Consider the following 144179-nt stretch of genomic DNA (forward strand, 5'->3'; position numbering starts at 1 on the left):
TTACTTTTGATTTTCCACCCAAAATAAGACTGGATCAGTAATATTTTCCATGAGTAGTACTCCTGCGTGCCCGGTAGGTGGCGTGGATTGGCTCTGTGTCTGCTATCTGCCCCATCCATGCTGAAAGTGACATCACGGTACCTATATAGGCGCCACCCAGCTGCGCTGACTTCAGTTTCTTTTCACGACTTTCCACGTCAGAAGTACAAAGCCATGAACACTGGTTTGTTAAAACTAGGGTCCTGAAAGGGGTCAGCTCTGTCCCTAGAAATCTGTTTGCAGAGTGGGGAGGATAGGTGGGTCGGTAAGGAATCTGTGGCTAGATATAGTCTCTACCAGATAAGGCGTTACCAAAGGTAAGTAACTTGTTCATCTAATAGAGACTTCTAGCCAAAGATTCCTTACCTTTGAATAGATACACAAGCAATACCATCCCCGGAGGAGAGTCTGTGAACTAATTTCAAACTAAAAAGTCCTGCAGGACCGAACGGGCAAAACGTCCATCCCTGTGGACCTAACTGTCTAGCCAGTAATATTCAGTGAACATGTGTAGAGAAACCCATGCTCCTGTCTGACAGATATCCAGGACTGGAACTCTGCGGGGTGAGGCAGTGGTCGCAGCTTTAGTGGAATGAGCCCGCAAACCCGCAGGAGGTTGCTTGTTGGCCAGTGCATAGCATATTTTGATGCAGAGCACAACCCATCTGGAGGTGGTCCACTTCTGCACCATCCGTCCTTATCTTCTCACCAATATACCCCAGGAAGAGCTGGTTGTCCACATGAAACTCTTGTGTGCAATGAAAGGTGGAACAACAATGCTCTTTTAGGGTGCAGGCAGTGGAGTCGCTCCTCTTCTTTAGAGGGTTGTGGATGAGCATAAAAGGTAGGCAAGGTTATAGATTGGCCTATATGAAATTGAGTGGCTACTTTTGGTGGAAAAGAGGCCCTTGTGAGAAGCACTAGTTTGTCAGGAAGGTCAGAGTAAGAGGTAAGGCGGCTTAGATGATAAAGCCTGCAGCTCACTCACTCTAGGGGCAGATGTAATTGCCACAAGGAAGGCTGTTTTGAGTGTGAGAAGCCTGAGGGGACAATTGTGGAGAGGCTCAAAAGGAGCGCAAATCAAAACAAAACAAAATTAAGGTTACAATGAATGGTGAACGAGGGAAGAGATGAGTAAGACCATTGAGAAACCTATGTACAATAGGGGACTTGAACGAAGAAGGTTTGTCAGGCCGCGGGGGCTGCGCTTTCCGCCCCTTGCCTGTCGGGGCTGCGGTCGGCGCTTGGGCTGGTGGCCCCACCCCATAGCGGCTTGCTGTGCGTGGGGATAGGGCCCACGGGACGCGGCCTCCTGGGGTGGGGCGCTGGTCTAGCGTGGTGGCGGTTGTGGTGGGGGTGGGAGCGTGCCCGGTCTGTGCTCGTCTCCCCGGTGGGGCGTGCTGCACCCGGTGGGCCTTCCTGAGGTCTGCGGGGGCCCTGCGCACCTGTCCGGTGCATTTGTTCCTGCAGCTCTGGGGCACCCAGTAGAAAGCAGCTCGGTGTGCAGCGGTGGGACATGGTGCCGCTTCCGGCCAGTGCCAGGCCTTCACACCTAGGCCCACATGTCGCCAACAGGAGCAGTAGGGCACTTATCCTACGGAGTGGGCATATTGCTGTTGCACGGGCCCCATTGATCACGCCCTCTGCCGCTAGCATCGCACCGGAGCCTGCCTGCTACCCAGTGGTGACGCACTTGTTCAGGCTGGTCAGGTCCACTGTACAGCACATAATAGGCCCACGTGGGGACTGAGTGGACGACCTGCGTTGCTTGGACCCCCGCGGTATGGAACGAAAGGACCCACGCAATGAACCCTCCCCTTTGAAAAGGCGGTTGGCGGTGCAGCCTCTCACACTGCCGACATGGCGGACACCGCTCCGGGTGCGGGCCCTCCCGACCCCTCCGGGTCCTCTGTTGCTGCTCTAATTCTTGAAATGAAAGCTGGATTTAAGGCGCTGGACTCTCGTTTTGATACCCTCGACCAGACCATAGCAAATTTGGGCACCAAAGTACAGGCACAGGAGCGGCGAATGGACGTGGCGGAGGCCCGGGTCTCAGATCTGGAGGACGGGACTGCTCAGTCACTGAAGCGGCTAGAACGGGCGGAGCGCCTGCTCAAGGAGGTAGCCATTAAAAACGAGGACTTGGAACATTCGCATTATGGGGGTCCCGGAAACAACATCCACTGGCCGCATGTACTTGTTTGTGGAAAAGCTTCTCACAGACCTGTTTGGCAGCGAGGCCTTCACTGCTGGCTTTGTGGTAGAAAGAGCCCACAGATCACTTGGCCCCAGACCATATCCGGGCCTTCCCCCTCGACTGATTGTAGCACGGCTATTAAACTTCAGAGACCGGAACACTGCGCTTCGCTTGACCCGAGAACGCTGTACAGTGGAGTGGCAAGGATCTAAACTGTTGTTCTACCCAGACTTCACGCCTATGGTTCAGGAGGTGCGTCGCTAGTTTCAGGGAGTCAAGGCTACGTTGCGCAATTTGGGGCTCAAATATGGCATGTTGTATCCCACTAGGCTCAGGGTGGATGTGGGCGGCAGATCACGCATATTTGACTCGCCAACGGAGGCTTAAGAGTTCTGCCGATCGTACAAGCCTCGAACCACACAAAACTCGGTGGGGAGTGTGGCATCCTCCCCGCCCCACAGTGGCTCTGATGCAAGTGCGGACCTATTTTCAAATACTGGTACGGGTTGATGTTGCATTTATTATGCCTGATTGCACACCGGGATGGTTCATATTGGGGAAATTGCAATGTTTCCACAAAACCCATTTCTTTATTGGTTTTGTTACGTAAGATATATCTATTGGACGGCTAGATTCCAGGTTGTCACCCCCCATTGGTGTATCCACTGAGTTTGTGCATTCCACTTTGAGGCCCAGGTAGTGGACCTTAAGTGTACGTCTGGTGATCAATATGATGACTGGGCGGATTAGCTTTCAGGGGGAGGGCCACCTTAGGGTTTGCAGTTGGCTGGGTGGGGGGAGGTGGGCTGGGGTAATGTATACATTTTGTGCATATTGTTATTCAAGTTTGGGGTTGGCATTGTTTTAGAAGTTACAACTGCAACGCAGTCCTGACAGGACACTTCACACGCTGGGTTTAGATGTCACGGCTAGGTAATACTCTGGGTCCTTCGGCCATCACCCTAATGTCTTGGAATGTGAGGGGCCTCAATAACACACGCAAGAGATGGCAGGTGATACACTACCTTCTCCAGCACACGGTTGACATAGTATTCCTGCAGGAAACACGCCTCCCTCCCACAGATTCGGCTCGCTTTGGCTCCAGCTGGGGCGCACATAGATACTTTGCCAACTATAGCAACTACGCCAGAGGCACAGCAATATTGATACATAGGAGGGTTTCCTTCACTCTCATTGACGTGGCCCGGGATCCGATGGGGAGGAATTTGATGGTCACGGGGACGCTACATGGTTATACGGTCACTTTGATTAATGTGTATGCCCCCAATATAGACGCCCCAGAGTTTTTTCATGATTTGAATGCCCGGATTGCTAAGCACGACCCTCAGGCACTACTGTTGGGGGGGATCTTAATCTAACACTGTGTCCCACGCTGGACAGGACCTCTAGAGCCACAGATGCTAAGCCACGGGCGAGGCGGGCCCTGAGAGATCTTTGCAGCCAATACGCTCTGTTAGACATTTGGCGACATCGTAACCCCACCCTCACCAAATATACTCACTACTCGAGTCCCCACGGTACCTGGACCAGGTTAGACTATTGGTTGATCTCTCCCGGAATCGTGGATTGGTTCGTTTCCCTCACCACGTTCCCCAGCACATACTCTGACCACTCTCCTATAGCATTACGGCTGCTGATTCCGCATCTGGAGGGGTATGAGAGGCAGTGGCGGTTCCCGAGCAGAGCCCTGCAGGATGAAGTGTTCAAGACGGAGGTTCGTGCGGCGATAGAGGATTATTTTGACACTAACACAGATTCGGTCGATTCCGTGGCGGTTCTGTGGGAGGGCTTCAAGGCCACTATACGGGGGGGTGCATATCCAAGCGGGCGGGAGTGCTCAGAGACCTCCGACAAACTCTTTCCCGCATTGAACGCGACATTTCCCATTTAGACTCCCAACTTGCACTTGGCCCCACCCCAGAGCTTCAGGCGGCGAGACTGGCCCTCTTGACTGAATTCAAAGACACTGCCGAAAGGGAAATATTATACCTGGGTAAATATCACACAGCACGCAGATACGGCGAAGGTGATCGCCCGGGCAGGGTTCTGGCACAAATGCTGCGACCGCCGTACAACAAAACTTTTATTACGGAACTGCACTCAGCGTCAGGTTCCACCCTGACTTCGACGTCTGCGATTCGGGATGCATTTCTGGACTACTACACTAAGCTGTACTCCTCCAGGGCTGAGCCGGACGGCACGGCCCAGACGGCATATCTCGATGAGGTCGCACTGGTATATTTGGAGAAAGACCTGCTAGAATTCATGGCTAATCCCATAGCTGTCAGCGAAGTCGAGCTTGCTATAGACACCCTACGAGGCTCTTCCGCCCCGGGACTTGATGGTTTCACGGGGGACTTTTATAAAGAATTTAAGGACGTACTGGCACCTCAGCTGATTGAGGTTTACGTTGAGGCCTTAGAGAAGCAATGCCTCCCCCCACATTGCGTGAGGCCGTTATAATATTGCTCCCCAAGCCCGGTAAAGACCACACACAATGCGGCTTCTACCGGCCGCTGTCTTTATTAAATTTAGACCAAGGTTCTAGCCAATAGACTGTCACAACTGATGGAGTACATTATCTCTCCGATGCAGTCTGGCTTTGTCCCCCATCATTCGACATCACTGAATCTCCGCACGCTCTTTGCGGTCATACACAGAATTCAGCCCGACATTCCAGCAACTGCCGTTTTACTGGACGCAGAAAAAACGTTTGACTCTTTGGAATGGCCATTCCTTGTGGAAGTGATGAGACGTATGGGGATGCCTTTCGGTTTCATTGCCACGGTTTCCTTGCTATATAGCAAGCCATCGGCTAGACTCCGCTTAAATGGCACCTTGTCCAGCCCTTTTCGATTGTACAGGGGGACCAGACAGGCTTGCCCCTTATCCCCACTTCTATTTATTTTGGCCATGGACCCGCTGGTCAGACATTTCCAGGAACGCCATCTACAGAGAGGGATACAGTTTAACACGGGCCCGCTCCTCGCCTCCCTCTATGCAGGTGATACTATTCTCTATGTACGGGAACCACACATCAACATGCCGCCCCTTATCCGCGAAATCATCCGCTTCGGTAGCTTTTCGGGTTTAGGTATCAACTGGAACAAATCGATCATATTCCCGCTTATGGCGGGCACGGTCATGTGGGACTGTGAATTTCCTCTTGAATGGTGCAGCGATTCGGTGAAATACCTTGGCGTACATATCCATTTGGACACCGCCCAAATCATTCGAATGAATTACGGGCTGGCCATTACTAACCTGGAGGAGCAGGTGAACAGGTGGCTGCGTTTGCCCCTTTCCCTGACGGGCCGGGTGGCCATTCTGAAAATGGTGGTCCTGCCAAAGTTTTTGTACTTTTTTAACAACATTCCGATCCCCCTTGCGGACTATTTTTTCCGTAGGATACGGACACTCGCGACACGCTTGGTTTGGGGTGGCAGGAGACCACGCATCCGTTGGTCCACGCTGACTCTGCCATACGATAGAGGCGGGTTCATTGTTCCGGACTTCCAGCTATACTACTTGGTGGCACAGTACCGAGATGCGTCGGCATGGTTTCACCCAGACGCCCGGATCCCGTATTTACGCCCGGAGGCGGATCTGGTGCTCCCCGATCGTCTGTGCGAGGTCCTCCAGTGTGGCTTCCCGCGGGACAGACACGACATACAGACGGTGTCTACAACCTCTTGGGCGTGGCATAGATTGAGGAAACGCACGGGTGCAGCGCACTTGTATTCTTCTGCGCTACCATTGCCCAATGCTAGGTAGCTCCCAATTAACGGGGAAAAAACTGATGCAACGCACTTTGGCCACGCTGGATATTGCAAAGGTAGGGGATTTCTTTCCGGGGGTCACATATTTTCGTTAGACGAAGACATTAGGTTCACTGATTGCGATTTCATGACACGGTTCCTACTGAGCCGATTGAAGTCGGCACTGCATGCTGTGCTTCCCACATATCCGGTCGAGCCCGAATCCTTTCCCCCCGCTTGATTTGGTGTTGGAGTCCCCAAACGGTGCACACCTTATTTCCAAAATGTATAAGGCTAGCGCTAAGATACTGCAAGTTGACGATTCCAAAGTGAGAAGGGCTTGGGAAGTGGACACTGGTCACATTATAACAGACGAGCAATGGAAAAAATGTTGTGAGGTTACTAAGGACATTTCACTTAACAGTCGCCATAAGTTGCTGCATTTCAAGTTTTTCAACGGGCGTAGTTTACATCAGCCATGGCACATAGGATAGACATCAGCAGACCGCATAGTTGTTTGAGGTGCGCGACTCCACACGCAGATTTTTTCCATTTGGCGTGGTCCTGTTCCCACCTGCAGCCCTACTGGGCCGCGATACATGCTACATTGGGAAAGATAATAGGCCTTTCACTGGCTCCACTCCCTGAAATCGCACTGTTGGGATACACAGTCCCCGAAGGTCAGGAAATTTGCTGCATTGGGACTCCTCCTAGCGAAAAGGGAAGTCGCCATCCATTGGGGCAGGAAAACAGTTCCTAAATTACAAGACTGGCTGAAGAGTTTAGTGTACTGCAATACAAATTCGAAGGTATATTCCAGTTTGATGCCACTGACGTCACGGCCCAAAGACATATGGGGTCCCTTGAGGGCCTATCTGGAGAAGACTAAGCAGGCCCCCAACACACAGCCAGATAATGGAATAGTACCTGAGGGAGTGGGTTGGGGGAACACTTTCAGAACCTCTTGTGGTTAACCCTCTATTATAGGCACTTACAGATGGGGGGAGCCACGCAGAGGATCGGTGCGGTTTGGGGGGCACTGCCGGCATGGTCGCCTAATGGCGGGGTTTGAAGGGGTGGGCGGGTGAGGGCAGTTCGGGGGGTTGGCTGTCGCGCTAGATGTGATCAATGTACTGGCTGTTTAGATCACTATTTTTTTTATTGTATTACCACTGTCACGAAAAACTTGAATGCTTATTAGTACTTCATTGCAATGCTATGTAACTCTCATGCGCTATTTGGAAAATAAAGTGTTTAAAAAAAAGGGAAGCCTAGCTCCAAGATGATGTTACCGACTTCGTGAGGAAGGTTGTAAGCGTCAACCTTCGTCACTCAATCTCCACGTGAGAAGCGAAGAATGGACAGGATTGGGTGGAAAACCTTCCCCTGCTGCTGCTCAGAAGATGTTCCCGAAGGGGCAGCCTGATCAGAGGATCAATGGCCATGCTCAGTAGCTTGGGATACCAGACTCTCCGTGCCAGTCTGGAACCACAAGGATGAGTTGTGCCCAGTTGTTCTTCATCTTCTTGAGAACTCTGGGCAGGAGTGGTATGGGCATAAAGGCGTAAAGGTGTAAAGGAGACCTGAACTCCACTGGAGACAAAAAGTATCTCAGAGCGAGAGCCACCTTGGAAATTCCAACATGCAAAACTGCTGATATAGCGTATTCTCGGTGGAAGTGAACAGATCTAACCAAGGCCCTCCTCACTGTTGAAAGAGACCTTGCTCCACCTCTGGGTGGAGACACCATTCGTGATCCACTAGGCATCTGTGGCTGAATTAATCTATTCTGTCATTCAGAAAGCTGCCAGCTGTTGAACCGCCCTGCTGATCCAGCCATGTCCAGAGGCGCAAGGCCTCTTGACAAAGGGTCCACAGCCAAACACCCCCATTTGTTGCAGTACCACATGGTAGTGGTGTTGTCCATGAACACCTACACTAGCCTTCCCTTGATGGAGGGTAGAAAGGCTTTCAATGCCAGTCGGAACACACAGAGCTCCACCATATTGATGTGGAGTCCCGATTCCACCGGAGGCCAGAGTCCTCTGATCTACATCTCTCCCAGATGACCGACCCATCCCAGGATTGACGTAACTGTCACCACTGTCAGATCTGGTTGGGGAAGGGAATGGGGTCTGCCTCTGACCCAATTGCAGTTCGTTAACCACCACTGCAGATCTTGTGCAGTTCCCTGTGAGATCTGGACCATATCAGAGCGATTCCCTTGATGTTGCGCCCTCTGGAACTTCAGGTCCCACTGTACAGCCCGCTTATGTCATCTGGCATGTATCACAAGCAGGATGCAGGAGGCCATGAGGCCCAGCAGCCTCAGAGTCAGTCTCACCGAAACCCAGGAACGAGGCTGAAACATCTGTATCATAGCCTGAATATCCTGGATTCGCCGCTCAGGAGAATAAGCCCAAAACTGTACTGTGTCCAGAACAGCTCAGATGAAAGAAAGCATTTGAGAGCGAGTGCAGAAGGTTTGCTGTAGTTTGAAGGATGGAGACAACAGCCTGGGGCGAGCTCGCCTTCAGCAGGCGGTCATCGAAATAGGGGAAGACTGCCATCAACTGAGGGCCCATGGTGGTAAAGGGGCATAGTAGGAGGATTTGGAGGTTGTTGCAGTGGGGTGGGGGGCGGCGTACTGACCAGACCGCTGGCTACTTGACCCAAGAGGTCTCTGGTTACTGCACACTCATCCAGGTCAGGAATTGGCATGACTTGAAGCCCCCTACATAGCCACGAAAGGAGCGAAAGGTGGATTGGGATGGACAGGGGGCCACTATGAGGACTGAGGACCTGGCTGTAGCCCAAGAGTCCTTGAGCGCCAAATCCACCTTGTCAAAAAAGAGACGAGTGCCATCGTTGGGCATGTCCATAAGGAAATCTTGGACATCCCCCAAAAAGCCAGTCGCCCTCAGCAAAGTGTGGCACCTAAGGGTCACTGTTATGGAAACCGCTCTGCCTAGCGAGTCAGTCATGTCAAGTCTGCATGGAATTATGAACTTTGCTGCATCTCTCTCGTCTATAATAGCTTGGGAGAGAATCACCCGGGCCTCTTCCGGGACCTGTGTCAGAACTTGCGCAACTGTATCCTACAGAGTGTGGGAATAATGACCCAAAAGGCATGTGGTGTTCAATGACAGCAATGCCAGGCTGACAGAAGAAAACATCTTCTGCCCAAATGAGTCTAGCCTCTAGCATTCCCTATCCGGGGGAGCGGTAGGGAAAGATCCTTGGGAGGTGGATTTTTGGACCACCAAGCTCTCAGGGATAGGGTATTGCATGAGGAAGTTTGGGTCCCGAGGTGTGGGATGATGGCGACGGGCAATTGACCTATTCACAGGAGCCCCTTTGCTGGGTTTGGACCAAGTTTCCAAAAGGACATCAGTAAGGGCGTCATTGAACAGGAGTAGGGGTTGAGACACTGAGACTCCAAGTTGCAGCACCTCCTTCAAGACTGCCACCGAGGGTAGCTGAAGGTCAAAGACCTCAGCCACCCTCCGCACTACCATTGTGTATTAAGCTCCCTCCTCTATAACCAGGGTAGGGGAGAAAGCAGACCAGCATCTAGAAACATATCCAGGCCGCTGTTCTCACCTTGTTCCTCACACTAGTCCATATTATGTTCTTACTCATAGGGCTGGAGCTCTAAAAGGTCCAGTGACCCTTCCCAGTCTTCCTAGATGCCTAGCCCAATAGACTAGGACTCAGGTTCCGATATAGGAGGCAGGGCTCCTGCCAGCATCGCAGTCAGGGGTTGACAATGGGGATGGTATGGTGCCACTGGTGGGCACCAGGAGCGTCAGGACCGGTACCGGGGAAGGTTGAGATGGTCTGACCGGCATCGGTGTGGATCCAGAAATAGATCCTTGGGGGCCCACTGGAACTGGAGCCACTTGCACGGAACCAGATGAGGCCCACTCACACCCCACTTAGCCCAAAGGCACCTTGGAGGGGTCGGGCCACCCAAATATGAGGAGTGTGGCCTCATAGAACTCCTTCAGCTGGGCGGAGGTCTCCCCGGCTCTCGGAAAGTCAGGGAGGCATGGAGTCGGCCCAGTCACAGGTTCCGGGGAATGAGGACTAGAATGCTGATACTCCCTCGTTCTGTTGACCGACAGACGAGGAGAAGTCGAAGAATGCTTCAACTTCTTCTTTTTCTTGTGCCTTGTGTTACCCGCATGTCCCAAGGACTTTGAAATGAAACATGCAAACTTCGGGCTCTGCGAATGGTCCTGGGACCTTCCCCTCAACTGGGTCCTCGACTTGTGTTGAGTCGCATGCCCAGCCGCCATGAACTTTAGGGACCGCTACCTTAAAGCCTTTGGGCGCATGGCCGGACAGTTGGAGCACAACTTCGGGTTGTGGCAGATGAGGTATGGGCCCATCACCGGCATCAGGCGGTGACAAGCTCAACAGGGCTTAAATCCCATCTTATGTGATAGCATCCTCAACCCCCCAGGAGGAAAAACCTAAAAACGTCAAAAACGTTCCATCAAAAACTGACTGAGGGGTATCTCTTCTCTCGGATCAGCAATGGCTGGCGCGGAAAAAAAAGAACGGATGTCAGTACACCTGGGTGGCTACTATACTCCAACATCATTTCTGGTGTGGCTGATGCTGACGACAGACATAGAGCCAATCGACGCCACCTACCAGTGCGCAGGGGCACTGGTCACAAAAACTATTCCAGATCCAGTTTGGGGGAAATTCAAAGGTAAGGAATCTGCATCTAGAAGTTTCTATCAGATGAATGTTTTCAACAGCTCGCATCTTGACGGCTTTAGTCATGGTAGATGCAAGCTAGGTGGATTAAGTCCTCTTTTGGAGCACCACACAACCTACAGGCTGTTCCCAGGTTTGCCATCCAAAGTGGTTGCCCCACAGGAACGACCTTAGCCTGAAGGCAAGGAATTTATGTTTCATAAAGGCAGAATAGCGGGCTACAAAATGGAATGCAGGTTTCAAGGTTTTATAGGAATTGATCAGCATCCAGGCGTATGATCGTTTAGGCAGAGCTGACGTGTCCTCAAAAGAGAGTTTGTCTTCATTGATTTATTTAATATATTTTCAAAAGCCATATAAGGTAAAGACAAATCCCACAAAAACTGACTTTCCATGCTGCTAATGGATCTCTCCAGATAGGATTTAAAGGTGGTCTTCGGGGAATTTGCAATTATAGATCACAGTTTTTTTTATAGCATCTCTTCAGAGTGCTGTAGCTTTTAACACTACCTGATGAAGGCACACTGCATGCCAATGGCTTGTTTTATAAGACCAAATTCTAAGCTAATCTGAGCCGGTGATGGCGTCTTTGGGATCTTAAAACGTTGCCTGTATGCTTTAATTATCAGACCTTCAAGCAGGGCTATGTCCCGACAACACAGCACTTCGCTTCTGTAGGTGATGGTTGGGACAGGTTTTGAGGCCATAGCAATCAGCATTGGTGATAGGATAGGGCCATTTAAGTTGTTAAATAAACTGCAGAATGTGGTTGTAATGGCCTTACCCTTCCTGATAAGATTGTGCTTTTGCAGAAGAAATGATCCTTTGTTATCGACCAAGACCCCCAGGTATATATATCCTTCTACGTGCTCTAGTGGCAACCCTTGTAGAAACCAACTTTTAATATGATCATTTTTGGCCGAGATAGTCATAACTTTGGTTTTGTACCTGTTGATTTCCAGCGTATTCTTTTGGATTTACTTCAAGAGCGTGTCTATTGGATGCTGAAGGCCGACCTTTGTTTGACTACAGAGGAAAACATCATCTGCGTACAGTAGGTGACCTAATTGCAGTGGACCCAGACTTGCGGGGTGACCGTTAATCTGATCAAGTGACTTTGTTAGATCTGCAAAAAATTAATTGAAAAGGAACGGTGCAAAACACAATCCTGTTGCCTATTTTCATTTGGATCCAGGTGTTAGAATAAAGTAATAGTATCCCTTTCAGGAGAGGTTGGGGAATACCCCCAGTTTATGAGTTTCCGCCACAGATTACCACGGTCAACACCATCAAAAGCTCACTTAAAGTCTACAAAGCATAAATGTGGTTGTTTTTTCTGTTTCAGCGTGTCTATGATAAGGTTCAGTGCCAGGATGTTCCTTACAGTCCAGACCCTTTTATGAAATCCATTAGGTTTTATGGGGATGATGTTTTTTGAGCGGGCCCAAGTTGTTAATTCAATCAAAAGAGCTGATGTGAAGTACTTGGCTTCAGCATACAATAACGAAAGCTGACAGTAGTTTTCCAGTTTGAATCTGTTACCTCTTTTAAATATGGGGTTTAAGATGGTGCCACAACAGGCGTCCACGACCATGCCTTAAATGAAGGCATGATTAAATATGGTGGTAAACTTGTCCCCCCAAAATGGTGGGTTTTCATAAAAAATTGCCTGGAGTATACCATTTGGGCCAGGTGCTCCATCGCGCCTACCTGATCTTGCGGTTCTTTGAGATCCCCTTTTTGGAATGCAAACTTGATCGACTCCCCTATGCCTTCTTAAGTGGATAAGGTATTCGGTCCTGCTGTAGATATCGTTGAGATGGTTTCCTGACATGGGAGGATCAACAGGCAAAGCCAACTTTGAAAGGTATCCTGATAGTTAATTGCCTTTTAGTGAATACATCAGTCAGATAAGAGGCTCACGTGTGTTCTAGGACGTTAGAGTTATTTATGGTATGGATTGGTATTGCAGTCTCATTTATTGTTTTCCAGAGTTTTTTTAATTGTTATGTTTACTATCGTTCAGTAACTCGGCCCACTAAGAGCTTAATGTATCTTCCTCACCTTCTGTCTCTGATTTTGGTTTTCTGATTTTGTAGCCCTAAACTGATCCAAGTGAGAGGGGCAGTTTCTTGACGGCTCGTTGTGCTTGGTTCAGCCTGTCTGCAGGCCAAGGCTTGATGCGTTCTGCTTTGGAAGTAACCATCAAGGTAATTAATTATATGGCCATCTTCCTCTTTATTATTGTTTTGAACGAAATTTTGGCAGAGTTTTTCCCAATATTGAACTGGGTCTGAGTGGATGGTTTCAGATTCTTAAAAGGTTTCCTCTGTTCTTGGTACTATCTGAGTTATCATTATGTCTGAGCATTTTACCTTTGCGCTGTGTTTGAGAAATCTATTGTTTTCAATATAAACTTAAAAGGGACTTACATCCTGCCTCCTCTTTTTCCTGGCATCTCATTAGTTCTTGTGCGTGCCACTTACCTTTCCTCCATTTCTATTGACTGTAGCTTATTTTCTTGCATTTACCAATGCTTGTTCCTCGTCTGCTTCTCTTAGTTTCCCGCAGCCGGAAAAAAACATCCTCTTTGGTAGAACTATATTTTCATAAAGTTTTGCCTTTTACTCTTGCAACATATTTATATAACAATTTATCACCCGGACAGATCAAATGATTTGCATAGAATCATAGGATGTTGGGTGGCGCTGCCTAATCCCCAGCTCTCGAGTCAGCAGCTCTGGCCACTGCGCCTCATCCTCTCCACTCCTGTGTTATTTGTCAGGGAGCTCTTTCTTTCTCCCAGACAATGATTGATGAAAACAGCTCCTTTATTCATTACATAGGCGAAACCGATGAATTACCAATGCTTGTTATAATTGACTGTGTACCAATATTTGCTAACCTTGTGGGTGTTTTGAAGCCTCTAGGCAAAGTTCCGTCAGCTGAGGGACGTAAGTGATCGCACTCTGTTTCTGGTCCTATTTTGTACGTCTTCAGCATCGGAAACAGATTGAGTGAAATAAATATATAATCAAGAGCAGATTGTGAATGTAGGCCTATGTGCCCGAAGCAGGGTGAGGTAGCATCCGCCCTTCTGCCGTTCAGGGCCCTCATACCTAGATGTTCCAGCTCATTGACTAGATGTTCGCCTTCCCTGTCCCGGCGCTTTTTCTTGTGTGTTTGGCATTGATTTTGTACTTCCCTTTATGCATTTTGGGCATTTAGGATTTAATTCTCGTCCGGAATGTGAATTAAATTCATGTTGAGCTCACCAGTCAAAAAGATTCCAGGTGGGGGTTACGTTTCAGGTAATCTTGCACTAACATTATTTTTTTCTGTTGTTTGGAGGATAGATTCGGTTGCATATATATATATATATTGATGAATGGGTTATTGAGTAGAAAAGAACGTGCATGGAGGAGCGTTACTTACAATAATGGGAAGCATTCGGATCTGATATAAATCTGCGCTATCACTATGACTGCCAAATTTCAAATGTTTAGGTAGTTTATTTTTGGAGTGTATAGAAAAAACGGGAACATTTTCTCTGTACTATAAACTTTAACCTTTGTTTTTGCAATTGAATTTCATTGGGTTTTTATGAGTAAAATATCAATCAATAAGGTGTACTTAAAAACAGTGTACATCAATTAGAATTGTAACCTACACTATATTCATAATTATTTATGTATTTTCTTAGAAAAAGCACATCAAATTATAGTATTTTTCTCCAGCCACCAGAATGGGTTTGTTTTTGTGCTGCAATCTAGTAGTTTTGTGCTCTGCGCAATTTAGTAGTTTTGTGATTTGTGCCCATTGATGTAAACCTTCTAACAGAATCCGGTCTCTGTGGTTGCTGGCTATATTAGTTTATTTTGTGCTATGGTAATAGCCCAATTGAAAATGAAAATATGATTTTACTTTAAAACATGACATATGTTTTTAAAAAGTGCAAAAATATGTATATTTTTAGGTCTAGTTTTAATATAAAATATGTCTGTCATATTGTGAAGCAAAAAATAGTTATTTTAAGTTTACCGGGCCCGCGGTTATTCCTAGGTCCTATCGCGGAAGTGCAGCAGCACTTAGCAAATGTAAAATCGATTTCCATTGGCTAGAAGCCATGCTCATCATAGGAAAGAGTAAGTCTGCTTTTCCACTGAGTACCTTTAAATGGAATATGATGTTGTGTGGTGCCATATTTGAAGGACCTGCAGTAGTTCTTACTGATAATGGCTGAGCAATATCATCCTGCACAGCTTGAAGAGATGGAGAAGCACAAACAGGAGGAGCAAGAGGACGAAAGGAGAAGGACGCTGAAGCAATCCGTGGTGTGGGAATTTTTCTACCTGCCAAAGTAAATGCTCCACTGGTGACCTGCAAGCTGTGCCAAAAAGTAATCTCCTGAGGCACTTGGCAGCAATATTCATTTGAAACCTTTGGCATGAAAAAGCATCTCATGTCGATCCACTCCTGCAGATTGGCTCGAGCAGAAAGGAGGCAGGAGAAGGAGCTCGAGGAGGCGGCAGCAGCCACATCATCAGCGGCCACAGCTTCACGCCTTGCAACATCTTACACATCCAGAGTAGGGCTAGTCCTAGGACTTTTGGACCCTGGGTGTTGGACATGGCCTTTCTTAGGGGATTGCCCTAAAACGTTTTCATTTTTTACATCCTGGTTTTAGCTGATTCTCTTTTCGTGGTCTTAGAACTCTGGGCACTTTCCCAGTGCAGTGTGAAAGCGCGCGCGCACTTACTACACATGCTAGGAAGTGGTGCTTACCTGATTGGTTTAGGTGCTTTAGGGCAGGTACTGCACTGGCTACTAGTGGGCATCAGTACTGATTGTGCAACCCACACGAATAGCCTTTGAAACATGCCGCAAGCCTGCCATTGCAGGTCTGTGTGTGTGTGTGTGCGCCGCTCTACTTACGCTCATGATAGCATTTCTAAACCATTAGCCAATGCTAAGTGGGCCACTCACTACCACTAGGACACCCCTAGGGTAGGACCTGAGGAGTCGGGCAAATGGTAGGGGAAAGGCAGGACAGGTACACATGTGTGTTCTCCGCCCAACTAGTGAATAATCCCCATGTGAGTTTCCTTACCCACGAAGTCTGACCTTACCGTGGGTCAACATGGGAGAATTGCGAAATGACTTTTAAACTATGTTTTAACTTACAGCAGGGAGTAGCCTCATGGTGTTTTTAAACATGTCTCAAGCCTGCCATTGCAGGCCTGTGTGTGTGCACATGTGCACTTATGCTCAGGTTTGCATATCTGAACCGTTAACCAATGCTAAGTGGGCCATTCACTACCACTAGAAAACTCCAAGGGTAAGCCCTGAGGGGTGGGGCAAGTGGTAGGGGAAACACAGGGCAGGCACACGTGTGTTCCCTGCTATGGGAGTCAATAATTCCCATGTGGGTTTTGGCTACCTAGAAAGCCCGCTCTTCCCATGGGACAACATGGTGGAATTGCTGAATGACTTTTAAACTACAGTTTTAGCTTACAATAGGGAGTAGCCTCAGGGTGTTTTCAAACATGTCTTAAGCCTGCCATTGCAGGCCTGTGTTTGCGCATTTGCACTTATGCTCAGGTTGGCCTTTCTAAATCATTGGCCAATGCTGAGGGTACCTTTCACTAATACTAAAGCACCCCTACGGTGAGCTCTAGTGGGTGGAGCAAGTAATAGGTGAAAGGCAGGAAAGGTACGCATGTGTGTTCCCTGCTCAGGTAGTGAAGGATCCCCGTGTGCGTTTTCACTACCTATAAGGTTTGCTCTCCCCATAGGGTAACATGGGGGGATGGCTGTGATTACTTTAAGCTGCAGTGGTGGCTTACTATCATTGGATTCACAATGACAAATCTTCCCTTGTGGTAAATGTGGATTTGTCATTACAAGCTAAGAAATGCCACTTCTAGAAAGTGGGCATTTCTCTGCACAAAACTCTTTTGTGTGCCTTTTAGTTTGACTCCAGTCCACACTGGAGGCTGAGGGTGCACATCTGTGGATTCCCCAGAGACAGCCATAAACATTTTGCATGCAACTAGATTGATAGATCTCTGCCATTTGAGGACCTGGCTGGATCGATTGGAAGAAGAGGTTTATACACTTGTGGCCAGATGTTACGACCATTTGCTTTTGCGACTCACAAGTTGCGAAAAATTGTGAGTCGCAATTTGTAAGTTGCAAAAGCAAATGTACAACAGTGAAGAGACACTGTTAGCGGTTCCCAATGGGGCCGCAAAATGCGAGACTTATGAATATTAATGAGCCTCTCACAATTTTTGACCCCATTGGGAATGGCTAGCTCTCCCATGGATGGTAGCCTGCTAGGCTGAGCAGACCTCCAGGTCTAGGACTGCTTTTCAATGAAGCATTCTTTTTTAAATGCAGCCTGTTTTCCTTAAAGGAAAACGGGTTGCATTTAAAAAAAAAATGAAACCTGTTAGTTTCATTTTTTTAAGGGCAGGTAGTGGTCCCTGTGGCATGGCTCTGTAACATTTTGCATGTGCAAACGGGTCGCAAACCCGTTTGCACATGCAATTTATGGTCGTACATTTATGGCCCTTGGGAAGCCAAATCATGGCCCCACTAAAGATTAAGATCTGCATTCCAAGGCCTCATGGCAGACAGGACTGAAATTTTGGGGAGACATCTGTGGTTCAAAGGGGAACCCTCTAAACCACTTCCAACTTCAAAGGCACACTACAGTATAGCTACTTGTGCCATTCTTCAGCAGGGCAGAGATACACTTGTGGGCACATGGGACCAGACATCCCGAACTACGTGGTGCACACTGCCAGAGGAATCTATTGTGCACAAGGAGGATTCTGCCACTGGAAGGGACCGCGCACCCTGCCTGAATTGTGTCTGGCCTGGGCTGACTACCTGTTGCTATTGGCCACCCTGAAGTGTGTTCTCCAAGGGCTTGTTGGCTTGCCCCCTGTTCTTTGTGGAGGTCTCAGTTACATAAAAGACCTCCTGTGAGGGACCTACACTGTCTGCGTGTTTCACCGGGAGAGCGGTGCCCTCTAATGTGCCTACTCCATCTGCTGGATCCTGACTGCAGTGCAGTGGGAGCATGGAACTAAGTATTTTGGCTGGAGTTGACTGCCTTGTGCTGAACCCCCAAACCATGCCCACATCTAAGGAGTATGGCCCTTTCATTGTGGGGCCTCAGCACGCACAAGCATCTTGTTGGTAGTGAGCGGATTCACCGGTTGTGGGACTCAGCGTGGCCAACTTCCTTGCTGCATCTCTATCGCGTGACACGCCGACTGCATGCTCATTGCGTGTGGTGTCCGATTCACAGGTTGCAAACCTCGAAGGGAGGATGCATCTGTAGTAGTGCCTTATTCTACCTCGTGCGGTACTACTGAACTTGCAGCTGTGTGTGTGGGACCGGATTGCCTGGTGAGACTCATATCATCATGTACCATACGCTGTGCCTCATTCCAGGGAGGTACAGTGAACCTGATTGTGGGTTTATGGTAACCGGATTGTCTGGTATGACTCGCATCATCGTGCACCAGACATTGTGCCTCATTCTACAGAGGTACGACGAACCCTACCGTGGGTTGATTGGGACAGGACTGTCTGGGGTCACTCGGATAATCGTGCTCCAGACCTTTTGTCTCATTTCCCGAGATTTTGACAATGACAGATCCGTCAATGGTTTCTTTTTCATTGAGGTAGACTCCCTCAATGAAGGCTCAGACCTGATTTTGGATGTTCCTTTGAACAAAAGAAAAAATGATTCCATCTTTTTTACAGGTTTCTCAACCTCTAACGTTTTTTTAGTATGTTTAGTCTTGATCATCTTCTTTGAAGGTTCTTCAGAGGAGACTATTTTCTCATGCCCTAGCCTTTTCTTTAGGGAAGATGAGGTCTCTTCTCCCTCATCCCCAGATATAAAGTTTTCCAAATCCACCTTTTTCTGTAACCAGTTTTGCTGAAAAAGTACAGCAGTGCTTGTAATCCTTAGGCTTCTGGTGGGAATGAAGGCAATACAAGCATTGGTTGTGAGGATCATCCTAAAATATTTTATGTTTCCAAAAAGACTTGCATGGCCTACAGAGGATTTCTTAGATCTTCTGCCATAGTTTTTTCTGTCTAAAATAAGCAGCTAATATGTTACCTTAAGCTTGCATGTAGCTGCAAAAATGGTAAAAAGTTGAAGTAAACCAACTGGAACACAGATGAACGAAGTAGAGCTCAGGGAGACTTCCACTCACACGACATGCAGTAAGAAATCTGAGGTATGGTGACCATCGAGGGAAAGAGTGCTACAGGAACTGCTCTCCGATTGGTTGAGCTCTGTTGGTTTCTAAAATTATGTGAATTGGTTAAAATGTCAATGAAGATTTGCTGACAATGCTTTACTATACACTTATTATAATTACCGTGGGTCTCTCACTTCAACGATGGCGAAGGTCCAAGCATGTGAATGTCTGCCTGTTTAAATATTGGAGAATTATAGCGTGCGGGCGGCTTATCATCGCTATATTAGACGCAATTAAAATGACCACTCTACCTGGAGAACTATTCCTGATACAGGATCTTCTTCTTCAAAACTCTCAGGGAGCTTTACAAAAAAATCCAAAAGGTGGTTAATATCTTCTTTTGGGTATGGAAAAAAGCAAAGATTGGCTAAGTGAATTGCCTTCAGACACTGAAAAAGTGGGATGACTGGATGACCCTTATCTGACAAACTGCCATCTGCAGCTCCTTTTAGGTACATATGGCAATGGAACAGTGTGGAGTCCATGTAGTATTGGAGTTACATGGACCAAACATTAGCTGGTATAAATATCTGGAATGTCCCTTGGAAATACAGAGCTTGGCTTCTTTACTCTTCACCAGTCACCAGGTTAACACTGGTGACCTGGACCAGAGTGTGCGTTTCAAGGAGGTTGGCTAGCACGAGTCCTGATGAAGTAGATAATCTCCATCTATGGTCCCTTGTTGTGTACGGATTCTGCACGAGATATATGTCAACACATTTCAGTGGATTGGAAAATAATTCAACCACCTTCTTCAAGACAATACAAATAAGTTCAAGTCTCTCCAGCAAGACAGATAATTCATTCAATATCACGCTCGCCAGTTCAAACGGTCTTCAAGTTTGACTTTATTATTCATTAAAACTGCACAGTCTTCATTAAAACCAGGAGGTATAACCTTTTGCTGGTGGTGATAACTTCCACTTCTCTGAGTCACATGAATTATCCAGAGTTGCAGGAAGCATACGTCTTTCACACTAAGAGATCCTCGTGTAGTTTAGGAAATGATGGATGACTTGTATGTGGCTCCTTTGAGAAAATATCTGCTGTACCTATTGAGTAGGCAATTGTACACACACCAACAGATCTCATATAAACAGGACACTGAGCACCCCTGAACAATGCAAGGATTTCTCAGAGTGAGAGATCCATGCTGGAGGGACCATAGATGAAGACTATCTACTACATCAGGATTTGTGTTGGACAATATATGACAGATCAGAAAAAATAACAGATATATTAATACTGTTTATGTGGTTCTCCTATTTGTTTGTAATATTTTTATACATTTGTGGGTTTTATGCTGTGCCGAAATGGGGAGGGGGGGGGGGGTTAGACAGTATAGTGTTTTTTTGAAAATTATTGGATGTGTTACCTTTTTAACTTAGTGATAAATGTAATTTACTATATGTTCTATGTTGATATGATGCACATGTTGATGTTGAACACACTATATTAAAACTTTGTTAAATATTTACCCTGGTGATACTTGTTGTGGATAATAGGGTTCAGATTGAACACTGGAGTGACTTGGTTTAGTGTTGTGATTGCTTGAAATATTATTGTTGTGTTTTACAGATTCTCCAAGGGAAGTTTTTATTTTACAGTTTTTACTGTGCTTTGTCCTCTTGGTTTTAGGGGCCCACTCATTTTTTATTGATTGGATTTTATCTTGTCCTAAGAAAAAAACCTGTGCATCGGGCCGTTTTTGACCCCATAAAGGTCCTATGTGATTTGGACATCCCTTCTGACCTGTTCAGTGTGCTGGTAAAACTACATCATTTAAATGATGCCATGGTTCACTGGAAGAGATACAAATCCATTTTCTGTCAGTAAAGGCATGTGCCAAGGTTGCACACTTGCCTCATTGCTTTTTTCCTTATTCATCAAGTTGTGTAGTTTGTGAGCAGTGGTATTAGAGATGCCCCCACTGTTCTATGGTTTTAAAATCTCAAACCTTTTATTAGCTGATGATTCCCTAATGTTCCTGAGGAATTTAAGAGACCTACAGAATTATTAAGATAGATGTTAGTAATTCTACAGACTAAAAGTATTGGTCATTAACTAAACAAAGCTGATGACTTTTCAACTACACAAAGGCTCATTACTTTATTTATAAGTTATGAGGTTTCTTAAATTAGGCATTGCAATCTTCTAATTGCGATTTGGAAAGAATCGCAATTCGGAAATCACAGTTCAAAATATTTGTACATCTGTCCTTAAGTTTCTCTGCTGATGATTTCAATTCACCAAACATACATTTCACAAAAATCCTTAATTTTATGTTTGCAACAGAAGAGGCTAAACACAACACTCCTCGCATTGCCAAGTAGGTGTTAAGTTTAGAAGGACATTGCTTCAAATTAGAGTATGTCCCTAGCAATCAGAATATTGCCACTGACCTTTTGGCCGGAGCACCTTTAGTTAATGCAGAGAATACAGAAACAACTGACCTGTACTAAAGATACCCATTTCAGCTGTATCAAAAGATGAATACAAAACGTTTACAGAGGAGGTGGATGCTCCTGATTATGCCAAATTGCACCCCTATCTTCCTCCTCGCAATTAGCGCCCAGGATCTATTATTTACCCACTAAACACTGGTGGAGGGGAAAAACATTTCATAACACGATGACAATATCATACCTGAAAGTACCACAGACTCCGACTTTAGGTTTGTCAATTTATTATAAGGCCAAGAATAATAAGATGTACACACATCATAAGACCATCATATATAGGTACAGAAAAATCAACACAGAGCCGATCCTACGAATATAAGTGATTCGGCACAAAATAAATAAAATGGTGAACTCCAAGAGCAGGATACAGCTTAAAATAGAAACAGAGTTCAACTCTCTCTTCATGAGACAATAAATCAAATCTGTCCCTATACTATGCTAAAAAGATTCCCATCTGATGCCCTTCTATCAGATCCCAAAGGTGTCCGCACGTGTTGACTTCCTAAGAAGTATTCACGTCAAATGGGTTAGGATGCTTAAGGCTAGGAGCGAGGTTTAAGTTGCTCCGTTTTCTCCGAAAGCTAGTAGAAGTCTGGGGTTTCTGTCCCTGCGCATCATATAATGAAGAATTCGATTCCTTGCTTCATCCTGGCAAAATTTTCCATTGCAACTTTTTCTAAGTGGGGAGGTTCACACTTTCTAATTATGTCTTCTTTGTTTGGCGTAGTGACCTTGGTTCTCAGAGCAGCCAGACACGAAAGATACCTTCCCTTCTCGCTTCCAACTGTCTTCAAAGCATTCCTTGTATCTTCTGCAATCTGAAAATAACGAGTTGGCATTCCAAAACCTGCAGTAGGATGAGAACACTGCTATTTCTTGAAAACAACATGCATTTCATTATTTATTTCTCGAGAAGCCGAGGAGGTGCAAAAACAAATACAGCCTTGGGCCTAGAAAGTCGGGCAATTTAACAAAACGATTACATTATATGGTTATAAATTGTCCTGCTTTCTGTATACGCAGGCATGATGGTACATACATGATCATATTATAATATGGCACTACAGTGAATATGTGCATAAATCTACTGAGTACATTTTCAGTGATTATAAAACACTGCACACTATATATTTGTACCTAGGTGCATGACATCTATGACTATAATGCACCCATACAAAACAGAGTGCTGAAAGCACTCTATCACTCCTGATCAAATTAAAATGCACATTGTTAATGGTTGGTCCTCGAAATATTGTGAATTGAACGATGAATTAAAAGATTTCCAGAAAGTGAGAAATGATTTAAAATTTGAAGATGGCTTGAATCTCAGAAACAATCAATCAAGCCAGACCTGTAAAGCACTGCTAATCACCTGAAAAGGTATCCAGGCACTATATTCTTGCTGGGATCAATGGAAAAGCCAGGTCTTGAGTCCCTTTTTGAATTCTGGGAGAGTCGTTCCAGGACTTGGCGAAGTAGGAGAAGGATTGTCATCAATTGTAGCTACGGTGGGGGAGGGAGTGTGCAAGGGAGGAGGAGTTCAGGTGTCTGGCGGGTTAGTGGAAGTCCAGGATGTATGCTGGTCCTTGGTCATGGAGGGCCTTGTAAGTGTGCGTTAGCATCTTGATGTGGCATCTTTTCTGGATAGGAGCCAGTGGAGGTTCCTGAGGTAGGGGATGAGGTGGGTTCATTTGGGAAGCTTGATGATTAGTCTGGCAGCTGAGTTCTGATTCTATTCTGAAATAATTGTACCTGCTCTAGAACTGTGGGACACATTAGATGACCTTGCCCATGAGGGACATTTGAGTAGAAGTAAATATTGGCTATCAAGAATGTATTTGTTCATTAAACAAAACGTTACCTATGGCACTAGGTGTGCCAAAAGTGTCAATAGAAAACATAACCGCAAAATGTCATTGGCTCCCATAAGTCTTCCTGAATAGCCATGGGACAAACTTGCACTATATATAATTGGCCCTATAAACTGTCCTGGATTTCACAAAAGATTCTTGTTAGGTTTAACAGGTACATTCACACTGGATTGAAATTAAATTTGTGAATCAGATCAATGCAGGTGTTTTGATTACATTTTGAGAGCTACTTTTTTGTAGAGGGCATTCAATCAACCCTGATTACTGATAAAAAAGATCCAATTAATCTCTAATGAGATTAAATAGTTTTGACCTGTCTATCTATTAGATATTTGAAAACAGAATTGTATTGTCCATAGACTAACAGTTTGGTAGAAAGAGCTAATTGGATGTTTAATTAATGCATTAAATTGTCTAGCATTACGGGCCCCCCAGTAGAGAAATATATAGAGGAAATGGTATGGTCATATAGCTGCACCTAACCTAGTCATGGGGTGTCTCTTGTCACTTCTCTTAGAGGCAGGAAAGCTGGTACTAAACTGAATGCCAATTGGCTTAGTGGTGGTGAACCAGTATGGGTATACAGGGAAGTACCTAAACACAAAATGGAAGTCCACCAAAGCAAGTACAAAAGATGGTATGATATAATGTAAGGAGTAAACGGTTACCAAATGACAGGGGGATTCAGTGATGGATAAAGGAATCAAACAATCATGGTGAAAATATGCGTAAATGTTCTAAACCTATGCGTATCACAAATGTGAAAAATACTGTAGTGAGAATGGACAATGGTCGAACTTGGGAGCATAGACAAGCTTGTCAAATATTCCTCCTGGTTAAAAAATGTTAATGGAAGTATACTTTAAAACCTCACAAACAAGGCGAAAGAGGAAAATGAAATACCTAATAAGATTTACCGATTCACACCTAAGTGGTATTAAGACTCTTACATGCATTAGCTGATTTAACTTTGTTTCTTTACCCGTTAACTCCTGTTCTCCTTCAATACTTATGGACTATGTGTCTCATCCTATTCTTGTTGGGATGACGTGTTACAATTTATCAGCTGTATATACTATTTTATCTTTGTAATCATCTCTTATAGTTAATGGGATAGTTATTTGTTTCTAGCACCATTTACCTTTATGGAGCATCCCAATGCTTTTCTTTCCCCTCCCTAGCCTCACCTTGGTTCATTGTATTGTTCTGACAGTTTAGATTATAGGGGTCATTTTGATGTGGGATGCCTTTTTTTGTCAGAATGAGAGCTGGGAGATGATGGAATAAATTACTTCCTTTGTAATTCCAGTGTCAGGTCGTCACTTCAGATATAATAGAGAGAGCTAGCACAATGTGCTGGGTGGGCATAGTGTATGGCAGGTCATTGGACGTTTTTAGGTATGTTCACAAGCTTGCGGGGTAGTCAAGCATCCCTTAGCTATGGTCAAAGCGTCCATCTCTATTGGCATAATAGGCGAAGTAAAAGTCAGGTAAGAGCTATAGCCACAGGCAAAAATGTCCACAAGTGCCTCTGAAAGTTCTCTAACACATACATTTTTAATTTGGAAGACCACACCTAAATTTGAAGCCTGCTTAGATAAAGTGGAAATTGTATTATTAAAGGTCGTGTTTATTCAACTTAGGTATGGCACTTTCTGCCAGATGTAGAAATCCTTTTTAGGTCTCGGCTAGCGATGGCTGCGCTTGCGCAGTCTCGCTCGCGAGAGATAATGACTTGGGAGAAGAGGGGCTTGAACCCGCCCCTCTTCTGCCCTGTTCTCCATTGGCTGGCCTCGTAAATGCTGGCCAGCCATTGGAGAAGAGGTCCCGTCACTCCAATCATGCCCCGTCCTTTTCGGATCGGGGGGCGTGTTTTTTGCGAAAAGTCTCAGGGAGGAGACAACAGCAAAACACGCCCCCGAATCCGAAAAGGACGCTCCCTTTCTCCGAGGCATTTCTGCTCTGCCTTGGAGAAAGGCAGTGGTATGATCGTCCGCTCCCCCTGCGTCCGGCTGCTGCCCTGGTCTCCTCACCCTGTCCTCTCCGGAGCTTATTGTTTACTTTAGCCTTGTTCCACAATACTTCGGACCCTGAATGTTCCGACCCTGAATGTTCCCGGCTGCGACCTCGATGCAAATAGCGAACACCGACTCCTTCTACCGAGTGTGAGTACACCCGTGTCACAAGGAAAGCATTCAGGGTTCGTGCCCTTTGTTTACTTTTATCTCGACCCGAAGTTACTGCGCCGACGCCGAGATTCGAAACTTTTTTCCCAGTCTCAAAATCACCAATGCAGGCCCTGCCCCTAACGCCTTAAAGATCGTCGAATTATGTAAAAATATAAGCTAGCAGAAAGACAATGCGTACAGTGCTTGATTTGCAAACGAATAAGTGCCGTGGGCCGAAGGTTTCTCACAGGAGTCCCGCGACGGGGCTATCGGATGTCAGTGGTGCAATTGTCACCAAGGCTACGTAGTCGTTATTCCCGCTCATTGACTCGTTAGTCCACGATCAGCCACTCCCTGCCCCTTTCTAGCTCAAGCAGGTTCACTCATCCCTGCGTTGTTTCTCTGAACTGTTTTTAATCTTTCCATTCTGTCTTCTTTCCTCCGCTTGTGCTCTCTCTTACTGTGGGTAGAAGTGTGAGGAGGTAAAAATACGTGCCGGTCGTCCCATCTGCAATCATCGGCTTACAGTAAGCCCTGCGCTTGGCCAGGGCCCCTGATCACCGTGCCTGTAGCTAGAAGGGCATGGCACACATAGCTGCATGTTTCCCTGGCCCATGCAGGAATAGGTGCTCCAGCCTACGTTTTTTCCCCTTTGCATTCTGGGACATGTAGTCCCCGTTTTATAATAAACACAAAGCAATATCGTGGACTGGAACAGCTAGTCATGGATGGACATGGAAAATATCGCAGGGCAGAATACACCGCCTAGTCTTCCAGAAACAATTGAAAACGGAATTGTTCGGACCATCATACGACAAAGAAGTGACTCGCAGATACAGTCACGAGTAGGATGACGAGGTGGCGCCATGTCCCTGGGGCACACGGCTCTTCCATCACTGGACCTTTCTGTTACATATCATTGACAGGCGTGTTGGTCCAATTGTCTTAATTAAAATGAACAAAGACTATAACTCCCTTAATACACGGAGATATTAAATCAAAATCCAGCACTGGAAAAGTTGTGTCTGGTGACATGGCGTCATGTAGTCACCAACAGTCATAAACGAAGTAGAACGGCTGTGACTCCGCTGTGACCGACCAACGCAGAGGCGCGGATACCACAGCCTTCTCCATACGGTCACCCTCAATAATGGTTTTGTCCCCGTTTAACTCTTGCCAGCTTTTTATTGCAGCCAGTCATATCGATTAAGTACGATATCCATATAATTCCACAAAAAATAGTGTTTAACGTTCCTAATTGTATCCACAGCCAATCCGATCAAGAAATATGCCATGACACTTCAGCGCGGCCAAAAGGCTTATTTTTAGCATAAAATCAAACTAGTAGACAGAAACTGCCACAAATGTAACGACGAACGTTTGGTCCTGCAACGAGCGCCAGGAAGTAGTGACACGGATATACAAGCGCTCCCACATGGTAACAAGCAGTTACAATGCAATGGTCTCGGCATTGGTAAAGTTAGAGCTATTGGCATTGCTCATGACAATGCCGTTTCTTTAAATGTTTTAAAAACAAAAACATAAACAAAAATAATGTTATGAGCAATGCCAATAGCTCTAACTTTACCAATGCCGAGACCATTGCATTGTAAATGCTTGTTGAGGATGCAAACGGCCCCATTCACTGAATCAGGCTTTTTGTGACCACAAAAAAGCTTATCTTTATGCAATTTGGTAACACGTTAACGAATCCCAATTTGTGTTTGCTATTAAATACTGATTTCAGTTTTCGAAAGGGGTGTGTGTCCTTTTCAAATACCGAATCGAAATGGTATGTAATATTGTTTTATGACCGAATTCATTAATCTATTACCAACTAGGGAATGGAAAGGAAGGGGTCCACTTGGGACCTCATCCCCTTTGTGAATGTAAAAAGATGTTTGTTTGAGAGATGGCAGCCATCCACTGGACCACTACATCTTCTTGAACAAACAAAATAAAAAGAAGACAGAAACTTTTCTTTTTAAATGCAGTCCCGTTTTTTCTTTTAATTGAATCAGGCTGAATTAAAAAAAAAGTTTACTTGATTAAAAAGCAATCACAGTCATGGTGGTCTGCTGACCCAAGCAGGCCACCATCCAGGGCCGGACTGGCCGTAGCGGGTACCAGGCAATCCCCCGGTGCGCCGCACGGGTGGGGGCCGGTTTTGGGCCCCTGGGGGCCGTTTTTGTTACAGGGCCGTTTTTGCAGCATAGCTGCAAAATCGGCCCCGTAACAACATCGGCTGAAAACCGGCCCTGGCAAAGAGCTCGGCGGTACCCCCAAGCACCGGGGGGGGGGGGGGCGGCCGAGCACTTTGCCAGGGCCGGTTTTGGTTCCCAGTCCGGCCCTGCCACCATCCCTGTGATGGCAGGAATTGGGACTGGTTCGCCAATTGCAATCTACCTCATTATTATTTATGGAGTAGGTCAATTTGCGACCGACTAGGAATCGCTATTCAAAAATAAAAAGTTTAATATGTTAGGATTAGGAATAGCGTTTTCCTAACTGTGATTCTGATATAAACACAATCAGGAAATCGCTCTTCCTAAAGTTATTACATCTGGCCTCAAGTAATAAAATCAACACTGAGCATTCCACGTTGTCCTGGAGCCATTTCAAATGAAGATACGGCCTCAAAAGTGTATTTTCTTGCCCACAGGCCTACAAAGTAGTACAGCTGTATCTCTGAGAGATTTGAGGCTCCTGACGCTGTTCTTCGGAACATGGATTCTTCCATCACTTGGCCGGTATTTACCGTCTGTACCATAGCGGTCTGTAAAAGCAGTAGGTTGCATTAGCTTTGGCAAACACAAAAATAAACATTTTCTAAACGCTGGGCTCCTTTGCCTAAATACACCCTCCCACTTACTCTAGATGCCTCCGCGATGAAATTATTCAAATCAAAGCTTTCAGCGGAATGAGTCTCTTTTGTGTGTTTTGTTTTAATTTTATTAAATGCCATTGATTCCTTGCGCAGATATATTCTGGATGCCCTCTTTCTTGGCACACGTCAGGGGAAGAGTACGAGTTTCATTAAAAAGAAAGCCTCCCACTCCTGCCTCTTAGAACACACCACTGTGTCTCGGCCAAGAAGATGCTTGGAATGGAATGGAATGGAATGGAATGGAATGGAATGGATGGAATGGATGTGGATTTATAGAGCGCGAATTGCTGCCCGAAGGCGTCCAAGCGCTAGAATAACCAGGGACCTGCAGAGGGGCCTAACTGGGATTAGTGGGGCAGATTAAAAAGAAAAGTTTTTAGCTGTTTCCGGAATGTGGGCAGATTGCAATTGGCTCTCAGGTGCAGGGGGAGGTTGTTCCATGCCATGGAAGCGTTGTAGGCGAACGTCCTGCCGCCAGATCTGGATCTTTTTATTCTTGGTATCGTGGCCAAGAAAGTCTGGCTGGAGCGGAGGTTTCTGCTGGGGAGGTAGTGGGTAATTAGGTCCCAGGTAATCCTGGGACCCGTATCCCAGAAGGCCTGATGTGCAATGCACATGGCCTTAAACAGAATCCTCTGGCGCACTGGTAGCCAATGAAGGTTAGCCAACCCGGCCCTCACCGATTGTCTGCGCGGGATGTTCAGCAGCAGACGTGCTGCGCAGTTCTGCACTATCTGGAGTCTGCGTATGGTATATTCTGGGGCACCGAGATAAAGCACGTTGTTGAAGTCCAGGCGTGATTGTATTAGACCCTGTACAGCCACCTGTTTTGCCTCCATGGGAAGGAGAGGGAAGATTTTTTTTAACATTCTCATGAGTCCAAAACAGGCGGCTGAGAGTTTTGTGGCCTGGGTGCTAAATGATAAGGATCTATCCAACCAAACCCCAAGGCTCTTGATGTTGTTTTTTGGGGTTGGAGGAAAGCCTAGACAAGGGGGCCACAGGGTGTTGGGGAAGTAGGGATCCGGGGAACCTAGGAGCATCAGCTCCGTTTTGTCCCCATTCAATTTGAGGAATGAAGAGGACATCCAGCCCTTGACCTTCTCTAGGCATTCTTTGAGACCGCCTGACGCAGGCAAATTGGCCTCCTGCGCCAGTGAGACCACCAGCTGCGTGTCGTCCGCTTGGCACGCGCGTGCGTCAGATGGAACGCTGCTGCTGCCAAGGCTGAGCGCTCGAGCGCCCCGCGCGCCTCCCAGCTCCTCCACCAGGAGCCAGCCCTTTCATTACCGGATTTGCTTCATGTTCATTGACTGCTTCAGCACAACCATGCCGCCACCTTCACATCCAACGCTCGTTACCCACATTTACAGAATTCACAGTTCTGAACAGCTCTGCTGTTGGCAAAGAATTGCTAATAGAGGGGGAAAGAGATGATGAAAAAGGACAGATCAAGAAAAGGACAGTGAAACAGAGTTTTAAAATCCTAGCAGGCACCAGCCCTGGCAGTAAAATTTAACAAGCAGTGGCAAAGACAATAGGTCTCGCCCATACAGGAGCTATTAGCTTTACCAATGTGTTTTAGCCATGGTGTACATACGCGTGGCTGCTGTTCATCATGCCTAAAAGTTAGTGATGTAGAGGAGAGTGTGTTGGAGTGGAATACAGTGGAGACGCGTACAGTAGAGTGGCATAGAATAGAGTGGACTGGTGCGGAGTGCATTAGCATAGAGTGTTGCAGAGTATAGTGGCATAAAGTGCAGTGGTACAGCGTACAATGCAGCATCGTAGAATGCAGTGGTGAAGATTAGAGTGTTGCATAGAAGAGAGCAGTGGTGCAGAGTGCAGTGGCATACAGTACAGTGGTGCAGAGTAGAGTACAGTGGCGTAGAGTGCAGTGTCACAGAGTAGATTGTTTCAGAGTAGAATGAAGTGGCATACAGTGGTGTGGTGCAGGGTAGAGTGAAATGACATAGAGTGGTGTGGTGCAGGGTAGAGTGCAAAAGCACAGAGTAGAGTGGCATAGAGTAATGTTGTAAAGTGGTGTAGAGTGTATTTGCATATAGTTCAGTGGTGCAGAGTAGATTAGAGTGGCATACTATGGATTGGCATACAGTGCAGGGGCGTAGAGTAGAGTAGTGCAGAGCAGAGTGCATTATCGTAGAGTGTATTGGCATAAAGTACAGTGGAATAGAGTGTAGTGTTAAAGAGTGGTGTAGAGTGGAGTGGCCTAGACTGGAGTGGACAACAGTGGAGCTGTGCACAGTAGAGTGGAGTGTTATAGAGTAGAGTGGCATGGAGTACACTGGCATTGACTAGAGTGGTGCAGAGTAGAGAGGAGTAGAATGAAGTGACATAGAGTGGAATAGAGTGCAGTTGCACAGAGTGCAGTGGTGTGATGTAAAGTGAAGTAGAGTGGTGCAGAGTACAGTGCAGTGGCATAGAGCGGGGTGTGCCAGGTGGGTAGCACACTGCCATTACAGACAACACATTTTCAATTGAAATGACCATTACACTTCCACAGACATACAGTTTTACTAATAAAACTATACAGCGCACAAATGATAATGTGTGAAAATGGTATAAACCAGCGTATTGATTTGTTTTGATCATACTAAAGTATTTGTTTCCAATACAAATAGAATTAGCAAAAAAATTTCTTTATTTGTGCTTTGCTAATTCTGATATATTACAAAATACTTACACAGTTTATTTAAATGCTTCTGTTTGCTAGATATAATCCCTTTCCTCTACCCCCATTATCCGGCAAAATTGTAACATAAATCCTCTCACTTTGAAGTCGGAGAAAGAAAAGTAAACACCAAGCTCTCTCAGAAGACAGAGCCTGATATTTGACCACTGTCTTTGAATGCACAGCAAATGAGACAAATAAGAACAAGATTTACAGGCCTGTTTACAGAAAGGTGCACTCATGGAAGAATAAAAGGAGAGGTAGTGTGAAAAGGCTTTGCTCCTTCGGACAGATGAATTGAACCTGGACACCCTAAAACAAATAAAGCAAGCAAATAGAAAGTCATAAAATGTGAGTTACAAACCACAAAACCAATGGCCAGCAATGGGCGGAATGCATTCCCAGGGAATGTTTGAATATGACCAAGATGTCTTTAGTAAACCAGATAGCTGTGCTGTCTGGTAGGCTTTGACCTACAAATGATGACTGCCATAGTTTTCCAGTCACACACAGTTTGTTTTGAGATTTCCTCATGGTAAAGCAAATCAACAAAAACCTTAAGAACATGCGCATGTCAGCAAGGATTTACTATTCTTTGCTTAATTTGTCTCATGATGGCTAACACTGTGGTTAATTAGTAAAGCACAAAAACGGAATTGTTTCTCGCACTTGGATATGTATTCAAATAAGCCAGATCTGCCTCTGAAGTATTAAAAGTTGAGTTGTCCACACTCTGATTTAAATTTGTGACCTGCTAGCCTCTCAGCAGGCGCTTAGACTATTAAACTACATTGTCGACTAACAACCCATTGATTTACATTACCAGCTATTTTACTTTAATATTATCTAGTTGTGTGGATATACAACAATGGGCCTGTTTTGAGGCGCTTGTAAGAGATAGTGGGATGACTTATGACAACAGCTCTTCCAAATAAGACCAAATCTGTCCTGCTTCTTCACGTAAGGTGATTAGCATATAGACTGATTCCAAGGTGAGGATATAGATCAGAGGTTGTTGGAATCCTAAAAGAATGGTGTGATTTCTGCTCGGGGCAAAGTATTGTTGACATTTGGAAAGTGAACCCACATAGCATAGTGATTACGAAGTGGGGCAATGAAAGCAAACAGCACAGAAGTATATAAATTGTTGTTTGGAGGATGAGGCTGGTGCAGCTCTTAGATCGGCAAAATGCTCAAGGAAAATAACTGTTAAAATATAACTATTTTATTTTGAAAGCACCAATGTCTTTTGTCTTGAACACAGGTGGGAGGGATTTGTAAGATAAAGTACAGCTGGGACTGAAGTTATAGCGGGCATGCATCCTGAGCAAAAGAGAGACAAGCATTTGCAATGCAATAGGTCTCGCAGTTGTGAGAGTTTGGCATTGTAAATGGCAATGCCTTTTATTTACGTGTTGGTTTTTAAAACATAAATAAAAGGCATTGTCATTTACAATGCCAATAGCTTAACCTTTCGCAAATGCGAGACCTATTGCATTGCAAATGCTTGTTGCTACAGCTGATGTGTTAGTTCCTCATAGGTTTTTTCTAGTATAATTTGGCCTTGCAGTAGAGAATTGCAGTTTCTTGCGCGACCAAAGTGTCATTCAGGGCTTCCTATCGTCATCTCCTCCCTTTGCTAATGATATGTGGTTGTTTGTTCCTATGTGAGAGCAGAGGCTCAACTAGAAGCTGTCTCAGCCCGGGCTGACACACACAACGGATGGGGGCTGAAGCCCTTTGAGCCCAATGGGCATTGCACGCCTGTGTGAGAGGCTGTTCCTTTTGACATTTGTCTGTGGCATAGTGCGTTCCAGCCGAGCTTCTCTTTGTGGCATTTCTCAAGCATGTTTTATTTGCCCCCTTTTCTAGAGACTGGGTGGCACACCCCCATTGCTGCCCGCAATGCCAGGGGCAGGTGGAGTATCTTCTCCGAGATCTGCCTTTGAAGAGCTCTTACTTGTTTCTAGGGATGGGATGTTGGTGGGGGTCTTCCTATGGCCAAATCGCGGCCCAGTGGAAATTAACAGAGTCCATTTTGACTGGAAAAATGGCAGGCAGAAGTTTTCAAGAGCCTCTCCCATATTTATTTGAAAAATGATTCCCTTGGTGGCTAGTGCTAACTTTTCTTTTTTGGGTGTGGTGAGTTGTTCAGGAAGTTCACTAAAACCTTCTAGTTGATCAGATGCAATCAGGTCCCGTGAAGTAGCGGGTGAAACTGTATTAACGGACTAAGACCACATCATTCATTGTGTCCACCCCAGAGGTAGCACGCATCCATCCATATCTATACTAACGTACTTGGACCTGAGTATTATTCTGTCCAACCTCCCTCCTGCTGTGCAGGAGCAATGGTGGCATTGATATGCCAGGACCCTTGGTTTATCATGCTGCGGCATGAAGTCCTGAAGTTTGGCTCTAAGCAATGTCTGCAAGGAGGGTCGGGAGCACAGAGGCTTACTCCTCCTGCGGGTCTGAGTTCACATGCTGTTTAGTCAACCCAATGTTTTCCTGTTTCTAAAAGGGGTGACTTCAATGGAACACTTACCCTCGTCCTTAAAAAGGGGAAACGTGTATGGAAAAATATGTTTGAGCTTTGCTAGGGAGACTGGTGTGCTGCAGTATCTTACCCTTGCCTCTGTCGTTGTTCGGTGGGCGTCGCCTGTAGTGGACGTGTCTTTTTGAGTGGGGCCAGGAATGAGCTGCACAATGTTAGTGCCCCTTTTAATGGGCCGGGAGTTCTAAAATGGTGGAAGGTAATGCAGGTGGAGCAATGAATATTTTTTTATCCATGTCGTCCTATTAAAACAAATCAACTTCTAGTGAGTCTACATTACAGCCGCCTCTCTCTCTGATACACCTCCAGTTACATAAGCCAACATTCGCAGTGTGTCTCGTCACTCTCCTAGACCTGCTCTTAAGAGTCTAACCCATTTACTCATTTTTTTTCGAAATCCTAATCTGGGGTAATTTGCATTACGAGTAAACACACAAAAACAGATATTAAAATTGGGAAGAACCGTACTATACAATTGTACTTGAAAAGGAAAATACATTTAGAGGACACTGTGCCAATTGATCTTTTCTAGAAAATTTTAAGTATGTGCTTATGCAGATAATTACATTTACTTTAAAAGTTAATTCACAGAACTTCTTTTGAAAACGCATTTATCGCGTACTGTTAGACTTTGTCTCTTTTTCAGCGTATGTGTACTCTAGGCAGTAACTAAGTACACATCTCCCTCTTGTGGATTATGTGCATGGTTCAGTTTAGATCGGAACGTGCAAATGTAACCCTAAATCTATCTATCTAATCGATACTGGGCAAAAATAATGCAGACACACTAAGCAAGAGATCAGATGTACGTCCTTCCGTACAACATATCTTTTTGCTGTCGCATTTTAAAAAACAATTCGTATGACAATGTAGTTTAGATATTGAAACCATTTTAAAATTCATTCTTCCCAAAGCGATTTACGTATGAGGAATGCAAGGCTGCACTTACTCTAAGTAAGCATTCCAAATGGTGCAGATCACTATAAACAAAATGTAAACACCATACACACGAATACTGAAAACGTAAGGTTGAAGCATGTAACAATAACAGAAAGCGACTGACATTGCCAAAGCCGAGTGAAAGAAAATAGTGCTCACCCACCAGATAAAACCCACCGTGTAATCTCCGCTAGTACACGAGCGAGTCCGGATGGGCCATCCAAAAAGGAGACAGGGCAGTAACCAAGAAGTCTCATTTCAAATCGGAGGCCAGTGTTTAACATAAATGATGAAGCCAGCCAATCAAAATGATGGGCGTGGCTACAAGTCCACTACAGAACTTTTCTCGATCACAATAAGCCTCGCAGAGCGAGGAGCACATGCTCGCTCCAGCACTAGGCGAGACCTAAAAAACCAGTATAGATCCTTGATTCCACGCAACATCAGGTTTATAAAGGGCTGAGTTACACAGTTGATGATACTAGCGTGAAAAGACCGAATCTGAAGCTTGGGAAAGAGACCGCAGTTGGAGACTAGTACGAGTTCAGTTTCACTGTAATTGAAGTCGGCGTCAAAAACAGTAATTCCTCACATCTGGCATGCTTCTGACAAACCTGATGTTTCTCGTACGAACTATTTACAGTTCACAAACATAAAAAGAGAGAAGAGTGATTATATGTAGCTTGCACGTTACACTGTTTAATTCTATAAGTCATATAGGTCAAAAACGTCCTATCTCAAGGGACAGTGTGTTCGACTGCAGAATACAACGATTTCTTAGATCCACGTGTGCAGTGCCTTTATTGTTAACATCCTTCATGTTTCTCATAGAGTGTTAACAGCATTGTTACATTCTGCTCTTACTTGATGTATACATCGTATGAGGGATATGTGAATAGCTTCCAATTTCAGTTCTACTGTGCTTCCTTTGGGATTAATGCATTATGCGTGATGGCCATTTTAATATTAACTGGTTTATTGTAGCACTTAAAATAATCACCTTAAATTAGTTTTACATTCGGAAAGCCGTAGTTGGGAACTAGTACTGCTCTTGTTCAAAATGGCCGCGAGGTTAGTGGCACAACGAGCCAGGAAGCAGCTAGCTGCTCTGACTGGGTTAGTATTTGATCTATTTCAGTGTTAACAGATTGTATCTAGATGCATAGACCTCATTCCAAGAGAGCAAGGCATGAAACAACAGTTTTAGAAGAATTTTAGGGAACATTATAGACACACGGACAAGCGCTATGGAGGGAGCAGTAGGTAAGGGGAGTCGGAGGGGGGAAGAAACAGTACCTCAATCACTTTTGGAGCAGCGGATGGGCACCAATTAAATTTAGTTAATCTGTGTGTGTTCCCTGCTTTACAGAAATGACCGGAAATTACTTTTTGCCTGCAATGTGCAATTGAGGAGCCTGTAAAGATGGGTGATGCTGAAGCTCACAAATGGTAAGCATGGGCGGGTTCCAAGCCCTTTACTGTATACAACAGTGTCTTGCAAGCGAGACACATGCGCAAGCGCATGCACTCACAGGCTCAAACCTAAGGAGCAGTTGAAAAGGTTTTGTTTTTAAAAGTGCGCAATAGAAACAAGCAATGGCAAAGCCAATGGGTCCTGCTTATGCAGGAGCTATTGGCTTTGCCAATGTGTTTTAGCCATTTTGTACACCAGCTTGGCTGCTGTTCAGCATAGCTAAAAGTTAGTGGCATAGAGGAGAGTGGCATGCAGTGTCATAGAGTGCAATGGCGAAGAGTGGAGTAGAGTGGAGTGACAAGAGTGTTGTGTATTGGAGTGGCATAAAGTAGAGTCACGTACAGTGGAATGGTGTAGAGTAGAGTGGACTGGTGTAGAGTGCATTGGCATAGAGTGTTGCAGAGTATAGTGGTGTAGAATGCAGCGGCATAAACTTTAGAGGCGTACAATGCAGCATCGTAGAATGCACTGTTGTAGATTAGAGTGTTGTACAGTAGAGTGCAGTGACATAGAGTGCAGTGGTGCAGAGTAGAATGGTGCAGAGTAGAGTGGTGCAAAGTAGATTAGCATACAGTACAGTGGCATAGAATGCAGTGGTGCAAAGTAGAGTGGCGAAGAGAGGTGCATAGTAAAGTATAGTGCCATAGAGTGCAGTGCATAAATTGCAGTTGCACAGAGTGGAATGTTGCAGAGTATAGCAGTGTAGTGTGTATTGGCACAGAGTGCAGCAGCATAGAATTCAGCATGAACAATTCAGTGTTGTAGAGTAGAGTGGCATAAACTGCAGTGGTGTACAGTGCAGAGTAAAGTACAGTGGCATAGACCAGAGGGGCAGAGAGTGCAGTGGCATAGAGTGGTGCAGAGTGGAGTGGCATACAGTGCAGCAATGCAGAGCAGAGTGGCATAGAGTACAGTGGTGTAGAGTGGCGTAGAGTGTAATGGATAGAGTAAGGTAGTGTAGAGTGCAGTGGTACAGAGTAGATTAGAGGGGTGTACAGTTGATTAGCGTAGAGTGGAGTGGTACAGAGTAGAGTGCATTGTCATAGAGTGCAGTGTTGCAGACTGGTGTAGAGTGGAGTGGTGTAATGTGGAATTGTGCAGAGTGGAGTGGCCTAGACTGGAGTGGTGCAGAGTGCAGTGGCGAAGAGTGTAGTGGCGTAGAGTAAAGTAGCGTAGCATGCATTGGCATAGAGTAGGGTGGAGCAGAGAAGAGTAGGGAGGCGTAGAGAGAAGTGGGCTAGTGAGAAGTGGCGTAGAGTGCAGAGGCGTAGACTGGAGTGGTACAGAGTGGAGTAGAGTGCAGTGGCATGGAGTGGTGAAGAGTAGAGTAGAGTAGAGTAGCATAGAGTGCAGTATGCTTGGTTTGGCAGCACACTGCTATTACACAGGCAACACATTTTCAATTGAAATGACCATTGCCTTAGCACAGACATACAGTTTTACTGATCAAATTATACCGCGCACATATGATAATGTGTGGAAATGGCATCACCTAGTGTATTGATTTGTTTTGATCATATTTAAGCATTTCTTTCAAACACACTTAGAATAAACAAAAACTGTGCTACGTTTGTGCTTTCCAGATTTTTATATACTCTGAAATTTTTGTGTAGTTCATCTAAAACCTTTCCTGACCCCAGTATCCAGCAAGATTGTCACATAAATCCTCTCACTTTGAAGTCAGAGAAGGAAAAGTAAACACCAAATTCCCTTGGAAGACAGACCCTGACCTGTGACCTCTGTCTTTGAATGCACAGCAAATGTAGCAAGATAAGAACATGGTTTTTAGGCCTGTTTACAGAAAGGAGAGCTTGTGGAGGAATACAAGGAGTGATTGTGTGAAAAGGGTTTACCCTTCGGAAGGGACAAACATGCAGAACAGCCTGACAACAAATAAAACCAGCAAATAGAATGCCAGAAAATGTGAGTTACAAACCACAAAGCCAATAGTAAGCAACAGCGGAATGCATTACCAGGGAAGTTTTCTGAATGTCCCCAAAATGTCTTTAGCCAACCAGACAACTTTGCTGTCTGGTAGGCCTCGACCTAAAAAAGGGATAAAAAGAAGCAAAAGGGCAAAACAACACTGTTAGAAATAGGGGTGTCTAGTTGGCAGAGGTAGGTACCTTCGTCCAAATAGTGGCCCTTGCTTCTAGTCAGGGTAAGGGGGATACACTCCTAAAATAACCCCTGCTCACCCCCTTGGTAGCCTGGCACGAGTAGACAGACTTATCTCAGAGGCAGTGTGTAAAGCATTTGTGAACACATACAGTAATACAGTGAAAACACTACAAATAGACCCCACACCAGTTTAGAAAAATAAATAATCTTTATCTATTCTTAAACAAGACCAAGACGACAAAAATCCACAATACAGTTTTTAAACTATCCTTTAAAATAGGTTATTCACTTAAATCAAGCTTCTAGCAACAAATAACTCCACTTGGAGTTATAACGACGTCGTGACCAGTGGAAATCCCAAAGTACGGCGCCGACTGCGAGTTGCGTGGCGTCAGGCCCGGAGTGAAGCAGACCCACAAAGAACAGTACCTTGGAATTGATGAAAACAAAGACAGTTCACGGCATCGGGGAGGTGCGGCTTCGTAGGCGCTGCATGGCGTCGGTTCCTTACGACCCCAGGGGAGGTGCAGCCTCTGTTCCTTACTGCAGCGCAGGGGAGGCGAGATGACGGTTCCTTACTGCGTCGGGGAGGTGACGTCAAGATGGCACCCAAACCACTGTTCCTTATGATGGCGCGATGTCGATGGATTCGTGGTCACCCACGTCGAGGATCAGCTCCGCTATGATGAGGCCGGCTTCGGAGTCAATGCGGCACAGCAGCAGGCATCGGGCCCATGTCGCAAGTCGGAACAGCGCTCACGGCTTTGGGCAGGTTACGGCGTCACTCGCTGGCGTCGATGTGGCACGGCAGCTGGCGTTGGGCCTACATCGCAAGTCGGAGCAGCGCTCACGGCTTCGGTGCAGGTTACGGTGTCGATTGCTGGCGTCGGTGTTGCAATTTCCTTCTGTAGCAGCTAAAACAGCAGTTCTAGATGCAGGCAGACAGAAGGGGTTAAGTCTTTGGGTTCCTGAGACTTCAGAACAGGAGGCAGGCTCAGTTTCAAGCACTTGGAGATCTTTTCTTCAAGCAGGTGACAAAGCAAAACAGCAAAGTCCTTTTTATCCTTTACTTGGCAGCAAGCAGCCACTGCAGGTCAACCCCAGACAGCAAACAGCACAGGGGCAGTATTCCTCCTCAGATTATCCGGCTCTTCTCCTTGGCAAAGGTTTCCTCTTGATTTCCCAGAAGTGATCTAAAAGTCTCGGGTCTGTATCCCCCTTTTTATACACAAAATTCCTTTGTTCTCTGAAGACAGAGAGGGTCTGTACCCAGCCAAAACCAGTTCTGTCCTCTCTGGTGTAGATTCCTGGCAGGAGGTGGAGACAGCATTGTTGGAAGCAGACCTGGCCCAGGCAGGTGAAAGGAAATCTCCTCTCCTAGCTCCTGTCACTCACAAGCCAGACATGCAATATACAAACAGAGGCACACTGGATGGTTAGGCAAAAAAATACCTCCTTTCTAAAAGTGGTATTTTCAAACACAGAATGTTAAATTCACCCACACCAAAAGATGCACTTTAACATTCTGAGTTCAGGCATACTAAACTTTATTTTCCTATCTTGACCCCTGGGACAGTTATGTTTATAAGATATTATAAGCAAAACTGCCCATTCTGGCCTATGGGAACAGATAGCCTTGCAATAGTGAAAAACATGGAAGTATTTCACTATCAGGACATGCCACACACATCAGGGCATGTCCTACCTTATACATATAATGCACCCTGCCCGCAGGGGTACCTTGGGCCTATCATAGGGGGGACTAACATGCTGAAAAGGGAAGGTTTGGGGACTGGCAAGTGTGTCCACTTACCAAGTCCACATGGCAGTCCCAGACAGTGCACAGGCTCTGCAATGGCAGGCCTGAGCCACATTTTACAAGCTGCTTCTGTAGGTGGCACAATCAGTGCTGCAAGCCCACCAGCAGCATTTGATTTACAGGCCCTGGGCACACATGGTTTGCTGTACTAGGGTCTGACAAGTAAATCAAATAACCAATCATGGAATCACTAATCCATACAACAATTTACAAAATGGAGCACTTGGACTTTAGCAGTGAACAGCAGTGGCAAAGTGCCCAAAGCATCTAGACCAGCAAAAACATAGCAAAACACAGGAGGCAACAGCAAAAATGTGAGAGAGACTCACGCCAATGATGCCAAGTCTAACAAACACAAAGAGAAAGAAAATGTCAAAAGACCCATAAAAGCTGGGAAATGAAAGAAGACTGAAGAAACAAGATGATACTAGACAGGAACAAAATGTGATATAGTAAAATAATAAAATTACAGTTATCCCATCATTCTTCAAAAGGCAAATAGAGATGCATGGACAGCCAGCACATAAAAGGTAAGAAAATGTTATTCATCTGTATGACAAGTTCTCCATCATGTGTATCATCATTAAGGACTAGATGTACGAAGCATTTGTGATTCACAAATCTTTCGCACATGGCTTTGCAACTGAAAAAGTGGCTATTTACGATGTACGAAAGCGATTTGCAATATAAATTTTGCAATGCAATCGTTTTGCCAATCGCTGATTTTTTGCGACTTATGTTTACTATTCGCAAACTGGACGTTCAAGTCTGTTGCAATTAGTGACTAAGTTGCAAAAAGGCCCATTTGTCTCATGCAATTCATTTAAGGTGGTAATTATGTGCAAACTATAAAAGTTGGCCCAGAATGCATCAGGGGTTTTCACAATGGCTGCATTGTATGTGACTGCCAGGAGGCTGTGGATATTGGCTACCTCACAGTGGAGGAGGAAGAGACAGGAGGATTTTCAGAGTCAGGCTGGTCATTTTCGTACAAACTGAGGATGAGATTTTTGACAAATACAGGCTAAGTAGCACTGTAATATTAAAGATTATTGCACTTTGAAAGCCACATATAGAAAGCAGTACTCTGCGCAGCAATTCTATTCTCACCCATGTTCAGGTGTTTTTGCTCTTTACACATTGTGGCCTCTGGCATTTACCAGGGTGTGATTGCTGTTGCTGGTGGGGTGTCTGTCTCAAAGTGCACTTTGGCATTTTTTTCCACAGATTTCTAGATGTCATGCTTTTCTATAAAAACAGATACTAATACCCAAAAATCCACACAAAATTCAAACCACTAAGTTAAAATGTTATAGGATTGCTATATTTCCCCATGTAATAGGGTGTTAGATGGAACACATGTTCCTATTTGTCCTCTATCTCATCTTGAAGGTTTGTTTAGAAACAGGAAAAACCCACATTCCCTCAATATTCAAATGGTGTGTGACGCAAACTATTTAATAACTGATACTATGTCACAATACCCGGAAAGCACCGAGGACTCCTTCATGTTTAGGCATAGTGGAATATCCAGACACCTGGAAAGAGGGGAGTTTGATGACAGCTATTTATTAGGTAATGATATTAAATAAAATTATACATATGTTTATGCTAATCAAATGCAAAATGAAGGAAAGCTCAGTTATTTGTTTGACATAGGTGATAGTGCGCATGCCCTACATCCCTGGATTTTGACACCATACCTTTTCCCCACAACCCAAAATGAAAGATGATAAAAAGCAGCACGTCGTCACACTAGTGCTGTGATTGAGAGGACATTTGGAGTGCTCGAAAACTCGCTTCTGGTGCCTGAATAAAAGTGGCAGTGCCTTACAATATGCTCCAGAAACCACATGCAAGATGGTGGCAGCATGTGCCATGCTATACAATATTGCAATCAGGAGAGGCCTACGGATCACTGTGTCAGACTCAGATTCAGAGGATGAAGATCCTGAGCCACCTGCTCAGCAGCATACAGAGGAGAGGAGAGCAGTGGAAGGAAGACAGTGACAGGACCACATTGCTAATAATTACTTTTCAAGGTAAGTCATATGTACAACGCTTGTTTGGAGCTTCAAAGTATAGCAACCTTTATTGTCAGGTTTTCTTGTTTTTGAACCAATTCTTAACTGTCATATGGAAATGTTACATAATACCCACATCCTATGTCGGCTACAATACCAAAAACACAGAAATACTCACTATTTTTACTTCCTGTACTGTGCCCTTCACTGCTTCTTGTGGCTGTGTGAGGCTGTCCATTTTTAATGTCCGTCTTCGCTTGGTTTTCTGCTAATTGATTGGTCACATTATTGAAGTCACATGAAATGCATTGCTGCATGTTTTGTAGTTTTTTGTTCACTTTTTTCATCTGCTTAATATACAGACTTGCAGCATGGAACCTCAACCACCAAACACCTGGGGATTTGCTGCATTAACTTCCAACAATGATGCTTGGTTGCCATGAGATGACTCACGAAGTCAACTGTGAGCACGCACTGGGACATGCTGTCGTTGTAGTCGCACAACTGGCTGCAGGACTGGATTATGAGGCTGTTGCACATCATCCTCATCCACTGATGGTGGCTGTAGGGAGTATGAACCACTGCTACAGTGGCCGTGAAGTGTGGTTGGCTGACTGTCTATTTCAATGGGATCTTTCACCACCGTTTGTGAGTAATCCTGTCCCTCCACATTTCTGCCATCATTGTCTTCCTCGGATTGATCTGGTTAAAAAATGGGCTTACAATTAATTTTAGTATGAGTCCAAAGCACTTCTTATTTTTACTATCATTTGTTTAATACATTTCTAACACTGACTTCAGTCAGTGAATTTTTGACTACATGTCACATAATGCACTATGAGTGTCTTTTTACAACTCCTTACAAAAAACTCTGCATTATGTTACTTGAGTAATGCATGTAGCAGACCGTTTTAGGGTAACAGATGTTAAAATTAGGGGTGGGCGTATTTTTTAATTCCGCAGACGGAAAAGGGGGAATTTAGTAATTCTGCATTACTCTTGTAAGGTGAAATTACTAATAAATTCCGCCACTCTGCTCTGCCGATGGAATTAATCAGCACTGGAAAACCTCCCCAAGAGGCTGTTGTGGTTGGTCACTGTTGTGTCCTGCGAGACACGTTCTAGTGTCTCAACAGGCACAGAGTTAATAGCCACTCCCCTATGGGAGTGGGCACACTTGCACCCCATATGCATCCCTCACAGGCGTCACGAGTGACGTGAGCCTGTTAATAAAAGGGCCCGGGTGCACGTGCTCGTGGCCAGTTTCCCACTACACCAGTACTGTGTCTGTGTGGTCATTACTTAGTTATGTGGGCCTAGGGCCTGCCAGCATTACAGTCACCAGGCAGGCGCATGACAAAGACCAGAGCGTTGTACCTAAAACAGCCTGGAAGCCTTAGCAGACATAGTCTAGCCGCTGTGTAGAACTGGTGGCCAGAGTATTACAGAGGACTGGAAATCCTTGCAGGCACTGCAACGACAGTCTAAGCTGACGCACCGGATATTAGGACAGATGCTATTGAAGGCAACAAAAAACGTCAGCACTGCAGGTACGGTGTGACAGGCGGCAGGATTCGAGGAATGCAAGCATGTTCCATTTAACAGCACTTCAAGACTGTAAACAGGCATGTAGTATGCAGGCATGCTGTTGCAAAGGTGCGAATGAGAACACGGTCTAAAATTCTTTGCATGCACCATGAGGCACCCAAATGGAATAGTCGCATGTACAGTACAGTTACAGAAGTCTGATAATGCTAGCATGCACACTGTAGCATGCTTGAATCGGCACATTGTGCTACAACTTTCTGCATGTGTTTGTTAGACGAGACACTCTGCAGCGGCAATCCTAGACACGATGATGTCAAGGACGTACTGCAGAAAGCTCTTTGCACTCGGATGCCGTTACTATATTTTCCAATCCAATGAATCCGCCTAGGAGTTTCCTGGGGGTGAAACTAGGTGGGGCTTGTGGGCTGTGGGGGGAAGGAGCCTCTTTGCCACTGCTGCAAAGGTGTACTCTGAGCCCGCACTCCGATGGCCTCAGGCCTTCGTGCAGTGGAGCCGGGAGCCGCGCTACATCAAGGAAAGTGCGTGACTCCATTAAACCGGGGGTACATGGATGGGCGAGGAAGTTATTCAAGCCATTGTTGCATTATGGAGCCCAGGCCGGTTCTTGGGCCAGCACTGTTAGGTGCATCTTCCAGGCTCCTTGTTTACAGCGTCACTGCTCGTGTACCACAGCGCGGGCTGCTGACATCTAGTTTTGTTTTGTGCAGCAGGGATCGGTGTGTATAAAGCTCACTAGTATAATAAACCCACAGCTCAGAGGCTCCAGTTTTCCATGCAGCGTGCTTCGGCCTGACTTTCCTATGTAGTTTGCCAGCAGAAGCCTTGCGACCCCTCACATGACCTTTGATGGTTTGTGCCTCGCTCAAATACTTCCACTCTGCATTACTGGATTTGCTGGATTTGCTGAGCAAGAAAATATTGTCTGAGGTTCATGTTTTGTTTGACTGTGTAGACTACTACAGCGATTGGAAAGTAGTTATTACACATTCAGATATGTGAATTATTTTACCTATATATACAAATTTACAAGTGACGCCTGACGCCCTATTTTACATTGTCTCTGAATTCAAATCAAGCCTTCAAATGATTTTTAGCATTCCTCGTGCCCCCAGGCGTGAAAGAGCTTGTGATAACCTGTGTATACGTTGCATTGCCATTGTTAAGTTTGAAATTTCACATTTTTATTTAAAGGGCCACCTAAAACAATGAAGGCTCCTTGTTTGTGATGACTACTCATTTCTTAGATTTTACTTTTAAACGAGCTGCCCTAGTTTTGTAAACGGTCACACATGGAGCACTCTAAATCCACAGTCAAGGAAAATACATGGGTCTCCTGGTTCTCAGAGATGGCGATTCACGTGACAGAGACCGGCGCATTAGGTCGGTGCTTTAGTAAACCGACAGGATGGCACATGGAATGCAAATGATAAATGGTGCCGCCCCGCCCTCTCTCAGCATTATCGTGACATGGAGGAGCATGGTATCAGTGGCTTCAGTAAAGCGCTTTCATTGAGAATGCAGCACGGCAGGGGTGGGCGGCCCTCCACGGAATCTCACTGAGGTTTTATGTAACTCCATGGAATTCCACAAATGAAAACTTCGTGACTTCCGCTCACCCCTTGTTAAAATACAAAACGTATTACACATACTTTTTTTTTCTTTTTGAGTTTTATATAGCGCGAACTAGATCCGAAGATATCAGGTATCAGAGCGCTTTACATGAGCATCAGCTTCGTTACAGATGGACACATTCATTTTTGTTAGGCACGGGGAGATTAAATGATTTGCCCAGAATCACAGGATGTTGAGCGTCGCTGCCGAGATACTTTGAGATGTTGCAGTTGTTGATATATCAATACTATCAAATCCCACAACTGCCTCTGGCTCCAAGGTAGTCTCCACCATTTACTCCATTGTAGTCATTGGGGGATAATAAAGGGGCCACCTCCTGTTGAATGTTACTACGCATGCGAGCGAATACATCGCGTGCCATTACCCCCAGGTCCCTCCGTCCTCGACACCGTCAGTGACAAATGAGATTTACTATCTCAATGACAGACAAAAGAACGAAGGAATGCTGGACCTACCCCTCCCCCTCCCACTGGGAGTACTTAAGGAGTACCGTCCCAGCATTCCTCCTGTTCTTTTTTCTGTCTTACTGACAGTGTGGACGCGGCAGGAGCTGGACGCTCCTGCCTTCTTCTGGACTTACTTGGGGGCTGCTGGTTCTCATTCCAGGTTCCGGCGGACCTCCGTGGATGTCCTCTCCCCCCCTGCCGGGCTTGGGGGGAGTGGCGCGGGCTTCTTCATGTCTCTGGGCCTCGCGGCGGTGTAATACCGCGTTGGCTTTCTCCTTGCCCGATGGCCGCCCCTCCTGGCCTGCCGGGCTTGCTAGGGGGCGCGGCCGAGCTGCTCCGATTGGTTGTGGCTCCTTCCTCTTCCGGGTTTTCGTCTTGCCTGACTTCCGGTTTAGGGCTTTGAGGACGGAAGTCAGGCGCCTCGAGGTTCCCGGCTGGAGGTGGCTCGTTAAAACGAGCTGAGGGGGTGAGTACCGCATAGCGGTTGTTATTTCCTTGTGTTTTGGCGGTGGTTGGTGTGTTGTTGGCGATGGGGAAACATTCCAGAAAGCGTCATCACAGGGAGAGGTCTTCCTCTTCTTCTAGTGCTTCCAGGTCTCCCTCCCCTGCCAGGTCCAGGCGCCGTGATGCTGGTGCTGATGCGCATATTAAGCGCTTGATCAGGGAAACCTTGACGGAGATGGGGGATGTTGGATCCCGTCGCAAGTGCCCTGCTCCTGTTTCTTCGGACTCCAGTGGCGATGAGTCTGCGTGGTTGGGGGATGAAGAGTTGAAAGGGAAATATGTGGACAAGGATGCTATGGCTGGTATTTTGCAGCATGTTAAGGAGAACATGGGGTTCCCTGACGGGGACGCGCCTAGTACCTCTAGGGGCCCTTTGTTGCGACAGTTTCAGAGTGCTGCCACTGTCGATGTGCCTGTCCATCCCTTCATCAAAGATGTTTTGAAACGCGAGTGGGCTGATCCTGATCGCATCCTGATTCCGCGATTCATGGCGAAACTCTATCCTCTGCAGGATATGGCTACTGAACTGCCTGATTCGATTCCTATTGATTCTTTTGTGGCGAGTTTGGTGGGGCGTACTTCCCTTGCTGAGGACGCTGTGCTGAAAGATCCGGTTGACAAGAAGGCGGATGTGGCGCTCCGTAAGGTGTATTCTGGTTCCCACCTGGCCTTGAGGGCGGGCATCTACGGGACTTATGTGTCGCAGTCCCTGTTGTCTGACCTGAAGTCTCTCTATCAGTCGATGGATAATGCCACGGACTGTTCTGGTTTGCTTGAGCAGATTGAGCGTCAGGTGGAGCTGCTGTCTGATGTCTCCTTTGACGTTGTGCGTGCTTCTGCTCTGTCCGGGGGGGCTTGTGTGGCTGCCCGTCGCAGTCTTGTCCTTAAGGACTGGAAGACGGACTCTGCGCAGAAAGCATGCGCTTTGAGGTTGCCCTTTCAGGGTACAATGTTGTTTGGGGGGGAGTTGGAGGCGAAATTGCACAAGTTATTTAAGGAAAAGAAGCATTCTTCTTCTTTTAAAGTCTCCTCTACTGCTCCTGTCACTTCTAAACCCAAATCTTTCTTTCGCCCTACTTCTCGTAGGCAGTTTGTGAGAGGCCAGGGTAGGTTTGCTTCTGGCCGTGGTCGGGACCGTAAGGCTAAGTCCCCTCCTCCTGCCAAGCCACGTTCCTGACTCTTTGGCGGTGGTTCCCGGGTTGTTGGTTGGAGGGCGGCTGCGCTTCTTCCTGGATGCCTGGGTTCAGTCTTGTTCCGACGTCTGGGTGTTGGACGTGATTCGCCAGGGTTATGTTCTGGAGTTTACGGCTACTCCTCCAGACTCGGGTGTTCGGCCAACTCCTTGGCCTTCGAGTCGTGTGAAGCGGTCTCATCTTTCTCTCGGGATTCTGGACCTTCTTCGGAAGGGTGCCATTCAGGAGGTTCCCCCGTTGGAGACGGGGTTGGGTTTCTATTCCCTGGTCTTTCTGGTTCCAAAGAACACGGGGGGTTTCCGCTTGATTTTGGATCTGCGGGTGATGAACAAATGGGTGGCCAAGATTCCTTTCCGCATGGAGACCTTGCAGAGGGTGATTCCGTTGGTGCTGCCAGGTCACTTCATGTGTACCCTCGATCTTCAGGATGCGTATTATCATGTCTCGGTCCATCCTCGGTCCCGCAGGTTTCTGCGGTTTTGTGTTCAGGGGCGTCATTACCAGTTCATGGTATTGCCCTTCGGTCTCCGGTCGGCGCCGCGGGTGTTTACGAAGGTGGTGGCGCCTTTGGTCGCGTGGCTTCATCTCCAAGGGGTGATGGTGTACCCCTATTTAGACGACTGGTTGATCCATGCTCCATCTCGGGTCCTGTTGCTGGAGGCCAGGGAGGTGGTGTGCTCGGCGTTGCGGGCCCATGGGTTTCTGATCAACTTGCCCAAATGTCAGCTGACGCCGTCGCAGGACATGGTTTTCATTGGGGCCCGCTTCCGTTCGGATCTGAACCGTGTGTTCCTCCCCGAGCCTCGGGTTGTGACGTTGGTGTCCCTTGCTCGTCGTTTCCGGGTGGGGGGTGCTTTTCCGGTACGCCTTTGGTTGCGTCTTATGGGTCTGATGGCGGCGACAGTTTTTACGGTGGCCTGGGCACGTTTTCATCTGCGCCCCCTTTGGGTGTACCTCCTGTCTCTCTGGGATCCCCTGTCCCGCGACTTGGATGTTCTTATTCCTGTGTCTCCGGTGGTCCTCCCGGTTCTTCTTTGGTGGTCTGTGAGGGATCATCTGTCTTCGGGTCTGCCCCTGCAGTCTGCTCCTTCTCTGGTCTTGACGTCGGATGCCAGCGCCTTGGGTTGGGGGGCGACCTTGGGGTCTCGTTCCCTTCAGGGTCGTTGGTCCCTCCTGGAGAGCCGCCGGTCGTCCAACTGGAGAGAGCTCACGGCGGTGTCCCGAGCTGTGATGGGTTTTCGGGATCTGTTGCTCGGTCGGAACGTGTTGGTGCGGTCCGACAATATGGTAACGGTGGCTTATCTGAATCATCAAGGGGGGATTCGTTCGGCTTCCTTGAATGCGATAGTGGTGCCCCTGTTTTGTTGGGCGGAGGGCCATCTGCTGTCTCTGACGGCGGTTCATCTTCGGGGAGTGGACAACTTTGTGGCGGATGCCCTGAGTCGGTGCTTTCCGGATTCTCTGGAGTTGTCTCTCACCCCGGTTGCGTTTCGGCTTGTGTGCGGGAGGTTTGGGCGTCCCTTTCTGGACCTCTTTGCCTCCCGGCACAATGCTCAGCTCCCTCGGTTCTGCTCCCGGTTTCTGCAGGAGGGTTGCTGGGGGGTGGACGCTCTGTCTCTCCCGTGGCCTTCGCGTCTCCTCTATGCCTTCCCCCCCCTGGCTCTGGTTCCCAGGTTTCTGGCCCGTTTGTGTCAGGAGGATCGGGTGGTGGTGGCGGTCCTGCCGTTTTGGCCTCGGAGGTCTTGGTTTCCGACGGTGCGTCTTTTGGCGGTGCAGGGTCCCTGGTTTCTTCCCCTGTCTCCGTCTCCGCTTCGATCTTCCCCGTGCCTGTCGCTTCTCCGGTTGCGGTTGTCGGTGTGGAAGTTGAGAGGCAGGGTTGGAGACGGCGCGGTTTCCCAGAACATTTAGCGGTGGCTCTTCAGCGTTCCCGGCGGCCTTCTACCCTTAAGGCTTATGATAGGCATTGGGGTAATTTTGATCGTTGGTGTTCGGCGTTGGGGGTCTCCCCTTTGTTCTGTTCCTTGCAGGTTGTCCTTCAATTTTTGTGGGAGGGTTTCGAGAAGGGTTTGGCTGTGTCTACTCTGCGGGCCCAGTGGGCCGCTGTTCGGGCTTTTCGTTCCCCGTGGGGGAATCTTTCGGATATTGAGGACTTGGTTTCTCGTCTTCTCCGCAGTTTTTCTGTTTCTCGGCCTGTTCCTCGTCCTTCTTTTCCCCTGTGGGATTTGCCTTTGGTCCTTCGGGTTTTGATCGGTCCTCCTTTTGAGCCTTTGGATGTGGTGGATTTAAAATTTCTCACTCTCAAGGTGGTTTTCCTGGTGGCTGTCACCTCTGCTCGTCGTCTTGGGGAGTTGGGTGCCTTGATGGCGCGGCCTCCTTTTCTTTCATTCACGGAGGGGGGTGTGGTGCTCCGACTGGATTCTTCTTTTGTGCCGAAGGTTTCTTCGCAGTTTCACAGGTGTCAGGAGTTGGTCTTACCTGCCCTGGGCTCTGTTTTGGATTCTCCTGGGGGTCCCCAGTGGTCTTTGTTGGATGTGTGCAGGGCTTTGCGCATTTATCTGGACCGTACGGCGGTTTTTCGCAAGTCGGACTCCCTTTTTGTCTCCTTTGGTGCGGCTTCGCTTGGGAGTAAGGCTTCTTCTGTGTCCATCGGCCGTTGGCTGAAGCAAGTCATTTCCTTGGCCTACTCTCTGTCTGGTTCTCCTCCTCCTTTGGGGGTTCAGGGTCGTTCTACGAGAGGGGTGGCTGCTTCTTGGGCGGAGGTTCAGGGTGTCCCTCTCTCTGAGATTTGTAGGGCTGCCACGTGGGCCTCTTCCAATACTTTTATCAGGCATTATCGCCTCCTCAATCTGTTGGGGGATGATGGAGGTTTTGCTTTGGGGGTGTTGAGCTCTGTTCGCTCCTAAATGTTTTTTTCTACTTTGTTTCCAATAAATCTCTGGGTTTGTTTGCTATCCTGGTGGTTTGTTGTGTTTTCTGGTATGAATGCCGGGGTTTGCTTTGGTATTTCTCATTTGTCACTGACGGTGTCGAGGACGGAGGGACCTGGGGGTAATGTCCTATTACTTACCGGTAATCTTCATTACTCCGGGTCCCGTAGTCCTCGACACCGTCATGACTTCCCTCCCTCCCTCCCTGTCTGCCGGCCTTCATTGGGGCTTGGTATTTCAGGAGGAATGCTGGGACGGTACTCCTTAAGTACTCCCAGTGGGAGGGGGAGGGGTAGGTCCAGCATTCCTTCGTTCTTTTGTCTGTCATTGAGATAGTAAATCTCATTTGTCACTGACGGTGTCGAGGACTACGGGACCCGGAGTAATGAAGATTACCGGTAAGTAATAGGACATTACAATGCAGTCGTTACGACTGCATTGTTACCACGTATACATTGCAAGTCATTACTAAGACTTGCTGTAGGGGGTGCGCTGGATTTAGGAATGGTATTATTTACTATTTCTACTCCAGTTTATGCCACAGCGGGGAAGGTGTTGGATTCTAAATCTAACACCAGTGCGCCCCCTACAGCAAGTCGTAGTAATGACTTGCGATGTAATTGTATGCGTGATAACAACGCGGTCGTTATAACGACCGCATTGTAATGGTACTGCATTGTGGAGACACCGTTGAAAATGCTGTTTTCCCCTCCTGTTACTCAGGACTCACTCAGCCACATTGAAACCTTCTCCTTTGTTCGTGACCTGAGGTCATACCATCTAGTCCTAATTTTATCAATGGAGCACTGGGTGACTCCTACAGCATTTATTTTATGCCAGAGTTTCTTTTTCTGTGCCTATGGGATAGTTCTTTTTCTGTCACCTGAATTTTTCTGTGGGTCTTGGCTGGTCATTGCTTGGGTAATAAAATGCAGCTTGCTGGTCCAAGTCGAAATTTGTGCAGGCAGCTGTTCACTACCTTAACTGGCTGCTTTCCAGGCTTGAAATGAGAAGCACTTCTTGGTTTTGGGGTCATTACCCAGAACCAGGAAGTGCTTTGTGTGTTTGCAGTCATGTTTGCAATTTGCGACCTGAGTCTCTATTTTGGTAATCACAAATTGTGATTACGAAAATAAAGAAGCAACTACTTTCCAAGTGGCAAATTGTGAAGGTAAAACGTATGTACAATATTGATATGCGATTTCTTAATTGCGATTGGATTTTATTACATCTTGCCTCTGATTCCTAAACATGAACCTCCAATACATTTCAAAGATAGAAGCACAGCATCCTTATTAAAACAAGCAATGCCTATGTAGAGGCACCATTTTCTTTCTATCTCGTAAACAAATACTGCAATATATTTAAAAAAAATACTAGAACAACAAAATGGGTAAAAAAATACACACAGAACGGTCTCGCTTTTAAAAGAAAAAATATAGAAGTAACCTTTTAATCGAATCATATCACTTAACATAAAAGAGAATCTGCACTGCCCTTGTAAGGTCACCAAAGTCCACTAGAATTCCAAAACCCCAAAGGGTATCTAAGTAGTAGCTTATCCCTCAGTTTGTTCTGATGATCTAATAAAAAAATGTAGGATAGCTCGAAAAATTCTTCTTCCATTTCAGTAGCTTTAACCTGAGCATTTCTAAAGTACATAACGATTTTGTGCTTCATGGCAAAATGTTCCCTGCTGGACCGTTGAACCTACTGTTTGCGTCTCCATTGGCAGCCAGCAATCTATAGCTACCACTCCCAAGACTGAACCTGTCCCCCTCAAACATTGCTGATGGCTGGTTTGGTGCCTCTTCGTTCTCTTCAACCTCTGTGTTAGGGCTGTTGCTCATTTGCATCACACAACCTTAGTAAAGCCAGGGCAAGCACCGATCGGCATAATTGGGAAGACCTCAGCTGCAATGGGTACCCACTTGGAACAAGCTAAACATTACTACTTGTTTTTTTAGCTATCTCAACTACTTTTCCCCAGAACTGCATAACGTTCCCTTATATCTTTAATCCAATCCTAGATTGCAGCCTCACAACAGGTTAAATATCCTAACTTTCCCAATCCAAGATGGCCTATTACTTGGGTGATATCATGCCCTGCACATCTCCTAATTAGCAATTCAGGGAGCAACACATTCAGGAGTATTGTTTAATTACATTCACTGACCACCAAATGTACTGCACAGGGCTTCACACATGATGTACAGATCACATCACAAATGACTGCATGACTGCTGACATTGCACAGCACCCTTGGCACTGACATTATGAATAACGTAACGTTGGATACATTATCATCTCTTTCATATAATGATGTTAGCTTGTACAGTTCTGCTATTTATTGCTATAAATATTGTGAAGTCATTCAGTATCGCATTTTGTGGGAATGCAATAATTTTCAAGGCGGAGGCTTGAGTTCTTGTTTGTGTACCTAACCATAACTGGTCAATTTCAGCAGTGTTTAGTTATATCGTAACCACAGCTGCAATCTCGTGTTTTTAATTACATTTCTGTTATTTACGCACACATTGTGGGATTATATGCTGAATGAACAATAACTTCCCTTTAACAAATTTTGTTTCAGGGAATTTCAGAGTTTTTGTTATACTACATTCATCCTCTATAAAAGCAACTTCTGTCCATTGCATGTATCCATGTACAGCGGGCCAACCTCCACGAGCAGCCAACTCCCCCTGAGAATTTTAGCCGATGACCAGGCCCTACATAAATTAACGCTCTGTGCGTGGTCAAACCCTAATGCATATCCCCTTGGGCTGTGCGCAGTGGGAGTTCTCTGTAGTGTCTACAATTTGTCCAGCCCTATACCTGTTCTCAGCAAACAATCAACACTTGCTGCATGTGGCATTTTGTTGTAAGCAGCAGGGATTAGCTGTAGGGCCTGGCCTGCGCCAAAGCCTCCACAGGGAATAAGCCACATTCCACCACACGCATTTACAATACATGCCATTACAACATGGTCATTAAAACTACCACTTTGTTACATCGCATACCATTACAACGCAAGTCGTTACAATGACTTGGTGTAGGGGGGCACTGGAGTTTGGAATAGTATAATTTACTATTCCAACTCCAGTCTGTGCAACAGTCGGGAAGGTGTTGGATTGTAAATCCAACACCTTCTACTCCCTATAGCAAGTCGTTGTTATGACTTGCGTTGTAATGGTATGCGATGTAACAACGCAGTTGTTGTAATGACTGCATTGTAATGGAATGTGTTGTATCACATTCGTTGTAAACGATGTTTACCCTCCACAGGTGACCAAGCCATGAGACAGCCCTGGGATCCACCACGCACTGTGCATGGTGTTTGCCTATTATCACTGTGAATTGTTCTTTTGTTAGTTCAACTTTTCTTTCAAGATTTGTGAAAATACTATATTAAATATTTCGTATCTATCCAAGAATTTGCGAATTTGCAGACATACATTTAAGTTTTCAAGTTAAAACAGTGCCATTTGTTTAACTTCTGAAGGCAGTATCTTCTTTTCTGGGAACTCCACACATCATCCTAGTGTTGCAGGATGCTCTCCTACCCCCTTTAAACTCTATCTCTCGCTTTGTTTTTTTAGGGCCCTAGCTTCAGTGCCTGGTACCCTGTAATAGTCACAATAAAGTCATTTTCAGTGACTGCCAGTCCATAAGATTGCATGAATCCTCCAAACGAAGGAACAAAATGCTCCCTCCCCCAATGGAATTTGTTTATCTTTTAAAACGTGTTATCCTCAGATGAGTCAACGTTCTAGATTCACAAAGAATTTGTGAATGAACGATAGATCTAAAATTAGCCTCCAAAGCTGATTGTCACTTTATTGCATCACAGGTATCTCAAACTGCTAAAGAGATTTACACCAGAATCATGCAAAGTCCCACCTTTGATTTTAGTTTCAGTTCCATGCCAAGTTTGGTGTAATTCCTTTTACTGCTTTTTGCTTTACTGGATAGCAAAGATTGCCATGGGATTTAAAAAGAAAAATGCTAAAAAAAAAAATTCTCCCGCTTCTATTTTTTCTTCCCTGGATGGAGTTCACAAAACAATGCAAAAAATGTAGCCACTAATGGGATTCGATTAGAAAGTTTCATGCGGATTCATTAAACAACAACAAAGTTCCCCTTTCTCTCCAGGATCGGTCACGGGACCTCGGGGTAAGGATGTCATAATTTCGAACATTTCTCCCCTTAGATTGATTTGCCGGAAGATTTGCCTCCCACAGACAATGTGGTGGAATCGATTTCCTACCTATTTCTGAAGAGAAATCTGATTTCTAAGTAGCCTTCCCCTCTGCTTACATTTCCCCCTCAATACCCAACACATACTGAATGTATTAACACTGTGCTGTGCAGGTCTGCAGTAGCCCACTGTTCCGATATACTCATTAATTGAGAACTTCCAGTGACTTCTACATTCTCTTACTGAAACCTGGCGAACTCCACATAGTGGACCGATATTGGACGAACTGGTCTCCAGCCCGGTTTAAAATGTTTCATAGCGACCACTCAGTAAAAGAGGTCGAGGGGGGAGTCACACATATTCATCATGAAGATGTTACAATTCCTAGACTTAGTAGTCTAAACTGTCCATAAATAGAAAACGTTATTTGGTCACTAGAGACAGACTTATTCTTCTAATGTATAATCCCCTAACATGAACACATCACTTTCCAAGCTGAGCTCCCTGTGTCTCCAGAAAAACAATCTTATATTAGAGGATATTAAACTTTGGCTCGATATGCTCTCTGGTGCAGCAAAGTACACTAGAAAAACCTTTGCATGAAACCTTTATCAAATCACCCTACCCATAAAATTCAGAGTTGGCCGGCGATAATTATCCTCGCGCTAAGAATGCTGAGTGATAATTATCGCATGGCCTTGATGATATGCCCCATAGTTCACGTCTATCCACGTCTATCCACGGCCTCCATCTTATCTAAAGAGCTGTCCAGTATCATCAAAGAGTTTAGGTGTAGTGGGCAAGAGAACGATGGATTTAACCCAGATCTCTTGACTGGGGGAGAATGTCTGCATTGTCAGCATTCCGTCCATCATTTGTTTGTTGTAACGCTTTTCGCCCTAAGTGGGATGGGTATTCCCAGACGTGGGACCCGTGCTCACTACGCCACTGGAGTCGAGCTATCCTGGCTGATGATGGCTGATAGCCAGAAACCGGTCCTAGGATGCTTGATTCCGGTCCAGGGAAGACATGGCTTGGCAGTTCGGGTTGGACTGTTCCCATGAGGCACAGGGTCAAGACTGATTTGCATATGGCCATGTCTGAAACTGGGGTGGTGTAGTGGGCAAAAGAACGATGGATTTAACCCAGATCTCTTGACTGGGGGAGAATGTCTGCATTGTCAGCATTCCGTCCATCATTTGTTTGTTGTAACGCTTTTCGCCCTAAGTGGGATGGGTATTCCCAGACGTGGGACCCGTGCTCACTACGCCACTGGAGTCGAGCTATCCTGGCTGATGACGGCTGATAGCCAGAAACCGGTCCTAGGATGCTTGATTCCGGTCCAGGGAAGACATGGCTTGGCAGTTCGGGCTGGACTGTTCCCATGAGGCACAGGGTCAAGACTGATTTGCATATGGCCATGTCTAAACTGGGGTGGTGTAGTGGGCAAAAGAACGATGGATTTAACCCAGATCTCTTGACTGGGGGAGAATGTCTGCATTGTCAGCATTCCGTCCATCATTTGTTTGTTGTAACGCTTTTCGCCCTAAGTGGGATGGGTCTTCCCAGACGTGGGACCCGTGCTCACTACGCCACTGGAGTCGAGCTATCCTGGCTGATGACGGCTGATAGCCAGAAACCGGTCCTAGGATGCTTGATTCCGGTCCAGGGAAGACATGGCTTGGCAGTTCGGGCTGGACTGTTCCCATGAGGCACAGGGTCAAGACTGATTTGCATATGGCCATGTCTAAACTGGGGTGGTGTAGTGGGCAAAAGAACGATGGATTTAACCCAGATCTCTTGACTGAGGGAGAATGTCTGCATTGTCAGCATTCTGTCCATCATTTGTTTGTTGTAACGCTTTTCGCCCTAAGTGGGATGGGTATTCCCAGACGTGGGACCCGTGCTCACTACGCCACTGGAGTCGAGCTATCCTGGCTGATGACGGCTGATAGCCAGAAACCGGTCCTAGGATGCTTGATTCCGGTCCAGGGAAGACATGGCTTGGCAGTTCGGGCTGGACTGTTCCCATGAGGCACAGGGTCAAGACTGATTTGCATATGGCCATGTCTAAACTGGGGTGGTGTAGTGGGCAAAAGAACGATGGATTTAACCCAGATCTCTTGACTGGGGGAGAATGTCTGCATTGTCAGCATTCCGTCCATCATTTGTTTGTTGTAACGCTTTTCGCCCTAAGTGGGATGGGTCTTCCCAGACGTGGGACCCGTGCTCACTACGCCACTGGAGTCGAGCTATCCTGGCTGATGACGGCTGATAGCCAGAAACCGGTCCTAGGATGCTTGATTCCGGTCCAGGGAAGACATGGCTTGGCAGTTCGGGCTGGACTGTTCCCATGAGGCACAGGGTCAAGACTGATTTGCATATGGCCATGTCTAAACTGGGGTGGTGTAGTGGGCAAAAGAACGATGGATTTAACCCAGATCTCTTGACTGGGGGAGAATGTCTGCATTGTCAGCATTCCGTCCATGATTTGTTTGTTGTAATGCTTTTCGCCCTAAGTGGGATGGGTATTCCCAGACGTGGGACCCGTGCTCACTACGCCACTGGAGTCGAGCTATCCTGGCTGATGACGGCTGATAGCCAGAAACCGGTCCTAGGATGCTTGATTCCGGTCCAGGGAAGACATGGCTTGGCAGTTCGGGCTGGACTGTTTCCATGAGGCACAGGGTCAAGACTGATTTGCATATGGCCATGTCTAAACTGGGGTGGTGTAGTGGGCAAACGAACGATGGATTTAACCCAGATCTCTTGACTGGGGGAGAATGTCTGCATTGTCAGCATTCCGTCCATCATTTGTTTGTTGTAACGCTTAGAATTGGATGAGCATCTCTTTTGGGTACCTCATTGAGGGTTCCCTAGTTCACACAGAACTGCAAGTCGGTAGACCCTTGCTTTGGTACTAGAACCACAGGAAACCACAGGACTAGACCAACGACTACAAGATCTCTGAATGGCTCACAAGTTCAACATTTTGGCAACTTCCGCCTTAAGCTCCCGTGAACCCGGTCAGACATTCTGTATATTTTGCCCTTCACTGGCAGACTGTCACCGGTGGCTATGTCATGCACACAGACTGGTGTCAATCCTGGAATCAGCAAGAAGGGGTTGACAAAACATCCCAACACTTCTCTTCATTCTTTCTGCTGCTCATGCGTTAACTCAGGAGCTACCTTAAACTCCTTCCATAGTGCCATCCTTCATGTCACTATACAGCAAGTCAGGGAGAGGCCCACTGTCTTCCTCAACTTGATTTGCAATAGTCATCACATTCACTGTGCAATTCTTTGCTGAGGTAAGGCTTCAGCCTGTTCACATGAAACACCGTCTTGGGTTCCCTTGTGGTACCTGTGTCCACCAAGCAGTTTACCTTAGACACTTTTGGAATTACTTTATATAGCCTACACAATTCATCCTCCACAGCCCTTGGACACAGCTTTAGCACCAACACATCCTGGCCTTCCTGATAACCAGTCAGCATAGCTTTCTGTTAATACCATTCCTTCATCAGCACTGGGCTAGCCTAAAGGTTTCCCTTTGCCCGACTCATGTAAAGCCCCATCAACTTCCTGAGGTCAAATCACATTGTCCACCACATTTCTCCATGGATACTCTGAGGTTCATTCCATCCCTTCCCTTAGTAAGGCAAGTGGGCCCTGCTCCAGGTGGCCACAAAGAAGTTCAAAGATACTGAATCCTACCTCCACTCTGCGGAATTGCTCAGTAGGCAAATAAGAGGCATGGCAGAAAAGCCCACTTCCTCCTGAGGTTCTCTGACAAAGTTCTCATCATGCTCTTCAGTATAGTGTTAAACCGCTCTGACAAAACAATTCCTTTTGTGTGGTATGCTGTGGAGAAGTGGTATGTCACACCAGCTTGCTCCCACATCTTTCTCATGTGAGAAGAGATGAAGCTTGTCCCTGCTCAAAAATTACCATCTTTGGAAATCCGACCCCAGAAAAAATCACTCGGGGATCTCTCACTACCACCTTTGCAGTTCTGCTCCTAAGAGGAACAGCTTCAGGGTACCTGGTGGCGTAATGCACCACAACCAAGATATACTGTTGCCTGATTGTAAGGGGGTCAAATGGATCAACCATGTCTATTCCCACACCTACAACTGACAGAGTCACTACTGGTGCCTTAGTCCTCCTTTCTATCTTACCACTCATCTGGCAAGAGGGTCAGGTTCTGAAAAACCTCTCTGTGTCTCTGTGCATCCCTGGCCAGTACAACAGAGGATCTTACCTATCCTGGGTTTTACTGATCCCCAGAAGTCCCGCTAAGGGCACTTCATGGCCCATGGATAACTTGAAGTACCTGTGCACTAATGCAACCACTAGCCTCTTGCTAGATCCTGGCTCAGGATGTACTGGTTCACTATAAAGTAGACCATCCTCCCAGACAACATAGTATTTCCCAACCACTCCTTTCCTAACCTGTTTCTGGGCTTGCTTCTGAAGCTCAACAAGAGTAATGCACTCCTCCTGTGCAGAAATCTTCCCAGGTAGGGCCCCTAGCAGCTAAAAAGCCATGCACGTCTGAAAGCAACCCAGACTCCAGAAACGGGTCTGCTTTAGGAGCGTAATCCTCCCCTCACTCCCTCTAGAGCAGAAGCCATGACCTCCATGGCCATTGTCTTCCTAGATGCTGCCCTTTCCTGCAAACTACTGTGTCCTGGTCCATGCAAATCAGAGATGATCCCAGCCTCACCCTGAGACTTGTGTGCAGCCGACATTGTCCAGTCCATAAAGGCTTTTGGTCCTGGTACCAAATCAAATCATTGCCCAGTAAGCATCCACCTCCTTGCTTTTCCCTTACCCTGACATCAATCAAGGCTGCCTTGCCAATGAGCTCAATCTCAACCCTGGCAAGGGGACACTCAATGCCCTCTCCACTGGCTACAACCTGTATCCTTGGTTCCAGGAAGTATCGCCTCAGGATTAAGTTACTTCCTCTCAACCATAGTGCAGAGAGCTTCAGTATCCCTCAGTGTAGGCACTTTCCTTCCATTGATACTAACTTCCTGCTCAAATCTGGTTGTGTTAGGGTTGTGTTAGAATGAATGTGCTTCAGAATATCTGGGTCCCTTTCTCAAATGTCCATAGCTACCACTTTAAGCGCAGCTGGTATTTGTCGGGTACCATTATAGAAAAAGTTAAAAATGTAAATAACCTACAACGCAAACTTCTGGAACGTGAACAACGATGGGTTCACCGATTAAAAACTCACGAAAGGGGTCTAAATGATTGTATACCTTGGAACCAATTAACCAGATGAAGGAAATGAATTTATTTACAATCAGGCCTTCTACCTGTACGTTATGATGTATCCCATTTCAGTGTTGTTGAGACTATAAATCCATCTTGGGAACCTTAACAATGTGGTCATATAATTGTATATTCATTTCTAAAAAGCAGTTCCAATTATACCATCCTCGGTATCATACCTCTGATCCATGACGAAAGATATATGTACATGATCATCCTATATCTTAGCGCACTGTGCCAGTCACTATATGAGATAAACCTCAGTGAATGCTACGAACGGAATAGCTCCTGTAACATACCCCCAATGGCCATCCTAAGAGGACTAGGGATACCTCATATTAGTAAGACTGTTTTAGAACTAATCAAGAAGGGTATATTTCGAAATAGTCATCTGACGATAAGATATATAATCAGTGACAACTCATGCACAATAACCTTTGTATAAGTTGTTCTCTTTAAGTCGGATACTACAATTCCCATAATTCTCTGAACGTAACGTTCGGTAGTATATTATACTAAGTACATCAACTAGCGCTCACCAATCAACAAGAACCATTTGATGTCAATGTATACAAGTGGCGATTTCCTTAAAACACTATAATCTTATGTATAAGTTTGTTCAATCAAACGTTTTTTCTCTTTTTAAAAAAAAAAAATTTACGCTGACATAGAGCATAGAAACATACCTTGGCTTCCATACCTTACTATTCAAAATATAACAACGCTGAATTAGACGCGTAAGGATTGCGCTTTAGAATGATTGAGTGCACTTGGGTATATAGATAAAAGACAGTGACAATATGTCCGCACATAGACATCTAGCTTTCCATTGGATTTTATCGACATAGTCATAAACTATAAGTCCCATGATTCTCTACACGTAATGTGCGCCATTACGTCATATTGACCGCGCCGACTAGCGCCTACCAATCAGTGTTACAGAGAATACGGAAGTACAAAAACCCGGCACCTTCGCAATACCAACGCGAAAGCCGGGAACCGAAGCCAAGTAGGTGTGCAGGCGGGGAAGGACTCTTGACGAAGTAAGTTACGGATAGGTGTATGGAGATCTCCTTTTATCGCTTTTAATCGTGTTTCCCCATAAGGGGAACACGTGGGAATACATACGCGATCCAAAAAATCTCTCACGTTGTTTTCTTACATTTCCCTTATCTACTTGGGGTCATAACATTAGGGTTTGACTATAGAGCTACCCCTAGATGCATTTCGGTCCCTTGAGACACAGAAACCCTTCAAGACTTTGGTAAGGAAGTTTTCATTGAGTTTTTCTGCACAAACCATTATAAGGAGAGATAATGATAATCGTAAATGACTAGAGACTATGATTATTTTATTCACAAGCACGGTGTGAGTGTTGAGTGAGTGCGAGGTGTAGAGCGATTTAATTGGGAATATATAGACTTACTGACAAGAATCAATTGCCAGTTTTTGAGTAAAATTGCCACCACACTAATCATCTGTCACGTAAAAATATTATGTGAAGATATGGATATGAGTGGCACATGTTTGGAAAGAATTGATTACCACTATGTCATAGACACAATTTGGCACGTGTGGTTTTTTGTTTATTTCCATAGCACGCTTTTTGGGACACAGCATTATAGAAATACTATTACTATACCGTACAAATGTATGTTGTTTGTTTCTTTGTTGTTTGTTCTTCTCTTTGCAGATGGAGGATGACACATGATTGATAAATAATCAATCGCTTACACAAGGAGCAGCTACTCTGCCCTTGCACTACGCACAGGATAGGGAACCCCCTTTGTCCTGTCTCCTAGGGAGGCCTACTTTGCCCTGAAGAAAGTCCTGGACCTTTACGGCCATTATTGGACTGAAACATGTTGGCACTAGGGTCTTAGGACCATAAGACTTCCAATAAGACCCAATATTCTTTTTTATTAACCCAGACAGACCCCAAAATAAAGGGATACCGGGGATCTGTCTGAGGTGTTTTAATCTTTCAGCCCCCCAGGTCATAAACTTCTAACAAGAGCTCCCAACACTGTGGTTGAGCCCATCCCGACTTATAGGCGTCGGGGTGACCCGATGATGAAGCATGACACCACTAGGGTGTGTGAGGGTAACTAAACAAAAAGGAAGATTTTCCTTGCTCACCTTTTGGTGAAGAAAAAGAGATTACCTTACCTAAATCCTTCACATCTCTTCCCACTATAGTGCATCCATATCGACCACTGTTGGTCTGTTAGAGTAATTTAAAGTGACTAATTGATTATAAATAGGAGGAGTTACTCTAACTCTGAATCCTCTTTACCCTTCTAGGCATTGGAAAAAGTTTATTCATTAGCCCTTAATGTGAATATATAATTAGCGCAGCGCACAGCTGTAGGGTTTACTAACAGAAATCATCTGTAAGATAACTCACTATATTTCTCTGATATTTCTCATATACCTTAACACTCATTTTACGCTCCAGACACCCCCTTTTTAAAAAAAATCAAAAGAATAGAATATATTATCTATCTGTATAAATATGGCAGAACAAGTTGGAATTGGCTATTCAGATGATATAGCATCTGCCATTTTAGCGGGACCTTCACTGTTATCAGACACGAACATCAGTCAGAACCTTTCCCAGGCCCAGAATTGGGATGAACTAAAAGAATTAAAACGGAACCAAATGAAAATCTTGTTACATGGAGCTATTATGACAGAGTACCTCAGAGGCAATACAGCACCAATGGGATTACTTGTTACTAATGCACCTAGGATCTTTCTTGAAGATCCACAATTTAAGAAGGAATGGTCTCTCATTGCATGGAGATGCTCACGCGATTGGCTTAGTTTAATTATTAATACAGCCAAACGCCTAGCAGACGCTCTACTGATTAAAATCAAAATAAGCGAGGATTCATTGATGACTGAGATTAAACTAACCTTATACAAGAAGAAGCTTGAAGAAGTGAATAAGGAGATAAGTGAACATAAAGATTATCTCATGCAAAGCAAAATCAATAAACTACAGAAAGACCTAAAAAAGTTTAGTCACGAAAAGGTCTATCCATATATCCGAGACGATTATAAAGGTCAGGAGAATTCGGACTCAGGTTCAGCACATAGTGAACAGACGATATCATCGGACTCTGAATATGACGACTGGTCTAGTGATGGATCAAATAAAAGCTGGCGAGGCAGGGGTAGAAGACAACGAAGAGGCAATTACAATAAAAGATATGGACATCAGCAGATGTACCCATGGCCCGCCCCTTTTGGTCCAATCCCATTCCATGGCCCCGCCCAATTCCCTATGGGTCCATACTATCAGCCCGATTTTAACCAACGTTTTTTAGGACAGGGCGGCAGGAGAGGCAGACGTGGAAGAAGAGGGAACAAAAGAGTCCAATGGGAAGAAGACCGGAACACCATGAATACAAGGAGCAATACCAGGGACCAACAACCAGGAACGAGCAATATGAGAGACTAGTGGTTAATTTGACAGACATCACCCTTACCACTGATGAAGAAATAGTCCTAGAAAAGGGCTTGGGGTTTGTACCTACATCCCACTGGGATAAATTCCGTTTACGCTGTGAATTGGGAGATTTCTTCAGGAAGATCCGGTTAAAAACATTCTTTAGGGACAAAGAAGATCCACAAGAGGATAAGACCCACACAAATTTAAGGTGTAAATCTACTTTTTATCCTCCAACCAACATGATGCCCCAGGGGGTACTCGCCTTTGAAGATGCAGTGACGAAGGAAGTGGAATTACTCCAAATCAGGAAGAATACATTCAACAATTTAAGCAAAAAAGAACGAGAGGCTTTGACTACTCTTCAATCCAGGACGGACATAATCATAAAACCGGCGGATAAGGGTGGAGCCACGGTCATCCAAAGTACTAGCGCCTATAGGACTGCTTGTATGAATTTACTAGCAGACACTAGGTACTATAAAAAGATCAATAGAGACCCCACACAACGGATTAAATCTACCATCTCTACACTGACAGCAAACGCATTAGATAAAGAGTGGATTACCAAAAAGGAACATGACTTTCTAAATCAGGAGGATCCAAGAACACCATTATTCTACACAAACCCGAAAAAACACAAAGGGAAAACACCACCGCCAGGCAGACCAATTGTCTCTGGGATAGGGTCCCTTCTCGAACCTTTATCCAAATACACAGACTGGTTTCTACGTCCCCTGGTAACTAAGATCAAATCCTATGTTCAGGATACTAAGCACCTCTTCAATCTACTGGAAAAAATACAATATAACCCAGACGAGAACATCTTGGTCAGCCTTGACGTTGAGGCATTATATACAAACATACCTCAGGCTGAGAGTATTAGGGTGATTGAAGAAATTCTCAAACAAGAAGAATGGCCATGGGCGGCACCAATTGAATGGATCACCGCCCTTATCCATTTGGCACTCACAGAAAACTTCTTCAAGTTTGAAAACCAAATATATCTCCAAACCCACAGCACTTCAATGGGCAGTACATTCGCCCCGAGCCTGGCCTGTCTATATGTGGGGTTTTTTGAAGATCAATACATATGGACACAGAACCCATTTTCCACCAATATACGTAATTGGTATAGATATATTGATGATGTCCTTCTGATCTGGAAAGGAGATATGACCAGTCTCAATAATTTCGAGACATGGATCAATAGTTTGAATCCTCACCTACATTTCACAATGACCATGAACAGAGAAAGAATATCATTTCTAGACGTAATCTTCACAGCTAGTGAAGGTACTGTTAAGAACTCTCTGTTCACAAAAGCTACAGACAAGAACAGCCTACTTAGATTTGATAGCGCACATCCACGCTCACTAAGGGAAAATCTACCTGTAGGTCAGTTTTTGAGGGTACGTAGAAACTGCTCTGATCTTGAAACATACAAAAAAGAAGCAGTTATTCTTCCCAACAAACTTAAACAAAAGATGTATCCTGCTAGGATTATAGATAGAGCAAACAAGAGAAACCGTAACACACCAAGAGAGGCTCTTTTGGAAACACACGTAAAGAAACAGTCTGACCAATTGATATGTGTTACCACATATAATTCATCTTCTAATGATCTTAAGAAGATAATAAACAAGAAGTGGTCCATTTTGACATCTAACACAATATCCTTTGAGAAACCAATGTTCTCATTTAAAAAGAACACAAGTCTGAGAGATGTACTAGTACATACTGATACATTTACACCAAAAACAACTAATCAATTAACCCTTTGGAGAACGCCCCAGGTCACTGGACACTTTCCATGTGGTTCGTGTGTAGTATGCCCGTTCACAGAACACACTAAAACAATAGAACTAGGATTACATTCACCATGGGAACAAAGATCACATACCAATTGTAATTCTGAATCAGTGATCTATATGATCAAGTGCCCATGTGACCTAATGTATATTGGGATGACGAGTCGTAAAGTAAAAGTGCGCATTAGCGAACATAGAAGCACAATACGACGTGCCAATAACAGCAACTAAACTCACTGCACACTATAATGATAAAAAACATAAGGATTCAGAGATCAAGTGGACCATTATAGAAAAAGTTAAAAATGTAAATAACCTACAACGCAAACTTCTGGAACGTGAACAACGATGGGTTCACCGATTAAAAACTCACGAAAGGGGTCTAAATGATTGTATACCTTGGAACCAATTAACGAGATGAAGGAAATTAATTTATTTACAATCAGGCCTTATACCTGTACGTTATGATGTATCCCATTTCAGTGATGTTGAGACTATAAATCCATCTTGGGAACCTTAACAATGTGGTCATATAATTGTATATTCATTTCTAAAAAGCAGTTCCAATTATACCATCCTCGGTATCATACCTCTGATCCATGACGAAAGATATATGTACATGATCATCCTATATCTTAGCGCACTGTGCCAGTCACTATACGAGATAAACCTCAGTGAACGCTACGAACAGAATAGCTCCTGTAACATACCCCTAATGGCCATCCTAAGAGGACTAGGGATACCTCATAATAGTAAGACTCTTTTAGAACTAATCAAGAAGGGTATATTTCGAAATAGTCATCTGACGATAAGATATATAATCAGTGACAACTCATGCACAATAACCTTTGTATAAGTTGTTCTCTTTAAGTCGGATACTACAATTCCCATAATTCTCTGAACGTAACGTTCGGCAGTATATTATACTAAGTACATCAACTAGCGCTCACCAATCAACAAGAACAATTTGATGTCAATGTATACAAGTGGCGATTTCCTTAAAACACTATAAACTTATGTATAAGTTTGTTCAATCAAACGTTTTTTCTCTTTAAAAAAAAAAAAAATTTACGCTGACATAGAGCGTAGAAACAGACCTTGGCTTCCATACCTTACTATTCAAAATATAACAACGCTGAATTAGACGCGTAAGGATTGCGCTTTAGAATGATTGAGTGCACTTGGGTATATAGATAAAAGACAGTGACAATATGTCCGCACATAGACATCTAGCTTTCCATTGGATTTTAGCGACATAGTCATAAACTATAAGTCCCATGATTCTCTACACGTAATGTGCGCCATTAGGTCATATTGACCGTGCCGACTAGCGCCTACCAATCAGTGTTACAGAGAATACGGAAGTAAAAAAACCCGGCACCTTCGCAATACCAACGCGAAAGCCGGGAACCGAAGCCAAGTAGGTGTGCAGGCGGGGAAGGACTCTTGACGAAGTAAGTTACGGATAGGTGTATGGAGATCTCCTTTTATCGCTTTTAATCGTGTTTCCCCATAAGGGTAACACGTGGGAATACATACGCGATCCAAAAAATCTCTCACGTTGTTTTCTTACATTTCCCTTACCTACTTGGGGTCATAACATTAGGGTTTGACTATAGAGCTACCCCTAGATGCATTTCGGTCCCTTGAGACACAGAAACCTTTCAAGACTTTGGTAAGGAAGTTTTCATTGAGTTTTTCTGCACAAACCATTATAAGGAGAGATAATGATAATCGTACATGACTAGAGACTATGATTATTTTATTCACAAGCACGGTGTGAGTGTTGAGTGAGTGCAAGGTGTAGAGCGATTTAATCGGGAATATATAGACTTACTGACAAGAATCAATTGCCAGTTTTTGAGTAAAATTGCCACCACACTAATCATCTGTCACGTAAAAATATTATGTGAAGATATGGATATGAGTGGCACATGTTTGGAAAGAATTGATTACCACTATGTCATCGACACAATTTGGCTCGTGTGGTTTTTTGTTTATTTTCATAGCACGCTTTTTGGGACACAGCATTATAGAAATACTATTACTATACCGTACAAATGTATGTTGTTTGTTTCTTTGTTGTTTGTTCTTCTCTTTGCAGATGGAGGATGACACATGATTGATAAATAATCAATCACTTACACAAGGAGCAGCTACTCTGCCCTTGCACTACGCACAGGATAGGGAACCCCCTTTGTCCTGTCTCCTAGGGAGGCCTACTTTGCCCTGAAGAAAGTCCTGGACCTTTACGGCCATTATTGGACTGAAACATGTTGGCACTAGGGTCTTAGGACCATAAGACTTCCAATAAGACCCAATATTCTTTTTTATTAACCCAGACAGACCCAAAAATAAAGGGATACCGGGGATCTGTCTGAGGTGTTTTAATCTTTCAGCCCCCCAGGTCATAAACTTCTAACAAGAGCTCCCAACACTGTGGTTGAGCCCACCCCGACTTATAGGCGTCGGGGTGACCCGATGATGAAGCATGACACCACTAGGGTGTGTGAGGGTAACTAAACAAAAAGGAAGATTTTCCTTGCTCACCTTTTGGTGAAGAAAAAGAGATTACCTTACCTAAATCCTTCACATCTCTTCCCACTATAGTGCATCCATATCGACCACTGTTGGTCTGTTAGAGTAATTTAAAGTGACTAATTTGTCGGGTACCTTCATCTACATACTTGCTATCATGAGTGACGCTGGGTCAAGTTAATTCTCTTGAAAATCTTGTTTGTTATGTTCCGCCTTGTTCCATGATAAGCAAGTTACTACCTTGGACTTGGAAGGGCTTGCTTGCCTTCCCTTCTCATGATGCTTGTTTCCAGATACACCAGTACCATTCCCATGTTACCTGGTCCTTCCTCAAATCCCATGAAAATTACCCTATCTCCTACCCTCCAGTTTGGAAACAGTCTGTGGAACATCTCTACTTTTGGCTTAGAACTGTGCTGCTCCAGCCCCTTGTGAACCCTGTTAGGTAATCACTTATCAACTAACAGTGCAAATTTTGTTGGATCCCTCTCTGTCAGATCAGTTAGGTATTGCCTAAGTGGTGTAGAGCACTTCTCCTTGAGTCGCTCACTCACCATCAACTTGTTAAGGGACTGAAAATCCGTGGCCTCCATCCTTCTTACTCACTCATTCTATTCACGTAATACACCATGAATCCAAGGTTCAGATGCACAAACATTAGGAATATTGATTTCCTGAATGCAATTATCTCCAAATAGCAATCAGGAAATTGGTATTCCTAATGTATGAAGTACTTCTATTCCCAAATAGCGATTCCTAGTTGGTCCCAAATCTACCTACTTCATGAATATTAATGAGGTAGGTTGCAATGTGCGACCCATTAGGAATTGCAGCCATCACAGGGAGGTGGCCTGTTGAGGTCAGCAGACAACATGTCTGTAATTGATTTTTAATAAAGCAATCTCATATTTTTTCAATGCAGCCCTTTTTAAAAAAAAAAAGGAAAACAGGATGGATTTAAAAATAAAAAAAGAAAACTTTGAAGTTCCTTGTTTTAAGAGTAGGCAGTGGTCCGTGGGATCCTTGTCTGCTCTTAAAAACTTTTTCAACATTCTCAAAGGAGAAGGAGTTCCAAAAAGATCACTTACCTTTCCGAATGGGTTACCACCACTTTTCAAATGGTGGTAAAGTATTACTGTTGTGCGACCAGAATTCGATCACAAAACAGTAGTACATAACATACTGATTTGGAATTTGGAAGGGACGCCCAAAATGCACCCCTTCCAAATACCGAATCACAAATGCAAATTGCTAGTCAGTAACAAGTTATTGAATCGCATTTAGCATTTTGTCCATTTGAAAAAGCATATTTTGCAAATGGCCCGATTTTGCAAACTGAACACCTTCCACTCTCTTACAGTCATAGCATCTCTGCTGCAGTTGAGCTGGCTTCAGCCCAAACCGCTCAATGACAGCTTCCTTCATCCGCCTATAGACCATCTAGTCTGCGACCGACAGCCTCCCAAAGTCAGCTGACTCTTCCAATTGCATGCCCCCATTAAGGCACCTGCCTTAGATACCGCAAAGCTCACAAAACATTCCAAAATATCCTGACCTTCCACACACACAAGATCTTTTGGAACCTTGGCCACAACCTGGCCTGAACTGAATGCAGAGTTTTGCAGAGTCACTTTTCCAAAATTGAGATGTTATTGCTGACATCCTAAGTTTCTCTGTCAAGGGTTATTGTTTCCCTTTCTAGTTCTCCTTTTTTTCCCTTCTACTTCTCCTCCCTTTCTCTCCGTTTCTCCTCCCTTTCTCACAATTTCTCTTCCCAAGTCTTTTCGTCCTGTCTCTCCCTCCTTCTCTCTTGTTCCCAGGGAGCTAGTCTTAGCTTCTCCTTCTCATACTCCGTGGCTTTTTTATTTTCCTCAGCCTTAGCTTTCCGAAGCACCATCTGCAAGCTCATGGTTTCCGCTAGACTCAACCCACCCAAGGGATTTATTTCTGGAAGTGGTGACAGGGGTACCCTTGAAATTCGGGGTGGTGTACACACCTGAGATATTCTAGAAACTAAAGATGGTGAGTGTTTTGGTGAAAATGTGGACTTTGTATAAACTTTAGGCACACCGTGGTGGTTGCGGCCTTTTACTCTTGTTGTCCTGGGCCCAACCTACTATGTAGCCCGATCAACTGGTCCAAGTACCCCTTCTGCACTCTTACTGTTAGCTATGGACTAGCAGTCCAAAACTATGGGAGGGGTGGAAGGTCCAGATTGGTGAACACCACTCATAACTCAAAGTGCACTCAGTAATGTTAATAAATCAATGTCCAGTCAATACTTGCTTTTTGATATGAAAGGAAGTATTTTATTTCTAACTCTACACAGTCAAAGAAATACCAACATTCTCAATTTTATATGTTCTACCCTCGTCCATACAATGCGATCCGGGTTATTTCAGATTCACTGTGGCTGCATCCAGGGAATGCTCACTAGTAGGGATTAGTCAAGAATCTTTTTTGACTCTTTTAGGAAATAGTCAAAAGTATCTACGGTGCCGCAGCACCTTCAGCATGCAAGTCCCATGGGACCCAAGAGGCCCAGTTCAAGTTTTACCTGCTCCAGCAACTTGGAAGTGTTTGGCGTTTCAGCAGGTGCGCTGACGCGGGCACTTGCATCTCTGGTTGTGTTTGGAGGAGTTGGGCTGCTCCTGGCAGATTTGGCAGCACCAGGCAGGTGCAGGCTCTCTCTCCTGAATAGCACTGCAGACCTCAACAGTGTTCGGAGGTGGTCCCAGCTTTTACTGGCGGGGTAAGTTCAATTTCCCCACATGGTAGGGGATTGATGTCTGATTGGAGGCTAGCGGCGAAACAAAATCTTCACAGCGCCCGCTGGCTTCTCGGGTCGGTCAGGTCTCCATAATAGGTCACAGTCCAATTTCCCCAGGTATGGCCTAATCTTTGGTAAAACTCAGAACTGGCAGCCCCACCTGGCTTCTGGGGTTTATGTGTTACTTTCAGGCAAGGCGTAGACTTCTCCACTGTGATTACTGACACCACAGTGGCCCCTCTTGGCATACAGGGTTGCCGTCAAGGTTCACACAAGTCTTGGTGTTTTGTCACACAGTCACTTCTACGGTTTCCCACTCTGGCATATGGGGTTACCGCATCTAGGCGGTATGGGCTTAGAGCTCCCAGCACGGCAGTCAATGCACTGCTCAGTCCATGACGGTCCTCTCCTGGCATGCGGGAGTCTCTAAATCTTTCCTGCACACGTGCAACAGCCCGATTGGTTCACAGCCATCTCCTCATACCTCTCAGCAGGAGTCCTCTTGGTAGGGCTCCCTGCTGGACCTCACTCCCTACAACACTTTCCTCTTCCTCATAGAGCACACTGGTCTTGGCAAGCAGGCAGGGGCTGGTGCTCCAGACTCCTAGCTGATGTCCATAGTTCCCTCTAAACTGCGCAACTGTGCAGGCATGCACATCTAGGCTTCCCTCTGCTCATAGATGTACAATCAGCGCTCACTATAAAGGATTCCACTGCACTAATTAATTGCTTCATTGGAGCCTTTGAAGTTCTGCTGATAGTGATGAAACTGCTCTGCTAAATGCATTTTTAAAGACGTGTTTTTGTCTTTACAAATGCTAGTAGAGGTCATTTAAATACCTGTAATCAGTCCTGAAGCAGCAGGAGAGAATTCCAAAACTTTTCCTTGCAGCCTGAGTCCAGTCTGCTACGTCCCTTTGCTCAGGCTCAGACAACAACAAGGCGAAATGAGGCGGTTTCATCCTCTGCTCAGATTGTTTTATAGAATTCCTCCCTGATGCCTTGCTTCACGTTTTCCTTTAGGAGTGTAGAGTGTTTAAGGTGCGAGTTCAGTGTGCACCAAATTTGGGATAATACAGCGCAACATTACAAGCTACCTGTATATGATTTTCCACATTCTCATGTGTGTCACAATAAACTGAGACACAGGTGTTTTCTGAGTTTCTAATTTGACAAGGCAGAGCACAGCTGTTGTATCTCTGCTCCACGGGCTTCCAGTTAATTTAATGTTGATGGTTAGCCTCTCGCAGCAAGAGCTTCTGGTGATGGTGAGAGAGTGCACTTTAAGTGGCCACTGAAAATACATACCCAGGATCTTAATATTTGAAAAGTCAATAACCATTTAGGGGCATTTAGAGAGTGACTGTGCAAATTTACTCATCTCATTATAAAAACAAGACTGCAAATACTTCGGAATATTATATGAGTCAGAACACAAGGATTCGCTGAGGATGTTCCAAATCATAGACCCTTACACACAATCCAATTCCCCAGGTGCTCACACCCTCCTCACAGGCAGTTCCAGAGAGCCCACAATGGCAACCTGAAGGCCATTCCAGAGCAGCCAGCACTGCATGTTATCTGCCAGCTCATTCTAGACAAGAGGCAGTATCATCAACTGGGGCATTTTAGATGGGCCACTGTGGGATCAAATAGTCCTTTCTAGAAAGAAGATGCACCACAGTGTATTCTGACTGGTGACTGCAGACTCCTCCCCTTTTACAATCTTCTCAGGCTGGTCTAGAATGGAAATTAAGAGGTAAATATTAATAAATACTGTCTTCATCTTTTCCATTACAAACTTTGTAAATCAAAATAATTCAAATCGTAAATTTATGCAGTAACTTGATTTGAATAAATGAATGTGATCAAGACAGGGGATCCTGTCGAAATGCGTTACAGCACTGCAACTTAGCTAATAAACATTGGATAATCAACCTGAATCAGCGGTGTCGATGTCCAGTTTCTTGAAGGGGACTGGTGTTTGTTTCGGAGATATATATATATATATATTCACTGAAAAAAACACAGGTTTCAGGCACGTTATAGTTAGAAATTAGCATTTAAAAAAACCCATAGAAATTAACTGAAAAAACCATAGGTTTTAGGAACGTTATAGTTAGTTGGACATTTCACTCGTACAAAACCATAGAAATTCCGGCGTTATAGTTAGTTCAGCTAACTATAACTCGCGCCCCCGCAATGCACTGCTGGTGATGTCACATATTACATCATTCATGACATGGTCAGTTACATCAGCATCTCATGGCGTTTGTTCACGCTCTCTATTTTAGGAAGCGCAGTACTAACTGATACCAATACAGGAGAGCTTAATTAGAAGGGGAGCCTACATTGACTAGCGAGACATTGCCTTTTAATTAATTTGAATATACGAACCCATGGCAACCGTAACGGTAGTTCAGCTTTCTGAGTACCATTTCGAACGTGTGCAATCCCGAATCAGAAAGGGTGAGAACATCTATGTCCATCAGTTACTATCACACATAACAGACACACTAAGCTAACCAGTTCATTGGTTTTTTACATAACACTATTTATGTTGTTTATCACCGATTGCTAGCGTGTGAATTCTTAACCTTAGCAATTCCTTGGTTTCAATTTATATTTATTTTTAATGCATTTGTTTTCATTGAGTTTGTTTTTGCATTGTCATGGTAACTCAGCCCTATATCACCTTCTATGTCTATTGCTGAGCTATGACAACCATGGGAGAGTGACACACATGTATAAAAATGAAAAAATGGCAGAGCACTTGATGCAGTGTACAAGGCGGTTTTCCTTGATGTCCAGTGATGTCATTTGAGATGTCATCAGTGATGTCATGAGCGATGTCACTGACCATGTCATGAGTGATGTAATATGTGACGTCAGCAGCAGTGCATTGCGGGCACGCAAGTTATAGTTAGCTGAACTAGCTATAACGGGGGAATTTCACTGGTTTTGTACGAGTGAAATGTCCAGCTAACTATAACACCCCTATGTTTTTTTCTGTGAATGTCTAAGTTTTTTTAAATGCTGATTCCTAACTATAACATACCTGAAACCTATGGTTTTTTCAGTGAATTTCAAAGGTTTTTTAAATACTAATTCCTAACTATAACGCCCCTGAAACCTATGGTTTTTTTCAGTGAATTTCAAAGGTTTTTTAAATGCTAATTCCTAACTATAACATATTTGAAACCTATGGTTTTTTCAGTGAATTTCAAAGGTTTTTTAAATGATAATTTTTAAATATATTGTTATATTTAGTTTTTTTATACTGATTTTCTACATTTTTTAAACTATTTATTTTTACATATTTTATTTTTTAAATTACATTACACATTTTTAATATAAATTGTAAAAAAAAAGTTTTTAAAATTTTGAAACTCTAATATTGTTTTTTTTATTTTATATTTTTGAAAATATATTTATAATATTTGCTTATTGTTTTTTTTTCCAATTTTTTTTTGGAGTCGCACACCCAAAGGGTACCTTTCTCAATCACTGTGCGGAATTTAGCTGCCATTTTACAATTGTTGTGTAGGATCCGCGTAGGGTGTGCGAAGGGTGCGTATTTTCCTGCGCGATTGCTATGCAACCGGTACGCGACTCCAGGCGCATACGCGATACATACGTATTACTTTGCGCGTGACGTCATATATGTGTTCGATGCGTTAGGAGTCGCGCACTCTGCGCGTGCACACCAGGGGGCCGCACTGAGCGCCGCGCTGGGTGCGCGACTCCTAGTTTTACCGTTAAAAAAAAAATAGCACCTATCACTAATTTCTATTCTACCCGGGTACCCCATCCCCCGGGGCTCATATATAACGTTGGGGACTGTGGGGTGAGCCCCAATGACCCCACGGTCCCAGCCGACTCCCCGCGTCCTTCAGGAGCCGGAATTGTTTTTCCACACAGGGAGCTGCTAACATGCAGCTCCCCATGTGGAAAAGCAAAATGGTTTGCATTTTGAAAGAGAGAGCAGGTTTCCCTGCTCTCTCTTTCAAAATCCAAACCAAGTTTGCTATGACAGGGCGGGAGCCTCGGCTCTTGCCCTGCAATAGCAAACAGCAGTGTCCCGGGGGTGGGCACCCCGGGACACTGCAGGCGCTGGCCCTGGGGAGTCGCGGTCCCCAGGGCCCTTGAGGGCTCCAGGAGGGGGGCCATGCGGCCCCCCTCCACAACATACAAAGCCCCAGGGGGTGGTGGTCCCTGGGGCTTTGGGGGGCCTTTAAGCCCCCCAAGCATTTTTGAGAAAGCCCCAGGGAGTAGCGGTCCCTGGGGCTGGGGGGCATCTTTGAGCCCCCCCACCCATCTATTTTGCTGGGGGGGTGGCGTTTGAGCCCCCCCACCCATTTATGTTGTAGCCCCGGGTTTGGCAGTCCCCGGGGCTGAGGAGCCCCTCTGGGTCCCCATAACATTTAAAACTTTTGCCCCCTGGATTTGGTCCCCCTGGGGGCTAATTATTAAAGCCCACACTTCATTTTTTTTTTTACGGCATGATCCGCGCACCCTGCGCGTATTTCGCCGTTAAAAAAACGGTGGTCCTTAGGGGGTCCTTGTGGGTCCCCTAAGCAGGTCTAGAGGGTCTAGAGGGTCAGGGTATTTCTACCGTGCCCCCTTTATGAGTTTTACACACTAGTTCCACTGATTTCTTCAGCCTCGCTTCTACCGAGGCACAAAATGGCTGCCAACACTTCCTGGTTTGGAGTGTTGACAGACAGTTGACAGCCAATTAGTATTCAGCTCGTGATCGGGAGGGTGCGCTCAGGGTGCGCTCATGGTGCGCGGATCCAGCGCGGCCATAGATATATATGTGATTTTGATTTTCTCAGGAACTACTGAATGGATTTACACCATTTAAGCAAAAGGCACGACTGTGAACCAAGGTCTACCTTTCTGCAAAATCTGGTGTAATTCCGTTCAGCAGTTTGGGCTGTAGCTGCGACTAAAGGTCCCAATGGAAAATTGCATGGTGAAAACACGTTTTGGGACACCCCTTTTTTCTCGGCCCCCGCTTGACGAATCACCCCGAGACTTTTAGGATAGGAGCGGAGCGGGCCAAGAGTTTTGAAAATTTCGCGAAGATTCGTCAACTGGCGCCAAAGTTATTCCAAATAGAATGTTGCAGATTTCCTATGGATAATAGGTCCTAACTATAACTACCTACTTGTGACCGTAATATATATATACACACACACACATCCATATAATTGCAGAGAGAGGCTTTTGGTCAGCCCTCTTCTGCCACTGGCCTGTATGGGTGTCTTTTACATACTCCTTCTGCCCACGACAGCATACAGCATTGGGAAATTTGTCAGTTCTCTGCAGTTATTGGTTCTCTTACCCTGTAAATGACAACATTATTCTGGCCACATGTGCATATCCGTCTAAAAATGAGTGCACTTCATTGCCAAAGCTAGAAGGCCAGTCTTTAAGTTTTTAATTTTTTACTTACATGTGCTTTTTTTATTTAAAGCATACTACAGCTCCAAAGATGGTGCTAATTGGCTACTTGCTTGATGCCCACTTCATCTGCAGTGTACTGCAACCTGCACAACTCTGCCTTTAAACTAGTTGGCCATTATGCATTGATATTTTTCATACTGTATCATTGTTTTACCATTGCAAGATGGGCAATAGAATTCTAATGTGGCAGTCAACTGGAACTGTACACAATGTATAATACCATTGCAAGACGTCCACCTACTGCTTTGTTTCATTTTCTTATTGCAAGCATATGTCTGCCATTTTTAGGCAATAGCATATTTTTTTATGTGTTTTTTTAATTTATCTTCTGTATGAATCTGTGTATGTGTTGTATTGTGATTGTGTAAGTGGGTGAATGCAAGAATGAATAAGTGATCAATGGATGCACAAGTACAAGAATGAGAGATAGATTGAATGTATGATGAACTATCAGGGACTAAACCAATCAGTGACTAAGAAGTAACTTTAATGCTTGTTATCTACATTTAAGTGGTAAAAGTCAATTTTTCTAGTTGCATATCATTCAGTTGCGCACACAAGCAAGAAAAGTGTGCACACAAACATTCTATTGCCGCACATGAGGAAGAATAATTAGAGGGAACATTTGCGATGTCCCCTCACCCAGCAGAGAGACTATCAGGCCTTGGCCCTCATTCCTGATCACAAGCAGAAGTCTTGCAGAGCTTCCCCCTCTCATGCAGGCAGTCTGGTTGCTTGGCAGATGACCACTTTTTAGGGTCTCAACTCCCCTTCTTAAAGTCCATTTCCAGAAACCAAATCTGATTTAGAGTCTGGGTCTTTGAAGTTTTATTTTGGGGTGCTGCTTCATTTGAAGTGTACAATTTTCTCTCTTGTCTTCCTCTTGAAAGGCTGAATGTCACAGAAGGAGAGACTCTGAAGCTTGTAGTCCCACAACACAGGCCAAGGAAGTGACTAGGTTCACACCTTGATGTTAGCCACAGTGATATCTGCATCAAAAGGTTAATATTGGGCTTCGAGCCCTACTCTTTATGATTCCCTTAACAGCCCCATCTTCTTCTTGAAATGTGTCCAGGCCACTTCCTTGTGATCTCTCACTGAATCAAAGAGCACATCTTGTACTGGGAAAGTCTCTCTTTCCTTCCTTTGGTATATTCCACCCAGCTCACAGGAATGATGCAACACACAAATCTTTCCGTGGGGATACCTCTATTCCTCATGTCTTCATCAGGCAGGTCTGGTGTAGTATCTTGTATTACAGCTAACACTGATATGTGTTGTAAATCAGTGTTAGCTAAACCAGAATGTTGAGGTAGAGTTTTGGTTGTTCCTGGTGATGGAATGTTTGTGTTTGAGTGAAGTCAGTTGAGCTGAGCCAGAAAGAGCCTGAAGGCGGCTGCGTTGCAGAAGCTGCAGTGTTTACCATTCTACTTAAATAAACCATCATCAACTTTAATACCGCCTCCTACTTTATTTTATCTGGACTTCCCAAAATGGAACCCAAGGTCCACCATGTAATGTACCACAGCAGGTACACTTGCACTCAGTGTACACACACAGTACACATACTGTCCAGGACTGTCACCTCCATGCATTTTAGCACTCCAGGCGCACATACATCCAGCACACACACTCTGTGTGCACTGCTTAGAAGTGTATCCTTTCTGTATTGGGCCAAGGTGGGCTATTTGTAAAACATACACTGGCAGCACACACAGTCACCATGCACATGATGCACAAACGTTACCTTTCATGTATTTTACTTTTTGCAAGTACGCTTTCATCCAGCACATTCTTTTATTGTGCACACACTGCACAGAACTACATCTCTCATGTAATGTATTCCTCGCAGGTATACATACATCCAGTACACACACCCACCATGCATGTACTGCACAGCACTGCTCTATCCCTGTATTGTACCCTTCCCAGGCACACATACATCCATCTCAGAGTCATTACTTTTGCGCTGCATCACACTCTACATCTAAATGATGTAAGACAAGTGTGAGTTAAGCACATAGTAGCGGAATGTTGACAAAGATGTATGAGCCTGTGAGCTTTACTCCAATACCACAGGTGAAAAATAACCTGTTCACTCCTACTGATCACTGGACGGTATGCTGCCACCACCCCACTCATGCTGTTTAACTTTTGGTGAAGGCGGTAGCCTTCCACCACTATGAGGGTAGTGCTTTGGGCCCCCTTTCTGGTTCAATAAGACCACAATCTGTGAGACAGACATGTGATCTGTGTTTACCTATGACAACAAAAATCAGCATTAGGGATCCAGGTAACTGTATAGATGGGCACTCAGGCCAGGGGTACACATCTTTTACCATGCAGAGGACTTTTCTATACCAACAGAGCCCATGGTGCGACCACTGCAGAAGAAACCAGACTTGGACCCGACCACCCCTCTGATTTTAGGCTCAATTCTCTTCCACCATTTTTGTCCAAGATCCCTGAAAAATGTGTTTTGTCCCTGCTTCAAGACTTTGAATCCAACTCCTTGTTGGACGTCATAGCACTGAACTCAGAGACATTGGCAATTTATGTAGGATGATGAACTCCGAGCGTCCTTGGAGCCTTAGTGCTCCTGGACTTCTCAGCAATATTCAATACCATTGACAATAGGATCCTGCATGACATACTCACTGAGCTGGAAATTAAAGTCTTGGCCCTGTCTTGGCTAAAATCCTTTATTTCAGATAGGACTAAAATAATATTTTTTCTCCTCCCTTTACTACTTCTTCCAAAAACGTTGGATTTGGCATCCCACAAGGCTCCATTTTGTCAACATTATTGTTCAATATTTACATGCACTCTATGGCAACGTTGTTACACCAACTCAGCTCAAAAGCCTTCACATATGCGGACAATACACAAAGAATATTTGGTGTGTATCCAGTGGTGTAGCAAGGGGGTGCCGTCCACCGCAGAAATCACCAGCACCCCCCCTTCCCGCTCTTACATATGGCCACCATGGGGCGGCCGCTGCAGGGATCTCTAAAGGCAGCAAAATGTCTAGCTACTCCACTGTGTGTATCTCCGGGGAAAAAAAAAACCAAAAGGACACTTCCTCTGACTAGCTCTCTTCTAGACAGTGGCGTGTCAACCACACAGTGGTGGAAGGCACATAACCAACTGAAATTAAATCCAGACAAGTCTGAGCTTCTGATCAACCCCCTAAAAGTGACATCAGGAGAGGTCCTTGTACAGGTTATCCTCCCAAACCAGACACAATCTCCGCAATCTAGGGATTTTTATAGACTGTAACCTGTCCTCAGATACTCATGTAACATCTAAATCAAAGACCTCAATTTATCATTTGAAGATCCTATGTCAGGGTTTTTCTTTTCAAAACATAAAATCCCGGCAGTCAATGCCCATATTGAGTCTTCACTGGATTGTGACAATGCAGTTCTTCTGGCAACTCCAAAAATGCATATTCTGGGATTGCAACTCATACAGAATGTGGCAGTTTGATCATTTGTGGACTTAGGACGACTGACTGTCTTCCATGCTAAGAAATCTCCTGATTGGCTGCCAGTCCATCCCAGAATAACTTTCATATCTACAACCATAGTACATAACTCAGTCATTCTCTCTGCTCTTATAACCAACAGATTTTACGGCATTGACAGCAGGTAGCATTAATATCGGCACAGTACTTTTGTGTAGCTATCCCCAAATCTCGCTCCACCAGGCATGGGGACAGGACATTCTCAATTGGTGCAGCGAAGTGTAGGAATTCTCTTCCATTTAACCTGCAAAGCCTCCAATTTAAAAAGCCATCTAAAAACCTTTCTTACAACATTCCGGGTGAATGTTGTGCTCTTTAACCCCTTCCCCGCTCATGACGGAACCACTCCGTCATGAGCCACGGTTGCCGTGTGCTCATGACGGAGCGGTTCCGTCATGCCGCGACGGTTGGCGGCCGCTCCGCCCACGCGGCGCTGTTTCCCCGCCTGTGCGGGGGTACAATGCAACTGGGCGGAGTCATGACGGAACCACTCCGTCATGAGCACAGCTCAACCGTGGCTCATGACGGAGTGGCTCCGTCATGAGCACAGCGCCACCGCGCTGCCCCCCCACACCCCCCAGCGCTGCGGCGGAATTCCCGCCGCAGCGAAGGGGTTAAATGACTTCTGATACTGAAAGCACCATGCAATGCAAAAATCCCCTTTTCAAAGGAATAACCATAGTACACAATCTCAGGACATAGCTGAGAAACGGTTGAATGAATTGTCACCAAATTTTAACGGAACAACAGTCTTCTGCTTGTTCTGAGCCTTTTCTTGGTTTGGTAAATACCCGTTCAGCAAGTAAAATAGGCAAGAGTCTGGTGACCATGTCAGCTAATATCATATGCAGCCCGTCCAGGTAAGAGCGGTGAGGCAGTGGGGCCAGGTGGGGGTGATTTCCACAGACAACAATAAGGGAAAATTATTTATTTTTTTATTTTCTATTGTCATCGTCTGCCAGAATTCCCCCCCCCCTCACCCTCCCAACTGGCCCCACGGCCCTACTGTTCTTACCTGCACGGGCCGCAACTGGCTAATATACATATATTCACAGAGGTTTGCTAACAGTGATTATTTTTTTTTACGCTTCAGAAGTTCAGGAACTCCTTCTTAGTCCATAAGCCGTACTGAAAACCTAACAGCCTTGAGAGAGCTGCAAACTAACAAAGGGGCATATTTACTTGAAAACGATGCAGCACCTCACTGCAAGCCATCTTGCTTTACGAAGCTGTGTGATTAGGAGAGTGCAGAGATGCGTAGTATTTACAGTAATACGATGCATTACTGTGTTTTCCTCTGCGCTGGCACATGATTGACTTGCACCATGGCGTGCTTTGCTGCTATGATCATGCGCTGCCAGTATGATTGTTTTTGTTCAAGAATGCAGTACACATAGAGCAAAAAACAAGGATAAATAAACGCATTTCTCCTCGTTGCACTGCTTTAACGCCTCTCATGAAGGTAGGGGGGTGTTAGAATCTCACACATTCCCAGGTTTACAAAACCTTGTAAATCTGTGAATGCATCAGTATCCATGGGTGTTGCGTGGGAACACCCATGGAACACCCCTTTCACGCAGAGTAATGCGTGAAAAGGGGGCCATATTTTCAAGGCCATGAAAAGCCATGCAGGGTGGATTTGCGTGGCCTTGTAAATATGGCTCAGCATTGTGCGTCACCGGAGCATAAAAAAAAATGAAGGACTGGTGGTGCAGTGACCTTGTAAACATTCCCCAAAGAGTTCCTAAACGTTTGTAACACACTTATGTGACACACAAATTTGAGGTCCTCTATCCTGACACACAACCCAAAACACATGTCTAACACACACACTCTTGAGTACACACTCATAAATACACTCCTGACTATACAGTCTCTACTACAGACTCCTGCCAAGGCATTCCTTATCAAACACACAGTCCCAACTACACACCCTCGACTTCTCACACTTCAGATTAAAACACTTCACACACATGTTTTTTTGTATAATTCTTTTTTTCGTCTTGATACAAAATAAGGGAAAATACCACCAACAACCACTTTGTCACCAATGGGCACATTATACAGTACATATACATTTAACCTTGCCTTGGAAAAATGTACTAGTCAGGTATTATCAGATCTAAACACTGAAAAGACATGCACTCCTGACATGCTCGTCTATGCTTTCCCAACTACATAGAAACCCTTGACTACACTCTGCTGACTATGCACTCCAGACTACATAAAGCCCTGACTACACACTCAAGACTGGGTATCCTGGCTACACACTCATCCCTAAACATTCACTTACACACTTCCGACAAAGCACATCTCTGTCTACACACAGACACACTGTAGACTAGACACAGCAGACTAATCACACACTTCCTACTATAAACGAACCCACAACTATACAACTTTGACTACACACACTCATGACCACATACACCTGATTGATCATATACTGCCAACTACACACATTTCCCCTTAATAAGCACTTCCTATCACACCTACACTGTAGACCACACTCCTGACAATACACACAAATGCCTAACTACGCAATCCTGAGAATGCACTCCCAACTACACATGCACTAGACTGCATATTCTAGTCTACACAGTCCTGATGACACACCCACTGACTCCCATACACACAAATCCACAATGATGCAGTCCCAAATACACTCTTCTGACTACATACTCCCAACTACACACACATGCCTGGCTATGGTCTCACAAATAGGCACTCACAATTACATAGACATTTTTGACCAGCTCTCTCGACTACCCACTTTCAACTATGCACACACTCCTGATTATACACTCCCACTACATATACTCCTAACTAGGTACTGGCGACTACACACACTGTGTACAACATGCACATGGACTTTCTAAAGGCAGACCTATCTTCTCCTTGCTTCTCCTTGTGGTCTTGATTTGGTGTCCAATTCCCTTTCTGTCGGTCCCCTCCACTGGATTCTTGAGAATTGCCTTGGCTGTTACCTTCCCGTTTGGACCCAGTCTGTTGCGAAGTCTTTCCTCCTCTTGGCTTAGAGTCATACTGCTCTATCTCCTTGTTAACCCTGTGAAGCAGTCATCACTAAGGAGAGTCACTGTTCCTGAGTAGAGTGAGAAAAGGAATGAGTTGTTTATAGAAGGATGGGAAGGAGTCAGTGAGACTTTCACTTAATGCACTCACACACCCCAAAGGATGTCATGCTTCATCAGGGGGCGCTGCTCCTTGTCGGGCCGGTGCTGCAATGCCCTACGGGTCCCCCGAAGGGTCACTTTTTGGAGATCTGTTTAGTGATCTAACCGTTAGGTGTGTGTGGGTGTGTGTCCAGTATTACGTGAAGGGTGAATACTAAAAGGTGACTACAGGAAATCTAAGGTAGACTACTTTGATGACAATGATCCCTCTGTCATCGTTTAAAAGACCAAAAGGTTAAGTGCTGCTCGAGGGTAGTTATGACCCTCAGTATCTAGACGAGTGCAGTGTTAGTTTTAGAGGGGGATGGGGTCGACATGTTTCGCGCTACAGTGTGGTCTCAGGAGGAGATCCTTTGCGCATCTTCAGGTCCAAAGGCATGTGAATTGAGTGATGGGGTTATATGGTGGCCTAGTTGAATGTTGTAGTGCCACTCGATGGACCCAAATAATGGTCCTATTTAAAACAACAAAAAGAGAAAGGAAAAAGAACGTATGGACAACATGGGCAATTCCATAGAGTGGTACTTTATCAATCCAAAGTGTAGGCCCCCCATTGGTGGGCAATGATATCTTGATATGAACAAGACCACAAGTCACATAGTTGTTCTCCTGGGTAGATAAATTGCGTAAGTCAGCAAGTGTAAAAACAAATGTAAGACAAGCAAATAGGTGGGCTAAAAAAAATTGAAAAAGAAAAGGTCATCTTATCATGCCCCATGATGAAGCATGACATCCTTCAGGGTGTGTGAAGGCATCAAGTGAAAGCACTCTTTCCCAACCTTCTATAAATGACTCATTCTTTTCTCACTCTCTACTCAGGAACAGGGACTCTCCTTAGTGACGACTCTATTATCCAGGAGCACAAGCCACTGAACCTCTATCCAGCTCCTTGTCCCTCCTCTCCCTTCTTATTTTAGTAACCCTGTGAAGCAACCACTTGTCAGTTAACATTGCAAATGTTCCCTGGAGCCTTTTCTGTCAAATTTGACAGGTAGTGTCTAAGTGGGGTACAGCACTTCTCCTTGGTCAACCTGTCATCATCAACTCATTTAGGGTGTGAAGACCCTGGGACTCCACCCCTCTCACAAATTCATACAAGTCGTGCATTACACCATGAATTCAATACTTGAGAAACCTTCTATGGGCAAATCAAGCATTAAAATATCTTCCTCAGACACATAATTTAATGCCTATGTTCTACAAGTGATCTTACAACTCACAGACTATTTAAAAATATCCTGGTTTTCCACATGCATGCGTACAAGCTCTTTTGGAACCTCAGCAAGTGGAGTTGGAGGTAAATTGCCTCTACCATATGCAGCTGTCTCTGCTGCCATCCTGTTTCTTTTTCTCTAATTCTATTTTCGTTTTCTCTTTCTGTTTCTCTTTGTAAGAAAATGGGTTATTGTTTGGTGAGGACATGTGTCCTTCCCAAGTGACAAGTCCAAAATTTTGGCCAGTACATAAGTTCAATAAATAACCTTGGCTCAACCCATGGCAAATATGGGGCACAGCAGACAGGCTTAACTGAAAGTAAAGTGTGTAACATAATTAGCAGTTGTAAAACAATTAACCCCTTAAGTGCGGGTGTTGGCCGATGGCCAACACCCACACTTCCTTCCCAGTGCATCTGTCTGCCACTAGACGACACTGGTGAGGTATATTAAGTCCCTTCTGGTGCTCTGCACCAGAGGAGTCCTTTATTTTATTTTTAGCTCGGGCTGCTCGGGGATAGCTTCCCGAGCAGCCAGAGTGTTTTTTTAATGTAATGACGATCAGTGTCATTACAGTAAAAGTGTAAGTTTACTTTCACTGAATCATCAGTGATCAGGGGTATATCTCAGCCCTGCGAGCAGTGATTCTCTTGGGGGCGGTATAGTTGGAAAGGGGAGAATCTCCCCTTTCCAATGGTACCTCTGTCCAGCGAATCACTGTTTGTGGATCCCCACAAGAGAGCGATCATCAAACAGGGATCCACCCACTAGGCACCAGAGTTAGGGGAAGCGGCCCCTAAGACAACGGCTTGTGCTACCCTATGGCCTCACTGACGAGGTAGATACCCCCAGTCTGTCACCCCAGGCGTGCAGAAGTCCTCTAGACACCAGGGTAAATTTAAAAAATATATATAGGGGTAGGAGCTGCCCACTATGGCCATGGTCATGCCCCAACCCCTAATAAAATATGGTTACAGTCTTTCTGCTCACCCTGGAAGGGGTTTCTATCACAGAAATATAAGGGAAATATGTGATTTCAGGCATAGTTTGAAGTTTGCGGGAAATTGTGGATGTGAAAACCTCATGGGATTCATGCAAGGCACACAGCCCTAGAATCTCTTGGTTGTCTATTTTTAAAAAAATGTCTGTGGCTGGTAGGTTTGCATGTGTGGCACCACAGCATGCCCCCTAATACCACAGCTACCCCGACTGCTTATCGCTCAATGTAGCCCTTTTGTGTCTTATAATTGCGACCCATCCACACAAGTGGGGTACCGTTCTTATTGAGGGACAAGCGGGAACTCAGGGTGATAAGATATATGTGGCTCCCTGCTAGTAGCGGCCCGTCCATGCCGAAGTTGGGGGCCAGGCCGGAGGAGAGTGGAGGGAGGTCGGGAGGAGGAAGGGGGAGAGGGAACAAAAAAATCAAATAAAAAATAGAAATAAAACGTACCTTAACGCCGCCTCCCGTCTCCTGCCGCATCGGCTCTTCCTGCTTCTGGCCCTGGGCACAGGATCCCAGGCTGCCCTGCGGCCAATCCTGAAGCTGCTGTTGCATGAGAGCAGCTTCAGAATTGGCCTGAGCGCCGGCAACCTGTGCTCCCAGGCAGACTGGAAGCCTGTGCCTACTCTCTCCTGCCCCAGCTATGCAGCTGGGGCTGGAGAGAGCTTCACTGCACATGAGGGGTTTTGCTGGCCTGAGACGGCCGGCCAAACACCTCATGCGCAGTGAAGGGAGTGCCCACCACTCCCCCACCAGCAGTGTCATCCCCTGGACCCACCCCCAAAACTCATCAGAGTCCTAGGCGAGGGTCCATGGGATTAAAATAAAACGATAATAAAACAGTTTAGAACCCGTTTTTTAATTGTTTATTTGCTGGTGGTGGGAGGGGGGGCAGCGCTCCTCTGCTCTAATGGAGCGGCTGCCACTGCTCCCTGCAGTTTCCAGAACTTTCAGTCACAGAAATGTAAGGAAAATTAGTTTTTTTTTGTCCAAGGTTGAGGTTTGAAAGGGATTCTGGGTAAACAAAACTTTGCGAAATTCACTCATTTCACACCACACTGGATTCTCCTAGGTGTCTAGTTTAAAAAAATATACAGATTTGCTAGGTTTCCCTAGATGCCGATTAAGTTACAGCCCAAAATCCACTTTGCAAAAAAAGGGGGCAGTTTTCAGAGGAAAACTCTGATGCTTCTATTTTGTGTTTTGGGCCGTTTCCCTTCGCAGACACTAGGCCTACCCACTCAAGTGAGGTACCATTTTTATCAGAAAACATGTGGGAGCATAGAGTAGTTGAACATTTGTTATTACCAATTGAATTTAGTTGCATTTGTGCCTTTCAAAAGAAGCCAGAGTGTAAGAATGAAGACATTTTCAAAAATACCCTCTAACTCCTATGCTAGTACAGGTATCCACAAATTCAGAGATGTATAAATAACCACTCGTATCTTGTGCTCATTTCAGAAATACATAGATTTCCTATATGCCCAATCTTAACTTTACATATTTCACCATATGAATCGGTCTATACTCGGTACACACCATTGTATGGTGAGCTCAGTTGTTGACTCTGGGTGCCTTGGGTTCTTGGAGTACCTGCAAGCCTTATATATCCTGCAACCAGAGGGGTCTAGCATACGTAATGGTATATTGTTCTTGTAAATTTGACATTGTGACAAAAAGTTACAGATGAAAATGTCACAAATGGCAGTTTTTCATGCTCATTTTCAATATTTCTTTATTTCAGTAGCTATTCTTTGGGAAAACCTCGAGGGATCTACACATATTACCCCTTGCTGCATTCTGAATTTTGTCTACTTTTCAGAACTCTATAGCTTTCCTGGATCACACATGGGTTTCATACTGGTTTGTACCACAAACTGTAAGTAGTTTGAGATGACATCAAATAGGAAAATGGGCTACCTCTTTAAAAAACTGTGGTAAAAAAATATTTGTTATTTATTTAATTCTGCATGTTCCTGAAAGGTGGGACTATGGTGACTTTAGCACAGCAAACAATTCATTGATGCCATTTTAGGGGAAAAATCAGACACTTTTATCCAGAGCACTTTTTTCCTATTTCCCCCCCCCAAAAAATCAACATTAAGCTTTATTTTGCCTATTTTCTTGGTCCCCTCCATGGAAATCCTCAAACCCTGGGTAATTTTAGAATCCCAAGGATGTTAGAAAAAAGGTTGCAAATTTGGCCTGGATGCCTTACATTGAAAAAAAAAGTATGGATCCCTAAGTGCAGACTACACCAAACAGCCGTTCAGCTGGTTCAGAGACATGCTCCCCCTCCCACTGGGCTAATGCCAAGTTTGCTACAGTTGGCCCCGGAAACAGAGGCTTCGCCTCCCCAGGTCTCCCTTTACACTTCGCTATGAGTGGCAAGAGATGCGTGCATGTCAGAGTTTCCCACCTTCCAGCTTGAACCAGCAGCTCTTAAACAATGGATAGGTGTATAGCTGCTAAATAAACCAGACATCTTGTATGGCTCTGTGCAGGAGGAGGCCCAAATTACATGTCCAGTCGTCAAGGTCAAATGGTCAGAAGAACCGATTGAAGAAACTTACTGAGGAAGTCTGCTGTATTCAAACTGGTCTTCTCTCTGCGACTAGCAAGCTAAGCATTATTCATTATAAGTTCCAACGTATGGTTGATTTTACCCTCAAGAGCCATTGGATGTGTGGGCTAAGGGAGAACTTTAATTGTGCGAGATGTGGAAAGCCTGGGGCTGACTTGCTTCACTTAGCATGGTCTTGCAATCAGGGTTAGTGATACTGGATAAAAGACATTGTGGCTATATCCAGGATGATAGAATGTGAGATGCCACTTGATCCCAAGGTTGCACTGACGGACTGGGTGGGAAAGGTCCCCGCTATCACAAAAAACTTTACTGCCTTTTCACTTTTACTAGCCAAAAGATGGGTGGCTTCTCACTGAGGCAGAGGCATGACTCCTTGCCATAAGTGGTAACTGGAAACTCGTATGTACTACAGTAAACAGTTTGAGTGTGAGACAGAATGCCAAAGACATAAGGGGTCCCCGGAAGTCCTACTTGTTATTGAGGAGTGATCAGGAAGATCTAGAATAATTTGATATAGGTCATGGTCCATCCACTAGATGTGCTCTCAAAGTACCCTAATCTGTTACAAGGGTTTTTGGACCTGCCCTGGCTGTACTGATGTGTGCTAAAAGATATGTTCATTTGCATGCTATGGTAATGTATCATGAAATGTGGAATGCTGAAATGTTTGTTAAAATACTGTTCCTTAATACTGTACATAGTTGGCTCTGCACTGTACCCAATTCATGCCACAAGTTAAATGGACATTTATGAAGCAGTAAAACAAGGTTTACAAAATATCAAAATCAATTAAAAAACAATGAATGGACAGGCCTCACTCTGGTCCCTTTCAAGTTAATGGAGTTCCTGAACCATCTGCAGCTGCCCTTCCTGCGCTAAGAGTAGCCACACAACTCACACCCAGGTCTTTATGCCAAAAGGCTCAAGCCATTGCTTTTGCTCTAGGGCAACTTTCACGCCTCATTAAGGGGGAAGCACGGAGAAGGACAAGCTGCCAGCAGGCTATTAGCATACAAGAGATACAGGCAAACAAAGTCTACTGTTTTAAAAGTTACTTTTCTTCAATATTTATCAAAATTTTGACTTCACAGTCAATTGAAATTCTTATAAATATATATTTTTTAAAGTGGTTGAATCATTCATGTAGCTTATACCAAACCTGAGATAGCAGATATAGTCTTATATTCTGAACTTTTGTTTTACTCATAGGGATAGCTGCAGCCATTTACAGTGAAGATAGTTTTTGGGTGCCAGTTGTTGAGTTGGTGCTCGAGCCCCGCTCGAGTCCTCTTGTATTGTTGCCAAGTTAAGGCTCGAGCGTGTGCTTGCCTTGGGGATGGTTGGGAGATCCTAGAGTGGTGAGCAGAGGATTGGAGAGGCTGTTGCTGGTGGCTGTGTCCGCACTCCTCTGCTGTCTTGGGGGTTTAAGATTGGAAATAAAGGAGTTCCTTCTACACTTCATCTGGACATCTTTATTTAACTCAACAATGGCTTAATGATGCTTAAACCCTGTGAACCCATGCACATTCATCCCAAGAAATTAAATTTCTATGGTAGTCCATTATACAACAGCAGTTGGGAGAAAAGAAGAATACTATCTAAATATGCGCAAGCCACAACTAATATTCAACTTCCAAGGTATCGTTTTCTACATGTGGAAGATAGAGTTCCATCTTTAGTGTGACATTTTAATGGAATGAATATTGAGAAAAAAAGTTTACATTACAGAATATATCTACGTAATTACCATCCTCTTTTGAAAAAAAGAGAAGAGTACTTTGGTGAGCTAATCGTGTCACAGCGTTTACCGTCTTTGAGGTATTACGTGAAGACTGTTGGAGTGACCGCTCTTCGGCTGCATTTTTCGAGCAGCAACAGTGTTCCACTCTCCAGCTGATGGCATTCCAAGCACCACGCTACCTCTTTGATGTCCTGGAAGCTACGCAATTTTGGGCGCATTTCCGTGTCTTCATGTCTCCACGAACGCAATGTCACGTAAAGGCTACGCTACGTGCGGCCATTTTGGTTTGTCTTCAAGAAATTTCCTCGACCTTGTTATTTTAAAAGTACCTTCACTGGATAAACATCTGCAAATTCGTCAGCACATTCACGATTCGTTTATCTTCTACAGAGATACACACACTGTCGTAATTAATTTCTCAGCACTTTAAAGATGTTCTACAACTAGAGTGATACGCACACACCGTGTCATTCAAAGAAAAGAAGAAAAAAAAAAAGAATAATCTTCTAAGATTTAAGGATCTACTCCTACTACTGTAAAACACACACTGTGTGTCATCTAAGGATATTCTTATACTACTGTGATACGCACACTGCGTGCCAACCAAGGTACTCCTTATTTATTTTATTACATTCTGTTTAAATTGGTATTTTTTTTACTCTTCTGTTAACATGGCAATGGCAACCATAAATTTACCTGCCCCACAACAATTCATGGTAAAAGACTGTGAGGTCTCAAGCCAGAGATGGGAGGAATGGAGGGATTACCTCATAAATTACCTTGATACTTTTTAGAGCAAAGAATTACCACCTGAAAGATAAAAGAAAATCATGTTACATTGTCTAGGTCCAGTTGGATTAAGAGTTTATAATAGGATTAAAAAAAAACGTTATCTGGTAGTGAAGTTAATGTGTTCACTCAAGCTAATAAGCTTAATGCGTATTTTGCGCCCACTGTGTGTAAAGCTGTGTACAGGTTTAATTTCTACCACCGCAAGCAAGAATTTGGTGAGAAGTTGGAAGATTACATTGCCTCTCTTAGAAGATTAGCCTTATCCTGCAAGTTTGGTGTCATCGAGGAAGAATTGATTCGCGACCAATTAGTCATGCATTGCAACAACCAGAATTTGCAGGATAAACTATGGATTGATGGTGACGCGAACTTGCGGGAAATTTCAGCTATCATCAGTAAGGCCGAACTGACTTCTAGGTGTGCAAAAACTGTCATTGCTAAGGCTAAAATAGATAGTAATTACGAGGTTGTTAAAATTGTAAGAGTTACTAACCATACTGGTTCCGAAAAGATAAAAAAGAAAAGTGATAAACAACCGTTTAAAGAAAAGTTCAAAAACAAAGAACGCACAGAAAAGATTTCAGACATCAAGGGAATATGTTACCGTTGTGGTAGTACTTCTCACTTAGCTAATGATAGAAGATGCCCAGCTTTAGGCCTAAGGTGTGCATATTGTAAAATGTCTGGTCATTTTGCACGAGCTTGCCGCAAATCTAAATCCCTTAAATGTATAGTGGATGAGTATGAGCATGATGACGAGAGCGCTGACTCTGATAGTGATGTAAATAAGGTTTGTTGTATAAATGACAATGAAAGCATGATTCAAGGTAAACAGAGGAAAAAACCTGTTTGTGAAATAAAAACAGGGGGAATACAAGTCACTTTGATGGCAGACTCGGGTTCACCCTACACAATAGTAAACAAAACAAATGGGAAGAATTCTTTAGTACTAAAATCGGTCCCTACCTAGAAAGCCCTAACGTGCACCCAGTAAGCTACACGGGGGAACCTATCGATCTGAGTTTTCGCAAACTGACCTTTGAGTTTAAAGGGAGAGTAGCAATTTGCAAATTGTATGTATGCATGGCTGGTCCTTGTGTTTTAGGTTGGTGGGATCAAAGTGAACTTGGAATACGCCTTGACCCCAATAGCCATGACCCTGTTTTGATCGTTGCTCTTGCACAAGGACACCAATGTGAAGAATTTGCTACTAGGTTTCCTAAGGTTTCTCTCGGGGCATTGGTGAACTCAAATGATTCTCCCACAAAATAATTCTTAAAGACGGTGCTAAACATTGCATCCATAAGGTTAGGAACATTCCCTTAGGAGTTAAGGATAAAGTTGTGGAAGAAATTAAAAAACTTGTGGATAAAGATATAATTGAAAGCATAGAATCGTCTGACTGGGTCACCCCCCTTGTCGTCGCACGCAAGGCCAACGGCAAGATCTGTTTATGTGTGGATTTGAGAGAACACAATAAAAATATCTTCATTGATGTATTTCCACTCCCTAAAATATAAAAATTACTGTCGGCTACTAAAGATATGGTTCTCCACTATAGATTTGATATCAGCATATCACCAGCAAATCATGTACCACATGTTCAAGGTCCTGAGAAACGTACTGTTCTTCCAGGATGATATTCTTATCATGGGGTAAGACATAGAGGAACATGATATGGTTTTAACCCAAGTTTTACAAACTTTGGAAATGAAAGGATTAACAGCAGTAGAGAAGTCTAAATGTAAAATTGCTATGAAGAGTGTAACCTTGGTCACGAAATTAGTGCTTTTGGCATCCGTCCCAAATCAGTGCTTATTGATGCCATTAAAAAGCACCCATCCCCCAAAACAAAGAGGAAGTCAGGTCCTTCTTAGGCCTGGCTGAATTTTATTCTAAATTTGTATGTAATTTTGCAGATAAGATGTATTGTGTTAGACAGTTGCTTAAAAAAGGGAGTACCTTTCATTGGTCCAAGGAATGCCAGTTATGTATGGATAGCATAAAAAAGGATATCTGCTCTGCACCGGCACTCCAAGGTTTCGACCCCAAACTGAAAAGTTTTATCACTACCGATGCTAGTGGAATGGGCCCTGGTGCAGTCCTATCTCAATTGCAAAGTGAGGGATCTGAGTGTGTGGTTGCATTTGCGTCTACAGCCCTTATGCCCACGGAAGAAAAATATTCTGTTATTGAAAGGGAGGCTCTTGGTTGCTTGTGGGGACTTAAACATTTCAGGCAATTTGTTTGGGGTACTTGTGTCACACTACGCATGGATCACAAACCAATTACTAAAGTTCTTACATCACATGGTCTTAATAACGTTTCTCCCAGAATCTCCCGTTTCTCTGCACAACTTTTGGATTTTGTTTATGACGTTGTGTATGTGCCAGGCATTCGCAATAGAATTGCTGACTTTTTGAGCAGGTGTCCCCTGACTATTTGTGAAGACATTGGTAATGATTGGGACCAATGGTTTGTGGCTAGCGTATTTAGTAATGAACTAGCAATCATACCTCATGATAATTGGGTTATTAACATGTCCCTTGATGAAGAACTTCGTGAGGCATGCACATATGTCCAGAAAGTTTGACCTGAGAAATCAGTCACATACACAAAGCTCTTATCCCATTTTAGGAGGTGAGGAACAAACTTTCCCTTGAAAATGATTTATTACTCAGAGGAGGCAAGTTAGTCCCTCCAAAAACCTTTCATGAAAAAATTATTAATATATGACACAAAGGTCATTTGGGGATTGTCAAAACCAAATGCACAATTAAGCAATCGTACTGGTGGCCTGGTGTTGACAAGGGCATTGAAAGGGTTGTCTGTGACTGTTTCGAATGCGCAAATTCTGATAAGAGTTTGACCACATTCAAGTCTACCTTACATTCCATTGTGGTCCCCGATATGCCTTGAGAAAGGTTTGGTTTAGAAATTTTCGGTTCGGTCAAAACTGTAGATAGTTTACAAAAATACATTTTTGTAGTAATTGACCATTTCTCTAAATGGCCACAGTACAAAGTTCTTGAGAAAGCTGACACAGAAAATGTATTGTACTTCTTGGGAGAAGTTTTTGCTGGGGAAGGTCTCCCTAAAGATTTAGTATCTGACAATGGTGGACAGTTTGTAGGAGAAAGTTTCAAAAAATTCATTAGAGACACTGGTATTGTACATAGGACAACGTCCAATTATCAACCAGAAGGAAATGGAAGCTTTGAGCTCTTCAATAGAGTGATAAAAGGCATTATTGAACTTTCACACAGTAATGAGAAAGATTGGGAGGAGGAATTGAGGAAAATGGTTGGTGCTTACAGGATCACTAAGTGTCAATCTACTGGGCACTCGCCAATCGAACTTATGAGAGGGCGTTCCCCCCTCACTAAAGATAACATGGGATGGCTTGATTGCACAAAAATTGTCCTCTGGTCTGTTAAGAATGTCAAGCATTCCTTGGAAACTAACCAGAGTCGTTTAGTTGAGAAACATACTGGTGTTAGCAAAAGAAGGAGAGTTAATTTACAGGTTGGTGACATTGTAAGAGTCAAGAAGGGTAGACTTGTACGCAAATGTGAGAGCTTGTATTCTGCTCCTCTCAAAGTATTTAAAATTCTGTGTAATTCCGCACTTTTGAGTGATGGAAAGGTGTGGAACACCAACAGGATAGCTTTATTCAAAGGACGCATTGAAGTGGAACGAGTTTCAAACAAACAGGCACACGTAGACAGGTGTGATTGGGTTGAAGACGTTGATAACACTGTTGTTGCTAACCATCCCATCAACATTCCCATTGAACCTTTGGTAAATACTGGAGGTGAACAATGTTCTGGGTACCACTCCTAGTGAACAAGGTACTGCTCTTACGAGAAATAATGCAGTAGTAGTTCCTCGTACTAAACGTTTGTGCTCAAAACCTAAGAGATTTGATGACTATGTTACACACATTTACTGTTAATTTGAAATTATTATTCTTCGCCATGAGTTTGCTTGTATCTATTTTATTGACTAATGCATCTGTTTTTTCTTTATTTGGAGGCAGGGGGAAGTGTTGTGTTGGTGCTCGAGCCCTGCTCGAGTCAGCTTGTATTGTTGCCAAGTTAAGGCTCAAGCGTGTGCTCGCCTTGGTGATGGTTGGGAGATTCTAGAGTAGTGAGCAGAGGATTGGAGAGGCTGTTGCTTGCAGCTGTGTCCGCACTCCCCTGCTGTCTTGGGGGTTTACAATTGGAAATAAAGGAGTTCCTTCTACACTTCGTCTGGACATCTTTCTTGAACTCATCACCTGTCACTGTAAATACATAGCAACACTAAATGATTGCATGTGCCTCTTTTATTTTAAATACTAGATTTTGCCTACAAGAGAAACTTAGGGGTGATTTAGTGATTATTATGTATAAGTAGGGCTCTGTCCTGTCAAAAATAATTAAATTGTCTGGTTTGCATGCAGGTTTAAAAGGTACAGTAGTCAGATTACGCAAGTTGGCCTCAAGCCTTGTCCCTTGTATTCTTTGTCAGTCTAGTGGAAAGCACAACATGTGCTGCAATCCACAGGAGACATTAAACTTCCCATGCCTATGAGGTATTTTCTTTGCTCATATGCTACAGCTTTACTGGGACGTTATATATGCTAATCACAGTTTGCCAATTCTGTTATGTTTCTGGGGGTCGAAGCATATCCCCTAGGGCCTGGGAATAAGTGCCCTATTGTGTAGAGTTAAAAAACAGCAGCATCAGTCCACAAAAAGTGCAACTGACCACACACAAAGAGTCACTTTCTCACTCTCTCTCTTTTTTATGTGTTTCCCTGTCCTCCCGCACCCTTATTCTTTCTTCGTGTCCCATTCTTTCTGTCTTTCCCACCTTCTTTCCTCTTGTTCCTATTAAGTTAATCTCACCTTCTCCCTCTCAAACTGTCTGGACTTCTCATCTTCTTCAACTTTGGCCTTCTGGAGTGTTAACCTCAAGTTCAGGGCCTCAGCTAGACTTAACCTACCCAATCAAGGAACTCCTGGAGAGGGCAACTGTGCTGCTTGTAAACATAGTGGATGAAAGGGGAAAATTGTCTTGGGGAAATACTAGCAAGCAAATCTGGGGACACACTTGGGATTTGTCTGGTAGAAATATGTGCCAAAAGGCTTACTGAGCCTGACACTACAGCACTCCCTCCCTGGTTTTCTACGATGGTACCCTCTCCAGAGTCCATCACAGTGTCTTCTCTACCACCCAGTAAGAAACTGGTCCTTAGCAAAAACTAACAAAGACATCCCAGTTCTTGTTTCTGGAAGCCCGTCTACCATCTATCTAGACATAGATCAGTCAACTAATCTAAGAACAGGCTGACAAGGTTTTCCCCTGCTACCCTTCTATCCGTAATTGTACTTTTCAGATACTACTGTGGGCAAGCTGAACTTATTGATCTGTTCAAGAAAGTTGGAACTGACTTCAGCAGTTCCAATTTCTATTCTCAATCACCAGGAGGCCATGGATCAGGGAGGGGTTAATTGTCCTTTACCGTGGGGGTTGGGGTCATTTGCATCTAGTGTCCGGGACCCATCCCATGTTTGGTTCTATAAACTGGGCTAGGTATAATTTTTCTGCATATGAATCTTAGGGTAGCGAGGGCGAGCAGTCGTAGGCTTCTCATGGAGATAGGGGAGGAGAACTCAAGTTCAGCACTCAACAATCAACCAAATGACAATAATCTTATTTCCAGTCCGCTCATTGATGTTTATTTCAGGAAAATAACTTTAATCAGTTGCACTAAATGCTACACAATTCAATGATTACACATTAGAGTCTTTCACTACAATTCCTCTGTAGGCGCTACTCTCCCCGCTCCCTCGATACTCCCAGAAAAACATTGGGTTCCTCTTCTGGTGATTTCTGGAATAGCGTGAATCAGGCTCTGTACAAGGTCACAATAAAATGTGCTCAGTTTATTGTTACCTTATCGCTCCCTGGGTTAGGCAACACTTTAAGTGTCCTTTTCACATTCTCTGCATGAGGCGGGGGAGCAGCCCTGCCACACACCTTGTCATGGTCACAGCAAGTCATTAGGTCCTGCTGGAGGATCCGAGACAGGCACAAACTGTGTCAGGTAGATCAGCGCGGCCACCAATCATCGACTGGAGATGGCATGGGCCAGTGCATTTATAGGTGCGTGCCTGGCTTTAGGGGTCTTCTACTGATGCTGCCCCACCTAGGCTGGAACAGATACAGGCACGTGGATCAGGCAACTGCAGTTGTAGCCCTTATCTAGGCCTGCAGGGAACCCACAGATGCATCCTCAAATGGGCCGATAGTACTCACATGATTGCAGCCCAACTGGGCCAATGAGGCTCACAGTGCACCAGTGCCTGGCAGGAACCGAGATGACAGACAAGGTGGCTCCCACAGGCACCAGGGTCCTCTGTTGTAGTAAATTCTTCAGTTAGTCTACTCTTCCTAAATGCCACACAGATACTACAGACACACTGGGACCTGCTGCAGGGTCAAGCAGATTTGGTTACTCACTCAGAAAGCAGGCAAGCTTCTAAGATCTGCGTCTCCTCTAGCAAATAGTGCAGACTTTGGGTGATGTACCCTTAGCGCAGGGGAACTAGAAGGCACATGACACCAGCCCTGGTTGCACAGCAGTCCTTTGAATACTCTGTGGAGTATTCCCTGCCTTGGTCCTAAAAGACTTAAAAGTTAAACAAAGTGGGGTGGTTTGAGTACTACTTTTATTTTTCAACCTTTAGACAAGGAATGTAGCTCTACTGTCTCAACTATAGAAGAGGCTTGGGGTGGATCTCCTCTCAGGTGTGATCTCTAGCCAGCCCTTCAGACAACGCCTTTGTGTAGAGTGGTGCTTCTCATAGCAGGTAGCACTGGAGTTGTGTCTATTCTGGCCTTCCACAACAGAAGCACAAAGAGATGTGAAGTTTCTGCACCTGGCTGTCATCAGTCCAACAGAAGGAGTAATCAAGGACGGACAAAAAAGAGTGGTCTTCTCAAGAGGCTTCCTCACCTTCCACAATGTCCCGCCTCTCATCCTACCATCCATCAACGGTAAAGCTCAGGAAGATGAATCAGAAGCTCCTTATTAACCAAAAAGGTTCATAGAATTTGTCGGCCCCATCTTTACTCACTTAAGTGGGTGGGTTGCCTGTTTCAGCTACAACTATGCAGGCAACACACTTCCACTGAATGGGAGCACAGACTATCACAATGGAACAAATGAAATACAAGAAAATAGTTCAGTGTAACTATCATGTGTAATGTAATGAATTGTTTTTAATTATAAATAACAGACATAACATTCATATTAAAACGAGTATTTGTTTAAAAAGACATCAATTTCATGAAAATACATTGACAGTGTTTTAATTTTCTCCATATACAATTGACATTGAAAATACAATACAGTTAAAATTAAGGGTGGCAGAAATTTTAATTTTCGTGTTTTGTTAGTGATTGGTTATCCCTGTATTTAATGCAGCATTTTCGTTAATAATATTCAATAAGTAAGATTTTCTAAACTCCAAGTTAGATAGCTAAATATCGAGGGATTTTAAAGTAATTAAAATTAGATCTTTCATGTAAAAAATTACACACGTTTTGTTAATTTGGGAACCTTATGTTTTTTACGTAGGAATGTATGTGTTTTAAACATAACACGAAGGTTTGCAATCTGCGCAACTTTTTATCCTGTTTCAAAACTTATGTTTAATTAATGCGATAAGTTCAGAATATTATTAACGAAAATGCTGCATTGAAACAGGGATAACCAATCACTAATTAAACACCATGATGGTTATTCTCTACACAGATTATAAATAGAAAACTTTTTGTTTTAATTTTTGAACTATATTTCCTTATAAAAAAAAAAGGGTTATTAGATTTGCATTACATTATCTTTTTAATAACAGATGATTATGAAATAGGAGGATTTCCACCAAATCCTCTATTGGTATAAATATGTACTTATGGTCAATTGAAATAATATAGTCATATAAAATTTACAAAGTAGGTCAAATACAGTTCTATGTTATATTTAGCCCTAATATGTTTTTTGATCTTTGGTTTAGATTTTATTTATAAAGAAACTTTATAAAGTAAATCCTGCCATTATATTGATAATCATCAGTGACTTCTTTAATACAAAGTAGGTGAATTACGTTTCTATGTTATATTAAAAATGGTCAGCTGTAATGAATGTCAATCATGTCCTAATTAAATATATGGACTATTGCAGAGGGAAAATTCTCCTGTATCCCGGTGTTACCAACGTGTATAAGAATATCACACCTCATAAAAAGTGAAAAGTAAGCTATCAGATGTGTATAGACACACAGTCATTTTTATTATATATTGAAAACAACTTATTGGATATATAGTTGGGGAAAGGATCTATCTAACTCTATTTTGTCTGTACTTTGTCTCTACTTTTCTATATGTTTTCTTTTTAACTATTGAACTATTGCACCTTGGGTTCTATACCTGTCAATTTTTGGTGTGTAAATGAAGGCAACTATATCACGAGCAGGATATAATTAAGTTGTTAACAAGAAAAAGAACTGTTATGAATGTAGAAAATTAGTTCTGAGTGCCAAAACGCCCGTCGAAGATTACAATCTCTGCCACCCTTGATTTTAACTGTATTGTAACTATTTTCAATGTCAATTGTATATGGAGAAAATTAAAACACTGTCAATGTATTGTCATGAAATTGATGTCTTTTTAAACAAATACTCGTTTTAATATGAGTGTCATGTCTGTTTTTTATAATTAAAAACAATTCATTACATTACACATGATAGTTACACTGAACTCTTTTCTTGTATTTCATTTGTTCCATTGTGATAGACTGTATATTGCCTAGGAACTTTATTTTCGATTGCATATTTGCCCTGTCCTAGGAATTGTATTTCAGTTTTACAGAGGGTCCTTGATACTCACACTTTGAGCACAGACTACACCATGCATCTTGTGCTAGGCCGCGATAAGGGTAATCCAAAATGGATCCCACTGGCCTCCATTATCTGGTTCACTCACATATTATGCATGTAATACACTTGCTACACACGCTTCATATAAACTCGGGATATCAGCATAAGAGTGTAGGCAAACACACAGGCATGATTACAGGTTGGGCAGAGGAATTAACAGGTAGAATTCTGTTCCGTCTCATTCAGAGTGGGCAGGGTTTACCTTTCTCTCCCAGGTGTCTGAGAATGAGACCTGATTTAGTAATAGTATGAGGCTTTGGTTGCAGTAGAATCTAAGCTTGTTGCTCTGATTTGTTTCTTCTGAAAGAGAAGCATGCCACCCTCTAACCAGAAAATACATTTCCCTTCAATACCCACCCCCTCCCTCCCCCACACAGTTTTCTCCCTCCAGCCCCACACCCCTCAAGGGTCTCCACATACATGTATTGCGTATACTCAAGGCAAGTGGGATATGTAGGAGTTGATTTTCATGGAATTGGAAATTCCGTTTGATTTTACGACTGGGAAAACAGATTCACTCTGAAATTTCCCATTCCACAGGATATAATTTGTAATTGGGCAGTACTGGGGTAGATTTACCACACAGTAATGGCAAATGGTAAATTCTGCTGCACGTTTACCATTCCCCCAGTACTCAACACATAATCAGGGGCATAGATGGACAACTTTACACAGGTGGGCCAGTAAGCCTCAATCTCAGTGGCATAGATGGAAAAGTCTACTCATACTAGACTTAACCATGGTATGTATGCTCCCACCACTGCCCTATGCGCTATACTCATGACAGGGAAAGTGGCCCACTATCCGCAATGAGGGCATGCTTGGTGCACCCATGCAGGTTACATAACAAGTCTAGGAACTCACATAATCAGAGGATGGCCACGGCCTCGGCCTCAGCACACACACTTAGAATTGAGTGACTACACACATGTATGCTTTAAGGATTGCTTATGTACCATAAAAATACAAATCGCCCATATGTTCCTTAACATGTGCAGACATATGTTATGAATGAGTTGTGATTTTTTTGTTTTTATACCTACTTGAAGCCAATGAAAGCCTTAGCATTATGGCACGCATACACATTTTAAACATCTTTCGATTTTGTAATGCATGTTTTAAGTAAACCATTCTAGTAGCCTCGTTCTGACCTTGGCACACCGAAGCGAAGGCACCAGTAAATAGTAGGATCAGTCTTTTGTCTGTAAAACACGTATCTCCTTTCCAAGGCCTTCCAGCATTATTCCCAGAACAAGAGCCTGGCACCTGCTCATCAGTGCCTATTTGTAGGTTTCTGTTTATCAAGTGTTCTCGCTTCCATTCACTTCCATTGAGAAAAAGTGCATGAATGTAGCACAGAGATGCATGGATGATAGCATTCAGAGGTGAAGCTCTGGTCGATTGTTCAGGCTGTCACCCTGCTTATTTTGAACACTTGCTGGCTATTTGTGCATTGAACACGAATTCAATGAGCTATCCTGAGTGTCTGCTTCCTTTTACATCATTATGTCCCTCAAACTGCATGGCCATGAAAGAGAAATCTGACAACTGTATCATAAGAATACAAAAGCAGATTTAATGTCACATTTCTTCTTCATGACCAGTTGCCACACATTCCCCTATTGGTCTTACAGCACGATTCATTCTAACGCGGCACAATGCAGCCCACCTGGTCAAAACAATGATTCAGATACCGAATGGCCGGCTATGATTGGCGAATCTATCTTCTTTGAAGCTACCAGCAGGAATGTAAGAACCTCAAATAGTCATGCCACATGGCTTTCTGCCTCTGCTTTGTTTAGTTTCCTCATCAACTCCAGCATCGTCTTATTCAATATCAGATTTTCTTCCCATGGTCCATTACATTAGCCTAAAAAAGCTCAAAACCCCACTCCCAGTATTCCTGTCTGGTCCCTAACTGGGCACCATTCAAGGTAGCCACTTATCTCATAGAACCAGAACTGTGTTGAAGCCTTTTCTCACCGCTACTCCTTAAAGAATCCCACGTCATTGCAGATTTCACCGCCCCCACTCTACGTGCTTTGCCCCAAACACTGAATGACAGACTGGATTGTTCAGAACTTGTAACCCCATGTTCTCCTAGTTCATTCATCCCCCATCACCAGCATGCAATGGGGTCTACTGTCGTTCTGTTTGAGCTTTCACCATCTTCCGACCTCCCTCAGCCCCATCAGTGACCAGTTTTTCCCTAGCACCATTACCTTCCTTAGCAGCTGCTCTTTCTTTCTCTTCCCCCACACTTTCACCATCTCCCCAACCTGATACTCCTCTTCTGTACCCTATGTGAGCCACTGCTTATGTGACCTTCCTATATCCTTGTGTTCCACCATTGCTCCTGCCTTTTTTAGGATGCATGCCGTCCCACCTGGTGCCCACTCTTCCCAATCACCCTACTCCTGACATTGCCTTCGTAAACCATCCCATCTCCCCCCACTGCCACCATCACAACATTTTGCCCAGTTTCATCCCAACTCCATCACATCTTCCATCTCTTCCTCCTTTCAAATGGCACACCCACTCTGTGATTTTACCACTATTTTCCATCCCCTCTCTCATGTTTATCATGGCGCCTCCCTCCTCCCACTCTCTTCATAGGCCTGGCTTACTAGTATCTCCGTTCCCATCCATGCACTTCTACCTATGGCAGTGGGAGTGAAGAGGCTGCCACTGGCGGCTCCTCCGCTAAGGCGGGGGAGCGTCACCCCACTGCTTTTAAGCAGTGTCACTAAGGGAAAAATAAAATGATAATAACTCTTAAGTTATTATCATTTTAATTTTTCCTTGTTGTGGCAGCTTTGCGAGTGGGACAGGGCTGCTCTGCTGACAGAGCTGGGGAGGGAAGGAGTGGTTTGCACTCCCTAAAGTGCACATGAATGTTTGCCGGCCCTCTGTTCTCCATGCAAGCTTCATTACAGCCTGCATTGAGAACATGCCCAGCATCCCATTCTCTGGCTGAGCGTCAATCTATGGAGCTCAGACCAATCACAACGCCGCATTGCAGCTTTGTGATTGGCTATAAGGAGGCTGGGAACCGGATGCATCCTGCTTCCTGCCCTGGAGAAGGAATGAGAGGAGGCGACGGCGGGCAGCAGCGCAGACAGTTAAGTGTGTATTTTTTTATTTTTATTTCATTCCATCCTTCCCCACCAGTGACCCGACCTCCCCACTGCCTTTAAATACCAGCTGCCACCGAAGGCGGTCACAGCTCTTCTTCCGCCATCCATTCCCCACAATGTGGTATCCTGTTGGGTGGTGAGGTTACTGCACTTTCCTCCAGTCTCTCCATTCCTCTTGACACGCTGAAACGGAGGGCAGCTCCCTACCCTACTGTCCTTCTTCCTCCAGGCTAACTGGCTACTTGCAGTGGTGAGCCAACAGTCTGCCCTCCTCCTCTGTGCTATTTCAGTCATTCTTATATGCCATACCAAAAGGGAATTGCAGTAATGCACCACTTATTTTCTTGTCATAAAGTGTCAGACTTGCAAATGCCAAATATAAACATTGTGAGGCATCTACGTTCTCCTATTCCAAACCCCAAAGAAATCACCGCTGTTACACCGTCTTAGAGAAAAATATTAGGGGTGGGCGGAGCTTGCAGAGTTTTACTCAGCTGCATTCCGCAGTTACATAAAAACTCAGCGAGATTCTGCAGAGTTCAGCGAGCAGGAGAAATTCGGCACATTGCACTGCTCGTGTTGATTTTTAGTGCCGGGAGTTTTTCCATGCTATAAAATCAGTGCGAACTGCACCACGTGGCACAATGTTGTACGTGATGTAACGTACCAGTCGGCGGGCAAACCCCGTAGTCCTGTTTCTGCTCGCACGCCGCCTGACGTCACTGGCCAATCCGGTGTCGAGGATGGCTGTGACGTCGGGGGGCGGGGAGACAGGGCAGAAGAGCGCGAGGACGCGAGCCGGCGGTTTTCTCTCCCGCTGCTCCTCGTGGGCCGTAACTTTGCAGATATATTATAATAAAAGTTCTGAAGCACAGAATCCTGTTTCGCCTCCCTCATTGGTTCCACTACAAATGGCGACGAGGGTTAAACAGAACGTTACGGCCCGCGAATGATTTAATTGCTGCCTGATGTTCCCAAGTGCTGATTCCACACGCTGGTCTCGCCTCGCTGATTCAAGTGCTCAAGATTGCTTCCTGCTGGTTTCTGCTGCCTGCCTTTGCCTCCTGCCTCGAGGCCCTGCTGGTGTGCTGCTGAGTGCTGCCTGCTGTCCTGTGGTGCTGTCTCGCCCCGACGACTCCGTGTGCTGCGCTGGTGAGCTGCTGTGGAGGGAGCGTCTTCTCTGCTGATATAGTTGCTTCCAACTCCTGAGGCTGCGTTGATTGCTGCGGCGCCTGACCTCTGCCTCCCTGCGATCGGGGTGTCCTCCCGAGCTTGGTGGGGATTGTCCAGGACCTGCGCCGCTGTCCCACGTGCACCCGCTCTCCTGCCATGGCGCAACCCATCAACATATGTGTGCCGCCCCTCTTTCTGGACTCACCTGGTAAGCCATGTATGAAGTGGAAGGGGTGGCTGCGCGCATTTGAGAATTACATCGTCTCTATTGACGGCGAGGGGTATAGCGCTGCACGCAAGAAGTCGCTTCTGTTCGGACTGTTGGGGAAAGCAGGCCAGGAGGTTTTTGACAGCTTGCCCATCTATGCGGATCCTCCGGGGGCCCTTGTCCCTCTAGACGTGTACCAGGAGGCGGTTAAGCGGCTCGAACTGCAATACTCTGAGGAGGGTAATATCATGGTGGGGCGCCATAAGTTCGCTTTGCGGAGGCAGGAGGAAGGCGAGACTATCGAGGAGTATATTGCCTGTCTACGTGTGTTGGCACAAGACTGTGAATTCGGGGAGATGACTGATACTTACCTCAGGGACCAGGTGGTGTTCTACTGCCATTCCAAAAAGGTGCAGGAACGGTTGCTTTCTTGCAGGAATCCGTCGCTGAAGGATGTGGTGGCCATTGCGAAGGCCGTTGAACGTTCCATGGTGTCCACGAAAGAACTTGCGAGCACGAGCCAAGCTTCTAATGTGTTCTTGGTGCAGGACAAACATAGAGGTGCATCCAGAACCCCAGACAGGGTGGCGAGCGAGAAAGGGGGGGGCAGGAAGCCGCTCGCTTGTTTTAGGTGTGGGTCAAGGGATCACCTGGCGGATAGCAGGACATGCCCAGCGCTGTCCAAAAGTTGTTCTAAGTGCAGGAAAGTGGGCCACTTCGCGGCAGTATGCAAAGCCAGGAGACCTGGTGGGAGCATGAAAGTGAGCTCGGTGAGCGACTGCGATGATGATACTGATGCGGACATTGTATTGTCCATTGATGCTGAAGATGGGAGAGTGAAGGGGCCTATTGGCTCCGTTCTGATTGGTGCAGTTGAGCTGCCATTGACGGCCGATTCTGGTTCCCCCATTACCCTGATTTCTGACACCACGTATGAGTTGAAGTGGCAAGGTGTGAAATTGCATGAGACGGATGTGAACCCGAAGGCTTTTGGGGAGAAAGACATAGAGATGATGGGGTACTTCTGGGACTTCCTCACCTTCAGGGGGCGAACAGTGAGAACGAAGATCTATGTGGCTGAGAAAGGGAGGAGCCTAGTGGGGTGGAAGGATCTGGCCAAGCTGGGGGTGATGCTAGTCCCGGGGGCGGATGATCCCATAGTCCTGAGAGATGATTGGGTCGGCTACGTGCAGCCGGATGATTTACATGAGGGCTTAGCTGAGGTCATCGGCAAATTTGAGTCTGTGTTTGAAAACAAAGTAGGGCGTGTGAGGGGATTCGTGCACGCTATACGATTGAAGGAGGATGCCGTGCCGATAAAACACAAGGTCAGATCTGTTCCCCTCTCTGTCAGGGGGGAGCTAAAGGCTGTTCTAGATAGGTTGAAGTCGGAGGGAGTGATAGAGGAAGCAGGCGCATCAGAGTGGGTGTCCGCAATCGTGGTGTCCAAAAAGAAGAGGACTGGGGACATTCGGCTATGTGTGGACCTGCGATCTTTGAACAGAAACATTCTGGTGAACTGCCACCCTCTACCCAACATCCAAGAGATCCTGTCTTCTACATCTGGGTCGCGATTTTTCACCTTGATAGATCTGAAGTCTGCATACCACCAGGTGTGCCTCACGGAGGAGTCCAAGGCACTTACCACCTTTGTCACCCCGTTCGGAGCCTACAGGTACGTCCGCCTTCCGTTCGGCCTCGCCTCAGCTTCCGGTGTCTTCCAAAGGTTGATGGATTTGCTCTTCGGCGACATGAAGGGGGTTGAAGCCTTCCAGGACGACATTCTAGTCCACACGGCGGGTGAAGAGGAGCACCTGGAGCTGCTGGGAGAAGTGCTGGCGGTACTGCGCGACAAAGGGATGACAGTCTCCAAGGACAAGTGCAAGTTCATGGAGGGCAGGATCGACTACTTGGGGCACGTGCTGACCGCGGAGGGCATTGCGCCTAAAGATGATTTGGTGAGGGCCATACGTGATGCCCCGTGTCCCGGAGACAAAGACGCCCTACGATCGTTCCTGGGGCTCAGCGAATATTACTCCAAATTCATGCAGGGATATGCGACCATCGTGGAGCCCCTAAGGAAGCTACTGAGGAAGAACGAAAAGTTCACGTGGGCGCATGCCCAACAAGCTGCTTTTGAAGCCGTCAAGCAGGCCATCGTGGCTGCCCCCGTGCTACAGCCATACAACAGGGCATTCCAGAATGTGATCACAGTCGACGCAAGCGCCAAGGGTATCGGTGCGGTGTTTTGCCAGTTCCATGGGAAGACGGAGAACACGGTCGCTTTCATTTCCCGGTCACTGAGTGACGCGGAGAAGCATTACAGCACCATTGAGAGGGAGACGCTTGCATGCGTATGGGCCGTGGAGAAACTGAGGAACTATTTGTGGGGCATGGAGTTCGAACTGGTCACGGACCACAAGCCTTTAATCTACATGATGGACGGCGAAGGCCGCGGCAACGGGAAGGCCAGCTCAAGGCTTTTGCGGCTGATGTCCAGGCTGCAGGAGTATCATTTCACCATTAGACACATCAAGGGCGGCCTCAATTGCAGGGCGGATTGCCTGTCGCGCTTGCCGGTCAGCGGCGAGGGGGACGGATCCATGGATGACACGGAGTGCGTAGTGGCGCTGGTGGACGCTACGGCCATCTGCGAAGGATCCATTTCGGAGGAGGAATGGATGGCGGCCCAAGAGAAAGACACGACTATGCGTAGGGTGATGGATCACATAATAGCTCGCTGGCCCCCGATCCGGAACTTGAACGGTGCGCTCAGAAGTTTCCAACAGGTTAGCCCCGAACTCTCCATCGAGGGCGGCTTCGTGAAAAGACATGAGCTGTTTGTGCCGCCGGAAGGGTTGAGAGATAAACTAATTCGGTTAGCTCACAAAGGTCACCCGGGCGCTACCGCCACAAGGAACCTACTCAAACAATACTACTGGTGGCCAGGGATGTGCGGCGATGTCAGCAGTTTTATCGACAGATGCGGACCATGCTTGAGGGCCGACAAGCACTGGAAGACGGCGAAAAGTGCGCTGCAGCTGGTGGACATTCCTGCTGGTCCATGGATCAAAGTCGCCATTGATTTCGCGGGCCCGTTTACCCTGCTGCCTGACGATTGCAGACATCTCATTGTCCTTACGGATTACTTTTCCAAATGGATCCACTACAAGTTCGTCAGGGAGGTTACCACTGAACGAGTGATCAGGGAGCTGAAGAGGGTCTTCGCTAGTGAAGGACAGCCGAAGATTTTGATGTCCGACAACGGCACACAGCTGGTCTCCAGGCAGATGAAAGACTTCCTGTCCAGATTGGGGATCAAGCAGGAGAAAACCCCGCTCTACAGCCCTAAGAGCAATGGGCAGGTCGAGCGCATGAATAGGTTCCTGAAGGAGGGTGTGCAGCAGGCAATAGCCTCCAATTTGGATGTAAAGGCATTTCTGGCGGACAAGGTACACACATTTCACAACACACCCAATGCTGTCACCGGGCACACTCCGTTCTACCTGATGAGAGGGAGAAGGTGTATGAGCAAGCTTACTCCCAAACTTGATAGGTGGTATGACGTGAGGGAGGAATCTGAAGATGTATCCGATGAGAGGCTGAGGGTCAAAGAAAGGATTGTGGCCAAACAGGAAAGCAACAAGCGGTACGCTGATGTGGTGAATAGAGCCAAAGTCAAAGAGGTAGCGCAGGGGGATTGGGTGTTGGTAAAGAAACCAACCAAAGTGTTGAAGGGAGAGTCTGTTTTCCAGACCCCTGCACGAGTGCAAGGAGTGACTAAGGGAGCTGTCTGTTTGGAAGGCGGGGGATGGCGGAGCAAGGACGACATTGTCAGGCTCAAGGCAGGTCAAGAGGAGATTATCATGAGAGGCAGCCAGGGGCATGAGAATGAGGTCGATGATAGTATGTACGAGTGGCAGATGCAAGAAGACATTGATGGGACCACTGAGGATGGTACGAGTGCGTGCCATGGCCTAGCGGATGCTGAAAGCCATAGCGACAGCAGTCCCATGTCAGTGAGGAGTGACAGTCGCAATGTGATGAGTGCAAGCCAGGGTGGTACGGGCAACCGCAGCGCGGGGGCCAATATGCAAATCACTCCCCGCAGACCTACAAGGCATATCAGGGCACCAAAAAGGTTCGAAGATTTTGTTATGAGATGATTGTTATGTATAGTTCTCTATTTTGTTAAGAAGGGGAGATGTTGTACGTGATGTAACGTACCAGTCGGCGGGCAAACCCCGTAGTCCTGTTTCTGCTCGCACGCCGCCTGACGTCACTGGCCAATCCGGTGTCGAGGATGGCTGTGACGTCGGGGGGCGGGGAGACAGGGCAGAAGAGCGCGAGGACGCGAGCCGGCGGTTTTCTCTCCCGCTGCTCCTCGTGGGCCGTAACTTTGCAGATATATTATAATAAAAGTTCTGAAGCACAGAATCCTGTTTCGCCTCCCTCATTGGTTCCACTACAGGGAGCAGCTTCTTCCAGCTGCTTGAGTAGATTTTCTACTCAAATGACAGCTTTCTCAACACATACGGTCGCAACTAGCCATGACCGCCGGTGTTGAGAAAATCTCACCAAGAGGAAATCTAGCACCTGAAAATCGCACTAGGGGATGCAAATTCTCAATTCGCCAACATAATGTTGGCGAGCCGCGCACCAGTAAAAACTCTGCCATGCACTGCTGGACCTCCACGATACTCGCATAGCGGGCAAACTCTGCGGACTCCTCAGAATTTTCTGCCCACCCCTAAAAAATATTGCAATCCCTAGTTGAGGTCAATATTATACAAGAAAGAATTTCAGTAGGGTTTCAGTACTTCGGGGGTCATACCTACATTTTCTCAATCCAATATAATGGTGTTTTTGAGTGAAAATCAGCTAGCCTTATGGAGAAGTGAAGGCTTGAGAGACCGAATCACTTTGGAAAAGACTAATTACATGAGTTTTAACGGCATCTATCAGCTTTTTGCACACACACTGAGGCATTATGCAATAATGGAGACCAGAGAAGTCTGAACAGTTGCTAACAGAGAACAATGAATCTACACAAATTTTTGTGAATGTTGTGCAGGAAAAAGGTACAAGACATGCACAAACCATAAAACAACTTAAACATTCACAGCAGCATAGTTACTCCATACCTGCCAACTCACACGGTGCCGCCATGTGACACACGATATCGACTTCCATCACACGGTCTCCCAGTGAGGAGTTGATATCACATGGTGGCAAGGAAAACAATCTGAAAACCACTGTACATAGGGGTTTTCAAGCTCGTGTTCAGAGGCTTTGAACTGCTGACGTCCATTAAGGGGTGTGAAAACACACCAGGACATCAGCACCAGCCTCAGCAAGATTTTTTGGGGGGAGGAAGAGGCTTGGGGGTGGGGTGTGGTTCAATAGTGCCTGTAGGTGCTTCTCAGCACGAGGTCCTGCCCCATTCAAGCCCCCCCCCCCCCTCCTCACAAGGTGAGATTGTTCTTCAAGTTGGCAGGTAGGGTACTCCGCAGCACACATTTCCACACAAAACCTGTACCTTTACGAAAATAAGCCTGCCCTCCCAGCTGTTGGATGAGGGTGGAGCAGGCCGGACGCACTAATGAGGTTCCGTAGCCTCTGCCGCCTTAGGCGGCATAACGACTGTTGCACGCTGTGCATATTTGAAAAAGAAAGCACCCGTCCCTGCATGCACGGATCTACCCAGGTGATTCAGAGGTAGGAATGTCGTGCGAGCCATGCGGTCGAAAACGACCTCTTGTTTCCTGCACTTTAACTGTGCCCTCGCATCTGTCCAAGGGCTGCATCATGATTCAAACCTGCCAACCAGCGGTTGAAGACATGCATAAAAAAGTATTGGTACTGTAATTTTATCCTTCTGTGCAATGGGGCCAGGGTCAGTCGGGGGGCAGAACACATTTTTTGGGGGGTGGGTCAACTAACAAATTACCAGGGAGAGAGGAGCCAGGGCTGAGCGGAGTCAATTTCTTTAAATATCCAGAAGTATTTCAAACTCCATAGCACATCACATGAGATCACTGCATCAAGAAGGATTTATTAAAAGTGTTTGTTTTTAAACATGAATTTAGAAATATTCCTACTGGCCCCACAGTACCGATGACAAATGCCATGAGAGAACTATGAGGTAAGTCCGTTGTCATCTGTACCCTATATGTGGCCTAGATTCTTATTATAATGGGCAATATTATAGTTTATTTAATTGTTGTAGTGGTTATAATGCTAATGCATAATTTTAACAACACATGGTGATTATTATATGGTAACATAAAGAAAATTAGATATTTTATTGAAAAACTGTGTTTATTGTAACATTAATAATGTAGTCCTTGATTTCAAAATGTTTGTTGCTGCCTGTCGCCATCTTATTCCAACACACGGTCATATTCCTGTCTTTCATACCCACATCACACTGCATTTAAGGAAGCTTCACTGGCTCCCCATTCACAAGAGCAGTCAATTCAAACTTCTGACACACACATACAAAGTACAACACAACACAGAACCAGAATACCTGAACAGCCGCATACACTTTCACCAACCCACTAGACACCTATGCTCTGCCTCACTCTCACTCGTACACATTCCCAACATCTGTGACAGCAAAACAGGAGGTCGCTCATTCTCCTACATTTCACCCAAGACATGGAACAACGTCCCTCAACACAGCAGAGCCTCCTCCTCACTTCTTGAGTTTTGCAAAAAGCTGAAGACCTGGCTCTTCGTATAAGCACCATGGGCACTACAGATCTGCACAAGTGCCTGGATACCCTCTAGGTTGATTAGTGCGCTATACAAATCAATATAACATACCATTTCCACGTCATGTACTGTGTTGATGATTTATATTGAGCTTACTACCACTATGTGGGGTTCTGAAGCACTTGTCTACATGAGTAGCATGCTACACTATGTAGGGTGTGTGGCTGGAAGGTTGTTTTTGATTTGATCCTATGTGGGAAGTGTTTCCATGTTGTGATGCGTGATGTGATTATCGTGTTAAAGAACGCAGGCTGTAGCTGTGTGTTGAATGATGAAGTGTAAGAGACAGATGTGCAGTTTTATGGTTTTCGGAATGCGGTAGCTTTGAACAGCTCTGCAGGTCCCTTTCTGGTATATCATATGATAGAGTCTGCTTAGGTGGTTCCTGCACAGGTCTCTAAGCTGAGATTCTGTAGATTTGATTTGATTTGATTTGATTATTTATTTATAGAGCGCAACTATTACTCTGTGAGGAGTATCCTGGCGCTAGAGTACGGGTGAAGAGGAGAGTCCCAAAAAAGAAAATCAGATCAAGGCAAAACAACATTCATCAGAGGCACCAAAAATCCATGTTTTTAAAGCTTTCCTAAATAAAAGTTCGGTGTTGCATGATCTAAGATATGCAGGAAGCATATTCCAGGCTCTAGCACCCAGATAAGCCACTGTCTTAGCACCTTTCAATTTATATCCAAAATTGGGCAATTTAAGCAGATTTGCTGAAGAGGACCTAAGTAGTCTCGTAGTTGTATATGGGACAAAACGTGCCGTCAAGAATTTAGGCCCCATATTAAATTTAGCTCTAAAGGTGATCAGGAGAATCTTAAAAAGAATTCTCTTATGCACCGGGAGCCAATGAAGGCTGTTCAAGGCCACAGAGGCTGAGGATCTTCTGGGGAGTTTGAGCACTAAACATGCAGCTGCATGTTGCACCACCTGTAGCCTTTTTATAATAGCTTTGTTAACTCCTGCCAGGAGACCATTACAATAATCAGTGCGTGAAAGTATCAAGGCCACAGCCACAGATTTTCTTGCTGCCAGGGGGAGAAACTTGAGAAAAAAAAATTAAAGATTTCACAGGCTAAAACACATTCCCGCCACTGCTTTAATATGTATATAGTTGTTGGTCCTAAGCTGGCATGGTTGGAGAGAGAGAGAAGCGGAGAGATCTGTTGGGGTGGACATTTTTTATTATTAGCCCATATCTGAGTGTCTTTGTGAGATGTAAAGAAGCAGTCGGATTGTATAAATATTTGCGAGCTGCAGTAGATAAACTGCATTAAAGTCCTTCAAATTGTCCAGTAATGTGTGACAGATATCTTCAGTTATTCTATGCCTGTTCATTTGGTGATGTTTGTGTTTTCGGGCTGTATAGTGCTGGTGATGGACAACCATCATAGCATATATGTCTTATGTGAATGTAAGAGGTATAAGATACAATTTGTGTTGACCACTACATATTCTGGTTTTAGTATTATTGTGGGCCATAACTGTTATATATGGAAGTACATCATTATGTAACCATCGGTCAGTCCCTTTTCACTTACCTGTATACTAAAAGTAGTTTGCTGGTTGAGTTGTTTGCAATTTGTGGGTTGTAAACTGAGGATTGTGCTTGAGGGGGTGACTGTTTTCTGGGCTCTGTTGCCGTGATGCGGGTAGTGCAGTTCTCTAGGAAAAATCCAAGTTTTCAACTGACTTCTGAAGTGTATATGCTCCTGGGTGCTTCTAATGCTGGCTGGTAGTGAGTTCCAGGGTTTGGCAGTTTGTACTGAGGAAACAGCACCTCCTACAGATTTCTTATAGTATGGCAGTATAATGATAAGTGGAGCAAGCCTGGAGCACAGTGTTCTGTTTAGTTTGTATTGCTTTAATTTAACTTGTAGCTATAGAGGTCCTTTTCATTGGGAGCCTCTGTGGATAATGCTGAGTACCTTGAATGATGGCCCACTAGCTATAGATAGTTAGTGGAGTCATTGCAGGACTTGAGTCATTCATTCTCTTCGGTGCACCCGGAGAAGAAGCCTTGTGGCACCATTTTGGATGAGTTGCATTTTGCGTATAATATATCAGTGTGCCACGGTATAGGCTGTTGGTATAGTCAAGATTGGAGATTATGAGCATGTGGATGGCTTGCAGTTTATATTGGTATACAAGGTATGGGAAGATCTGAAGTGGTGTTATCATTGTGTAGAAGACACTTTTTGTGACGTTGGTAGCATGCGGTAACAGGGGTAGTTTTGAATTCATGGTAACTTCTAGGTTTCTTACTTCTCTTGATGTTTTTCGGAGGGCTTCAAGTTCCTTAGGCCATATGGCAGTAGGCAGTACTATTGTCTGCATGTCATAATCTCTGTCATCAACTTTTGATTTGTAGAGGGTTTCAGAACTATCCATTTTTTAAAATGATTAGGATAGTTGTAACAGGTGAGATTACATGATTTAATCCGATTTGGTAAGGAGGTTGGGTTGATGTTGAAAAACAGAAAGGATATGATAGACCCCTGAGGAATGCCATAGTGTTGTGTGTGAGGAGGTGATGTGAAAGGGTGTTGGTAGACCACACTTTGTCTGTCTGTGAGATAAAAAGCAATCCATTTTAATGCATTTTTATGGATTCCACTATTGTGAGGTCTTTGCAGGAGCTTCTGGCCGTGGACAGTGTCAAATGCAACTGATAAATCCGGACTTAATAAGGCAGCTACTCCATTTTTGTCCACTGTGAGTTTCAGATCATCCCCAATTAATTTAATGGCTGACTGTGTGCCTCGTTCCAGGAAGCTATAATGTTCAGTAAAGTTAGAGAGTTGATACACACTGCTCTCTCAAAACGTTTTCCTAAGAATCGTCTCTTTGATATTAGCTTGTAGTTTTCTGGATCAGATAGGTCAGGGTTTTTCTTTTTGAGGAGAAGTTTGATGTAGTGAAAGAAACAGACTTGCTGAGTAGGCATCTGACTACCTCTCCTGCACAGGTTGAGCGAAGGATCCACTATCCAACACTTATCCTACTGTTGCATTCAGTAGAGTGGGAGTTTAATTTTTACCCCTCGGCTATCCAACACTTGCCCTACTGTTGCACTGACTGGAGTGTGAATAATAAATGTTATCCCTCTGCTATCCACCACTTTCCCCACTGTTGCACTCACTGGAGTTGGAATAGTAAATTTTATCCCTCCGCTATCCAACACTTTCCCTACTGTTGCACTGAATAGAGTGGGAATGGTTATTTGTACCCCTCCACTATCCAACACTTTCCCTACCGTTGCACTGACTGGAGTGGGATATTTAAGTATGAAGATTTTTAAATAGTTTAATGTTTTAATTTATAATAAAATGTTTTTTAAATCGATTTTATGTTATTGCTTTGTGTGTGTGTATATATGTATGTATATATTACCTACTGGCGGTCGCCAGTAGGTAGTTATAGTTAGGACCTAGTTACCATAGGAAAATGGCAACATTCTATTCCCAATAACTTTGGCACCGATTGACAAATCATCGCGAAATTTTCAAAACTAATTCTTTGTTGAGAGCAGCTCCTATGTTGAAAGTTTGGGGGTGATTCGTCAAGGGGGGGGCGAGAAAAAAGGGGGGGTCCCAAAACGTGTTTCTACATGTTAATTTCCATAGGAAACTTTAGACAAAGCTACAGGCCGAACGAGTGAACGGAATTATTCCAAATTTGGCAGGGAGAAGGGTCTTGGTCTTTTGTTTATTTGGTGTAAATTCGTTCAGTAGTTTTTGAGAAATATCGAAATTTACAGATATCGATATTTGGGAATTCTGCCATCTGATTGGCTGAGGCGTTATGAGCACAAGCTTGTTGCTGATTGGTTGCAAGCGGTGCAAGCGGTTGCAACTAGGAAGTGTTGGCCGCCATTTTGTGATTTAGTTGAAGCGAGTAAGGTGAAAAAAGGGGAGAAAAGAGGGAAATAGGAGGGTAGGAGCACTGTAACCTCTGTGGGTTGTTTAGGCTGTGTATAGAGGGGGTGCGAAGTGAAGTATTTACCCCTACCGGTGTGTAAGTGGTGGGCTATGGAAATTAAGTGAGGTATTGGGTAGAGTCTGATGCGGGTAAGGTGAGCTGGTGCGGGACTCGGGGATTAAAGCGTGAGCCCAAATTGTGTGTCTTATGCTGTGAAGTCATGTGCCGTGGACGCTGCACTACAGTTGTGGAAGTAGTGTCCGGATGTGTTTATAACTACTAGGACAAACTACTGACCCGTACTGGTATGAAAGTCCTGGGGTACAGAATATATGTGAGGTATTGTCTAGAGTCTCATGTTGCTAAGCTGAGCTGCTGCCGGAGTCGGGGATTAAAGCGTGAGCCCAAACTGTGTATCATATGCTGTGAAGTCATGTGCTCTGGCCGCTGTGCCACATCTGTGCAAGTAGTGTCAGCATGAAGTTTTAGGTACTTGGATGAACTTTTGTTTAGAACATTGTAACTTGTGTATGGTGCTTAGGGAGTGCGAAGGTAAATCAATATGGTATTTGTAGAGTGCAAACTACTCACCCCTATGGGTGAGGAGAGCTGGGGATCAAAGCGAGAGGTCTGTGCTGCAAAGTGAGATGGTCTGGCTGCTGCGCCACAGCTGTGTGGAGAATACATTTTGGATTTTGGCGAGGGTGCGGGAGTTGGCGTGATATGGCCATAAAACAGGGGAGCTAAGTTGTAAGTTATAGGGTGGCTCTAAAAAGAGCCCTTGTGTTCATTAGTTGGAGCTACATATAAGTGCGGATGCACAGCTTCAAGTTATTCAGGAAAACTCAGTTTCCCTGATCTGTGAAGTGTACTCTATCACTTCTGTATATATCCGCCATATCAAAACGTATGTTGTTGTTGTATATGGACCCCATTTTGTGGTCTCTGAGGTATGGACAAAATTGTTTGAACCATTTCCACTTCTGTCTTTGGCATATATTGGAATATACAAAGACAGTTTGAGGCAAAAGTAACATCAATTGACCAAAGGTGTCCTTCATAAGCATTTCCAAATCTACCCCAGTCAATGTGCCTAGGTCGTTTCCACCACTGTGCACAATCATGAGGCCAGGGTGTTGGAGATGCAAACAGGTTTTAACCAAAGGCAACGATTGGTGCCACTTCAATCCTCTCTGTCCAAACCATTTAATGTCCACATTTTGTAAACCTAGGTCTAAGTCAATACGTCCCTGTTCTGCATACCTCTTGCACCAGAAACCATAGCTATGTCCTACGATCCACACTAGCATTTTGAAGGTATGGCTGGAAGGTATGGAAAGATGTCTGTAGCTCATGCAGTTCCTTCGTAGAATAAGAGATATGTTTAAAGATGGGGAACTAGTTTGTTTTCGCATACAAAACAGTACCTGATTGGGAGATGAAAAGCATTGTTTTTTAAAAGTAGGGTGCACATTCGTTTTGTGGAAAAGTATGTTTGTGATTGGTTAAGAAAAAGCAGTTTGCACGTACATAATATAGTACATATTATAGGAGAAAAATTTGCTCAACTCAACCACACCTGCTACTTGCATTTGGAAGGCACTGTTCGAACTTAAAACAATCGTGAACTTTTAACCTGCACGTGCCGTTAAATGTTCGAGAAAATGTTGCAAAAAAATATCGTTAGGTTTAAAAAAAAATTATGAACTTTTCACCTCAACGTGTTGTAGAATGTTCTAGAAAGTGAGTTTATAGAATACGTTGCATTTCTGACTTCGATGTGTAATTGAATATTTAAAAAAACTATTTATATGGAAAAGTAGAAAGACCGTAATAGAGAGAATTTTCAAAGCTAAAAGAATCCAGGAACTATTGTAATTTGTTCTTGATTACCTACTGGTGGTCGCCAGTAGGTAGTTATCACTGTTAACGGTCTGAAAGTGCGGTGTTGCTCAGAGTGGCATAGTGGTGATATGATATGGTGCTACACTTGGGTATGAAACCGAGAGTCTAAACCGTGAGGTCATTGCTGTAAAGTGATATGGTCTGGTGTTTGTAGCATACGTGTGCAAGTAGTGTTAGTAGGCATTTATACCATACAGGGAGTGGGAAGCAAACTACTGACTGCTACTGTGTGTTGATAGTATACCGAAAGCGGGAAGTAAAGTAGTTACGCCTACCGGTGTGAAGACTTGGGGATGAAACCGAGCTGATTGCTGTAAAGTGAGGGGCTCTGGGCGGTGTAGGATACTAGCTGCTATAGTATAAGTGTGTAAGAAGTGTTAGTATACGTATATAGTAAATAGGGAGTGGAAAGCGAAGTACTCATCCCTACTGGTGTGAAGACTCTGGGATTAAACCGGGAGCCTAAATTGTGAGCTCATTGCTGTAAAGTGATGTGCTCTGGGCGCTGTAGCATACTTGTGGAAGAAGTGTTAGTTTACGTTTATACAATATAGGGAGTGGGAAGCGAAAGTCTTACCCCTACCGGTGTCAAGACTCGTGGATGAAACTATTAGCTCATTGCTGTAAAGTCATGTGCTCTGTGTAGTATTCCATTGTAAGTCATAGTAGAATGTTAGTATGTAATTCTACTAGAATCTAAGGGGCATATTATCAAGGAATGGCGTTAAAACTATCGCCGCTTTAGCGGCAGGAAACTGCCGCTAAAACAGCGATAATGGGCTTGATAATATGCCGTAGAGAATTCCAATAGAAGCCCATGTTAACACGAGAACATGGGCATCTATTGGAATTCTCTACGATAATTTTAACGCCGTTCCTTGATAATATGGCCCTCAGTATGTAATGTTAGAATGTAGGGCTGTCATGAGGGGAACCTTGCGGAGTTTGTACACGGTGCTGGATTAGACGGTTGCTTTGCTGTCTGCTCCTGTTGGTGGTTGTTTCAGGTGTCTTGTTTTCTTGTAATAAATCTACTTGTTGGATTCACTGCTGTCTGCCTCTTCACTACATAAATTTGGCGACGAGTGGCAGAAGGCAAAAAGAAGGCACCACTCAGCAATATTTCAAAATTGCTTGCATTGTGCTGAAGCCCGTTTTGTTCGTGTAGCTGTTTCTACTCATGCCAGGGTCGTCGGATCATTGAACTATGTAATCCGACTACTGGTAGGATTTATAGTTTTAGATTTTGCGCTTCCTCTGCTTCTTCACTACATTCTGGTCGCTGTACTACACGTGTGTAAGTAGTATGCATTTATCCTAACAAATGCATCATGGTAGTAGGGAGGGCGACCTCTCAGGCGCAGCTCATACAATGTCCCGGGGTGTGCATTCGCTGGACATTTGTGTTTGCTATTAGAGGGTGGTGCATGGCTTCCACCCTGTGATACCAAATACTTGTTCGACTACTTGAAGCGAGAGGAGGAAAACCTTGTATCGCTGTAATAGAGGGGATGCGGATGGTAAAAATGGAGAGAAAAGAACAACAACAACAACAAAAAAGCGGGGTCTCACCCGTTCTTTTAAATGAGGCACCTGGTGGATCGGTAATGTTCCGTGGCCAATCCAATTATTATATTGCGGGGTCTCTGTAGGACTGGGGATCTTAATGTCATGTGTAAATTAGGCGCGGAAGGGCACAGAGACATTTTGCAGCCTAGGGGAGCGCCACCTTCCCGGGTATTGTTTACTAATTGTTCGGGGGGTTCGAGGCCAACTGAAGTCTGGGGATCGCCACACCCCGGGTCTTTATTTAAATATGTAGGGTGGGCCTCGGCAGTCCCTGAAGCCTCGGTGTTCCTGGGCAGTGCCTTATTTGTTCTGTAATCACACGGGCAGTACTTATGGTGTTATAAAGTGATACACTCATAGAACTCTTGCAGTTGTACAATTACCCAGGCTTCATTTGTCTAATAGTCAGTTAGATTATGTTTGGTAGGTGCACTCTAATATTAAATAATGTTGTCCTTAAAATCTCCTATAAACAGATGATTTTCACAATAAACAATAGACAAGTGTCGTCAGAAAAAGAAGACCTATACACTCAGTTATTTATTTGAAAAACATAAGTAACCTTTATTAAAATAGAAATGTAACTTTAATAGAACAGTATAATAAAAAAAAAGTGGGTTGGACTCCAGTGGAAGCAGCGTAGGAAACCTGCAAGACAAAAATGAAACATAAGTATGTGTACTATGTGGAAGAGGTAAAGAAAGGTAGTCCGAATGAAAGGATCATAGTGAGAATGGAAGGGAGGGGGAGTTGATGGAAGGGAGAAGGGGAGGGAGAGTCAAAAGGAGAGAGGGAGGAGGAGACAGAGCATCGGCCTATTGCATCCAGCCCTTAGTGTTTACCCTCCGTCACCCGATTGTCTAGGACGCTGGGGTCTGCGAGAAAGGGTGTGGTTCAGCAAGTCCTTAAAATTAAATACATGAGGCCAGAGATTATGGGCCATATTATGAAGGAAGGGCGATAACATTATCGCCGCTTTAGCGGCAGGAAACTGTCGCTAAAGCGGCGGTAAGGGGTTGATAATATGCCCTTGTGAATTCCCTTAGAAGCCCAGGTTCTTGTGTGAACCTGGGCTTCTATGGGAATTTACAAGGGCATATTATCAATCCCTTATCGTCGCTTTAGCGGCAGTTTCTTGTTGCTAAAGTGGTGATAATGTTATTGCCGTTGTTTGATAATATAGTCCTACAATATTAGCTACGGGAAAATTCGCTTGCATGCACCTGTGCACACAGGGTGCTGCACCCCAACCCCTTCCCCCGCACTGTGCTCAATTGTAGGTCTTGCACACCGAGGCTTCACTGCTCACCTGCCACCACTGGTGTGTCCCACGACGTGTTGGTGCAAGCTCCTAGTACGGGGTATGTTTGTACGATAGACCAGGTCTCCGGTTGGGGACGGTGTCTTGATACCACGATGGAAGGTGTCAGAATGCCAGGGCATCATTGCGGGGTCAGATCCCGCTCCGCCCTTCTTGTGGCAATCAATGCAATGTCTGAAAAGGGAGAAATAATTTAATGGTGGAAACGTCTGGAGGTAAATGAAGGTTTATTTCAAGCTTGATAGAAAATAGGAGTTGAGTGCATCCTTCGTTTTTGAAGTACGATCTACCAACTGTTAGTGGTAATCGTGGTTCAAAGAGGAGTTGGAGTGCACAAGAATACACAAGGTTAAATAATAATATGTTACGCCAACGTTCACATACAAAGGAACAGAGCCCATGCTAGAAGCATAATGTGCGTGTGTAATGCAGTGGCGGAAGCCTGTGTGCATGTACACTTAGTAAGGAGCTCACTACAGTGTCCTAAAAGCCAACGCCATGTGTCCGTAGGGCAGCGCTGGCTCAGACCTACAGTACGGTCCAGCAGGTCCTTAAAATTAGACCAATGTGAATGAATGAGGTCAGAGATCACATCATTACGCACGGCAACATCGCTTTTGCGCATGTGTGTATTCAGGGTGATGCACCCCACCCCTCCCGCAGAACCGCCCTCAACAGGTGTCTGTAGGGCAGCGCTGCCCGTAGGTTCAGGCCTACATTATAGGATAGCAGGTCTTTAAAATGAGACAGAGATGTGACTGAATGAGGTCAAAGATCACATCAGAACACATGACAATATCGTTTGTTCGGACCTGCGCAGCTAGTCTGAAGCACCCCACCCCTCTCGCCGCAGCTCTCATTGTTGTGTGAGCAAACACTACGGGCAACAGTGTTCACAATTCAGATGAAGTGTTGATTGCAGGAGAGTGTACACCTCATGGATCCCTTTCGTAAACGAAGGGCAGTAGGGCTCACAATTTAGAACCCGTGTTGATTGCCAGGATGGAGTACACCTCATGGATCCATTTATTTTTTTTATTGCGCACTGTGATATGTGAGGTGGATTCGGCAAATCATTTGAGGTAGTGTGGAACAAGAGGGGCGTGTGGCGTCGTGGTTATACTATTTATTCGTACGCAAAGTGGGCTGGGCTTGCGTACGCCAGGCCAGCGTAGGGGTGTGAATAATTATTCCGGGGACTTGGGTGTTGTTCAGTTCCTGCCTGGCCAGGAAGTGTACTTATGTGTGTTTCTTTTGTAGTTTTGCCCTCGCAGAGTGTGCAATTTAGATTAGTGTAGCATGTGTCGGGAGGGCGTAAACTATCGTTAATGAGATGCCATGTGATCTAGGATGTGCAGTCTGCCCGTGGCTGATGATGCTCCTTAGAGCCAGCAATACCCAGGCCGAAAGAGGCAGCACAATAATGTGCAGACACACACACCAGGGGCATCGTGTAACACATATTTGTTTTTTGATTGAACGTTTGAGATGCATGGCAATCACACGTGGAAGGCTAATGTACAGAGCATGAATATTGATCAAGATGATTGTTGCATGTTGTGTGTAGTATAAGATATGTGTATACAGGAAAACACTTTTCAAAAAAGCTTTCTAAGCAGAAGAGGTGTGTCTCATCAAACGCTGTAGAGAGAATGAGTAAAATGGGTGGGGTCGTACAACTGTTACAATGGAAAATGTTATGAACCAATCAAATGCTTTTTTTTAAAGGTCACATGGCAATCGGGCACCGAGCGCGCAAGGAGGCCGCACCCGACGCGATTTTGACAAAATATCTTTATCACAATATAAGTTTATTACAGTTAGAAATATATAAATGTTTCAAATAATTTAGATTTTCACGTGCTCTCACATACTGTTTAAAGTTATTTAGATATACTTTTGAGACAAAAAAAAAAAGGGAATGGCGTACCCGGAGCGATACTATACGTCTGTGACGTAACACAGAGCCTGGCAGCGTTTACTTGTCAAAAACGCAACGCACAGCAGGTGCAACCCCATACGTACATGACGTAACGCGTGGCTTGGTACTGCATACCAGTCGGATACCAAAGTAGTACCTGGGGTGACTTCATGCGTATATGATGTTACGCGGGACGCGGTGCCACGAACTCGTCGGATACGAAATGCGCATCATTTCCGAGTTTAGCAATATGACGGATAGGATTCGTGTGGTGATGGAGCTTGGTACGCTACCGGTATGGGAGTGCAGTTTTCTCCCCCCCCAAAAAAAAGATACATATTTTTGGGGGAAGATATAAAACATTACATGATTTTGAAAGTTAAAAACAAAAAGTATAATAGAGTTCCAAAATATTTAAAAATATAATAGAAAAAATATAGGTTTTATAAACATTAAAATATGAAATTAACATTTAAAAAACCTTCGAAATTCACTGAAAAAGCCATAGGTTTTACAGACATTATAGTTAGGAATTATCATTTAAAAAACCTTAGAAATTCACTAAAAAAACCATAGGTTTCAGGGACGTTATAGTTAGTTGAACATTTGACTCATATAAAACCAGAGAAATTCGCCTGTTATAGTTAGTTGTGCTAACTATAACTCACGCGCCCGCAATGCACTGCTGATGATGTCACATATTACATCACTCATGACATGGTCAGTGACATCACTGATGACATCTCAAATGACATCACTGATGACATCACTCATGACATCATCCATGTGACAATCTGATGCACATACTGATGCTCTAATGTAAACTTTGACACACCCATTCTAAAATGCTGACTACTATTTTTGAAACCATACACAGAAGAATGCCATATACTACATTGCACTCACTATTTCCTAGGTCTACACACACATCCAGTCACTTATACATGTAGTTACTCATCAATAGAGGACTATAATATGCACTCATACAACTATACATGCAGTCACATGCTGCCACTCATCCATAGAGTTACTCACACGCCTAGTCAGTAATGCAAAGAATGAATCACATACCCATTTAATCATATATACAGTTATACACACCAACTTCGTTATTTTTAGACATACCACATCACTTATTTATACAGATACTAACACATATTTACTGTCTTATACAATCACTGATAGAAGCAGACACTTATTTATACACCCACTCTTGAAATAACTTAGTCTCACGTATACTCATTTATATACTCCAACACTCACATATAGTGGCTTAAAACATATGTAGTTAGTCACAGATATACCACTGAGACATTTATTCACTCACCAGCACACCCATAGACACACTAACTCATCCATGCAGCCCTTTCCAGATGCACTTTTTAATCCATACAACCACTGAATCACCCACTCAGACATCTATGCACAGATTCATACACCCACCCACCCACACAGACACTCAAGGACCCATACAGATACTCAGACAACAAATCAATAACCTATATAGACACTCATGTTGGTATTCAGCAACCCATGCAGTTGTTTACACCCCAATGGAGAGACTAATACAGACTTTTACACAGTTTAGTCACTAACCCATGCATTCAGTAAGACACGTTCAATCACTCACTTATACAGTCAGTCACATACATACAAAATAATCCCTTTAGGCACTTGTAAATGCATTTATTCTTCAATACACCTTGGCATGTATATAAAACATATTTATATTTGATAGAAAAACACATTTACTGGATGATGTCAAGAGTAATGTCATCAGTGATGTCATTTGAGATGTCATCAGTGATGTCACTGACCATGTCATGAGTGATGAAATATGTGACATCATCAGCAGTGCATTGCGGGCGCGCGAGTTATAATTATAGTTAGCTCAACTAACTAAAACAGGCGAATTTCTCTGGTTTTATCTGAGTCAAATGTTCAACTAACCATAACGTTCCTGAAACCTATGGTTTTGTTAGTGAATTTCTAAGGTTTTTTAAATGCTAATTCCTAACTATAACGTCTGTAAAACCTATGTTTTTTTCAGTGAATATATATATATTTGTTACATTTTTTAAATTATAAAATATAGTAAAATTATTAAAGGAAGAATTATTATCCTGAGCAATGTGTGTCCAAAGTAATCAGAACAATCTAGATTGGTAGTTGCCACAGAATTTGTCTTTTGTTCTTTATTTTTATATGACACAGCTCAACATAGGTGTGGATTCACCTATGTTGAGCTGTGTCATTTGAAAATAAAGAACAGATGAAGAATTCTGTGGCAAATACCGATGTGGATTATTCTGATCACTTTGGACACTCATTGCACAGGATATTAATTCTTCTTTTGGCTATACATGTGGGCTTTTGTCTCCACAAATGGTGACGGCAGGTGGCCGTTACCTACATCCTTGAGCTTTCTGATTAGTTTACTGTGACTCTACACAACTCAGCGCACTCTATGCCTTGTTACCCCTTTTCTCCATTGTTATTAAAATTATTAGTTTAAAAATTGTTTTAAATTAAATATATATATATATATATATACATATATATTATATATGCATGTTTAACTTTTTTTAATTAAGTTTATTTGTTAAAATGTATATTTAATCTAATTTATTATTTTAAATTAACTGTGTTCTTTAATATATTTAATAATTATTAATGTATTATATATATATATATAAATGATATTTTATACAACTATATTTATGACATCGATTTTTTTTGTGGTATTTTTGTATTTACCATTATAATTATTGGATGTCATTATTTTTGACATCTATATTTATAACTCGATATTGTGGTATGGGGATATTTTAGTTGTCGATATTCTGTCAGTGAACCCTCCTCAAGGTCCCTAACCTTGTGCCCTTTTACGTCCCTCTGGCAGTTAGAGTAGCTAATGATTTGGTCTCTCACCGTGGCTTTCTGAGCCTCCCACAACGGAATGTGGAAAGATACAGAACCCTTATTGTTGGCTAGGAATTGCTGGCATGTGTTTTGGTACAGTTCCCTGAAACCATCCTTCTGAAGACACCATTGTCTAAGCGCCATCGCATACCCACTCCCCTGGGGCCCCAAGCTAGATCCATCATCACTGGTGAGTGATCAGAGAGTCCCCTGGCTAACAACCAAACATCTATGACCCTGTGACTCTCCCGACCCTGCATGAAAAACTAGTCCAGTCGGGAGAATGAACGATGTCCCCCCGAGCAGAAGGTGATGCCTCTCTCCCAGGGATGGTATGCCTTCCACACATCTATCAGGTTCCAGTTACACGTGAAGGCTGCAAGGGGAGTGAGTACACGCCCCGTTCCAGCAGAAGTCGAAGAACGGTCAAGGCTCACATAGCACACTCCAATTAAAATCCCCTCCAATTAACCGTGGGGCATCCGGCAACTCTCGCATACGGTGCTCCAGTCTAATCAAGAAGTCTGAAAAGAGGGGTGGCGGGGCATATACACTAATCAAGGAAATGGGACAGCCATGGAGAACACCAGTTTCGACATATTCCATTGATTGATTGCCCTCCAGCCCTCGTTTCCAACAGTCATGATTAAGTCTCAAGACCAGGAAGTCTTTAATAGGAGCAACTCAGAATTCTTCCTTCTAAATTGCACCCATGTCCCACATATCTTAGGCTACTCCCTAGTTAAGCTAGTTTTTGATTGACTACAAACGTGATCTGAATATGAAGCAGATTCTCTCCTCCTTGGAAGAGATAACCACCTGTTGATCTCTGCTGGGGACGCTCCCCTTTTACCTCTCCAGATAGAGTCCTGTGTAATCTTTCAAGATAATGATTGCCACCCAAGTATTTTTTAATGTGTCCTTTGTAAATCAACTTATCCTCGAGTCCTCATCAGGCTTAATGCCTGATCTTCAACCACAAGGGGTTTTCAATTCTTCTGGGAATCAAAGAGTTCTCATGTGCCTCAGAAAGCGGTCAATCCCTGATGTGATGAAGTTGAAGAGGAGGTTAATGCAGCCTTGCCTCTTAAGAATTAGACTTACCGCAGACAAAAGCCAGGTGGTTTGCATGTCCCTGCTCTTGGATGCTACTAAGGGCTTAATTTATGGCATTTTGGCTTAGGGCAGTGCAGCAGGCACCTTGCTGTGCTGCCCTACACTAAAGTGAAAGGGCAGGAATGCACTGTATTTAAGCAATACAGTGCATTTCTGTCCTTTCTGCCTGCTCTTGCACTGTTTTGGCAGCCTTGCTCCAACGTAGGCACCCTTGCACCATGATGCAAGGGTGCCTCCATTGCAGGCAGGATTATTTTTGTGCAGGAAGAGGCACCTTCCTGCACAAAAACAATCTTACGAGGCATTTTCCTCTTGCTAGGGGTGCTGCAGAATGCAGCACACATGGGCAGAGGAAAAAACAAGGAGAAATTCACACATTTCTCCTCGTTGCGCCTCACCTCGGGAGGCGTAAAGATTTGACGCTTCCCCAGGTTTACTTCACTCTGTAAATCTGGGGCAGCGTCAAATTCCATGGGTGGTGCGTGGGAAAACCCACTGTGACGCCCATGGAACGCCTCCCGGGTGCAGAGTAAGGCGACACAGCGATTTGCTCTGCATCCCCTTACTCATGATTTATGAGCCCACTCAAAGCCATGCAGGGTGGCTTTGCATGGCTTCATAAATCTTTATGAGAGCCCTGCATCACACTTGTACCACTTTACGTGGTGCAAATGTGATACAGGGCTCTCATAAAAAAGCCCCTAAAAGTCTGTTACTGTTCAATAAATCTGGGCAATCATGTAGATCCTCGCTTTGCCAGAATTCACAGTTCAAGGTTTAGGGGTACACATGGAATGGAAGGACTGGCCTGCAAAGGCTTATACGCAGTTAACAGAATATACAGCTTGTCCTTCTCCACTACACAAGACAGAGCTTTGGGCACCATCTGGGTGTCTTTAGGCGAGAACCGCCTGCAATGTTATCTGTCCATCAATGTTAGTGCCTCCCAAGCAATAGCCATGTATATCGATTAGCTAGAGCTGATCAACAACTACATGTGGGTGAGCCTACTGCACCAAGGCCTTCAAATCTTTGCAAGATGATAGGGTGGTGGAAACCCCCAGTCCATGTGCTCTGCTACTGCTTTTGGTATTTAATTAAACTTAGATGGAGAAGGCATAATCTAACATTCACATGTTTAGGAAGATACTCCTTCTTTGGTGTTACACTCTAATTACTTCCTCCTTCACAAAGCTTAGCAGTCACCTGCCAGCCTACATATGACAAGGCTATCAGTGTCCGTCCCGCCATCTTTTGGTTGGACCTATGGGGTACCATCTCAGATATTTCATTTGTCGATCTTCCTAAAGTCAGGAGTCCCCATATTCAATACTCCGGCTCTACCAGTCCACCTTCCTTGAGTCCCAAGCCAAGTTATTGGGTGAGCTGTCACCTCCTACTGAAAGTCAATCACGTCCTTCTCCGCCCAAGAGTGGTGGGAGACGGTCACCTTCACATGCACGGTTTCCTTCCCTATAGATTAGTTCCATAGTACACAGTCTCCCATGGAGGAAAGCTGGTGGGGCCAGAAAGAGGGCTGTGTCAAGGCCGCCAAATGGACTCTATATCTTAACACAGGTGTGAGGTTGTAGCAATCCCCTCCTGTTGGAACTGGTACTTTTTGGTTGGCTGAGGCGGTGCCTACCACTCTCGTCATGGTTAGGTGATTACACTCACTATATAACCTGCGCTCAAACTTGGGTAGCTTGGCACTGAGCAGTCAGGCTTTTCATAGAGGCAATATGTAAAGCATTGGCACCGCAATAAATGCAGTGAGCGTTACAAAAGAGACTTCACACGTGGTGTATGTAAGATTGTATTCAACACACGCATTAATTAAAACAACATGAACATCATGCATTTCTGGACATAAATCACACTTGGAAATATTACTAGTAGTACTAGTCCCAACAGTGTTAAAATTACATCAGTAAAATGCACACTTGGGAAAAATCCTATGTTACACCCAGCACCCTTATGTGGTGCGATACGTTGTCAGAACTGGGCCCACCCTGGCAAATAACACAATTCAAATCCACACATTTCTAGGGTGTACCCAAGGTGACACACATGGCAATTTATAACACTCTTTAGCAGCACTGTTGGCCAAGGCCGCATGGGTAAAACCAATGTCAAAATGGAGAATTCTTTAGGTTATGAAACAATCAAGTAAAACAACATCGTTGCACCGTGCAACTATTAGCAGACTGTTCTCATGCAGTACACTATCCCAAACTCACACAGCACGGTAATACGGTGCAAAGGATATCAGCAAGTCCGTATGAAGCACACTCCGCACCGGAATGCAATGCACATAATTTCCCTCAGGTCAGTTGATAATGCGGACCCTGTGGCACCATCGTTCCCACACCTCCCAATTACCCCCCATTACTCTGCCAACAGGTTAGAGTCAAACCCCCCTCACTCCTTACTATACTGGTTTAAGGCCAGAGTGACACTTAGTGAGGGGCCCAGGGGAGACGACTGGAGTAACTATCAGGGTAACCAGGCAACCGTCTACAAATGGGAGGTTCGTCAATACTCAGGAAGTTCACCCACTTTATGCAGAGCAGAAACTGCTGTGAGGCTGTCCCAGTTCAATCAAGATGTCCCTGAATTCACCTTCCGGCACCAGCCCAGTTCTGCGAAGCACAGGGAGGTTACGCAGTCTTCCAACCCAGTTCAGATCGCTCTCTGAAGTGTTCCTCAGCCCATTCACTTACTCTCACCACCCAGGCCCGATCCAGGTGATACTACCTGGCAACACGAAGTTGTCGGGCTGGGTAAGGAGAGGGCAGTTGATTCCCTGCACTGAGGGCAAGACAGAATACTCAGTAAATGGGGGATGCAGCTGTTTTTGCACCCCACAGGAAGCGATACACGTCTGCTGCGCGTTGATTCGAGTTGCACCAGACAATCCGGTCACAATGAACCCCAAGTCGGGTTACTTGTACCTCCCTGGAAATGAGGCACAACATCTAGTGTGCGATAATACCAGTTGCACCAGAAAATCCGGTCACAATGAGCCAAAAGTTGGGTTCACAGTACCTCCCTGGAAATGAGGCACAACATCTGGTGCATGATCATCCGAGCAACACTAGACAATCCAGTCCCAATCAACCCACGGTCGGGTTCTCTATACCTCCCTGAAATGAGGCATAATGTCTGGTGCGCGATGATACGAGTTGCACCAGACACTTCGGTTACAATCAACCCACGTTTGGGTTCGCCGTAACTCCCTGGAATGAAGCACACGTCTGGGGTGCAATGATATGAGTCACAACAGACAATACGGTCCCACACACACAGAGTCGCAAGTTCAGTAGTACCGCACGAGGCAGAATGAGGCACTACTATGGATCCTCCTTCCCTCCGAGGGTTGGAACCTGTGACTCAGACACCACACGCAATGAGCATGCAGTTGGCATGTCTCACAAGAGGGATGCGGCAGGAACGATGAAGCGGGCCACGCTGGGTTCTGCAACTGGTGGATTCACTCACCACAAACAAGATGCTTATGTGTGCTGAGGCCCTACAATGCACGGGCCACACTCCTTAGATGCAGGCACAGTTTGGGGGCTCTGCACAAGGCAAACTGGTCTCCAGGCACAATGCTTAGTTCCACACTCGCACCTCGCTGCAGTCAGGATCTAGCAGATGAAGAAGATGCTTGAGAGGGCACCGCTCTCTAGGTGAAACACGTAGACAGTGTAGGTCCTTTGATGTCCATGAGGCCTTCACAAAGAACAGGAGGCAAGCCAACAAACCCTTGGAGAGCACACTTCAGGGCGCCACACAGCAGCAAGTAGTCGTCCCAGGCCGGCCACCATTCAGCCAGGGTGCACTGTCCTTTCCAATGGCAATCTCCTCCTTGTGCACAACAGATTCCTCTGGCAGTGTGCACCTCACAGTCCAGTATGTTTGGTCCCACGTCCCCACAAGTGTATCTCTGCCCTGCTGAAGTATGGCACCAGTAGTTATACTGTAGTGTGCCTTTGAAGTTGTGGGTGGTTCTGAGGGTTTCCCTTTGAACCACAGATGTCTCCCCTAAATTTCAGTCCTGTCTGCCATGAGACCTTGGAATACAGATCTTAATCTTTAGTGGGGCAATGATTTGGCTTCCCAGAGGCCAAGTGTCAGAACCTCTCCCCCTGTCACTCCAGTTGCATGCCCAGTGTTTATGGCTTTCTCTGGAGAACGCAAAGATGTGCTCCCTCAGCCTCCAGTGTGGGCTGGAGTCAAACTAAAAGGCCCACAAAACAACTTAGCGCAGAGAAATGCCCACTTTATAGAAGTTGCATTTCTAAGCTATTAATTACACATCCACCTGTACCACAAAAGAGGATTTGTCATTATGAATCCAATGATAGTAAACAACATGATGCTGCTCCACTGTAAGCCGCCACTGCAGCTTAAAGTAATCTCAGCTGTTCCCCTATGTTAACCTATGGGGACAGCAAATCTCATAGGTAGTAAAAATACACATGGGGGTCCTTCACTACCTGGGCAGGGAACACACATGTGTATCTACTCTGCCTTTGGCCTAGTACTTGCTCCTTCCCCCAGGGCTTAACCTAGGAGTGCTCTAGTGTTAGTGAAAGGCACCTTCAGCATCGGTCAATGATTTAGAAAGGCCAACCAGAACATAAGTGGAAATGTGCACACACGGGCCTGCAATGGCAGGCTTAAGACATGTTTGAAAACACGACAAGGCTACTCCCTGCTGTAAGCTATATGTGCAGGTTGGAAGTCATTCAGCAATTCCCCCGTGTAGTACCCATGGGAAGAGCAGACCTCCTAGGTGGGGAAACCCCACATGGGGATTATTCACTACCTGGGCAAGGAGCCCACATGTGTAGCTGCCCTGCCTTTCCCCTACCACTTGCCCCACCCCTCAGGGCTTCCCTTGGGGTGTCCTAGTGGTAGTGAATGGCCCACGCAGCATTGGCTAATGGTTTAGAAATGCCAACCTGAGTATAAGTGCAACTGCGCACGCACAGGCTTGAAATGGTAGACATGTTTGAAAAGCTGTTCTTGTGGGTTGCACAATCAGTGTTTAGTCCACTAGTAGCCAGTGCAGTATCTGCCCTGTGTATGTGGTTGTTAGACCTGGCATCATTGGCGTGGGTCTCCCTTCCCCTCTCCTCTTCCTATTTTTTTATGTTGGCTGGATTTAGATGCTCTGGGCACCGTGCCACTGCTAATCAGTGCCACAGCACGAATGTTCCTTGTATATAAATGACTGTATGACTTAGGATAACCATAATGCCTGGATCTGTGTAGCATGTCCAATAGCGAGTTACCCTCCATTTCGCTGTCGGTACTGTGACACGATCTGTTCTCATAGGCCAGGTTGGGCCAGTTGGGGATTACTTGCTATCATCCTATCTGGCCCCAGGAACCTGATAGGAACTTCGAGTTTGATATGTTTGTGTTCAGTCCATTGAGAGACACCTGTTAGTAAGGACCGTTTATATATCCTATGTTTGGAAATGCCTCTTCTGAAAACGTGGTAGTTTCTTGCCTACGCTTTACTGTAGGCTTTGCGAGTATGTATATTGGCTGCCTGGTTTTGGAGCGGCAGGGCCAGCTGGGTCAGACATGGCTGGAGAGAGAGATCGGTATTCCGAGCCTGGGGAGGGGTGACTCTTTCATCCGAGCAGGGCCGTGCCTGGCAAGGTGAATGATGGCTCCACCTCCCACAGGGCGTCTGATCGCAGACCCCCTCATTCTGAAAGGGCAGGATGTCATCTCGTAAACCAAGTGCTCCCCAACCCCCCCAAACTGGTTCTGACTGGAGTAAGTGATTTGCGACCTTAGAGAATAAAGACTTTTTAGGTATAAAATGCTGCACTGGAACTTTGTCCGAGTGTGTTCCTTCTGGATGTCAAGACAAAACTGTCCGAGTGAACAGAGGAAAGGACTTTGAAACTTTCACCAAGCTTGCCGAAGAACCTACCCGAGGGCCTGAATCGAGAGCGCCTCCTGAAGAAGTTTCAGTGACATTTGACTTTGCCCCATCAGCCAAAGGAATTCCAGTGCGAGGAATTCTGCTTGCAGGTGAGGCCCCCGTCGAGTAATCCGGAGCCTCTAGGTCTACTGTGAGGAATGAGGACTGGGCATCTTGAACCTTTCGCTGAATCCGTGTGGGCCGCTGCAGCTAAGAGAGAGCTGCCGCCGCTGAGTGCCCGCCTGAATCTGAACCCTTGAACCTTTTGCTGGATCCGTGTGGGCCGCTGTAGCTAAGAGAGAGCTGCAGCGGCTGAGTGCCCTCCTGAATCTGAACCCTTGAACCTTTTGCTGGATCCATGTGGGCCGCTGCAGCTAAGAGAGAGCTGCCGCCGCTGAGAGCCCGCCTGAATCTGAACTTTTGAACCTTTCGCCAGATTCGTGAGTGGGCCGCTGCAGCTAAGAGAGAGCTGCCACCGCTGAGAGCCCGCCTGAATCTGAACCTTTGAACCTTTCGCTGGATCCGTGCGTGGGCCACTGCAGTTAAGAGAGAGCTGCCACCGCTGAGAGCCCGCCTGAATCTGAACCCCTGAACCTTTTGCTGGACCTGTGTGGGCCGCTGAAGCTAAGAGAGAGCTGCCGTCGCTGAGTGCCCTCACCCTTACCAACGTTTGCATCACCGTGGCTCGTCCTGTGGACCGCCGCAGCTAAGAGAGAACTGCTGCCGCTGGGTGCCGCACCCTGGGCCCCTTTGTCTCATCGTGATTTGTCCTGTGGGCCGCCGCAGCTAACAAAAGAGCTGCTGCCGCTGAGTGCCCGCACCCTTTGCCACTGGGCACCATCGCGAATCGTACTGTGCGCCGCCACAGCTAAGAGAGCACTGCTGCCGCTGAGTGCCCGCACCCTTTGCCACTGGGCATCATCGGGATCCGTCCTGTGGGCTGCCGCAGCTAAGAGAGAGCTGCTGCCGCTGAGTGCCCGCACCCCTTGCCATTTGGCATCATCGTGAGTCGTCCTGTGGGCTGCTGCAGCTAAGAGAGAGCTGTTGCCGCTGAGTGCCTGCACCCCTTTCCATTTGCATCATCATGATTCGTCCTGTGGGCCGCCGCAGCTAAGAGAGAGCTGTGGCTGATGAATGCTCGCACCTTTGTCAGCTTCGCATCATTGGGATTTGTCCTGTGGGCTGCCGCAGCTGAGAGAGAGCTGCTGCCACGGTGTGCCCGCACCTTGTTCACCCTGGTTGAGGATTGTTGCTATTGTCCCGTGGGCCGCCACAGCTAAGAGAGAGCTGCTGCCGCTGTGAGCTCACCACGGAGCTGCACAACGATAGTCATCGCCACCACCAGCCTGGGCCAGCGCAGCCACGTGCTGCTGCCGCTGAGAGCCCGCCTGTCCCCGAGTGCCCGAACCATTGTGAGTGCACGCTACGGACCTCTGCAGCCAGGACTTGTGGTCGCTGGGAGTCAGCCTGTCACCGTCTTCGCTTCTTCGAGAAGCTGCATGCTGTGTCCCCTTTCACCGACAGGTATCTGGTGCGCAACGGGTCGTGTAGGCCTCGGCCTTGAACTCAGTCAGTGTCACGTTCTGGTGAATACGTATTGCGTTTTGGAGTCCCTATTGGGTAGCGTGAATTTTAGTTGTGGAAGCGCTTTGAGAATTTTGAGTTAACCTGTTAGATAAAGTTAATATTTGTCTATACCTACCTGAGTTGTGTCCTTTTGTGGTGTCGTTATTAACGTGTTGTGCGTGGTCATAAATGCTTCACACACTGCCTCTGAGATAGGCCTAACTGCTCGTGCTACGTTACCACAGGGTTGAGCAGGGGTTGTCAAAGGGGGTAGCCCACTTGCCCTGACTTAGGAAGAAGGGTCCCTATTTGGACATTGGCGCCAGCCATTGCCAACTAGAGACCCCCATTTCTAACAGTGGTATACCTCTTTACAGGGTACTCATCTAAACCAATCAGGTAAGCACTCCTGTGTAGCATGTGTAGGAAGGGTACACATGCTTTCACACTGCATTACAGTGGGAAATTGCCCAGAGTCCTAAGGCCACGAAAAGAGAATCTGCAAAAACCAGGAGGAAAAAAACAGAAAGATTTAGGGAAATCTCATAAGAAGGGCCATGTCCAACTCCTCCCTACCTCAACACCACACTGCGATAGAATTAAGATCCTCTCTTTGATCATGCATCACAGAACCCAGCCTGGAACAACTAGGCAGTTAATATTTTGACGTATTTGCTCTTTATACAAACTGTAAAACAATCCTTTGTTCAGACTCTTCCATATCTGTCAGCCCACCCTCAAATGGGGGGTGTTACCCTCCTTTCTATAATTTACTTCCTCCTAAAACGCAAGATGCCTTCATTACCGTCTTCTTTGCATCAATCCCGCCCCACCCAATATATCCTTTCTCCATTCACTTTAGTGGGACTTGTCTATTAAGCATCTGGCCTCACTCTCATTTAAGAGGCAGCTGGTTGACAGGTAGGTCTGCCTGTGCCCTGTCCTCACAGCCATCTCTGCATCACTGAGTGCTTAGTTGCTGGTTCTGGGCCTAAGTCATCAAACACTTTTACAGCTACTTTCCTAATGTCACTTTCTGCATGACACTGATTCACAATGTATTAGTGGACTTTATTGATCGTGTCGTGAGTACCATACTTTAAAACTTGGAACAACAAAAGAATCCTGAGCAATAAATGAAGTGGCGTTGGTTTTCATTACTACAAAGCCTTTTGTGCCAAAGAGCGATCAATAGCAGCCCTAGGCCGTCATCAAACCCGCCCTGCCAGAATGTCTCAAGATCTAAGCTAAGAGAAGTCGCTGCAGGAGAGGAAATCTGTCCTGCATGCAATTATAAAACGGAGACTGTTGTCCATGTGTTGTTCTTCTGTCCTGCCTACTATGTAATCAGAAAACGTTGGTTGATTCCCATTTGCAGGAACTTGGGTTTTCGTTATTTTATGCAGGCTTGTAGGTCTCTAATTTATGATACCCATCCCCCTATTGTCTTCGCAGTATCTCGTTATCTACACAGTATGTGGCATAGGAGACGAACTTTTTTAAACTAATCTTGTACCTATTTCTCTTTCACTGATAACTTGTAGTTTAATTCTTTTTTAATTTTTTTATCTTTTATGCTTATTTATTGACTTATTGTAATTGGTGATGTACTTTTGTGTACTTTTATGGTCTCATGACCGAAATAAAGTTATCACTGACACTGAGAGGAAAATCAAGGATTCCCGCCCTCTGCTGCTGACTGGCATTTTCCTACTTTTGTGGGAACAGTCAGCACTTCCATAAGCCAGCCAAGGTTGCCAACTAGCCAGAGGAGTAGTGAACCACCCTCCAACCCCCCCACCCCCCAACCCCCCGCCCCCGCTTTGGCAGCTACACTGGGGGAGGGGCTCTTTATGGACCTCTTCTGTCTGCAACTTGGCAGACCAAATCTCATAAATAACACTATGAAGGAATACAGCTGTCAATAGAAGAGCAAGCAATAAGCAAGGAAACACAAAACATGGGTATATAGAAAAGGGAAGGAAGACATATAAGGAAGGGGTGAAAGGAATGAGGAATGAGTAGGTGGATGAATGGGTGAGTGGATGATTGTGAGCACAGATGGATGAATGGGTGAAAGAATGAGTGAATAGATAGGCAAATAGACAGGTGAAAGGATGGTTCAGTAGCTGGATGGATGGGTGAATGAATGGATAGGTGGATGGAAATGTGAAAGGATGGTAAAGAGATGGGTGGATGGATGGATGGATGGATGGATGGATGGATGGATGGATGGATGGATGGATGGATGAGTGGGGTGAAAGGATGAGCAAATGGGTGGCAGAGTGGACGAATGAGTGAAAGGATGGATGTCAGAGTGGATGGAAGATGGTGAATGGATGGCAGGATGGATGGAGGAATGGATGGACAGACGGATGGATGGATGGATGGATGGATGGATGGATGGATGGATGGATGGATGGATGGATGGATGGATGGATGGATGGATGGATGGATGGATGGCGGAGTGAATTAATGGATGGATACATGGATGGAACAGTGGATGGCACAGTGAATGGATTGATAGAATTGGAAAAGATAGAATGATGCATGAAAAACTGAATGGAAGTAACAATGTAAAGGTGAAATAGTGAATATCAGCAGGTGGCTGGAAGGGTGAAAAGATAAATAGATAGATGTCTGGATGGAAGAGACAGGACAGCTCTTCTAGGGAACAGTTGGCTCACTTGCTTCCCTTGCTTTGTGCCATCAGAGGTTTAATTTCAGAGTGGGGGGTATTTTAATTTTCTGGCTATAGCCTTGCACCTAGCAATGGCGGTACAGTGCCAGAATACCGTGGCCTAAATATTGTCTCACAAAAATGTTGTGTCCTTAATATAATTTACAAACATATAGCCCCATTGCGGTTAGTAATAGAAAATCTACACTAGATGGAGGGATTTATTTTATAAACTATATTTAGGTTACAATATTTATGGCAAATGGTACTTTTGTTATTGATATTCTGGCATACAACCCCAATGGTGAGAAATTTGTGATAAAATGCCAGAAATGTCCTTTTCAGAGGTTGTGGTGTGTCCTCCTAAGTACAAACGATGTACATTCTTGTACTGTTCCTGTGTGTTATGATACTGATCATCTAACGCTTACACTTGGAGGGATATTTACAAGAAAATGCTGGAGCGCTGTGTTATGTCAAATTTGACAACGCCATGCTCCAACATTTTCAAAACGCAGGGAAGCGCGGTATTTAAAAAAATGCGGCACACTCCTGCATTTCCCCTTGCGCTGGTGCTCAAAAAGCTGCCTAGTGCCAGCGCAGGCACCCTGCCCCCATGTTGCAAGGGTGCCTGTGCTGCAGGAGGTATTGTTTATGTGCAGGAAGGGACACCTTCCTCCAGATAAACAATCATTCATGGTGATTTGCTCTTTCTATGTGTGCTGTAGAATGCAGTACACATAGAAAGAGCAAAAAATGTATTGACATCCTAAGACCAGGTAACATTAGAGGTAAAAGCCTGGCAGTTACCTCAGTGTTCCCTGTATCCCATCAGAGAAAGAAAACAATAGAGGAAGTACTAAGGTATGGCTATTGTAATATAGCCCTTAGTAGGAGGGTGGGTGGGGTTAGCAAGTGTTTCCTGTTTTGATTTCTGTCTGTGATACTACCTCATTAGTTATGACTGGGTCGAGGACGAGGCACAGAGTGTTTTACGTTTGCTAGTGTATTCTACTTCCACATTTGGTTACTGGGAATACGTTTTTTACATTTTACATTTGCATGCACACGAATCATATTATCAATATAATGAAGATTCACTCGAACATTTCCATACGTTTGAAATTGTTTATTTGGAACATTCAGTTCATAATTATCATTGTTATTATTTATTTGTTTGGTTATGCATTTTTCAAAAATATGTGGCATAGTTTAGGTTTTGGTTACTTGCATGTCACGGCACAGCACAATGTTTTAACACTTCCATGCGCATGACAGAATGGTTCAGTCATGAGCCACAGTGCTCATGTGCTCATGACGGAACAATTCTGTTATGTGCACATGAGTGTAGGAGAGTAGGATCCGCTTCAATGGGTACCCCCACTTTTTCACTGTTTTTCGACCTTAGTTTGGCAGTGGCCCTGCTAATCAGAACCCCAGCCTAGCTGCTTCCTCTCTAAAATGGTCTCCATGTACATTAGGTACATATCTAATTGGATTCTGGAGTGCCTTATAAGCCCCTAGTATATGGTATACTATGTACCCAGGGCGTAGGTACCTCAGAGGCCTACCAGGGGCTGAAGCATGTATTATGCCACCCTTGGGAAGCACTCCAAAATGACACCACAGGTATGCTACTGCAGCCTGGTTAAGGGTGTGCTATATCACTACCATTGTACACACATATAAAACCTATAAGTCACTCCTATGGCAGGCCTTAAAAATCATGAAGGCAGAGTGCTTGGTTTTTATGTGAGAGGGTGCCCCTGCACGGGCATAGCCCATCTGCAGCATTCGGAGTACCTCCTCTGATGCTGTTTGTGGTGCAGCCTGACCATATACTCTTAAGTGCATTATAACCTCGCGGTAAATGCGAACTTTGGGATGGCTGCACGGAAACATGTCGTGTTTGGTGTCAACCGCTTTGGAATGCTACCCCCCCTCCAGTTCTGGTGGCGGTGGTAGCATTCCACCCTTCTAGAGCGAGAGACATGTTCACACTGGTCTAACCCGGTAGGACTTTCTACAGCCCTGGCATCACAAAATGGATGCCTCTGCCACAGACACGGGTCTGGCCTCCTGCTGCCAACCGAAACTCCAGCAGGGGTGGCCTGGACAATAGGTTTCCTGTTGCAGGGAGGTGTAACCACCTCCCCAGGCAGGCAGATGTGTATTGGGGTTGGGCGGGAGCACTCTCTGGTGCTTTGAAGTCCTGCACTGGGGGCACACTTGGTGTCCCTGTGCATAGTCCAGTTCAAACCGGTTGCAGGGGCTACCTGCCCCTGCTCTGGCGCAAAACTGGACCAAGGAAATGGGTGTAACCCTTCTATAGGTGGGTCCCTAGAGTATGTCCAACACCCAAACTGTGTATGAGTATGGGAACCTAGTCCTTGCGACTTTAGATTACCCCGGACGAATCTCTGCAATATATATCCTGGACCTTCGATGCTCTATTTTGCTTAGAAGACCAAAGAAATCTCCCTTGGAGTCAAGGAGTGACTCGCCTGCTTGGCATGCACCAAAGAAGCAACTGTCCGGTCGCCAATTCTGAAGCTCCCGCTGGATGCCGAAGTCTCTGCATCCCCAGAGATAGATTTCCAGACTTCCCCAAGGCTACCGTGAGTCCACAGCAAAGTTGAGGCCCGTGGCTACCGTGGGTGATGTGGAACCATGCCCGCTGGACACCATGAACTTTTTGCAGCAACATCATCTTCCTAGTTTTCCTCGAAGTTGAGCTTTGGGCTCTGAGTAGCCCCAACCTTGAGCATCTCCTGCACTGAAGATTTCTGGCCTCCACTCCACGAGTGACCCGTGGGCCAGTTTCCAGTGCGACCACTCGAGGCTCCTTGGCGATCACTAGCCCGTTGTCTAGTAGGTCCCCATGAAGGCAACTCCTCTTCTGATTGGGTTTTCCTGGTTGCTCCAGATGTGCCCCAACTTACCTTCACTGGGTGAGTCCCCCAGACCTTGCTGGTCGGCACCGCAGTCCTTTCTCTGATTTCCAGTGACTTGCCGTTGCCAAGGCTTGTTGGGTTCAATCTGGTCACCGACACCGCAGCACTCGACAGACTTCATGTGACAGCTCGAATCCAGCTCCTGGTCATCATCGACGCATCCTGGACCTCGTGGCTGAAGAGTCAAGACACCCGTCAACTCACCTGAAGCACCCGACATCTGTGGACATTGGTCCATCGTGCCCTTGGTCACTGGTAAGTGACCCAGACTCTGTCCCCTCTGCTTTCAGGTTCCTTCCATCCTAGATCCAGGCTTGGATCGCTTCGGACACTTCTCCTCTTCACGGCAGCAGCACTTCTTCGCCAGCTTCCATTGAAATCGACGACGCGACCCAACACCAAAAGACACCTATGCACCCGGCTTCCCTGGGTGAGGTAACACAAGTACTCTGGTACTCCCATGGGTGCTAGCCCTAGAACTTCCTAAGTCCAAAAGGGTTTGGTCCTGACTCGATTCTAAGTGTCCCTAATCTTTAAATTTCCAACCGCGACATTGCCCATAGAAGCTAACAGGAACCCGCGGTTGTGTTTACACACTGCACACAGCCCCCTTGGGTGGTACCTTGGGGTCCCAGCGATTCTACAGGCTCTAGGCCTTGTGTCTAATTCAGTCGTGGTTCTTATACCACTTTATTGGTATATGGTTTGGTACGCCCCTAGGGCCCAAACGTGTATTTGTGCTATTACTGTTGATTGCTAACTTGTAAATTAAGTACTTCGAACTCCAGTCTCATAAAGAGACTAGAGGGGTGTGTTTTATCTTAAATACATATCTCTTAAATATATACCTGGTGTGGTTGTCCTTTCATTTGATCATTCAAGAGATTATAGACTAGTAAAACAAGCTGCTTTACATTTCTTCAAGACTTAGCCTGAAGGCTGCGCTCCATAGCTACCACTAGGATAGCTTTCAATAAAGGTTATCTTTAACCTATTCACCATAAGGGGTTGTTTGGACTGATACAGGGTGCCCACTATAACTAGTGGACAGCATATATCAGGCCAACTTCTCACATTGGTATGCAGCGTGTGGGATTCCAGCTTGCTATTGTTTTACTAGATAATCTCAATTGAATTGATCAACTGAAAACCACTAAAGGTACCTTAGGTACATATAATATCAAGTTTAGTATACAGTAAGTTCTACTGAACTTAGAGTTGTGTGTTAAGGGATAGCACACCCTTTCTACAACTCAAGAGAGTTTAGTAGGCCACACTAGTGTAGGTAGTGCAATACACCGCACCTCATTAGTAATGTCTAGTCAGCCAGGAACCAGTGGGTCCCTGCCAGAAGCCAGTGGGCTTCTTCCCTATAAATATGAGGATCTCTCCTTTGCACAGCTTAGGGCCTTATGTTCCATTAGGAAGCTGAAGACAGGCAAAAGCCCAACCACCCAGCATCTCATAAAGATACTTAAGCTGGATGATATCTCAGGGCCTAGTGGGCCTGATGGGGTAGGCAGTGTGGGTGGGGCAGCAGCTGAGGGTGGGTCTTGGAGTAGAAATTCCCCTGACCCTACCTCTAATGCTGACAAGACTGATGACAATGATCAAGATCTGGTGAACCCATCTCCCCTGGAGGAGGATGATGAGGATGACAATAATGCTCCCCTCTTTGTTCCTCCAGGAAGAGTTCAAAGTAGGGCTAGAAGGGATAGATCTCTCTCAGGGGGATCTGTCCAGTCTAACCCCTCTATAGGGACCTCTGTTTCATCTCACAGAGGGAGGGAAACCTCCCAGGAGAGGAGAGAGAGACTGCTGAAGTATGGGCAAGATATGTTCAACCTCAGAAAGCAGCAGATGGCCCTAGATAGGTGTTGTATCTTCCCCTTTTTCTCCCACCTTGGTACATTCCGTCCACCCCCTCCTTCCCTCTTACCTTGGTATCACCTGGAGCTCACCTTGGAATGTTGACATACCGCCTGCCAGAGAGAGAGCGGATGGCCTGAATAAAGTGGCAGTTATCTTCACCCTTCGGTGTCACTTTATTACACTGGCGACGATCCTGTGTGGGGGGCAGGACAGGTCATTTCCACTTTGTGTTGCTCTCGAGCAGTGGAAGATTGATCAGCTGTGGACGAGTGTCAGCCCCGGAGTAAAGTGGCTTACTAAGTGCTTTGCCAGTTCTACAGGACGATTTTCAAATTTTTGATCAGTCCCTGTTACGCCGCCTCTGGTGCAAGAGCTCCTCACCATCGTTGGCAAAGAAGAAACTCCGACAGCAGGATCCTTTCTTCCCGTTGTGTCCTCCCTCAGCAGCATTCGCTCGGCGGAACTCCTGCATTGCTGACTGCTTCCTGGGACGGACCGAAGACGTGGCTGTCGATGCCCCCTCACGCCCATAAGCGGGCGGAGTGATCGTAGTGGTGCTCTGGGACGGACCGAAGACGCGGGTGTCGACGCCTCCTCACGCCCACAAGCGGGCGGAGTTGATTGTAGTTGCTCCGTTGGGTCCCGGTGCACTCTGCCTGGTTCTGTGAAGGTATTTTTCCCAAAATTGTGAGTTGCGGATGCCGGCTCTCGCCCATCAACAGGTGGTAGTCGCTGCAGCAACCTTAGCGGAAATCAACGCGTCGTGACCAAAATCCTGCCTTGTTGAGGCACGCGCTCCTGTTGACTGACTTCGAGTATCCTTCATACCTGGGGCATCTTCCTCTCAGTTTTGCTGTCGACTAAGAGGTTTGTGTAAGGGCAAACTACATCACCTTGTTCATCAGGGAGGAGAGTTGCCACGCAGCATTTGTGCAGTTGCTTTCAGCATAATCATCTTGCCATTTTTTTTTATATGTTCTGGCTTTACTAACCTTTACTGAGATGCGTCATTGGTAATTGCCAACTGCATTTTATTCCTGGAACATGTGGTCATTGTAAATCAACCCTTACGATGAGTTCTGCCTACATTTTGAACTAATTTTGGTCTGGCACTACAGGAACTCTCGCATTAAGTTGCGTGTTGGCCAAAGTTATACAAGTTTTTGCAGGTTGATCCAGGAACTGTGGTGAGAGATTTTTAGTTTTACTTCGCGTTGAGCTATGCCTGCATTTTAACCAACTTTTCTTGGAAAATTCTTTCTACTCACCTGATGCCTTGGACTTCCTTGTGTTCTTCACACATTTTAGATTTCTACTTGAAAATCTATATTTTTATTTACTTTCCTACAGAATGGGTACCCCAGGAATATGTCAACCTCCTTCATTTCTGAATGATTGTGGAGATCCTGATATCCATTGGAAGGAATGGACTAAGCTTTTTGAGTCCTATTTGATTGCTATGGGTGGGGAAAGGTTTTCTGCTTTACGGAAACAGCATATTCTCTTACACAATATTGGAGTTCATGGTCATAAAGTGTACGAGACTCTTCCAGAACCTGAGTTGGATGAGGAAGATGACCTAGATGTGTATGATATAACTATGCTAAAGTTAGGAAATCATTTTGGGGATAAAATAAATGTGGTCCTAGAATGTCACAAGTTTTTCAGTAGGTCACAAGGAAAAAATGAATTGCCGATTTGAGAGGTCTCACTCAAAGGTGTGATTTTGGGGATCTTAATGACTCCTTAATACGCGACCAATTGGTGAGATGTACAAGCAATAGTAAGATCCAAGAGAAATTGCTATCGAAAAATCCATCACTGGAAGAAGCTGTTTCTATAGCTCAGTCTATTGAGCACACTGCTAAGTGTATGAAGGAAATTAAAGTATCCGAGGAAGTGGTTGCAGCTGTTCAGGTTGATGCTCCTAATAAAAATGTTTCTAAAGTCAGGAGTAAAGGAGAGTCATCCAGTAAGTTTTCAAGAGAACACTATGACCTCAAATGCTATAGATGTGGGAGTAGCAATCACCTAGCTAACAATCCTATATGCTCAGCTCGTAATGCTCACTGTAAGAAATGTAACAGAAGAGGTCATTTAGCTAGAGTGTTCAGGGATAGTGACAGCAGCCAAGTCAAAGCCATCAATGAACCCAGCGAAGATCAGCTTAGATATGTGTTTCAAGTAAAGAGTTCTTGTGGCAGTAATTCCTCTGAATACCCCAAATGCAATATTTTAATCAATAACAAATCTTTTGAAATGTTTGCAGACTCTTGCTCCCCATTTACCCTGTTGAATATGGAAGATTACAAGAAAATCAAAGGGGATCCAATTATGCTTATTTCTAAACCAGATATCACACCCCATGGGTATACCAAAGACCCTATTCCGGTGGTGGGCATGGTGGAGACACAAATTATTTTTAAAGGGAGATCCACGGTGGGGAAAGTTTACCTTGTCAGCTCGGGTTCAAATCTTCTAGGGTGGCGTCACCAGAGAGAACTTGGTATAATTCTTGACCCCAATAGCAAGGAACAGGTCAATTTGGTCAAAGAAGCTACGGGGGAGTCACCCCTCTGTGACGAATTTCCTCACCTCTTCTCTAATGATCTGGGGTTGTTGAAACACTACCAGCATAAAATAAAAATTAGGCAAGGGGCAAAACCTGTGGTTCATAAAACTCGCCAAGTTCCTTTACTCTTAAGACAGCCATTGAAAGATGAACTTGACAAACTCTGCCAATTAGGCGTCATTCATCCCATTGACGCCTCGGAGTGGTTATCTCCCATCGTCATAGCTTCCAAAGCCATTGGACAAGGCATTCGCCTTTGCATTGATTTACGCAGCCTTAATGAAAACATTTGGATCGAACGCTTCCCTCTTCCTAACATCAATGCTGAGTACCATGGGTAAAGCTAAGTTTTTTTCTGTCATAGATCTTTCCATGGCCTATTATCAAGTAGATCTTCACCCGGATTCTAGGCCACTAACAGCATTTTCCACCCCTTTTGGCACATATAAGTTCGGAAGGATGCCTTTTCGGCCTTGCCTCGGTGGCAGCTGTCTTCCAAAAAATGATGCAAAGGGTGCTGGAGGGAATTACGAACAGCATGTGTTTTCAAGATGATGTTTTAGTCTATGGAGCCGATGAGGAGGAACATGACTCAATATTTAGGGAGGTATGCACCAGGCTGTCTAATGCAGGGTTAACTGTCAAAAAGGAAAAATGTAAGATCAAAGTCACGGAAGTGGATTTCTTGGGTCACAATCTTTCCTTTGAAGGGATAAAACCTAAACTGAGCTTAGTTCAAGCAGTGGAAAATGCTCCTCTCCCCACAAACAAGGAGGAGCTTAAATCATTTCTAGGGTTGGTTGAGTACATGGCCAAGTTCATCCCTAGATTTTCAGAAAAATGTGAGCTTTTACGAGAGCTACTAAAAAAGAAAAGTGAATTCAAATGGGAAGAGATACACTCTGAGTCTGTAACTAATTTTAAAAAAGAAATCATTGGCTCACGTGCCCTGGGCCCTTTTGACCATAGAAAGAGAACCATTTTATGTACTGATGCATCCAACAAAGGTCTTGGGGCCACACTGTCTCAGAGAGGGGAAGGTGGAGAAACTATTATTGCCTTTGCCTCCCGTACCTTAAGCCAACCTGAACGGAACTATTCCGTAATTGAAAGGGAAGCATTGGCCTGCTACTGGGCCATTAATCATTTCAAGTTTTTCCTTTGGGGCAGTAAATTTACAGTCCGCACGGATCACAAACCTCTAACCCACATCTTTTCATCCAAGAAAGTACTTTGTGAGTCCCCTAGAATAGCTAAATGGGTTCTAGGGCTAGAGAAATTTAGCTTTTGGATTGAGTACCTTCCCGGTCAGGATAACGTTCTTGCAGACTATTTATCCAGATCTCCTATAACAGTCGACATTGAGGCAGACCCTTTGGATACTCCCATTCTTTCGAATCACCTTCCTTCTTTCTCAAAGGAGGAATGGAATGTTGAAATGGAGAAGGATTCCAATATGAAGGCACTTAAAAGTCTAATCATAAATGGTTGGCCTGACAAATGTGGTGATGTCAGGGATGGTTTAAAGGAATTCTGGGAGGTTAGAAATGAGCTTACCATTCATGAAAACAAAATTTACCGCAATTCCAAAATTGTGCCACCTGAAGCCCTAAGAGACAGAATAATAGACCTTGCCCACAAAGGCCACTTAGGGAGAAGCTTCACCAAAAGCAAAGTGAGGAACAGTTTTTGGTTCCCCAAGATGGATTCAA

The sequence above is a fragment of the Triturus cristatus genome, chromosome 4_2, assembly GCF_964204655.1.
Source record: "Triturus cristatus chromosome 4_2, aTriCri1.1, whole genome shotgun sequence".
Taxonomy (NCBI): Eukaryota; Metazoa; Chordata; class Amphibia; order Caudata; family Salamandridae; genus Triturus; species Triturus cristatus.